At 45.5% G+C, this 144,179-nt stretch overlaps 2 protein-coding genes and 1 long non-coding RNA gene across 7 annotated transcripts; 2 read left to right on the top strand and 1 right to left on the bottom strand.

The window, feature by feature from the left end:
• Positions 1 to 38,148: 38,148 nt before the first annotated feature.
• Positions 38,149 to 53,339, top strand: Gsg1 (germ cell associated 1). Of its 4 annotated transcripts, none has more exons than XM_042274193.2 (7): positions 38,149 to 38,420; positions 39,171 to 39,230; positions 47,300 to 47,618; positions 48,161 to 48,331; positions 49,005 to 49,157; positions 50,204 to 50,315; positions 52,927 to 53,339. In XM_042274193.2, the coding sequence occupies exons 3-7, from the start codon at positions 47,300 to 47,302 to the stop codon at positions 53,264 to 53,266; spliced, it is 1,095 nt and encodes a 364-aa protein (XP_042130127.1). In that variant the 5' UTR covers positions 38,149 to 38,420; positions 39,171 to 39,230; the 3' UTR covers positions 53,267 to 53,339. The 4 variants fall into 4 exon arrangements, with proteins under 4 accessions (XP_042130127.1, XP_006976583.1, XP_076424213.1 ...); XM_076568098.1 differs by having other exon boundaries at positions 38,196 to 38,420; positions 48,161 to 48,208; XM_006976521.3 differs by lacking the exon at positions 39,171 to 39,230 and having other exon boundaries at positions 38,155 to 38,420.
• On the top strand, positions 43,788 to 45,042 carry LOC143272552 (uncharacterized). The gene is made up of 2 exons (XR_013050204.1): positions 43,788 to 43,875; positions 44,839 to 45,042. It is a non-coding gene; the product is annotated as an uncharacterized LOC143272552 (long non-coding RNA).
• A 1,137-nt stretch (positions 53,340 to 54,476) lies between the features above and the next one.
• On the bottom strand, positions 54,477 to 103,605 carry Fam234b (family with sequence similarity 234 member B). Of its 2 annotated transcripts, none has more exons than XM_006976525.3 (13): positions 103,448 to 103,605; positions 85,704 to 86,102; positions 83,432 to 83,530; positions 78,554 to 78,745; positions 77,153 to 77,283; positions 66,349 to 66,496; positions 63,547 to 63,688; positions 62,148 to 62,291; positions 61,900 to 61,981; positions 60,813 to 60,968; positions 59,649 to 59,766; positions 57,367 to 57,587; positions 54,477 to 56,848 (listed from the first exon to the last, which is right to left on the bottom strand). In XM_006976525.3, the coding sequence occupies exons 1-13, from the start codon at positions 103,482 to 103,484 to the stop codon at positions 56,843 to 56,845; spliced, it is 1,875 nt and encodes a 624-aa protein (XP_006976587.1). In that variant the 5' UTR covers positions 103,485 to 103,605; the 3' UTR covers positions 54,477 to 56,842. The 2 variants fall into 2 exon arrangements, with proteins under 2 accessions (XP_006976587.1, XP_015850914.1); XM_015995428.3 differs by having other exon boundaries at positions 56,711 to 56,848; positions 83,432 to 83,560.
• Positions 103,606 to 144,179: the final 40,574 nt, after the last annotated feature.

Genomic DNA, 144,179 nt, shown 5'->3' with positions numbered 1-144,179 from the left:
TCTCTTTTGTTGTTGTTGTTTTTGTTTGGGGGGGTTGTTATTGTTGTGTGTTTTGTTGTTGTTGTTGTTGTTGTTGTTTGTTTGTTTGAGTGGGGGTAGTTCAAGGCAGGGTTTTTTCTGTGTAATCCTGGCTGTCCTGGAATTTCCTCTGTAGACCAGGCTGGCCTCGAACTCAGAGATCTTGTCTCTGCCCCCCAAGAGCTGGGATTAAAGGTGTGTACCACCACCACCTGCTCATTAGCTCTTTTCTTATTGATGTGCTTTAAAAAAGAAAGAAAAAGGCCACTAAAGAAAGAAAATGTGAACCTGGCAAGATGGCTCCTCAGGAACAGGTGCTTGCCAGCTGTCCTGGCAACCTGAGTCCGCCCCCAGGATCCACGTGGCGAAAGGAGAGAGCAAACTCCTGCAAGTGTCCTTTGACCTACACACTCTGTGAGGTACGTCGGAGCGCGTGTGCACACATGCACATGCGCGCGCGCGCACGCACACACACACACACACACACACACACACACAGTGTACTAAAGAAGAAAATGGAGACGGGAGGGGCTTACTCTGGCTCAGTTTGAAGGGACAGACCGTCAGGATGGGGAAGCCATGGCAGCAGGAGGATGAGGCAGCTGACACCCTTTTTTAATTCAGTAAGAGCTCCCGCCCATGGCATGGTGCCAGCTCCATTCTGTGGGGGTCCTCTCTCATCAGTTAAACCTCTCTGGAAACACCTTCAGACACATCCAGAGGTGTGTCTCCAGGCCTTTTTAAATCCAATCAAAGTGATAATAGAGATTAACCATCTGGTGGCAGGCCTGTGTGAGTTGGAGGCCAGCTTGGTCTATAGGGAAATCCTGTCTCAAAACAACAACAACAACAAAAATTATCCATCACATGTGGAATGTTACATTTGCCTAAATCATAGAATATCCAACATGATGAGAGCATCCGATTTCATGTCAACTGTGGGCGCTGGGTACTAATGGTATGTCAGGGTAGGTCCCTCAGATATGACAAAGGAACCACTGTGGTGATGGTGCCCACGAGGGGGGAGGCTGGGTGATATATGAGGACTATGGAGACTCTCCATGCTTTGGGCTCAAATTTGCCACAAACCTACAGCTTTTCTAAAGACAGAAATCTACTTAAGACATTGAGATTCCATCTCATCCATCAGAATGGTTATTATTAAGAAAACTTAGTAAGTCCTGCAAAGATGTGGGATAAAGGGCGCACCTCTACATTGTTGGTGGGAGTGTAAATTGGTCCACCATTATGGAAGTCGGTGTGGGGTTCCTCAAAAAATGAAAACTATCGTATGGATCGGAGGGCAGGAAGAGCGCTCAGCAAGGGAAGCTGCTAGCTAACAAGCCTGAGGACCCAGGTCAGATCTCTACATAGAAAGCCACATAGTGGCACACATGTGCAATCTCAGCACTCTACGCTGATGAGATGGGGGGCATAAACAGAATCACCCAGAAGCTCAAAGACCAGTCATCCTAGAGTGCATGCTGCAGCGGAAACAGGAGAGACCTTGCTTCAAAAAGTGCAACCAGCTCCTGAAAGCTGTTCTCTGGCCCCCACACACATGTCGTGGCACATACGTGCCGAGTGCTCTTGTGCATGAGTGCACATACATACATACACACACAGTAAACAAGTAAAAATATTTAAAATAATTTATTTAATTTTATTTTATGTATGTTAGTGTGAGGGTGTCAAATCCTCTGGAACTGGAGTCACAGACAGCTGTGAGCTGCCATGTGGGTGCTGGGAATTAAACCTGGGTCCCCTGGAAGAACAGCCAGTGCTCTTAACCATCTCTCCAGCACCATAAAAATATTTTTAAATGCTTAGACTTGTTATATGACCCAGCTATACCACTCCTGGTGGTATACACGAAGGACTCTAACACACCACAGAAATGCTGCACACCTTTTTTTTTGAAGCATTATTCACAATAACCAAGAACCAGACTAGGTGTCCATCAAATATGAATGGGTAAAGAGAATGTGATGTATACATACAATGTAGTTTTATTCATCCATAAAGAACAAAATTACGTCGTTTTCAGGAAAAATGAAAACAACTGGAGATCATGACATTAAGCAAAATAACTCGGACTCAGAAATATAAACAGGATATATTTCCTCTCGTTTGTAGACCCTGGGTTTTACATACACAGAATCGCATGTGTATGTAGGACGTGAAAATGGAGGTGGCTGTTTGGAGGAACGCATGGGAATAAGGGGAGAGGAGAGGAGAGCAGAGAGGTGGATGTGCATGATGCGATTATATGCAATGTCTTAGTGAGAACGTCACTAAGTACAACTGCTGTATGCCAAGGAAATAAAATCTACTCAAAAGAGAACGCATAGGGGCTGGAGAGATGGCTCAATGGCTAAGAATGTGCACCACTGGAGCAGAGAACCTGGGCAGGTTCCCAGCATGGCACCCAACCTCCTGTAACTCTTGTAACCCCGGGATTCAATGTGTCTGCCTTCCAAGGACACTTGCACTCGTGTGCACTCGTGCACACAAAACTTAATCTTAAAGAGAAAGAGAGAGGGAGGGAGGGGAAGGGAGGGAGGGAGGGAGGGAGGAAAATGAATAGGTTTTGTGGTAGCATACACCCAAACATGGGCTCCCATAGTGGCTGTGCAGCAAAGTCAGGCCCAGTGAAATCCCAGTGAAACACTAGTGTTAACAAACACACAGATGTTTACTAAAGACTGTCATTATGTATAAGTTCCCCAGAAAGCCAAGGTTGAGCACTGGCAGATTACAAATTTAAAGCACCAACCCCAGAGACTCACTGACCCTTGCCGATGACTTTATGAAATAGATGGCATGGTTGCCATTGTCCTTATTTTAACAGATTAGGAAACTTGGATTTACAAATTCCCCAAAGGCACAGAGGCAGTGGGGGCAGGGACACAAACCTGTGTACTAGCAAAGTCTGTCCCTGAATCAGCACCCTCAGGGGACTCACTCCACCGCCACCCCCAACCTTTCTCCTTTGTCCTAAGTGGAAGTCCGTGGTGGCCCTTGTGTAACAAATTCAGACCCCACCTAGCTTGGGTAGAGTGTATCCACTGCTCAGCTGGGAATCAGCCTCACTCCAGTTCCCTAACACAGCCGTGTGTGTGTGTGTGTGTGTGTGTGTGTGTGTGTGTGTGTGTGTGTGTGTGTGTGTCTGAAGGTGTCATCAGTCTACAAGGGGATTCCAGCCACAGCAGTGAGGCTCATATTCCTCTTTGGTTAAATGACACTCCCCAGAGGAATGATCTTTATCTCTAGGTGTTGACATCTCCCTGTCTTAGACAGTGTGAGCACCACCCTGTCTGCTAAATAAGCCACCACAATGAGGTAGAGCTTTTCAATTAAAAAAAAAAAAAAAAAAAAAAAAGTAGGACTCGGGGTAAAAATTGAGCCAAGAGGCAATAAAATATGGATGCATATTTGGTAAATTTGTCATGGGAACCTTTGGGACTCAGAGATCTGCTTCCCTCAGCATTGTGGAGCAACGGCAATTGCCACACTTAATTAATGGCCGTGACTTTTAGGATAGCAGTTTTGAAATGCCCGTCCTTGGACTAAGTAAGTCCCTGATGAAGTGTTAACAAAAGTGATTCAAAAACTAGAGGAAAGCAACATGCTTTCGCAGTCAGGCGTCTAACACACCTACCACAAACTCGGAAGTAGCAAGATGACTTTTCTAATCCCCTACCTTGGGAAGAACTCTCCTTTATTCTGAGACCATTGTCTTTCGATTCAGTTACTTGTGCGTCACGTTGTGTTTGGTGTATGTGCCTGTTAGTGTGTGCATGTGTGTGTGTGAGGTCAGAGGTTGATGCCGGGTGTCATCAACTGAGCACTCCCCAACTTTATTTCTAGGGGTAGGGTCTCTGTCTGTGTATGAAGCTCATCGATTCAGCGAGGTGGCTGGCCAGAGAGCGTCAGGGACCTGCCTGTCTCAGTCCCCCAGCACTGGAGTTACAGATGCATGCTGCCACACCCCCTGTGAACCTGGTTCTGGAGATCCAGACTCAGGTGTTCCTGCTCACATGGCAGGCACTTTACTGAGCAAGCCCTCTCTCCGGTCCCTGCCTCACCTTTTTTTTTTTTTTTTTCTCACTTTTTTCTTATTTTTACTTTTTCAGGACAGGGTTTTTCTATGTAGCCCTGGCTGTCCTGGAACTCGCTCTGTAAACCAGGCTGGCCTCAAACTCAGAGATCCACCTATCTCTGTCTCCTGAGTGCTGGCACCACCACTACCACCACCACCACCAGGCTGCTATCTTAGCATTTTTAAAAGTTCTTTTTTTAAAGACTTTTTTTTAACTTGTATGAGTGTTTTTCCTGTATGTATGTCTTGCACCACAGGCATGTCTGATGCCCACAGAGGCCAGAGGAGACAGCAGATTCCCTGAACTGGAGGTACAGACAGTTGTGGGCTGCCACATGGGTGCTGAGAGTCAAACCCAGGTCTTCTGGAAGAGCTGTCCATGCTCTTAATCACTGAGATGTCTCTCCAGCACTTCCTCCCCTGCCTTTTTAACATGCTAAGTTGTGGGTCCAAAATTTTGATCCAACTGTCGCAGTTAGCAACCTTATTCGGCGGTTTAACCAGCATTGATGAATATCTATTCTCTACCAGACTCGGAGAAATGTCTCAATGAGTAATATGTACTACCTGCTGCTCAGAGACCACCCAGTGGGAAATGGGTTAAGAAGCCCAAGGAACATGCTGGAGGAGAAGCATCCAGCATTATGGATGCATATGACAAGTCGCCTCGCTGGGCATCTGGGAAGTTTCCTCTGAGCAAATAACAGGAAAGCTGAGACATCACAGGATCATGTCACTAGTCCATGTCTGGGAAGATGGGAAAGTGCCAGCGTGCTGCCCTGTGAGCCAGAATTCCACACATAGTCTGTGTCCCTGAGGATGTCACTGAGTGCTGGCAGCCCTCGCCAACTGCCAACTGACATGTCGGTCCGTGCACTGTCAAGCTCTCTTTGATAAGTGGCAAATGTTCTGTGGGTAAGAGTCTGCCACCTCTGGCAAGACTGGACAAGAGGGTCATTTTGCTGACCACTCCATGCTTCAAGTTTGTTTGTTTGTTTTCTCTCATGTCTAAAATAACAAGGTTTAGGCTGGAATGACCTGAATTCAATCTCTGTAATTGAAGGAGAGAACCACTAACTCACAAATTGTACTTGGATGGACATATACACACATACATACAAACACACACACATGTGCACGCACCTACACACCACGTTAAAGAAATATTTAAAAAACATAAAATAACAAGGTTAGCTGCTGGGGATGTCTTTCTGTATGCTGTGAATGTGTTGCTCTGATTGATTGATAAATAAAATGCTGATTGGCCAATAGCCAGGCAAGAAGTATAGTATAGGCGGGGTGAGCAGAGAAGAGAATTCTGGGAAGTGGAAGGCTGAATCAAGAGATGATGCCAGCTGCCAACACCATGAGAAGCAAGATGTAAAGTACCGGTAAATCACGTGGCAACATATAGATTAATAGAAATGGGTTGATTTAAGATATAAGAACTAGATAGCAAGAAGCCTGCCATGGCCATACAGTTTATAAGTAATATAAGTCTCTGTGTGTTTACTTGGGTCTGAGCAGCTGCGTGCCCCGGTGGGACTGGAGAAAACTCCAGCTACAGTCAGTTTTTAGTGACACTGAGACCAATGAGATCCACCCTGCAGATGACACGTGCTCTTGTTGATCTCTTTAGTTCCTCCCCACCTTCAAGCCTCTGGTGTGATCACAGTTAGCAACAACAACAGTGATAAAACACAGTTCAGTGTTTAAATAGGCTCTCCTCCTCTCCCCTCCCCCCACCTCCCTCCTCCTCCTCCCCTCCTCCTCCTTTCTACGCCTTCTCCACCCACCCCCTTTTCCCTGGCTTTTTCAGACAGGTTCTATAACTTGCTATCTAGACTATGCTTCCCTCAAACTTGCAGCAAGCCCCCTGCTTCTGCCTCCAGAGTGCTGGGATCATACTGATGAGCCTCCACATCCTGGCCTGAGTTTTCTCAGGTTGGTATCCACAGGCTGAGTACCTGACAGTTGTCACATTATGTCACATTACTTTTTGGGATTTGTTTTGTTTTGTTTAAGGAAAGGTTCCACACAGCCCAGGCTTACCTCAAACTCACTATATATATATATATATATATATATATATATATATATATATATATATATATATATATATATATATAGTTGAGACTAGCCTTGATCCTCCTGCCTCTAGATCCCAAGTTCTAGAATTATAGGTGAATGCCACCATACCTGGATGGTGTACCAACAACCCCATACCAGCCTGCCAGGTCGGGATAATTACCACGGTGTTCTGGATGAGCAACCACGAAGTACAGAGCAGAAGTTCCTTGGTCCCATCCCTCCTGAGCTACGGAACCAGCACTCAAACCCGGCCCTCTCTGATTGCCTTCCGGGGCTGTCTCCAGCCATCAACACTCCCATGAAGTCCTTGGGCTAGCCTTGGACTCCTCATTGTGCCATTCAAAGTCTCTCCTTCCTGTTCTTCTCCTTGAATGATGGGCAGGGAGACCCGTTTGTCAGATGTGGACTGCGGAAGCACCCACATCACCCTGTAGTGCTTGCTTTATGTTGCTGCACATGACCTTCCCATCACCACCTCTCTCCCCGACTGGGATGAGCCCAAGTAACCCAAGTGGACAGTGACTGCGACTGACTGAATGTTGGTACTCGGCCCCAAATTTACATATTGAAACCCTCACCTGCAATATGATGGTATTAGAAAGGAGAATGTCCCACAGGTAAATTAGTTCATCAGTGCAACTAATGTCTACATATGAGGACACAAAGGCGTCCCCTCTGCTATTTGAAGACAGAGTAAGAAAACAAGCATCTATGGAAAGAAAACAACCTCTCACCAGGGACCAAATCTACTGGGACCCAGCCCCCAGAGCTATGAGAAAGAAAATTTCTACTCTGTATAATTCACTCTGTGTGGTGATATATTGTGTACCCCAATAAAGCTTGCCTGAGGATCAGAGGACAGAGACAGCCACTAAATTAAACATAGAGGTCAGGCAGTGGTGGCACACACGCCTTTAATCCTATCACTGGGGAGGCAGAGATCCATCTGGATCTCTGTGAGTTCAAGGCCACACTGGGCTACATGAGAAAAACAGAACCAGGCAGTGGTGACACACACCTTTAATCCCAGGAAGTAATATGACAGGACACAGAAAGATATATAAGGCATGAGGAAACAGGAACTCACTCTCTTGAGGCTGAGGATTTCATAGAGGTGAGCCAGTGGCTGGCTGTTCTGCTTCTCTGATCCCCAGGTAAGCTTTATTGGGGTGCACAATATATCACCACAACTCTGTCCATGGCATTCTGTTACAGCTGCCCAAATGGACTCAGACAATGACCCAGCAAGAAAGCATACTGTACGAGGTAACGAGAACGTGTAAGCAGATGTGATAGGAGAGGCCATCTGAAGTTCACCTGAGCCTGAGGGGTGGTCTTAGGACAGTGGAAGGAGGGACAGGATACAGGTCTTGGTGGGCAGGTGATCTCCAAGGGGCTGCTGTATGTGTGACAAGCCGCCGGGTGCAGTGGCACATCTGGAACTGAAGACACAAAAGGCCAGTGACTGCGCTGGTCATGAGGGACATGGGTAATGGCAGCTGGATTCTCGGAACTGTAGGAAGGGCCAAAGACCAAGGCAGGCCCTTCATCCTGAGACAGTGACAATGAATGCTACAAGCATAGAGACCAAGATTAGGGCTTGGCCCCATGGGACGGAGACAGAGCATAGACACCAATATGAGGATGCTGCAGGTGGGCCAGGCCACCAACCAAAAGGAGCCCATATGGTCCCAGAACTGGAACAAACTTGAGTCTGAGAGCCTTGGATAGGTAGCCATGATTAAAGATCACTAACTTGATCAGAGCCAGCTTTGGTTCTAAACCCAATCCAGATGCTTCTGAGCTGGGGGACTTGCAGATGCTCCGGGGAGACGGATCTCTGTAGGTCTCTCATGGTTTTCTGTGTTTTAGGGAATCTTTCCGCAGATGTCTGTCTGATGACTGGCCCTGGTAGACATAGCTAATACCTCCCTCTGGAATGTGAGTCAGACTGGCATTGGGCCCACTGTGGAAGGGTTAGGTGCCCTCAGCCAGGGCCTCCTTTTCTCTAACTCAAATCATTTCCTATGCGGGTGTTACCTGACACACTGTGCAATTCACACAAAAAATTCACTTCTTCCTTCCACCGTCTATCTCAGGGGGGTTATAGTGCTCACTGTAAATGCCAATGCATTTATTCTGTTATAAATTATTGTTGTTGTTGTTGTTGTTGTTATTATTACTAATAAAATTTTCTAATTCCTCAAAGTCAAGCCACCCCAGCTCTGCCTCTGTCTCCCTCTCTCTCTGTGTATACGTGTGTATGCACAATCATTCCTATGCATGTGTGAATGGGGCATGAGTGTGCCACAGTGCACACACAGAGACCAGTGAACCTCAGGTGTCTGTCTCTACCTTCCACCTCATTGGAGAAAAGGCTCTGCTGTTGTTTTTCCATGGTGTACAGCTGGCCTGTCAGTTTCTTAGGGATTCTTCTGTCTCTGTCCCTGGGATTACTCACATGGGCTACCACATCTGGTTTTCTATGAGTTCTGGAGATTCAAACTCGGGCTATTATGCTTGCCCAGCAAGCTCTTTGGATCCATCTCTCCAGCCCCTCATCTTTTTCTTAATCTACAGGATAACTTTTTCAAATATTCTGGGAAGAGACCAGGCACATAACTTATATACACTGACACCATTTTATATCCTTCCTTCTTGGGTGTTATTGTTAGCTCTGTTGTCTGATTGTTCATGTGTGTGAGGAGGGAAGGGTCACCTCCCCTACCTCTTCTGGATCAGTTATCTATACTTAGCTCCTGAGAAGCCCACAAAAGATGCCACAAATACTTATTAGTTGATTGTATCTCACACATCATTATTCTGCATACCTATTACCAGAGGAAGCTTCATGAAAGTCAGCAGGGAAGGACATGGCTGTGTTTTAATCAGTTTTACTGTTGCTGTGAAATGGCCTTCTAGCCTGGAGTGAGGGCAGGTTGGTAAGAGCTGTCTGCAGAAGGGCAGGCCTACTGGATTTATCTAGACTGACTGAGCAGTTGATGTACTCATCCGACATCTGCCTTGAGTGTATTATTAAACACAAACTTAAGAATTAATATATGCAAAGTAAACTGCAATCACTCACATGGCTTCTTCTCTGAGATTCATCATGAGGAACAGGCCATCTGGTCACCCACAGGAACGATTAGGTCAAATCCCAGAAGCCACATCTTCTCCCTCTTCTTGGGATTCTGGAGCCACAAAGCATGTGATCTATTTCAAAAAGATGTTAATGGAGTTATGAGGTCTAAGCTATTATAGCCAACAAGCAATAAATCTAATGAGCAAAAACAAAATAAAACAATAGGAACCAAAATAAGGCTGATAGTACAAATGGTTATTATGCTATTAAAAAAAAGCTATTTGTTTCCTCGAAGATATTTGTCTTGTGGGATGGAGAGCAGTGACCTGGCCCTCGGCTCATAGTCAGACATCTACAGCCCTCAAACTTGGGATGAACTAAGGACTGAAAACTCTCTGTCAAGAGATGGCAAAGGTCAAAGCTGCAGAGTCGTTCATATAGATCCAAGTGATTCAAGTTCTACCATCATTAGAAGTGATCTTTCTCCCACAGAGCAAAAGGAATCCTTTTTTTTTTTTTTCAAAACTGTAAATGAAGATTTCCACCACAGAAGGGGCCCATGTGGAAGTGTGTTAATGTTGGGATCTGATGTGTCAGTGTTCACATCCCCGTGTGTGAGAATAGAGGAGGATCGCAGGAACACCTTGCCCTCTGACCTCCGTGACCATGACTGCCTCTGTTCTTTAACTTGGGTTTGGAAAATCATCGACCCTCTCCGGTCACATCAAAACCAGTGAGACAAAGTGAGATGATTTCATACACCTGTGACATGTAGTCGTACCTTAAGGCATCTGCCAGATGTTACTTCTCTTCCATCTTCCCAAATTAACCAGAAATGGAGGACCAGAGAGGAATGCAGGGAGGTACTGTAGCCAGCTGCACAGAGTGAAGCCATCCATGTGTGAGCCAGAGACAAGAGGAGTGTCTGCCATTGCAGCAGTCGGCACACAGGCTGATCAGGAAACGAAACTCTTCTCTCACTTTCACCAGGAGGGACTCCCAACGCAATTGCATGCTGGAGCATGAGACTTCCACCACTGTTGGCTCTGTGTGTGGCAGTCCCCGAGGACCCACTCTATGGTCACTCCAGTATGGGTGGCCAGACCCACCAGGCTGCCCAGAACTGGAACCAGAGACAATATTTCAAAGTCCTTCATTAATAAACATTGATGACTAATTTTTTCTAATCCAAAACAATAGTGATCTTTTCCCAAGGCAGTAACCTTATTGTGGCTGCTGTTTATGCCTAAGATGTGTGACTCTCAGCTTGGTGACGTCCAAACACCACCTGCACAATCAAGTACAATTATGCTGACAGTGCATATCATGCAGGTTGAGTAAAAATAGCTCTGAGATGCAAAGATGAGAGGTCCCCAGCCCTCTTGTCAGTGATGTCCATTGCAAGAATCCAGGATTACAGCTCCCTCCCTTCCTCTTTGGTCCTGGAGGATTTTTGTTGTAGTGGGGGGTGGAGGACAATGTGTGTTGTGCATGTGTGCATGCCTGTGTATGCATATCCATGTATGGGTGTATGCATGCTTCTGCAGGTGTGTGTGTGTGTGTACACACCTGGAGGCCAGAGGCCAGCCTTCAGTGTTGTTACTCAGGTGCTAGCCACCTTATTTTGAGACAGGATGTGTTCATTGACAGGTAGCTTACCCCTTAGGGTAGGTTAGCTGATTCACCTGCCTGCCTCCCCAGCACACCCCTGTGCCTGGCATTTTATGTGGCTTCTGAGGATCAAATTCAGAAGATCAAACTTGTGCTGCTGTCACTGTACCCCTGAACCATCTTCCCAGTCCCTGATGTTCTGTTTCATTTTCTTTTGATTGATTTTTACCCCACTTCCCCCATTTGAGGAGACAGAGTGGGAGAAAACACTCAGGCCCAGTTTTGGTCTCCAGTTTAGCCAGAAGGAAACAGGCAGAGGGTGACTCGAGTCAGCTCCTCCAGCCACTGACATTTAAAGATGGTTTGGAATAAGCCAACCTCTTAAAAGGACTTGAAAGCTTCCAAGAGGCATACGATGATAGTGGGCCCTATCAGGGACACTTGCTGTACCAACCACACAAATGCCAGTGCTTTGATGATTGTTCTTGCTTCTTTTATTTGAGGGTCTTGGCATGCTCCAGGATGAAAGACCCCAGCAGCCTGAAAGGGACTAATGACAGGCTGTGGGTGTTATTATACTCCCACAGAGAGACCTGCAGCCTGGAGGATAGAGGTGAGTTTTCAGCCTGAAGCATTCATGGGACATGCAGTTTTTGCCACTTCAAAAAATCTTGCCAGGCTTGGGTATGGTGGCCACACCTGTAATCCCAACACTCAGGAAGCTGAGACAGGAGGATTGCAAGTTGGAGACTAGCCTGCCTATATAATGAGATAGTGTCTCAAAAAACCAGCAGCAATTGCTGGGCAGTGGTGGCGCACGCCTTTAATCCCAGCACTAGGGAGGCAGAGGCAGGTGGATCTCTGTGAGTTCGAGGCCAGCCTGGTCTACAGAGTGAGTTCAGGACAGACTCCAAAGCTACACAGAGAAACTGTGTCTCAAAAAAGCAAAAACCAACAGCAAAAGCTGAGCATAGTAGCAAATACCTGTAACTCCAGCTCTGATTTCAGGAAATACCCAGAACTTTCCAGACACCAACGGACTCGGCCAAGTCTGAGTAAAAGAGTTTAAGTGTGAGCTAGCACACCGTAGCCGTCTTCAGCATCCTTTCCCTGTCAAGAGGTCTTGGTTTGGGCCTCAAGGGCTCATCATTAGAAAGAGAACATAGCTCCCCTGGCTCGGGACAGCTTGGGCAGACTTCAGACCATTTCCAATCGTGTAATCTTAACATTTGCATCTACGGGAACTTCACAGTAGTAATCCTTTGAATGATGTAACGACAGGGTTTGGTTCCTTTTATCGCCATCTGCATCATTTCCACTGTGGCTCTTGAACGCATTTCCCACATTGGCTCCGTTTTCCTCTATCTGTTAGCTCCCTGCCTTCCATGGAAACAGCCCAGGAATGTGGGGCTGTGTCAAAAGACAGGAAAGCTCTATTTGACTTGGATGTCCACAGCGGGGCAGGTGGGGTGGGCAGTATTGAGGAATGTCAGGGCCACCTAAACAGGGTGCTCCTTGTCCTGGGGAACTTGAAGGATCAGAGCTGTGATGAAAACAGGGCAGGAAGTGTGGGAAAGGCCCAGGTTGGATGCGGGGGATGGAGCAATAACCGACTATATTTGTCCTTTCCTACTGCAATGCCACTCTGTCGCTTTTTCTGTCCTTCCCTTTCCTCAGCTTAGGAAGCGCATCACATGATTAGGGACTAAAGTAGCGATTTAAAATCCCAGTTTATAAGGAGGGAGGAATAAAGAGGAAAAGATGAGCAAAAGGGAGAAAGGGGGGGTTGCAGATGTAGCTTAATTGGTAGCATGCTTGCTTGGCTTGCAGGAAGCCCTGGATGCAGGAAGCATCTAAGGGACTCAGTGGTTGGCCCCACCTACAATCCCAGCATTCGGGAAGTGGAGGCAGACAGACCAGAAGTTTAAAGACATCTGGGCTGCATAGCAAGTTGGAGGCCAGCCTGGGCTATGAGAAAATGTGTCTCAAAAGACAGAGAGGAAGGAGGGACAGAGATAGAGACAGACAGACAGAGAGCTCAGTGAGAGAACAACATACAAAATGAAGCGAAGAGATTTCTGTGCATTCTGGGTACCAAGTCAATGTTCCCTCAGTTAGAGAAGTGAAGCAAAGTTCTGCCAAGTTTGATTGGTGGTGGTGGTAGTTTTTGTTTTGTTTTGTCGTGTGTGTGTGTGTGTGTGTGTGTGTGTGTGTGTGTGTGAGAGAGAGAGAGAGAGAGAGAGAGAGAGAAAAAGAGAGAGAGAGAGAGGGAGAGAGAGAGAGAGAGAGAGAGAGAGAGAGACTTTGCTCAGGTGCCAGGTGTGGTAGCACCTACCTATAATCCCAGTACTCAGTAGGATGAGTCTCAAACACAGAGAAATTGGGGGGCGGGGAGGATTTCAGCTCAGTGGGACATTAGAGCAACAGCTAGGTGGTCGCTCAGCTGTGGACATTGACCTCTGCTCACACGAAGCCTTCAAGCAGGTATTACCAAGGCCCCTTCTTATATTATACTGAACTTCAGGGATTCCCATTATTTAAGCTTAAAGGCATTTGTGACCACCCCAACGTGTCACACCCTCCTCCAATGATGAGTGGAGCAAGTAGCAGGGGGGTAATTTGTCCATGAGCTTCCTGAAGAGGTTAGGAAACCAACAAAGCCATTGAGGAACATAAAGAGAGAAGACTCAAGCCTTCTCTTGACCTCTGCCCCATTCTGCATCCTGTGATTATTAAACAGCAATCTCAGACACCCTCTCCTCTTGAAATGTCCCCAAATCCGTTGTTGGGTGTGACAGGGATGATGTGTTACTTCCCCAGACCCCAGAAGGGACATCATGGAGACCTGGCTGGCTTTTGTCACTAGCCTGTCACTGTGGCAAAATGTCTGTCAGAAACTGCTTCTGGGAGGAAAGGTTTATCTCAGCTCACGGTTTTGGGAGACGTCAGTTTATCGTGTCAGGAAGGCAGGGAGAAGAGGCCCCTAGGAAGGCGGACCTTCTTGGTCTATGTTGGTGGAAGTGTGAGAAGCAGAGCAGTCAGAGCTGAGGATGCAGCTCAGTTGGTAGGGTGCCTGCCCAGTGTGGGCAAAGTTCTGTGTCTGTCTCCCGAACCACAGAAAACTGTGCATGGTGGTACATGCCGCTAACCGCAGTACTCTGGAGGTAGAGCTCGGTGGATCAGAAGCGCTGGGTCATTCTCAGCTACACGGTGAGTTCAAAACCAGCTTAGTCTTAAACACACAGAGACACGGAAGCAGAAAGCCGGACTAGAACTGGAGGTGGGTAAAACCTCTCACAGCTTGCCCCTGGCCTGGATTCAGCAGCCAGGCCCCGCGTCCCAGAGGTTCCACAACCTTCCAAAACAGTGCCATGCATTAGCTGGGGACCAAAGGTCCAAACACCTAAGTCTCTGGGGGTCATTTTCACATTCAAGCCTTAACACCAGGACAGGCTTAAAGCTCCTAGCACACAAGTGAGTCACCAGTATCACAATGGAGGGGGGGGGGAGGTAGTAAAAGACCTAGACAGCACCTGGAGGCTTGAAGAGCTCAGGGCTGGTTACCTTCCCTCCTGGAAACCGTTCCAGGCTCCACTCACAGACAGTTGCTGCCTAAACACCCAAGCCATTCCAAGGTGTTCTGGAAAAAACCGTGGCTAGGCAGGGGAAATCTATGAGTGTTTGGATGGAGGGTCAAATCTGTGCTCACATACCCCTGAAGGTAACTGTAACTGTACTACCTAAGAGCAATCAAAGCCCACCCTGAGCATGGAGAACTAGGATCAGCAAGGAACTCATTTCCTGATTTTTCTACAGGTGCCCTTCCTGCTAGCCAAAGAGATATGGATACTTTGAAAATAGCTCATGGTCACCTCCGAAGCAAGAAGTCACCAATTTGTAGGCCTTGGATGAGTGACATCATAATAGTACATTACAATGCAGCGTGCTTTACAGTGGACATGGCTCTTACGGATGTTAATCTCACATGCTCCTGGCAACCCAGTGAAGCAAGCACACCTGGCATTAACATCCCTGTATTAAACCCCAGAAACCAGAGGCTCAAAAGTGCCTTCATGACATATTCAAGCTCCCAAGGCTAGGGAGTGTCAGAGCATAGCCTTTGTTGTCTAAATTACGGGCAGAGAACAAAAGGCGACCTAACCAAGCCTCTTTGCTGGCCACAACCTACTTGTCATTCACACCACTGTGCACATAAGCCCTGGGCAGACAACTGTGCCCACATTCCTTCGTAAGAGGCTCCACATCCCTGGCAAAGATTTAGCTGCGTGCTGTGCCCTCCCCGTGTGCACTGCACACAACATCCTGGAATCACGTGGCTGGAAAAGTCAGGAACAACCCCAATTTCCCAGGAGCACTAATTAGTAGTGCATACATCTGAACACCCGCACAGTTCTTAGCAAGCCTGGCAGGGCTTTATGGCCAACGAGGAATGCGGTCTCTGTTCTTGAGGCATTTACAGGCTTCAGAGGAAGGAGAAGGTGGACGTTAAGTCACACAGGGCACAAGAGGTTTTGCAAGAAACCAGAACATAAAATCTAAGTATGGGAGTTGAGGAGAGATGGCAAAACTCTGGCTGCTCTCACACCGGTTCTCAGCAGCCACATGACTGCTAACAATGTCTGTTAACTCCAGTTCCAGAGGATCCAACGCCCTCTTCTGGCTTCTGGGGGTACTGCAAACACAGGTATATATGCAGGCAAAACACCCATACACCTTTTTTAAAAATCTAAATATAGGCAAAGTCTCACTCTGGGAAAGACGGTTAGGACTGGGTACACATCAAACATATTTGCAGTGCTTATTGTCAACAACAAATGAAAACTCACTTGCATACTTAACTGCAGGCTCTGATTCCAGGAGCCTTGTGGATGTCACAACTGATAGATTCCAGGATTCCCTCTCACTTTTAAATTTTCTTTTAGATAAGTTATGGTTATTAATATCAACATATTCCACCAATTCAATGTTTATTCTGTGCCTGGCATTCTAAAATGCTCTGTAATTAAGTCCCTCCAAGACTGTATACGAAAACTGAGGACTGGAGGGGGGGGGTTGGGGGAGGGGGTACACTCTCCCAAAGTCGCATAGCTTATAAGTGTGGAAAGGCAGAGTGTAAACATAGCTGTCCAAATTCCAAGTCCTAAGAGGTTTGTACTTCCTCCTTTTAGCTTTATGGCGTCCTTGTGAAGCCAGCAAGGAAGGTTTTATCACCTCTGTTTGAAAGACGTATGACGGACAGTCTTGATGACTTCCTTCAGGGTGTTGGCAGGAATCCTGCAATCCTCTTCTACTCCAATCCATACTATCGCTCCCTACCAAACCAGCCACTCCCTATAGCAAGTGGGGAAGCCGGGACAGTATGGTCAGGCTTGAGACTGACATGTGAGCAGAATCATTGCCGTTTTTAAAATCTTTGCTAGATGGGCAGGACAGGATCCAAATGGTAAAGTGTCTGCCATTTGCCCTTAAGGAACACAGCCAGAGACTCTTCAAAGACAAGCTGGAGAAGCACACTGCCCTTGACCCTTCTCAGAGGCCTCAGAGCCACAGGGTGACAGGGTGCCTGATCCTAGAGCTCACACCTTTGAGCACCTATCAATTTTATTTTTTTATTTTATTTTTTTTTAGATTTATTTATTTATTATGTATACAGTGTATACTGTATGCCAGAAGAGGGCACTGGATTTCATTATAGATGGTTGTGGGCCACCATGTGGGTGCTGGGACTTGAACTCAGGACCTCTAGAAGAACAGCCAGCGCTCTTAACCTCTGAGCCATCTCTCCAGCTCCCCTATCCATTTTAAAACAGGAATGTGTCTGGATCTGGATGATTCAGAGGATCCAGATGCCATGGAAACTCCTCTCCACACACTCCATCCATCTTCTCAGTTCTCTTTCATTTTGATACTGTCATATTTGTTAAGTACCACAGGGAGCCAGGCAAGGTGTGGGTCCAGGCCAGGAAACTCCTGCTTGCATTGAACATCCAAAAGAACTGCAGTCTTGTCACATCATATCAGAAAATCACATGTCACCATTGATGATGACATCACATTCTCAGGTTCCTCTTCTTTAAAATGATCTCATAGAGCCTACCTTATTGCCTTGTGGACATTATATGAGACAGTGAATGGAGAAGAAGGAGGAGGAGGAGGAAGAGAAGGAGAAGGAGGAAGAAGAGGAGGAGAAGAAATCCAGCAGCTGGAAAGTTGGCTCAGTTGGTAAGAGTAATTGCTGCCCTTGCAGAAGACCCCAGTTCTGTTCCAAGCAACTATTCGGCAGTTCCCAGCTGCCTGTAGCTCCAGCTCCAGTGGTCTAATGCCCTCTTCTGGCCTCTGAGGGCACTGCACTCATATGCATATACACAGAGACACATAATTAAAAATGAAACAAAAACATTAAGACAATGAGGACAATGAGCTGTCTTACAAGACATAAAGGTCCTTAGTGTTCTGAGAGCAAGACAAGGAAAACCTGTGCCATTAGTAGAGTTAGATAAGTGCCTGACAGCTGGGCCATATGTGCCTTGTCCTCCAAGAATTATGTATCCAGATTAAATCTCTGTCAGAGTCTGCCTGCAGCTTTAACAATTTAATCATGTGCCTCATGATAAAAGGCCCTGCTGTTTTTGGAAACAGTCTTAGACCTAACAATCTGTTGCACCCTTTATTGTTCATATGTTCTAATGTCTTCAGTAATAATATCCTCTCTTCCAGATTGATTTCAAATGATGACCCTCTGATCTCCAAGCTATTGCCTGTCATTTCTCTCTTAGACAGATTGGTGTGTGTGTGTGTGTGTGTGTGTGTGTGTGTGTGTGTGTGTGTGTGTGTGTGTGTTCCATCCTCAATCACTCTCCATCATGCCATCATGTTCTTTTGAGGTGTGGACATCAAGAACAGGGACCTTGATCCCTGGACAGGTAAGGTCTGTGTCCCTGTTCAATGTGGAGGAGGTTATGGAAAATAGACTTTGACCTTTGTTGATCCTTAAATTAAGGGATCTCAAGTCTCAGAGAGGAAAGTAAGGAAGGGTAAAGAGAGGAAGTTATGGGGACATAGGAAGGAAAATGAACCCCTAACCCTAGAGTCTGAGAAGCAAGAATTTCTATGCAGTTAACATTTGCTGTGAAAGTTGCCTATGTAGAGATGTTGTCATTTCATATACAGATGTTTTGTGTTAAAGCAGCAATCAGTAGGGCTAAAGCCTGAATGCATATGACCTTAGGTAAAGCCTCATTCCTCTCCCAAGACATTTTTCTGGGAATCTCAATCTGGGAAGTCCCCATTAACTTCGGGACCAGTGGGATGATCAATGGGTAAAGGCTATTACCACCAAGCCTAATAACTGAGTTCGGTCCCCAGAACCACAACTTCTTCAAGTACTCTGCCTCCACATGCCATGGCATATGTGCATGCTGCACACGTGTACACACACACACACGCACACACACACACACGTAATTTTTAACTACTGATTTGTGGGCTAGTGAGTTGGTTCGGTGGATAAAGGCACTTGCCTGCAACCTTGACAACCTGGGTTCAATCTTCAGGACCTTCGTAGAGAATGGACAGAACTGACTCCGTAAGCTGTCCTCTGGCCTCTACATGTGTGCTGTGACACATACACACACAAAATAAAATAAAAGCAAATTTTAAAAATACTGACTTGAAATTAAAGTCATGGGTTGGTTGGACTTTTTTGTTGTTTGTTTGTTTGTTTGTTTTTCTTGAGACAGGTTTTCTCTGTGTGTTTTCCTGGCTGTCCTGGAACTCACTCTGTAGACCAGGCTGGCCTCACACTCAGAGATCCACCTGCCTCTGCCTCCCAGGGGCTGGGATTAAAGGCATGCCCAGCTGCCACCGCCCCGCAGTGTTGTTACCGGTTTTTGCTATCTACGGTGGCTGCCCCTCAAGCACCTGCTCTCCTAGTCAGAGACTGCATCTCTGCTGCTACACGCAGCAGTTCGGCTGCAAGGGCTGCAGCCTGAGGGGTTCCTGTTCCCTCAGGCACTGACAATTTCAAAGCCAGTAATGGGAACTTTATCTAAATCTAGAGAACTCATGATTCAACGGTCTAGGTGGAATTCTGCTGCCCAGAGAGGCTGGATAGCAAGTAGCTCACCTTCTCCCTTTGCTGGCGTCTTCCAGAAAACGCAGCGTCCTTCTCTGAGCTCCCACTTAAAAAACCCTGGCTACACGTGGTTCCTCCCTACCCCTTCCTGTCAGCTACCTGCTCACTCAGCCTCCCGCTCCCAGGTTCATTTTATTTCATTAAACACATCTTTGAATTGGTAACAGAAGCAGTAGGAAAAAATGCAACACACTTTAAGATAATATTCCCTAACACAGCAGTCATGGGTTTTTTGTAAAAAAATAACAACGATAATAATACAAATTAAAAGAAAGAAAGAAAAAGAGAGAGAGAGAGAGAGAGAGAGAGAGAGAGAGAGAGAGAGAGAAAGAAAGAAAGAAAGAAAGAAAGAAAGAAAGAAAGAAAGAAAGAAAGAAAGAAAGAAAGAAAGAAAGTTATTAACTTGGTTACAGTGATGGTAGCTGGCTTCCTGCCTTCCTGTGACTTAGACTTTTATCTTCCTCATTGTAAACCTGGCAAGTGCTCTCAGGAACCACCCTGCGGTCTATTTAGGTCCCTGAGCAACTCTTGGAGGATAATAGTTTCAAACCCACCGAAGTCCTGTATCTATGAGTGTGGGAGAGGCAATGACGAAGAAGTGTTGTCTCCCTTGAGGAGCCCACACCCATGCTCGGGGGCATCTTACTCTCTCTCCACATGCCTCTCTTGTAGCCCTTGTGTGTCAGTCTATAATAAAATTTCTTTTTCACTATTATTTGATTTCATACATGTATATACTGAATTGAGGGCATTTTTACCCCTCTATATTAAAATATCTTTATTAACCTAAAAAAAAACCCATAGTAGCCAGATGTGGTAGTAATCCTAACCTTGGGGTAACTATGAAGCAGGAGGATGTCAAGTTCAAGGCCCGAAATGAGTACATAGTGAGACCCTGAGTCAAAAAACAAACAGGAAAAGGACCATACCACGGTGACTGGCACATTGTAAACAGTCAATAAAGTTCAGCTAGTCAGCACTTTATTATTCCTGACAAGTTCAAATACATTATATTTAAGGACTGTGTGACTAATAAGCACAAGCAATTGGATATTTTGTTTGTTTGTGTTGTTGTTTTGTTGTTTTTGAGACAAGGTTTCATGGAGCTTGCCTTAGATTTGATAAGTAGCTGAGGATGACCTTGAACTTCTCATCCCCAGGCCTCCACCTCCCACACCCTAGGATTATAGGCTCACACCAGAGCACTGGATTATCCGACACTGGAGGGCTTTGTGCACGCTAGACAAGCACTCTACCACCTGAGCTACATCCCAGTGGCCTGTATTAATTTTTTGTTCATTGAAAGCAGTGAGATTCAGAGAGGGCAAGATTTAAAACATCGAGACTCGGAAAAGCCATGCCTCTTTAAGGTGTTATGATGTGTGAGCTGGAGTAAAAGGAACTCATTTCCAGTGTTGTGGCTGTACTAGTTTCCTAAGAATGCTGTGAGGGATTACCACAAACTCTTTGGCTCAAAACAAGAGAAACTTCTCTGAGAGTTCGGGAGGCCCAAAGTCCGGACACTGTTTCATCGGCCCACATCTAAGAGGGTCCATGGTCTCTTCCTGCTCCTGGTCCCTTCCGTGTTCCCTCACCTACGGCTCCACCACTGCGGTCTCTGCCTCTGAGTTCCTCTTCTCCGTGGCTCTCTCCACTTCTGACCCATTAGGGATCAAGGAGAATCTTTTTTTAAGTTTATGGAACTGAATTGTTTTTTTTTTTAATTTTATAATTAATTTAATTTTACATATCAGCCACGGATTCCCCTGTCCTCCCTCCTCCCACCCACCCATCTCACCCCCACCCTCCCCCCAATCCATCCCCCAATTCCCACCTCCTCCAAGGCAAGGACTCCCCTGGGGATTCAACTCAGTCTGGTAGATTCAGTTGAGGCAAGTCCAGTCCCCTCCTCCCTTCACCTAGGCTGAGCAAAGTGTCCCAGCATAGGCCCTAGGTTCCAAAAAGCCGGCTCATGAACCAAGGACAAGTCCCAGCTCCACTGCCTGGGGGCCTCCCAAACAGTTCAAGCTAATTGACTGTCTCACTTATCCAGAGGGCCTGATCTTGTTGGGGGCTCCTCAGCTATTGGTTCATAGTTCATGTGTTTCCATTCTTTTGGCTATTTGTTCCTGTGCTTTTTCCAATCTTGGTCTCAACAATTCTCACTCATATAATCCCACCTCTTTCTCGCCGATTGGACTCCTGGAGCTCCACCTGGGGCCTGGCTGTGGATCTCTGCATCTGCTTCCATCAGACATTGGATGAGAATTCTATCACGACAGTTAGGATGTTCGGTCATCCGATCACCAGAGTAGGTCAGTTTGGGCTTTCTCTCGACCATTTCCAGCAGTCTATTGTGGAGGTATCTTTGTGGATTTCTGGAGACCTCTCTAGCACTTTGCTTCTTCCTATTTCCATGGGGGTCTTCATTTATCATGGTATCTCTTTCCTCGTTCTCCCTCTCTGTTCTGGGATCAAGGAGAATCTTAACGGCCCTTCCCATTGTCTTATAGGTTGGGAGCCTAGCCGCACACTCTCATGCTTTAACACACATCTTTAGACACAGAGGCAACATCCACGAGCTCCAGGAATTAAGATAGGGATTTTCTTTTTTAGGGGACTGTTTTCAGCCTATCACAACTACTACTACTTTTCATTTGGGGAAGTTTTGTTTCTTTGTTTGATTTTTTGAGACAGGGTCTCCCTATATAACCCTAGATGGCCTAGAACTCCCTACATAGCCCTGGCCAGACTCCTTGAACTCAGAGTTCCACCTGCCTCTGCCTGGTCAGTGCCGAGATTACAGGCGTAAGCCCTTATCCTTGGCTCACTACAACTGCTTTCATGTTAAACTCTCTGTCCAGCCTTACCTACTCACCTTTGCCTTTTCCGTAACAGGGGGAACCTAACAAAGCTGGTTAGGAGACAGACCACTCTCCCTGACTTGAACAGATTCGGCCTGCTCCAGATATCAGATAAGCTGGGCTCATTTGACCCATTCCCAGGCAGCAAATGTTAACTGAGTGAGCTCCTATGTTCTGAGCTGTAGAAATCCCAGAGCTGAGTAAAGCAAGTTTTCCACCTTCAGGAATAATCTAGCGGAAGCAGATCTAGAAAAAAAAATCACAGTTCCACTTCCCTTTATGAGAAAAGTGTAAACAAGAAACCAAGGGCATGTAAGAGTCAGAAGCCACATTCCGATGCGAGCTCTGGTCCCAGAAGGCTCTGAAGCCAGAAGTTTTGAAGATGGTCACATCTACTCCTAGAAAGCACTAGAGAATTGTCTAGTAGCCTCTGGGCCTTTTTTCATATCAACTTAATGGTAACATATTTGAAGACTACATTTTTTTTTTTTTAAAGACAGGGTTTCTCTGTGTAGTCTTGGCTGTCCTGGAACTTACTCTGTAGACCAGGCTGGTCTTAAACTCAGAGATCCACCTGACTCTGCCTCCCAAGTGCTGGGTTAAAGGCAAGCCCCACCACTGTCCAGCCACAGATCCAATTTTTAAAGATGGGATTTTACTCACTAAGGATTTGTTGGCTGTTTGCTCATGTGTGGAGTCAGACAACACAGTCACCAGCTGGACACTGCAGAAGTGATGCTGTGGTCCCTCCTGAGAGACCAGCTGGGCACTGCAGAAGTGATGCTGTGGTCCTTCCTGAGACACCAGCTGGACACTGCAGAAGTGATGCTGTGGTCTTTCCTCAGACACCAGCTGGACACTGCAGAAGTGATGCTGTGGTCCTTCCTGAGACACCAGCTGGACACTGCAGAAGTGATGCTGTGGTCTTTCCTCAGACACCAGCTGGACACTGCAGAAGTGATGCTGTGGTCCCTCCTGAAACACCAGCTGGACACTGCAGAAGTGATGCTGTGGTCCCTCCTGAGACACCAGCAAGAAGTAATGCTGTGGTCCTTCCTCAGACACCAGCTGGGCACTGCAGAAGTGATGCTGTGGTCCTTCCTGAGACACCAGCTGGGCACTGCAGAAGTGATGCTGTGGTCCCTCCTGAGACACCAGCTGGACACTGCAGAAGTGATGCTGTGGTCCCTCCTGAGACACCAGCTGGACACTGCAGAAGTGATGCTGTGGTCCTTCCTCAGACACCAGCAAGAAGTGATGCTGTGGTCCTTCCTGAGACACCAGCTGGGCACTGCAGAAGTGATGCTGTGGTCCTTCCTGAGACACCAGCTGGGCACTGCAGAAGTGATGCTGTGGTCCTTCCTCAGACACCAGCTGGACACTGCAGAAGTGATGCTGTGGTCCCTCCTGAGACACCAGCTGGGCACTGCAGAAGTGATGCTGTGGTCCCTCCTGAGAGACCAGCTGGGCACTGCAGAAGTGATGCTGTGGTCCTTCCTCAGACACCAGCTGGGCACTGCAGAAGTGATGCTGTGGTCCTTCCTCAGACACCAGCTGGACACTGCAGAAGTGATGCTGTGGTCCTTCCTCAGACACCAGCTGGACACTGCAGAAGTGATGCTGTGGTCCTTCCTGAGACACCAGCTGGGCACTGCAGAAGTGATGCTGTGGTCCTTCCTCAGACACCAGCTGGGCACTGCAGAAGTGATGCTGTGGTCCCTCCTGAGACACCAGCTGGACACTGCAGAAGTGATGCTGTGGTCCCTCCTGAGACACCAGCTGGACACTGCAGAAGTGATGCTGTGGTCCTTCCTCAGACACCAGCAAGAAGTGATGCTGTGGTCCTTCCTCAGACACCAGCTGGACACTGCAGAAGTGATGCTGTGGTCCTTCCTGAGACACCAGCTGGGCACTGCAGAAGTGATGCTGTGGTCCCTCCTGAGACACCAGCTGGACACTGCAGAAGTGATGCTGTGGTCCCTCCTGAGACACCAGCTGGACACTGCAGAAGTGATGCTGTGGTCCTTCCTCAGACACCAGCAAGAAGTGATGCTGTGGTCCTTCCTCAGACACCAGCTGGACACTGCAGAAGTGATGCTGTGGTCCTTCCTGAGACACCAGCTGGGCACTGCAGAAGTGATGCTGTGGTCCTTCCTCAGACACCAGCTGGGCACTGCAGAAGTGATGCTGTGGTCCTTCCTCAGACATCAGCTGGGCACTGCAGAAGTGATGCTGTGGTCCCTCCTGAGACACCAGCTGGGCACTGCAGAAGTGATGCTGTGGTCCCTCCTGAGAGACCAGCTGGGCACTGCAGAAGTGATGCTGTGGTCCTTCCTCAGACACCAGCTGGGCACTGCAGAAGTGATGCTGTGGTCCTTCCTCAGACACCAGCTGGACACTGCAGAAGTGATGCTGTGGTCCTTCCTCAGACACCAGCTGGACACTGCAGAAGTGATGCTGTGGTCCTTCCTCAGACACCAGCTGGGCACTGCAGAAGTGATGCTGTGGTCCTTCCTCAGACACCAGCTGGGCACTGCAGAAGTGATGCTGTGGTCCTTCCTCAGCTTCATGTCTAGAGACACATCATGTCCACCTGGGCCCAATTGCTGAGGTCAGTTTTCATTTTGTTTTTAATATTTTACTTGATTTTTAATCATGTGTATATTTTCACATCTCTTTGAGAGTATGTGCACATGAGCGCAGTGCCCAAGGAGGCCAGAAGAGGGCGTTGGGTCCCCTAGAGCTAGAGTTACATGTGGTTATGAACCAGTTCCCAAGACATTTTCTTATTTGCCTCATCCCACAGGACATCTAGCATAGTTTCTCAACCATGCCACACACCTCTCACAAAATAAATAAGATGTAATCTAAGCTGGGCTCCCAGCTTGCTTCACCTCAGCCCAACTTTATACTGTTTAAGGCTGTGTTCCCAAATTCTTCACAGGTATCCTTTGTTTTGCCCATGCCTTTTGGTGTGGTCACAATATTCATGTGAGATACACTTGAGTTCATTTGTTTCTGTTTACCTACAGTTCAAGGGTTTCTTCCCTCCTCATTTTGTTTTTATTTTATTCTTCAATATGTAGAACACTGTCATGCTTTTAAAAAATCAAAGCTGTCACACAAAAGGGACCTCAGTGTTACTCCCTCCAGAGTCATTCCATTCTGTCTTTCCAACAAGTCGTCATCAACGTTATTGTTCTCTGGCTCACCTTCCTGTAGATAGCAATAAGTCAAGAGACTCCAACTTTTCCTTTTTTACACGAAAGACAACATGCTCCATATCCCCTTCTGCAATTGGAATGCTTTCATTTAAAATTACCTAGAAACCATTCTGTTCAGTTCACAGAAGTCACCTGCATTTTGAATTGTTTTTCATTTTGTAGCTGCACACTACTCCAAGGGGTCTGTGCCACGCTCTGTGCGACGCTGTCATGAATAATTCCATGCATACATATTTCCTGTTGTGGGAAGTGTGTCTTCAGGGTAAATCTCTAAAAGCTGGGTTTCTGGGTCGAGAGATAATGTACATGCAGCTTTGTTAGAGGCTGTCAAATGCTCTTTCCTGTGGCTGTTCCATTTTGCATTCTCTCCAACAGTGTAGGGACTAACTCCTCCTAGTCCTCACCAAGAGAGCATTGCCAAGCTTTTGAATTTTGCCTCTCTGATAGCAGGGAGATGGCATCTAACTCAGCATGTAGACCTATAGACCAGGCTGGCCTCCAACTCACAGAGATCTGCCTCTGCTTCTGGAGTGCTGGGATTAGGCATGCACTATCATACTGGTATTATTCATTTATCTATTTTTAAATTTATTTTAGTATTGTTGTTCTTTTTTTTTGGTTGGTTGGTTGGTTAGTTTTTTTGTTGATGCTGTTTTATGGACTGGGTTTTACTACGTAATCTTGGCTAGCCTGGAACTTGTCAAGCAGGCTGATCTTGAACATGCCACAATCCTGCTTCTACCTCTTGAGTGTGGGATTAGGGCCATACAATAGTACATCTGGCTTCCTCTTACTTTGTAAAAGTTCTTAAAATCTTAGGAATATTGGCATTTTATCTGTGGTATGTATTATAAAGATTCTCTTCCAATAAGTCTCTTTTGTATCCCAGAATCTAATCAATATTTGTATTTATAATTCAACTATCATTTGGCTTAAAAGGGCTTATTGGGAAATGTTGTCATTTATACTATTTTCTACAGAGAAAATATTTTACTGTTTAAAATAACCCTGGACTTTTAAATTATAACCTGTTTTTATGTTCAGGCTATCTAAGTATTATTTCTCCTGCAGTTGTACATAAAATGTTTTTACATTCAAAAAAAGGACAAATACTATAGAATTGTAGTATATGAAATATATAGAATATACAAATTCATAGAGACAGAAGATTAGATGTTATCTCAAGACAGAGAAGAAAAGAATATAGAGCAATGATTTCCTAAGTACAGAATCTCTGTTTTGTGTGATGAAAAAGTCCCACAAATGGACAGTAGTATCAGGACATAATATCATGAATGTAATAAATCAATACAATTAATGTAATTAATGAATATCATAAATATAATTATTGAATGAATATTGGGAATGTAATCAATGAATACTACAAATATAATTATATCATGAGTGTAATTAATGAATATCATGAATGTAATTAAAAAATAAATAAATAAAAAGATTCTCTTCCAGCTTGTGATTTCTGGTTTTGTTTATGGTAATTTTTGCCACCCAAAAGTTTGGTTTGTTGATGGTGGTAGTTTTTTGTTCATTTGTTTATGATATGGTTACATGAATTGATCAGTCTTTTCAGTATCTGGATGTTAAGTCATGATTTGAAATCTTTTCTCCACATTAAAGTCACAGAGGAATTTATGTATGGCTCTTTCTAGTGCCAGTGTAATCTCACTTGAAATCCAGTTCTCCGCTTCATTTGGAGCTTACTTTCCTATATGCTATGAGTATGAGTTATGTTTGCCACACGCCTATCCAGTGTATTCCAACAGGGTGTGTCAAAAAGAGCGTTGCTGGAGCAGGGCATGGTGTTGCACATCTGTAATCCCAGCATGGAGAGTCTGAGGCAGAACCATCACTGCCAGTTTAAGGACAGCTTTGGCTACATTGTGAGTTCCAGGCTAGCCTGCGCTACATAGTGAGACCCTGTCTCAAAAATAGGAAAGGGAAAAAAAAACCACCTTTGCTCTAAGCAATGCAGGTATCACCTTCAACAGCCACTGGAGGTTCGTTAAGTTCTCTGTTCGCTTCTTGACCAGTTCTACTGGCCTCATTGTCTCGCCGTGTGCAATACGTGTAACCCCAGCTGCTTCAGAACGTATCTATCGATCACGGCTGCCCTGCCTCAGAGCCCTGTCCTGGCTAGTTCTGTCCACTTCCCCATGTGAATTTAAATGCAAGCATGTCTCCTTTTTAAATTTCCTTCCTTCCTTCCTTCCTTCTTTCCTTCTTCCTTTCTTTTTTATTTCTTGTTGTGGCTGCTGCTGCTGCTGCTGCTGCTGCTGCTGCTGTTTTAATTCTTTTCTGCTTGCTGCCTGCTTGTTTACTGTACTGGGAATTAAACCCAGGGCCTTATGCATCCTAGATGCACATGTCCTCTGTGAATGAGCCACATCCCTTCCTCTGTCCTGTCTTTAAAAATGACCATGGGGCCAGCTATGTGGCTCACACTTTTAATCCCAGCACTCAGAAGTTTGAAGTAGACACTTCATTGTGAGTTTGCGGTCACCGGTCTTCACAGTGAATTCCAGGTCAAGCCAGGGCTACAGAGTGAGACGCTGTCTCAACCATTGAGCCACACTAAGAGCAAGGCAGGCCCTTCCTTCTTTCTTATTTGCCTGGATGCTTTAGGTCATTCACTGGAAGAGTATGTGTTGAGCAACTCTTATCCGATTGGCACTACACTAGACATCATAGGAGTGAAACAGGTTTATCCTCAAACAGCTTCGAGTATCGTGGGAGAGACAGAATAAGCCGCCTAAAGCAAACAGTCCAAGATACCGAGAGAAGTCACTGCTGGTGCTGAGCCCGTCTGTAATCCCAGCACTTAGTGGATTGACGCGAGAGGACTGGCTGAGGGCAGCCTCGGCTACATAGGGAGACACTGTTGTGAAAGAAGGAAGAGAGGGAATGGGGGGGGAGTGTGGTGGTAATCTAATTGTATTGAAATATTATTTTGATTTGTACTGAAATATTAATTTGATTGTATATTAATAAATAAAGTTGTCTGGGGGTCAGAGCTATTAGAGCCATAGCAAGAGTGTGGCGGTGGTGGCACACGCCTTTAATCCCATAGATATCTGTGTGCTCAGGGTCAGAGCTATTAGAGCCATAGCAAGAGTGTGGCGGTGGTGGCATACGCCTTTAATCCCATAAGATCTCTGTGTGTTCAGGGATACAGTCAGCATTGGAGACATATGCCTTTAAGACCTAGGGGGCTGTACATTCAGACAGTGACGAGGCAGTCATGTGTTTGGGTTTACAACCAATGAGAAGGCAGAACAACATACTTTAAAAAAACGAACCGACAGGAGGTAGCTCTCTTTTCGCGAAGCTGGGACAGCAGGAGGAAGGGTGAGATTTTAGCTCTGAGCTCTGACTTCTCGGCTTTCTCTTTTACATTGTTTCTGTGTTTCTTATTTAATAAGACGGTTGGTTACATCTACATCTGGCGCCCAACGTGACAAGAATCCATTAAAAACCGCTTGGCTTGACGGCAGGTCCGCTTTCCCGCAAGGGCGGCAGGCGGTGGCAGGCGGCGGAGGAAGCGGCAGGAAGCGGCCGGCGTCTTAGTCCGAGCTGCTGGCATCCTAGTCCGAGCTGCCAGCTTCCTAGTCTGAGCTGCCGGCTTCCTAGTCCGGGTAGCAACTTCTAGCCCGGGCCTAGGTCTGTGAGCAGCTTGCCTAAAGCCGGTGCTACAAACAACTCAGACCTGCCCTGCCGAACAGGGCCCTGCCGGTAAAGCCAACGCACGTGGTCGGAGCTTAAGGAAGCCAGACCCAAGCCTTGACTCGGCACAAGAGGGAACACGTGGCTGCATTTAAGCTTTAGCCGGCTACGCTTTCTTGTGCGTTCTCTCTTTCCTCTCTCTCTCTCTCTCTCTCTCTCTCTCTCTCTCTCTCTCTCTGGATTTACACCTGGGACACTAGGTGGCTGCTTTGAAAATCCCCTCGGATTTCTACTGTTCTACGCAGATTTGGTAAGTCATAATATATCAGATATTTTAAAGGAAACTATCTAAAAGAGAATTTTTTCCACATTAAAAAACAAATGGGTTTTATGTGTACTTTGGAAGAAAATTGGTTTTTGTTCGAAATTTTAGGCAGTCTGGCAATGGAACAACTATATAATATTAGTATTGGTGGAATTATGCACCTTATCACTATAATAATCCACATTTTAATATTTAAAAAGATAGTCAATTTAAGTGCCAGGATAACAGCGTTAGAAGAACTTGTTAAACCTGTAAAAATTCAGACAGAAGAAATTAACAGTGAAGTTGTTTCAAGTCGGGATCATAAGGTTGCAGAAAGAAAGCCTGTTTTCACACAGTCACCCTTAATTTATCCTGTAACAGTACAGCAGATGCCTGATCAAATGGCTACACAAAATACTTGGGCTCCAATTGAAATGTTGGATTTAAAAAGGTTTAAGGAGGCAATAGTATCTTATGGCATGCATTCCCCATATGTAAAGCAAATGTTAAACACTTGGTCAACATATAATAGGATAGTACCACAGGACTGGCGGGACCTCGCACAAGGTGTTCTGGAACCCAGCCAGAGACTTCAATTTCTGACTTGGTTTAAGGAGGAGGCTAAAAACATAGAAAAACAATGGAGGGATAAAGGAGTACAAGTTTGCCAGGATCAGCTTATGGGCGAAGGCCAATATGCTTCAGCACAAGCACAATGTTTATATGATGTCCAAACCCTAATTTTATGTCGAACGGCAGCCTTGAATGCATGGGACAAAGTTGAGGAACCAGGAAAAAAATCTGAGTCATTTACAAAGGTGAAGCAAGGCCCAAAAGAGTCTTTTACAGATTTTTTACAAAGACTGGCTTCAGCAGTAAAGAGAACGGTCTCGGATTCAGAAGCTGGTAAGGCAATAATTGAATCTTTGGCCTTTGAGAATGCGAATGCAGCATGCAAAAGAATAATCAGGCCATTAAGGGCAAGATCTGCACCTATGGAAGATTGGATTAGAGAAACAATTAATGTTGAAGCTGATGAGCATGATGATACATGGGTAGGAGAAGTAATTTCAAAAGGTTTGAGGAGTGTTAGATGTTTTGGATGTGGAAAGCAAGGACATTTGAAAAGGGACTGTAGACAGGTCATTTCCAGAAACAATGTTTCTTCAAGGAACAATGGCAACAGAATGCCCCTTCCTTCTGGAGTATGCAGAAGGTGTGGTAAGGGAAAACACTGGACCAACGAATGTAGATCAACAAAGGACAGACAGGGTAATCCTTTGCCTCAGTCTTCGGGAAACTCCCAGAGGGGCCTCAGGCAGGCCCCCAGTGCAAATCCAGTTCAAACCTTTCCGGCAGCCATAGAGGAAATGCCTGCTCTGGAGAGCGATTAAATAACCAAATGCCTATTGGAATAAATCATGCTGGTCAGAATGATGAAACAGAGAGAATAGAAAATTCAGGAGAAAACATAAAGAAAATTTTTTGGCAAACTTCTATTAATGAACAAAGACCAAAATTAACGATAAAAATAAATGGTGTTTTGTTGTCTGGTCTGGTAGACACAGGTGCGGACGTTACCATAATTGCACCAGAATTTTGGCATCCAACTTGGCCTCTTCAGGAGGTAAACGTTCAACTGTTAGGAATTGGGACATTATCTCAGGTGAAACAGAGTGCAAGATGGCTCGAATGTATAGGTCCAGAAGGACAGAGAGGAAAATTAAAACCATATGTGGCTAACATAACTATGAACCTGTGGGGTCGAGACTTGTTGCAACAATGGAATACTCAGATTAACATCCCTCCAATCTCAGAAACAAATCATAAACTAGCACATGTTACTGAGAGAAATATTAGAAGATATTGTTCTAATGAGTGGTCACCAGCCATCCATATTATACAAGAACAGGGCACAATAACTGATGATCTTCCAAAGACACCAACAGCTCTACCTTTAAAATGGTTAACAGACAAGCCTGTATGGGTCCAGCAATGGCCTTTAACAACAGAGAAACTCCAGGCTTTAGAAGAGCTGGTAGAAGAACAGTTAAATGCTCAGCATATTGAAGAATCAACCAGCCCTTGGAATTCTCCTGTATTTGTTATTAAAAAGAAATCTGGTAAATGGAGAATGGTAACAGACCTTAGAGCAATTAACAAAGTAATTCAGCCAATGGGCTCTCTACAATCTGGGATGCCTTTGCCTACTCTGTTACCAAAAGGATGGCCTCTCATAGTTATTGATTTAAAAGACTGTTTCTTTTCAATACCCTTACAAGAAAAAGACAAAGAAAGATTTGCTTTTACAGTGCCTACTTATAATAATTCTCAACCGGTTAAAAGATTTCAATGGAGGGTCCTCCCACAGGGAATGTTGAATAGCCCAACTCTGTGCCAATATTTTGTACAACAGCCATTGGAAGTGATACGTAAAAAATTTCCTAAATCTATAATTTATCATTATATGGACGATATTTTACTAGCTGACTCAAATGCAGATACTTTAGAAATAATGTTTGAAGAAGTAAAGAAAATTTTGCCTCGCTGGGGATTACAAATTGCTCCTGAAAAGATACAAAGAGGAGATTCTATTAATTATTTAGGATATAAAATAGAGCTACAAAAAATTAGACCCCAAAAGGTGCAAATTCGGAGAGATAGACTACAGACTCTTAATGACTTTCAAAGATTATTTGGAGATATTTCTCATCTACGAACTATTGTTGGGGTAAAAAATGATGAACTGACTAATTTGTTCAAAACCTTAGAAGGTGACAAGGACTTAAATAGTCCAAGAGAATTATCACCTGAAGCTGAGAAAGAATTAGCCTTGGTAGAAAAGAAAGTGCATGAAGGACACGTGAATCGTATTGATCCAAAGCTGGATTGCATTTTGGTTATCTTACCTTCTAGGCGTTCTCCTACTGGAATATTAATGCAGAGGGAAGATATTATATTGGAATGGATATTTTTACCAAATAAACCAAATAAAAAATTAAAAACTTATGTGGAAAAAATCTCTGACTTGATTTACAAAGGAAAAATGAGACTTCGTCAATTAGCAGGCATAGACCCAGCAGAAATTGTCGTACCATTAACTAAGGAGGACATTGAAAAATTATGGACAGAAAGTGAACCTTGGCAAAGAGCTTGCAGTAATTTTTTGGGAGAAATTAACAGCAAATATCCCAAAAGCAATAGAATTGATCTTATAAAGAGAGCTGAATGGATCTTGCCTCGAATTGTACGGCAAAAACCCATATCTGGAGTTCGTACATTTTATACAGATGCCAACAAAGAAGGAAAGGCAGGTTACAAATCAGAAAATTTAAGTAAAGTGGTTCAAAGTCCGTATAATTCAGTACAAAAATCAGAATTGTATGCTATTCTGTTGGTATTAATGGATTTTTCAGAACCTCTCAACATAGTAACTGACTCTCAGTATGCTGAAAGAGTGGTGTTACATATTGAGACTGCAGAATTTATCCCTGATGCTTCAGAATTAACTTCACTATTTATTCAATTACAAGATACAATCAGGAAAAGGAATCATCCTTTATATATAACTCACATTCGATCCCATACTGGTCTGCCAGGCCCTCTAGCACAAGGCAATGATGAGATTGATAAACTATTGATAGGAAATGTGCTGGAGGCCTCAGAATTTCATAAAAAACATCACGTTAATAGTAAAGGTTTAAAAAAGGATTTTTCCATAACCTGGCAACAAGCCAAAGAAATAGTAAAGAAATGTCCTACTTGTTCCTTCTACAATCAAACACCATTACCAGCAGGATGTAACCCAAAGGGTACTCAGAGAAATGAGATCTGGCAGATGGACGTGTTTCACTTTGCAGAATTTGGAAAATTGAAATATGTACACCACACTATCGATACTTATTCAGGATTTCAATGGGCAACTGCTTTGAGTTCTGAAAAAGCTGATTCTGTAATCACTCATTTGCTAGAAGTTATGGCCATCATGGGTATACCTGCACAAATCAAAACTGACAATGCTCCATCATATGTCTCTGTTAAAATGAAACAGTTTTTTGCTTATTACAATATAAAGCATATTACAGGCATACCACATAATCCTACAGGTCAAGCAGTTATAGAAAGATCAAACAGAACTCTAAAGGATATGCTAAATAAACAGAAATGGGTAACAAAAACCCCCAGAAATAGACTGCATAATGCTCTTCTAACTTTGAATTTTCTGAATGCCAATGAGAAAGGAACAACAGCTGCAGAGAGACATTGGATAATAGAAAAAACTACAGAATTAAATCAGCCTATATACTTTAAGGATGTGCTGACCTCAGAATGGAAACCAGGGTATGTATTACATTGGGGACGTGGTTTTGCTTTTGTTTCTACAGGAGAAGATAAGCTGTGGGTACCATCAAAATTGATAAAGGTTCGATTTGAACAAGAGAGACCTCTTAATTAGAGGAGGTGATAGTTCATCAACCAGCATGAACATCCAATTTAAACTAACTTGTATCAATAAAACATGCCTTTTCATTTCATCAGATAATAACTTGCCAAAAAGGAACATCCCCAAAATTAGTCTTGGGGAAAGGTTTTTGTTTTTGTCTTTTAGGAGAATGAAGGTTAAGGAATCTGAAGAACACTGGACAAATGAGACAACTGAAGAAAAGGGACAAATCATCTATCCCAAGAAACAGAGTGAAATGGTGTATGGGTATATATTATCTAAAAAAATTTTATGTCTTCCTAAATGTTTGTTTCTGCTTTTCTCTAAAGATTTAACACTCTTGGTTTTCTAATAGTCCCAGTTCAATTAAAATTTAAAGCTGACTTTGGAGTTGGAGAATGGCTCTCTCCTTCTTTAAAATCAAGCATGTTGTTAAAAGGAAAATGCAAACTCCCTGTATCATGCCAGAATAAGAGCCATCTTCTGCTATGGTACAGGACAAAAGCAAAATTAATTAAGGGACTATTCTATTACTAATCTCAACTCTTTGATTCTATTCTGATTCTTTAAACTTTTCTCAAAGTATAAATTTTATATCAAAATTTATAAGATTAATATATATATATACATTTTAAACTTTGTTAAGATATGAATGGTCACATAGAGTACTAACTAATTCTAGAAAAAAGGCTAGCTGCATATATATGTTTTTGTGTTCGAGTCTCTTATCAGTTTTCTGCAGGAAATCACGGCCAGGCCTAACATCAACTGAAGTCTCCAGAAAGAAGATGGGGCCCCACAACAACAACAATTCCACGTGGACAATAATAATATCATTAAGCTGACAAACATCATCCACAGATCAGCTTTGAACTACAAGGTGCTCAGAGCAAATTTGAGATGACTAGCTGAGATGATCCAGTCTCAAAGACTACTTGAATAAGGACTTGAGATAAACCCTGAACTTTGGCATTATACACAGAGTGGATAATGAAGGATATAGTTACCTCTCCTAGAATTTGACAATTAACCTAAAATTTTTCTTTCAGGATAAAGAAAACTTCGCCCATACCCAGCAGGAAGCAATTTTAAGAATACGACGCCCACATTCCCAAAGAGGTGGTGTGGGGCGGGTGGTTTTTTGGTCTTTTTAATGGGTTTTGGGTCTGGGATAATTTTCAGTATTTAGGGGGGTTGGTTACAAGTTATTGTCAAGGGTTAGGAAAAAGGCTAAGCAAAGGAGATTAGATTTAAGGTTCTTGTTTAAAAAAAAGAAAGAAAGAAAGAAAGAAAGAAAGAAAGAAAGAAAGAAAGAAAGAAAGAAAGAAAGAAAGAAAGAAAGAAAGAAAAAGAAAGACAATTACTAGTTTTAAATACTTTACATTGGATTGAATTGTTTTATATTGTACACAAATTTGAAACTGATATTGTTAGAAAATGCTATATGTATATTTCTAATTGTATTTATTCCATCCATTTAACAATGTAATGCAAATTTCTGATCCTTGAATGTTATTATTATCAACTATTAGGATATAAAGAAATGAAAGCTAGTAGTTAGACATTATCATAGAACTTGTAGTCATATTAGATATGTTTTAAAAATTGAGCAGAGATGTTTTAGACAGGTCATCTTCAAACCCTTCAGAGATCTACAGAATATGGCATTTAAAATGTTTTAATAACTTAGAAAATTTTTCTTTTTTGAGACATGTCGGCTCCTGGCAGTACCAATCTACTTTAGAGAAAATATGGGCATTGAAGAAACTGCATATGGAGTCAACTTTCATTCTGGCAAAAGTTAGCCACTGGACAACAAAGTATCCTCGAATCAACAGGACAAAATGGACAGACAGATCACGAAACAAGGGACTACTGATTCTTGCCAAAACAAGTGTGGTTATGGCTTTATCAAAAGGCATCTTCTGAGGCCAGGACAATATGGCCCCATCCCTGAAGTGGCCTTCGCATCCGGAAAAGGTACGGTGCCCTTTTCTTCGAAGGCAGCTTAACAGGCAGAGGGCCGATGGATTCTGTTGTACAATGGAACAGCAGCTGAAAGCTCATGCCTCTCAAAAGTAGACTGGCATTTAATAGAGGGATGTGGAGAAGAAGGGGATGCTGAGATGAAGCCATATATACACAGCCAAGAAGAATGGACAGCTGAATTAAAAAACTGTCAACAATTTCCAGAATTTAAAATCCTGAATCATGACAGGACACTAGTGGAATTCAGGTGTTTCTGGTACGTGGACTGCTCTCACCCAATGTGAGGTTGAACTGTTGACCTTGTGTACATCCTACTTCACAAATGAGTCTGTCAGATACACTAAGCCTATAGGCTGAAGATGATGCCCCAACACTACGGAGAAACCTCAGGTGACTGCCCAGGCAGCTGGCTGTTTCTGTCAACTCAAAAAATTTTTTGGAAGTTGCTTGCATGCACTTCCTGTTTTTATTTTTGTTAGCTAATATTATTCCCTTCTTGGGTCTCTGAGGGAGTTGAAGATTAGTTAGTTATGGTTGAAGATTAGTTAGTTATATTTGAACATTAATTAGGATAGAAAGTACATTAGATACATCTTGGAATTACCAAAATAGGATAGATAATGGAATTATTTTCTCTGATTCGTCAAATACCTGTTTAGGTATTTATTACTTGTATATATTGTATATAGTTATTGTACTTTTGTATATAGTTTTTCTTTTGTTAGTCATAACCTTTTGCTTTTTTTCTTTTTATTAAAATAGAAAAGGGGAAATGTGGTGGTAATCTAATTGTATTGAAATATTATTTTGATTTGTACTGAAATATTAATTTGATTGTATATTAATAAATAAAGTTGTCTGGGGGTCAGAGCTATTAGAGCCATAGCAAGAGTGTGGCGGTGGTGGCACACGCCTTTAATCCCATAGATATCTGTGTGCTCAGGGTCAGAGCTATTAGAGCCATAGCAAGAGTGTGGCGGTGGTGGCATACGCCTTTAATCCCATAAGATCTCTGTGTGTTCAGGGATACAGTCAGCATTGGAGACATATGCCTTTAAGACCTAGGGGGCTGTACATTCAGACAGTGACGAGGCAGTCATGTGTTTGGGTTTACAACCAATGAGAAGGCAGAACAACATACTTTAAAAAAACGAACCGACAGGAGGTAGCTCTCTTTTCGCGAAGCTGGGACAGCAGGAGGAAGGGTGAGATTTTAGCTCTGAGCTCTGACTTCTCGGCTTTCTCTTTTACATTGTTTCTGTGTTTCTTATAAGACGGTTGGTTACATCTACAGGGGAGAAAGGAGAGAAAGGAAAGGGGAAGGGAGGGGAGGGAAGGGAGGGGTGGTAAAGGGAAAAGGAAGTAGAAAGAAAGGAAGGAAAAGAAAAGCAAGGAATAAGAACATAACTTCTGAGTTTATGGCCAGACCAGTGTACTACGGAAGCTGAGAGAAAATGGAGAGTCAGAGGGGCTGGAAAACAGGGTCCTGAGGCTAGAACCACAGGTCCTGGGAGTCAGGACCTGGAGGCCGTGGGGAGGAGGAGACAGGACCTCGGAGAGGTAGACTGAGGGTGATGTGTACACAGGGCAGGTCCCTGTCCAGACCCTTCCAATTCCGGGATCTCTCACCTGGAGCTGAGTTATGCCCCAGGGTCGATCTGTGCCTATTAAAACTCTAACAGTGGACTTGACATGGTGGCTCACACCTATAAATCTTGGCACTCAGAGACAGAGGCTGGAGGATTGCCATGAGTTGAAGCCCAACCTTGGTTATATAATGAGTTTCAGACCAGCTTTGACTGAGTAAGAGCCTGTTTCAAAGCAAAAACTGAAAATGCAAGGCATGGTGAACTCTCCTGTCATCCTGGCACTTGGGCGGTAGAAGCAGGGGGATCAGGAGTTCAAGGCCAGCCTCAGCTACATAGCAAGTGTGAGGCCCTGTTTCAAACAAAAAATAAAAATAAACCTGATAGTGAATATCTCCTAGCTCTGCAGACACTGGTCCTTTAAAGTGGCAACCTTTGTGCGTCATTACCTTCTCAGGAATGATCTAGAGTTAAAAATGCCAACACAGCGGCAACATGTGAAGATCTCGAACCCTCATGATGCAGGTGGTACAATGGAGTCATTATATTTCATTTTAACGCATTTGTTTTAAGATGGGAGCAGTGTGTTCTTCTTTAGACCCAACTTGTTTGGGGGCGGCGAGGGGAGGGGGGTTCAGTCTGCTTTCACTCATCATGGGGTAAGAGTTCATGTTGTATTGCTGCATGTGTTCATTACACTGTTTTGAATGGGGGTGTGAGAACATTCTAAGACGCGTGTGGCTCGCAACTGTAATTCTCTCGGACAGCAGTGTGGTCTGGTTAGCACCCCATGCCAGCCATGCCTAACCTTCAAGTTGCATTCCGGTGAACTCCCCAGGTCTTTTTGATATACCAAAGCACTGACTGGAAGACCTCAGGAGGCATCTGGGTTTTGAGCGGTACCCAGTGTGCCCCTTCTCCCAACCTGGTCTTTCTGGGGTTGGGAGAGGAGTGGGTGGGGCGTCGAGGGGAGAGACCCCCTGCCTGCCACTGTGACATCACAGAGCAAAGTCATAGTAACCCACCCCCACCCAAGCCAGTGTCCGGCCTGAGGGACATTCATCCTCTCCCAACTCACCACATACCACCTTACCCCTCTGCTGGCAAGAGGGGACCTGGTGAACCCCCTCCCTCAACACCTGAGCCACGCAACGGAATAAGAACCATCAGAGAAGGAACTGAAACACCTCCGTTTCCGTTTCAGAACTACACCGGTGAATGAGCCATCCCTCTCAGCTGACTCAAAATGTTTGCCTCACCCAGGAGGTAGGTACAGCGCTTTTGGAAGTTTCGTGAATACTGATTGATTAATTTCCCTTATTCAGTATTTGAGTCCCACCTTTAGTGGCGTGATGCACACCTGGGGTTGGGGGCGGGGAGCGATGTAGGGTTACTGGGCAGCGGGCAAGTGTGTTCAGAAGGCCAAGGAAACCTAAGAAAGAGGCATCTGTGAGACCGTGGGGCGGAGCAGTAGGGGCAGCTTCCTCAGTTCAGAAGAAGCCGAAGGGGCCACGATCAACTGAAGAGCCCTTACAGACAGATATGAACACGGTAGCCAAAGCCAGCCAGCGCTTGCAGTTTTATTACCTTTTATCGTTGCTTCTCTACAGAGGGGACAGCGAGGTTACTGGGAAGTCTGTTGGTTAACATGGACCTAAGAGGCATAAAGCGCAGCACGTGTTCCTGCGCCTCATTCTAGAGGCGGGTCCCTGATGTGACCTGCAGTCCGTGACTTTTGTTAAAGATATCTGCCTGCCCTTTGCTAGACAGCACTTTAGTTCGAAAGGAGTCAGCCTCCTGGCGTTTGCAGGTTTGAAGGGCGACTCCACCATGTCTGCATTTGTGATCTGGTGCAAGTCAAAGGCTGAATTCCAGCCCTCACTTGACCGGTGGAGATACCGCCTCTGAATCTGGCGGGGTGTGGGTGCCTAGGGAGCAGTTAGTGAAGCGTCTAGCCCCTAGCTTGGTAGTTCGGATGGTTTTTCCTTAGATTCCACTTTCCTCCCACTTCTTTAGATCTTCAGACCACAACTGTAGAGAACTCCCCACCTCTCCCATCATCCCTTGGGGAAGCAGGTAGGTAACCACTACACCTCAGATGTGCTGAGGGGTTCAAGTCCCCAGCCTTACCCCTCGCACCTACAAAACAAGGCAGGCCTACATTGCCCCTCCATCAGAAAGGGTTCAGGGACCTGCATCTTTGGGAAATGCTTGACTTTGGGATTGACAGCAACCGGGTGGGTCCTCACGCCTTGTCAGCGTGTGAGGAATTTATCCCAGGACCCAGTCTCTTCCCTGGGCCGGTCCACGCCGCCATCAAGAGAGGCCAACGGGACTCAGGACCCACCCAAGGAAGAGAAAGAGGAAGAAACCTCGTGGTTCCCCGCCACGCCCGTCCTGGAAGTCCCAAGCGCCCGAGGCGCAAGGGCGGGGCCTCACCAAACAATTCAAAACAGGCTTCTGGTGCGTCGCCGTGGCAACCACCCGCTGCTAGGCAACTGGGGCGCCGTAGTAAACGCTGCCAGGGTTACTCATTGGGGGAAGCATGGTGGAAATCCCATGGGGCTCAGACACCCAGGCAGAGGGTGGAGATGAGGGGAGAGGGGGAAGAAAACGTTGCGGCGCAGGGGAGCGCGCTGAGGCGGAAAGGGGTGACCCTGCACTGTCTATGGACAGCAGTTTCCCGGACACCCCTCTTCTTCATTGGATCCTCAGTCCCCTGGCAGCCCGGGCCAGCCCTGTCTGAGCAGTCACTCACGCGTGAGAGATTGCTCCACAGGAAATGCAGATGTGGCTGCCCCTCTGATTCACGCCAGCGGTTTGGGATTGGACGAAAAGCTGGGGCTTCCTCTCCTGGAACTGACTGCTATAGCAAAAGCCCTCTAACAATTCCATGACAAAGCGGAAAGGGAAAGGCTCGAGGAAGGCCCCAAGTCTTTTCCTTTGGCCCTTCCCACTGAACATAAATGAGAACATTCCCAGCACTCCCGACCCACCTTAGGAGTGCTTGGGGTCATGCGGGCCCTTACAGGCTGGGTACAGCTGAGAATGGGAGGTCCAGAGTTGAACACAACACAGAGAACACAATAAACGTCCTCTGGGAAACCTTGAAGTTCAATGTCCCGTAGTATAGAATTAAAGCTCAGAAGGCTGGAGCCACATCAAAATGACCCTAATCTGTAGGGAATCTGTTTCACTCCTCTTGAAACGGGACAGAACATTTCCGACCTGTCACTGTTTTGAGTGACCTGTCCTCTAGTCAGACTAAAGATAATACTGGTAATGAGATCATTGCTATTTTCTGAGCCTTTGCTCATGGAAAAGCAGGAATGTTCCCACAGGTGTGAGGAAATGTACTGGCCGAAAAATGCATCCGTGTGGAAGGTCCGATACGCCCCTGGCCCTCTGGGGTCTTGATGTGGCTCCCCGTTGCTTTTGTAGGTGAATTGGGAAGAGTGATGTGTATGTGAGGCTATTTGGACATATGTCTGTGTTCATGTCTTTGCCCATCGGTTTCCCAACAGTGTTCATAAGCCCTGTTAACCTTACGAAACTTCTTTGTTCGTTGATGTGAAGACTGTGCTGAAGTCAGCCATGCATAAAACATGGCCGATTATACTACACACATTGCCATAGAACCAAAGGAGCATGCCAGACACAGAAGGCCCGTGATGAGTTACATGGACAGTGTACCCCTCAGGGAAGGCCCGTGATGAGTTACGTGGCAGGTGTACCCGTCAGGGAAGGCCCGTGATGAGTTACATGGACGGGGTACCCATCAGGAAGTGGAGGCACAGAAAGCAGAGCTGTCTGTTCATCAGCCAGTGATGGCCAAAGCGCTTAAATTCCACACCAGCCTTTTGTTTGTTGAGTAACAGAAGGAGTTACTTCATGGGGCCATGGGTCAAGAATTCTGGCCCTGGGGAGCACAGAGAAACTCTCGCCAGGCAGGGCAAGCAAGATGTCTAGGTGGATGGCATGGGGGGGGGGGGGGACGACAAAAATACTGGATCCCTTAGCCCCGGGCTCCGGTGTTAAGGAAGAGGCAAACACACTCTTGCTCAGCATTCTTCATCATCTCTAGTCTGCAGCATACCGGAAACGCAGTCGAGTTTCTGCCTACGAAGCATGTGTCCCCAACCACCATTTCTCTTTATGCAAATCTAGTAAAAAGGGCTTCATCAAGTACAGTGAAGTGTGACTGAGGACATTAGCAAAAGGTCAGTCCCAGGCCTTGGCATTGTGATGTCATAAATGGTGAGGTGCATACATAGCCTCATGGACATCACCCTAGAATCATTAACAGTCCCACATACCAAGTGGAAATACTATACTGAGATGCAGGATATTCATCTCTATACTGAATTGTGAGCTTTTGAGCCAAGTCTAATTTTCTTTGTTACATTGACCAGCAATTACCTTTTCTGTCCTAGAGAGGAAAGGAAAAGGGTGGGCAGGGAAAGAGCCAGGGCAACGTACAATGAGAGGAAGTGAATGGGATGCTGGCTTCTGACTTTTTGTGGCAAGGCAGAGAAACTCGTGTTTTTGTTAAGAAGAGGAAATTGGACACTGGGCCCCAAGGTCCTCGAGGAGAGGGAGCTAAGCCTGGTCACATCCAATAAGCAGCCAGCCAGGCACCCACATAAAAATGCACAGTCTAGGAATGGGCAGATCAGAGCTGCTGTGGAGGCCTACACTAATATTTTGGAAACCTTCTTTAAGGAAAATAATATGAAATTATAAGTTCGGATTGGGCAGCAGGCCCTTGGAAACAGCCCAAATAAGCGAGAGGCCCTGGAAATGGAGTTTCGTTGGCTTTGCTCTAAACCCACCTCTGGGCCTCCTCACCTGCCACTCCCATCCCCTTTTCCCTGAAGAAGGCAAACTTCGGGCTATTAAGGCTTCGGGGGTGCGGTTTATGAGCAGAGCAATAAAAACCGAAGACACAGTGCTGTGCCAAGCGGTGACTCAAGGCGGGATATGAGACGTGTCTCCAAGTATTTGAAGGGTGGAAGTGTGGCGAAGGGAAAAGAATTGGTCACTGTTCTAGGGTGGAGAGAGAATGAGGATACAATTAAGGAGAGAAAAATGTGCACAAAACTCATCAGGAAATGTTGGCTAACTTTATTTTCTGATACTGCGATGCTGTGTTTCCCATGGGAGGCATTAGAGGATCTGTTGAGTCACTGAGAACTGGAACTGGCCACCAAAAAATGTACTATAGGAAATAATCCTCTAAAAGGTCCTCCTGGGAGTGGCTGGACGCCCCAATGTTCATTCTGAGTCCTGAATTCCATAAGGCTGACACACGGCAGTCTGTAGGTTCATGTTTAGGGTGACAGCCGAATGAAGGAAAGAAAGCAGTTTTACAGAGGAAGTAGCCACCTCCACCCACATTTTGCTGACTGGTAGGGAAGGGAAGGGCGGAAAAGAAGAAAGGACGAGGGTGTAGCGCCACCCAGCGGCCAGAGGAAGCCATGCAGTCAGGAAACCAGCTTATTCCACAGCAAAACGGGACCACAAAATTCTTGTTCCCTTCTCCCAAAGAAAGTGAGTTGTGTCACGATAAAGGTTCATAGGATGATACATAAAACATCCAGGGGCCTGAAAGATGCCTCAGCCAGTAGAGAGGCTTGCCTCCAAGCCTGATAACCTGAGTTTGATTCCTGGAACCCACATGAGAGAAAAGAGAACCAACTCCTCCCAAAGTTGTTTTCCATACATGTGCCATGCCCCAGCTACACACACACACACACACACACACACACACACACACACACACACACACACACTCACACCATTGTTAAAAAAAGAAAAAAGGAAAGAAAAAAGTTGCCAGAGAGAGGCATGATGGGACAAAGACAAAAAGGAGAACATTTTCAAGAATGAGTGGCTTTTTACAATCAAATTCAAAGGGGTGGTGGCCCACACCTTCAATCCCAGCACCGGGGAGGCAGAGGCAGGCAGATCTTTGAGTCTGAGGCCAGCCTGGTCTACAAGTTCCAGGGCAGCCAGGGCTACACAGAGAAACCCTGACTTAGGAAAAAAAAAAAAAAAGTCAGAAGAAACTGAGAGCATTCTGGGTAGAAGGAAAAGAACAGCTGCTACGAACTATCAATTTGTACAGTTGTGAGGACAAAAAGAATAACTTGTGCTTCTCAACATCCCACATGGAGAGAAGCAACAGTCTGCCGAGAAGGTGGAAAGAACACACAGAACGAGCCGGACTGTCTGTGGCTCCTGGAGACACCGCAGAGCCTGAAACTGCTTCCCAGGGGAGGCTGTGAAGTAACGACCGTGGATCTATATGTTTTGTGTAGTGCTGTAAACATCAAGCCCCTTCCAGCCACACCACGTACCTAGGGAACAACGAACGGGTAGAGAGGACATAAGTCACCCTTTACTTTGTGCAGACAGCCCCTCGGCAAATGCTGATCCATGCTGCTCTGTGCTGAATCCCGGGCCCCCCACTGGCAGGTTCTCTGGCATAATCTCAAGAACAGCTGGGCTGTGGTTGCACTGTCAATCATTAGATGCCCATGTTCACTGCACAGCAGCGTTTAATCAGGAGGCCCGCCACAAACTACGAGCTGGAAGGGGAGAGGCGAGGGAGGGGGGAGGGAACTCAGCTTTACTCTTGCTGCATCACACCGAAGAGACTTGTACAGATGACATCCTTCCGTCCTTCCAGACAGGCTACAAGACGCTAACCATGGCCAAGGTAACCAGCTCCCCCCTTTTATTTGACAGGAGAAACCTTAGCACCTGGGTCTTTAGACCTTATCGACTGGCTGTCCTTGTTATCATACACTAAGGTTGCGTTTCTCTCTTAATGTGCATGGATGTGAACGTGGCTGCCACAGAGGCACCTGGGGGACGACTCCTCTGTCTCCTGTCTAGAAAGTAGAGAGTCACCTTGGGAAGGAATCTGTGAGCACAGGCCACGGCAGAGCGGCAGAGCGAGCTTGCCTTAGGCTGTGTCACTGGGTCTAGAGTCACTTTAAAGAAACTTGTGAAATGACCTTTGTTCTTCCAATGTGAGTAAGGCGTGTGACAAAGGATGTGCTGTGATGGATGGCAATTCTTGAAAAGGCTCCTGAAGGAGACATCAGTTTAACTACCGGGGGCTGAGGAAGCCCCAGAGTGCTTCCCTAGCATGCAAAGTCCTGGGCATTGGGGCACACACCTATAATTCTAGCACTTGGAGGTGGAGGCAGGAGGATCAGGTCAAGGTCAACCTCTAGGTATATAGCTCTAGTCAGGTTGGGGTCACAAACTACAGGAGGCCCTGTCTCCAGCAAGTGGAGAAGGAAGAGAGTATGAAGGGAGAGACTAGACCCCATTCTGTGGTGGGTGTTCTTTCAGGAAAGAGCCTCTCTGAGTCCATTCAAGTTGATCATCCTTTGTTTCTCAAATCACCTCTTCCATAATGTGCTTGTCTGCTTGGTTGAGGCCATAGGTATGTGTAAGCCTCAATATTCCTTTTTTGTATCTGAATAACCTGGAGGAGCATGGGTAAAATATGTAACTTGAAATGGATTGAAAATAAAGCCAAGATCTGTTCTGGTGTGGTGTGATAGTAGACGATTTTCCAAACCAATTAAGGCTGAATATTGCTATTAAAATTGAACCCTGAGGTGAGAGACTTGGAACTGCCTAGATCCTCAGTTTGGTCTTTTTATAGAATAATTAGTGAAGATGTTTTACCTGCAAGCAATGGATATCATCATTAGAAAGGACACCCACCACAAAGATGTCATCTATTCATCACGCCTAATGCCATAGTTTTCACAGGAGCTAAGATACTGAACCAACCTACATGACTACCAATAGATGGGTAAGAAAAATCTGGTGTACATACATAATGGAATTTCATTGATCTGTAAAATCTGTTGATTTGTAAAGAAAAATCATGAAATTTGCAGGAAAGTAGATAAAGTGGAAAAAATATATTAAATAAAATAAGCCAAACCCAGAAAAAAACCTTGAAAATAGCTTTGAATTTTTATATACGTATATATGCACAGGTGTATCATGGATAAAGGGGATCATGAGGAGAGGGAAAAATCTAAATGGAAGGAGGGGATGGGTAATAGGACGAAAGGGTTGAGCCCCCTTCAAAGGGGCTGGTGGCAGTGAGCAGTGGCCATCCCAAAGAGAGTCCAAGAAGGACAAAGTGAAAAATGTCACCGTGACACCTACTACTTGGATTAATTTTTAAAAACTAATAAAACAATAAGGAAGGGATTGTTTTAACCCACAGTACTGGAAAGACGGTGGAAGCCAACAGTTTTTTAACTAAAAAGAAGAGGACATCTTTGAGCACTGGAACAGCACGAGACAACACACTCTGGCAGACCAAGACCCTCCCTGCTCCTAGATTCTGTGATTGATAACACACATGTCCTCAGTCAAGGCCACCCAGAGTCTTGCAAAGACTGGCATTCCTCGATGGAGTTAATTTGCTGAATGCTTTAAAAAAAAAAAAAATCACAATGGCAGATTAGTTCCCCAAAGCAATGTACTCTTCCGTTTTGTGTTTTGGATGTTTTTATACATGACCACCTTCGTGTTTGTTACTGCCCCAATAGCACATTGTGTGTGGTATGCACTGTGTTCATCCCTGGAGATCCCGAAGAACAGAGGGTCAGGGTGGTAAACTGTTGAATGTAGATTGTGCTAAGACGGGGGAGACAGGGATATTGTTGGATTTGCGTATTTGCCTGTGCCTGTGATGTTATTTACATCTCTTAAGCTAAGCAGATTGTGGCCTGATTAATTCTGATAGGAGAGATCCCATGAAAGCTCAAGATGGTTTACTTTAAGAACCATCTGGAAGCTAAGCCTGAGCCTCCCCAGGTTTTAGCATACCTTAGGATGCTCAAGACTGATCACAATTATTTTCCTAAATCAAATTCAATCCAAATCACATAATGAGGTTGACAAGGTTAATGTTGGTCTTTATTTCTGAGACAGGATTTGATGTAGCCCAGGCTGGCTCCAAAGTCACTAAGTAGCTGGGGACGATCTTCCTGCCTCCACCTCTCAAGTGCTGGGACCACAGGTGTGTACCACCACACTGGGTATGTATTGTGCTGGGGATCAAACCCGGGGCTTCACACATACTAAGCAAACATTCTCAAAATGAGCTACATACCCTCTGCCACCTTTTATCCTGAAGGCATCAAAACTTCATCTGCTTCCCCTGGATTGGTACAACTTGATAATATATGCACACCATGGAGGTATATTCAGCTATAAAGAATAAACTTACTGCATTATTTACAGGAAAGTAAGTGAAACTGGTGAGCAACTTGGTAAGTAAAGTAAGCCAGACTTGGAAAGACAAATAGTGCATGTTTCCTGTCATGTATAGAAATACATATGAGTAGATCTAGGTGTCTAAAGGGTATGAATGTGGAGGGGGAACTATGTGAGGGAAGGAAAGGAGTGAGGAGGGCGTCAGAGGATGAAGGGGGAGGGACATCATGCATGTTTTCTCTTAAACAAGAATCCATATTGAATGATGCATATTACATATGACATGAAAGCAGAACCAAAGGGATTATTTAGGGAAGAGGAAGGGACCAGCAGGAGAAAGAGAGGACAAGGAAGGCTGGAGGGGGCAAATATGAGCAAAATACAGTGACATATATGTATGAAAATATTACCAAAACCCCACTATTTTATACATGAACAAATAATTATAAAAAGTACCCCAAAAGAGGTTAGCCAGCTCAGAGCATCTGCAGGGAGCCACCCTTGGTCCCTTGCTGCCTCTGCCTGAGGACACACGCTGTAAGTGGGGTCCTGAGGAGGCCTTCCAGGTGCACATGCACAAATTCCATGACACAAGATACTACCCTGCTCACATGAGTTCTCTCTGACGTTAGTATCCCTCATGATAATGTCTCCCATCTGGTATCACCTTCATCCTTCTGTAAACCTGTCCAGTGTCCGTCACTCTGCCTATGCAAATCCCTCTGGCTCTGTAAGAGCCACACAGCATTCACACTGAAGCACAGCTTCCCCAGGGGAAAGCGCTCCTGTGGCAGCCTTGGTCATCCGTGTTGAGGAGGAGTGAAGGAGGCCCGAGAGCGCGCTCCCCAGCTGTCTCCTCCTCCTCTCCTGCTTGTGTGTTGCAGATGGAGCTCCAGAAGGGTTCCCCTGTCCAGCGGACCTTCATTTCTGCCATCCTCAGCATGCTATCACTCAGCCTCTCCGCAGCATCCCTGCTCAGCAACGAGTGGTTTGTGGGCACACAGAAGGTGCCCAAGCCCCTGTGCGGGCAAGGTCTGGCAGCCAAGTGCTTTGCCATGCCGGTGTCCTTGGATGGGGGCCTCACCAACACATCAGCCCAGGAGGTGGTACAATACACCTGGGAGACTGGGGATGACCGGTTCTCCTTCCTTATCTTCCGCAGTGGCATGTGGCTATCCTGTGAGGAAATCGTGGAAGAGCCAGGTAATTCCCTCACACCAGCCCACACAACTTGTTCTGCTTTTCCAATTACATTTTCATTTGTATCATGTAGGGGTATGTATAGGGGTATGTACATGCATGTGGAGGTCAGAGGACAATGGGCAAAATCCACTCTCTCCTTCCAGCATGTGGATCCAGGGGATCAACCTGAAGTAGTCAGGCTTGGCAAGCATGCACCCTTACCCACTGAGCCATCTCATCTGCTTTTAAAAAAAAATGCTTATCGAGACATAGAACTCATTATGTAGATCTGGAAATTGGAACTCTGCCCTACAAAGATGCTCTCAGAAAAGCGTTGTTTTCATCATCAGAGATGAAGGCCAGAAAAACGAAGCTTGGATGCCTCATTCATGCATGCCTTTTCTCCTGTTTTCAGAATGGGGCACCAGCTGAATGAGTGGCTGCTTGTATGCTCATCAGGGCCTGTGTCAGAGCAGATGGAGCAGGGTTGGGTGTGGGATGGGACATCTCTATGCCCACAGCCCCAGGGAGCTCCTTATGACATTGCCCCTTGCGTCTTTTAGGGGAGAAATGCCGATCTTTCATTGAACTCACACCACCAGCCCAGAGAGGTGAGAAAGGACTACTGGAATTTGCCACGTTGCAAGGCTCATATCACCCCGCTCTCCGATCTGGAGGGGAGTGGTTGATGGAGAAGGCTCCCCTCCCCCACCTCCCCTTGAGGCCCGTGGCAAGTACGTGTTCAGTGACTGTGGACCCGGGCCTTTCTGCATCTAAACTGCACTGCGACCGCCTTTCTCTACCTCTGAGCCCCACAGGCTGACGGGAATTCCCCCTAAAGTTGACACTCATGCAGATGCAGGAATGCAGCTCACAAACTAAGTCACCAGCACCCAACCCAGGACACAACCTGAAGAGTTTGTGGCCTGGCCTTTTCTTCCCTTTTGTGATGTTGTTGGGGGAGGAGATTGGCTTTTTTGTTGTTGTTGTTGTTGTTTGTTGAGATAGAGTCTCTTTGTAGCCAGGTTAGCCTTGAGAAACCACTCTTCTTCCTGCCTCTACCCACCTACTAGTGGGATTACCAGTAGATAATCCCTTGTCCAAGTTTGTTTTACTGAAAGTAGGAGTGAGAGGTCGAGAGAATGAAAATGTAAGCCCTAATTAAAGAGAAAGTCAAGAATGAGCTTTAGCACAGGGTTTATGAAGATGGGGCCATCTGTTTGACAACTAAGCTCAGCAGTGTTTACAGCCCATCGAGTGTGATACCCGTTCTTCCCAGACACCACAGGTGTTGATTTCACCTTTGTCTTCCTTTCCCCCTGGGCCTCTGACTTCGGGTGGGCACTTCTGTCCACGGTGGTTACTGACTGCTGTCTGGGTGGGGTTCCTTTTCTTGGCTTTTGGCAGAGGTCCTCTGGTTATCGCTGGGTGCCCAAATTGCCTACATCGGACTTCAATTCATCAGCTTCCTCCTGCTACTGACAGATCTGCTGCTCACCAGTAACCCTGGCTGCGGGCTCAAGCTGAGCGCCTTTGCAGCCATCTCCTTGGTCCTGTCTGGTGAGTGACCGCCCGCGGAGTGCCAGAGGGTGCCTCCTCTTGGGGCTCCTTGGGATGTTTCTTTTGTTGTTTTGCTCTGCTCAGTGAGACAGGGCCCAGGGCCTTCCTGTGTAGGCCAGGCTAGCTCACCGCCTCTGAGCTCCCGAACACTGGGGTTAGAGGTGCGCAGGACCCTTGGCTCACAGGTCCCTTTGAAGTTCCACCTTCAAGGCTTGGCACTTCGACCTTAATGAGAGGAGGAAGGGACTGGAAAAGAAGAGGAGGAGTTGGGGGTAGGAACTGGGGAGATGCCTCAGTGGGCAAGAGCTCTTGCTGCTCAAGTTGGGGACCTAAGTCAGAATCTCCAGCACCCATGTAAAAAGCCGAGCATGGCAGCTTTGACCTGGAACCCCAGCTCTGGGCGTGGAAGTATCAGACAGGAGGATTGCTAGGACTTGCCGGCCAGCTAGCTTGGGCAAAAAAGCAGTCAGCTCTAGATTCAGCAAGAAACCCTGCCTCGAGGGAATTAAGACGGAGAGCAACAGAGGGAAACCAGACAACCTGTGCTCACACACAGGCACTTGTGCACACTCATGTACACACATGCACACAACCACACACAGAGGGCAGCAGAAGACACCGGGAAACTGTGTCTCTATACGCTCTTACTTCTAGGTCCCTTTATTTGCAAGCTTTCTCAATGTGTAAAGCCTTTGGCTCAGTCTACTTTTCAACTAGAATATATAGCTTTTCCACAGTGTCATTGTTGGACAGAATTTAAAGTAAGATCACACACACACACACACACACACACACACACACACACACACACACACACACACTGTGCAGGCTAAAGGGTAGGAAGAAGTCAAAATGAGCACCAGCCATGACAGACTGACTCAGATTCTGTCACGGCTCTCAGCCAAAAGTTTGGGGTAATCATTGTAAAGACAGTCATGCAAGGAGACGCCCCTCCCCTAGATGCCCTGACATAGACTGACCCAGATGCTGACAGAAAGATGCCACGAAGCCTTCTCCAAGGCCTCTGTTTCTTGTTCCCTCCATAGGCCTTCTGGGGATGGTGGCCCACATGATGTATTCACAAGTCTTCCAGGCCACGGCCAACCTAGGTCCAGAGGACTGGAGACCACATTCTTGGAATTATGGCTGGGCTTTCTAGTGAGTAATCCTCATCCCCTGAACCTCTACAACCGAACTCCAGCAACCACGCACAGGATTTTCTACCCTCAGCTGGATATACCTTCCCATTCCCCCCTCCTCCTCCTCCATCAGTCAAATCCAGGGCTGGACCAGGGACAGCTATCTGCTCCCTCCCTGCCTTCGGAGGGTGCCTAGAACATTCTTCTCACTTGCTTTGAGGATGAGACCTGGTGCAGTTTTCTACTCAGCAGCTGTAATCAGTTGCTTCAGCAAGGCTGGTTTTATATGGCTTGTGGGAACTATGCTGTATGTTCTATATTTTATAGTTCAGGGTATTAGAGAAATGGACAGTAATTATAATCTTGAAATTATGATTGAATTCTCTCTGATCTATTGATGATCCTAAAATATCTTCCACCCATTATATACTCCCCTATTCCAAGAGTAACTTCTTCCTAACTCCAGATTTCCAGTCTTAATTCTACTGAACTGCTAGAAATAAAACTGCAGCCGGGCGGTGCTGGTGCACTCCTTTAATCTCAGCACTCAGGAGGCAGAGGCAGGTGGATCTCTGTGAGTTCAAGGCCAGCCTGGTCTATAGAGGGAGTTCCAGGACAGCCAGGACTGTTTCACAGAGAAACCTTGTCTCTAAAAACAAAAACACAAAACAAACAGAAGCTGCTTGGCATCGGCTGTCCTCGCCTTCAACGCGTACATGGGGACAGTGCTGGGGTTCAAAGTGTAGACGCAGGAACAGCTTCAGTCAGTGCCAGCCCACTGCCTCACACATCACCACTGTTTGCTTCCCCAGCTTAACCTTCAAAACCAAGGACTTCATAATTTTAAATTTTCCGGGGAGGAGGGGGGGAGGCAGGATTAAAGAAATCACATGTAGCCAAGGCTGGCCCTGAACTCCTGATTCTCCTGCCTTTACTTCTCAAGTGCTGGGATTACAGGAGTGCCACCTTCAACACATTCAAGCAGAGCATTTCCTTTGTTTAAGTCTCAAATACTCTTTCCTTGGAGGCCTCCCGCCTTCAGGAGTCCGTTCTCACTTTTCCTGAATACACACGTACTCTAGCTCTGGGGTTTTGTTTTTGGCATTTTGGGTTTTTTTTTTGTTTGTTTGTTTGTTTTTAATTTTCTTTCTCCCTGGAGGAACATTCTCTACTCACTGCAAAGCTAATGACCCGGATTCACATAAACTGTCTCAGATGAGTGCTGAGGACATTATTAATGGCACAGGAAACACACTATGCTGGGCTCACATTTCCATCCGAATGCAGGTACATAGGAGGCCCTCCCACTTCTGATCCTACCCACTTCCTCACGCTGCAGTACATGCTTTGCATTGAGGACTCTAATCCACCCACCAACCCATGTCAGCTTTGCTGGTTTCCCCGACCAGTCAGGCCTCACCTTTGCCCACTTCTTGGCATTAGAAGGGTAGGTCTGGGTTGGTGAGCTGGCTCAGTTGGTAAAGTAACTGCTGTAGAAGCATAAGGACCCGAGTTCAAATCCCTGGGGCCCGAGCAGAAGCCGCACACAGTAGTGCAGGCGGCAATGATCCCAGCAGTATGGAGAGATGGGAGGCAGAGACCCGGAATTCCTGGAAGCTCATAGGCCAGGTAGCCTACTCAGTGTCAACAACAACAAAAATAACTGCCTCAACCAAGGGGGAAGTTAAGGACTGACTCAAGAGGCTGTATACACACACACACACACACACACACACACACACACACACACACACACACACACACACGCGCGCGCACATGCACATGCACACGCGCACGCACGAAACGGAACTTTGGGGCTCAGGCTGACAGTCTCACTAGAGTGACCACATACGGATCCACCGTAGGGAACAAACAGGAAGCTGCAGGACAGTCCTTGGCCTGGCTCTCGACAACCTTTGACCTCCCAAGCACCCCCTCCTACCTTCACAAAGCCTGTTTCCTGGGCTTCACAGAAGGACAGGGCTATTCAGGGGTTTGACGTCCCAGGTCTTTAGGAATGTGTTCGATGTAGTTCCCGAGGGTGCTTTTTTCCTTCTCAGATCCCCCCAGCTTCTATGCACGTCCAGTTCCCACTGTTCACCCCCCACCCCGTGCCAAGAACCATGGTGTTCGTAATAATCAAATTCCACTGGAGCGAAGTGTGGTGCCTTCAGATCTGTAGTGAAACGTTTTCATGAATGACGATCAAAGGCTCAACTTTGGGGACAATTAAGTTGGAAAGAAGGTTGGGCAGAAGAGGGGTGATGGCTCCAGAGTCAGGGCAAAGTGAATGAAGGGAGGAAAGAAGGGATGAGGGGGCATTAGTTCGTGCTCACCCCGTAGGAGAGAGCTAGAGCTCTGTGGGATCTAGATTTTACAGGGGTAAAGAAACACACCCCACACGAGGCATAGAAGAGCCTGGCGGTGACAGCCGATGGGATCAAAGGCCTTGGCTACAAAACCAGGGCAGATGGAGTCCCCGGTCTGTCCGTCACAGAAGCCCGGTGAAGGCAACACGCTCAGGTTCCTACGTCCCCCAGAAGACAGGGCCTGGTCTGCGGCCGGGCAGACGGCACTTTTCCTTCCATCAAGTCAGACTCTCACTGTCCCTTCTCTGTGCTTGCCCCTAGCACGGCCTGGGTTTCCTTCACCTGCTGCATGGCTTCGGCTGTCACCACCTTCAACACATACACGAGAATGGTGCTGGAGTTCCAGTGTAGGCACAGGAAGAACTTCGACCCCAACCCCAGCTGCCTCGCCCAGCACCACCGCTGTTTCCTCCCCCAGATACCATGCGCAGCCCACTCAGGGGACCCTTTGACCAGCTGCCAACAGTACCCCAGCCATCCCATCCGCTCCGTCTCCGAAGGTATCGACCTCTACTCAGCGCTACAAGACAAGGGATTTCAACAAGGGACCAGCCAGGAGCTGAAAGAAGTGGCTGGGCCATCCATAGAAGAGCAGTGTTAGAAGTTAAGTGGGTTTGGGGAGCAGGCTAAACCCTACCATCTGTGTTTGCTTATTAACATCCGCTTAAGCAAAAGTGTCTCTTGAGCCTTGCGTTTAGAATAAGAGAACCTTAAGTCATCTCCAGGACATTGCTCTGCCCCGTTTCCCTTGACACTGCTTTGCTCTACCCCTGTCCCATCTCATGGATCCAGAATCCCCGTCTCTTCACTGACTGCTCAAGGCTGGTTCTAGACCATACAATGCAGATAAAAAGGCAAGTTAAACACCCTTCTACCTTTAAGGGTCTGATGAAGCTAGTCAGCGTCTGGAAGCTGAAGAAACAGGTGAGCAAATTGATGGTGGCTTACCTATGGTGCACTGGGATTTTTCTGGAAGTCATACACAGGAAGACGGAAACACTGTTGAAGGCACCTTGCACACTTGCATACTAGGGTCTTGAATCCTCGTAATAGCTAGTAAAGTACAATTACATGGGCTGGCTAGGGAGCCGGCTTCTCTTCCAGATTACATGGGCTGGCTAGGGAGCTGGCTTCTCTTCCAGAGGTCCTGCACTTGACTTCCAGTTCCTAACATTCATGGTGGCTAACAACTGTAACTCCAGCTCCAGGGAATCTGCCCTCTCCCAGCCTCCACAGACACTGCACACACATGGGACACACAGACATACAGGCAAGCAAATAACTCGTATGCATAAAATAAGTTTCAAAACAATAAGAATTATCACTAAGAACTGACAAAATACAGGCTGGGATAAACGGCTCAGCAGGTAAGGTACTTACTGCACTAATCCCACAGCCTGGACTTGATGCCTGGGTCCTACGGTGGAAGAAAACCGACTCCAAAAGCTGTCTGCCAACATCCACACACATGCCATGGCACACACAGTAATAATACAATTTTAAAAATAAAAACATTATTAAATATGATCCTAGAAGCCATTGGAAGGCAGTATGATTTTAGGTTTCTATAGCCTATAGGATCAGACTCACTCCTAGAACTGGTCTCCCAAGTCCCCAGAGGAGACTCATACAGGAACTTCTCCCAGGAATGAGACTGAGGCCGACGTTCCTCTCTGGATACCCACTGCTCCTTCATCTCAGAAACTGTCCACACTGTTCCCTCCACAAAGGATGCCATCCATCTACTCACCTTTTTTTTCTATAAGGGAAGGAAACCATTCTGGTTAGCAAGAAAGAGAAGACCACACATGTACAATCCTGTACACAGCATTTATTTGTTCTGTAACAGTTCACATTTTAAACAGTGCTTTCTGGCTACAGACCCACTGGCTCCTTCTCAACACAGGTAATGTGGACAGCAATTCACATTCCTGGGGTTAGCTGGTATCACCACACCGTATCTTTGGGGAGCGGTTAGGATGTTGCGCAGGGCAGAGGAGAGGGCTTATAAAGGAAGGAAAGGACAGGTTGAGCGGAGGGAGACCCTTGCATTGTAAAAGGCATTACTTCTAAGTAGTTAGTGGTCAGGCTGATTTGTGGGCCACCCCATGTGGAGCAATTTCTCCCTTGGATATCTGGATGAGTCCTGAAAGGAGGAGGAAGGGTAGGGAGGCATTTGGCAGGAGGCCAGCACTCACATCGGCCAGCCAGCGGAAGCCACCTCAACCCTTTCTGTACCAGCTGCAACAGGAAGTAAGCCTAGAGTTTCCATTGCATTTAGCAAGGAAGAGATTCGCACTTCTAGTAAGGAGAAGTTATGATGCTATTTACCAAAATACCAAGGAGAATTCAGTGATGCTGTCTTTGTGGCTTCCTCTTATCTGAGACTCAGCCAGCATAAAACAGCCTTCAGCTCCAAAGAGTAAACCCAGACAGGTCTCCATCAAGCATGCATCTCTGTATCATATTCCTTCCTACACAGGCAGGCTTCTTAGAATATCAACACTGCGAGAATACATTGATCTGGGAGCTCCACCAGGCTACCACCCACTACCAGTGACAATTTGGTCCACTATAATCTAGTTCTGAGACGGCTACACACTATATTCAGCCCTTTTACTAGTAAAAATTCAACTTACTAGACATGACCCTAGAGTCACCTCCAGATTCTAGGGGAGCCCTATTCATTGTTCCCTCTTCCCAAAGTCAACCTGGTCCCATACAACTCCCAAATATGCTTCTAGGGTCTTATGGCAGAGGTACCAACAAGTCTGGTGAGGTCAATCTGCAGGATGGACTGAGTACCAACCTCCTGTTATCCATAACACCTACTGTGGGCAATTCATAGATGGCCCCTTAAATCTAGAATCTAGTTTTCTGGGATCCCTTTATTAACACAAGCTAAAATGATACAAACCCAAGTGAGGAGAATATCTGGTTTTCACTCAAAAAGAGAAGTACATTTTCATTGGCCACCATGGGAACACATGGCATATCAGACAGTGATAGAGACATTTGGAAGATCCCAAACTAAAAGAGGTCGGTCACACATTTACATAGAAGGCAGAAGAATGGAGATAATCCGAAAGAACTTGATCATTATAAAAGTTACAGTATTTACATGAGAATGTTCTCAATATAATGCTTCAAAGGCTCTACGAGGAAGGAAGAACACAGGGCAGAGTGGTTGCATACTGGACCCAAGAATCAACAGTCCAGAAACAGATCCCTGAATAGAAGAGGAAGCAAGGGAGGGGGAGATGGAGATGCCCTAGAGAAGTCTCGGAGCAAGCAGAGTGGAGCTGTGGCCAGGACGAGGCCATGGGACTTCCAACCTTCAAACCGAGGACAACACGCATGCAAACCCTTCTCTCGTGACTGGAGAATCAAAGCTCGTAGCTGCAGAGCCATCAAAAGTTCACAGGGCACGATGTAAGGACCTGGTCAGGAGTCACGGAAACTCTCTCCCTCGCTCCCTGTGATAGAAACGTCTTCTCATGACCAACCACTTAACCGAGGTAGAGGGTCTAGGAGATGGAAGGATGAACACACTGGATAACTAACTTCCAGTGTCGCTCACTGCTGTCTAGAGAAGGAACCATAACACCGGCAGAGGGAGAACAGAGTGGTGAGGGACCCTCAGGACCTCGGAGGTAGGCCATCCAGACACACGAAGATGACCAAATCAGATGAGTTTCAAGAGGACAAGAAATGGAATCCCTGAAGCTTGGGGCATATCTCAAAAATGATTTTGTTACAACACTGAACACACACACACACACACACACACACACACACACACACACACACACACACATATACATGGCCTAATGCAAAACAACATATATCCTTGCTTGTAGGCCATTGGATTTCCCAGCAAGGGTTTATAAATTAGAGGTACAAAAAAAAAAAAAAAAAAAAAAAAAAAAAAAAACCTAAGATTCACATTTCCAAACTATCCACACAGAGTTCCCAGGAGGAGGGTTAGTGCAGGGATGGGAGGGTCGTGAGATATCCCAGCTAAGCAGATCATGCTGCATCACACAGCTCCAGCAGGCTGCCAGAGGGCAGTGATCCCCAAGTGCTGCATGACCCTGAAGTCGTCACCTCTCCAGAGAACTGACAGGAGGGACAGGAGCCGCTCTGCATGGTTCTTCTGAATCTGGATTCCACTGCACTAGATCTGTGGGAAAATGACCATTGTTACCCCCTTTACATGGGATTCCCAAAGAAATGGGCAATCCAAACATCAGAATGTTTCACTTCCCGGTCCTCTAGTTTAGCGCCAACAGTCTATGAGCCCCAGGGACCTGTGCCCTTTCAATGATAAACTCTTCAACTTCAAACTTGGCCCAAGCACTTTTCAGGGAAAAGGGCTGGCATTTTTAGCAAGATAACTGCTAGGTTCTGTAGGTTCTGTAAACCATATCTGCACGGATATTAACATCATTGGTTCCTACCCAGAAAATGCCAGAAAGGTCTACCCTCTCCAGTCATTGGGATGTTTTAAAAACCACAATCCCACATTTCCTAATGCCTGACAACCTGGACTCAATCCTCAGGACCCACACAGAAGAAAATTAACTTTGGCCCTTGTCCGCCAATCTCGACACGTGTCAGCATGCGTGTGGGCCCACACACATAAATGTAGTAAAATTCTTTTTAATTAAAAATTAACCAACCATCCCAGAAGCCAGTCACCTGGTAGGGAGAATCAACAAACTTGATCCTGGAGAGGAATCTTCTCAGCTCCCCACGGCCAATTTTAGGGGTGGTCTCCTCCAGCTGGACCATCTGGCCTTCCATGAGTGCCCAGCGCAGACTGAGCTTGCTGATCACCAGAGAGGTGGGGTGTCCATCAGGGCTCATCCCTGTCGTCCTAGTGACATAAAAGGCATCTTTCCAGATGTCGTTGATTCCAACTGAGGAAGGACAATGACAAGAAGCAGTTCACAAGAAAGAAGTCAGCAGCATGCTCATCACCTCTCGGATTCAGATTACAGGCACGAGGTCCTTGTCTTTAAAATAGGAATTAACAGTGGTTGTCTAAAGGGGGCATGAAAATCCTTTTTCTCCCATAGGACTACTCGGCAGGATCACTGGAGCTCCCTTAACATGCTGCACTATGAGCTTCAGCCAGTTTTCCTCCAATACATCGGTTGCAGCTCACCCTGCCTCCTCTTCTCCTCTGTCGCTACCCTCCTCCCTCCTCTGCCCAGGGTTTTAGGTAACTGGGCCGCTTGACTCTCTAGGTCATGTAGATGACCAGAGACAAGTATTGGCGTAGCTTGATAAGCAGCCTTGAACTGGTTCTGTAGCCAAGGATGAGTCTTTGATGGAAGTGCGATCTTAACTAGTCTTAACAATAAAAACCTGGACTCAGATATCGAGGGTGGAAGCTGAAAGATCAGAGAAGCAAAGCAGCAGCCACCAGAGACTTCTTACCTCTACGAAATCCCAGACTGAATGAGGAGTCCTGTTGCTATGAATCCTCGGACTGAATGAGCGGGAGATCCTGTCTCCACCCGCCTTATATTCCTGTCTCCACCTCCCTAGTGCTGGGACTAAAGGCGTGAGCCTCCCAAGTCCTGGGATTAAAGGCATGCACCACCACCACCACCACCACCACCACCACCACCACCACCACCACCACCTCCTCCTCCTCCTGGCTCTGTTTCTCTTTTAGACTGGTTCAATCTCATGTAGCCCAGGGTGGCCTTGAACTCATGATCTTCCTGCTTCCTCCTCCTAAGTGCTGGGATTAAAAGGGTGTGCCACCAATGCCTGGCCTCTATGGTTAACTAGCGGCTAGCTCTACCTTCTGATCTCCAGGCAAGCTTTATTTGTCAGAACACAAACAAAATATATAACATTTGACTCTCCTGCCTCAACCTCCCCAGTGCCTCTTGCATGCTAGGCAGATACTCTGCCAACTAAGCTACATCTCCAGCCCATGAGATTCTTATTTACTATTATTTAATGTTCCCTGAATAATGTTTTATGCAAATGTTGCAAAACAGCTCATTATATCTCTTAAATGTTTGCAAGCAGACACTCCCCACCCCCCCAACCCCCCCAATTCCCCCCACTCCCCAATCAGTTGGCAGCCTGCAAGTTCTAGATCAGCTTTTCTCCCCCATGAAGCCCATGACACAGAGCCACAGCACCGCTTCAACTCAAGGCAAAGAGCTGTAAGGAGCAAGTCCACAAGAGGCGAGAGTGTGGAAAGGCATGAAGGAGCTTGGTGTCAGGGTACACACCTGTAATCAAGCATTTGGGAGGGAAAGGCAGGAGGGTTAGGTGTTCAAGGCCATCCTCAGCTACAGAGCCAGTTTGAGGTCAACCTGGGCTAGATGAGACCTGTCTAATTGCCCCCTCCCTGGCTGAAAAAGAAAACGAGACAAGGGAGACTTGGCTAGCCTAGTCTCCGCCCAGCAAAGACTAGCTGAGACCAACAAACAACAGTGGCTTGGTTTCCAGGGCTCTGGGTTGCTGAATGAGGTTTCTCTAATACACGCTTTCAAGTTTGCTTTAGAGAATCACTTAGACACACAGTGGAGCAGAATATTTCCAAATGGCTATGGGTAATTTTTCTCCTTTGGTCTTTCTGTTGACTCCAATTTGTATGTTTAATATTCACATAAGTAATCACTAAATCAATGCCATGAGAGAAACATTTCCATTACATCCCACACAGTTAACTTACAACCCTAAGCCCCTAAAGGCAGCTGGCACACAGCTGAGGCTCCATCATCACCCCCGGAGCCCTCCTGGAATGGGGGTACATGTTCCCCTCAGCTTTCAGCACATGCAGAGAATATGCACTCTTGCCCTAGAAGCCTGGCACTATAACCCGGATGAAACTCTCCAGCAATGCCCACCAGGGAAAATGACTACTGTCTCTTGAAAAGCCCTTATCCTTCCCTTGGTGGGCAACGTTTTCACACAGTCAAGATACACTCTCTGGTGTCGTGGGGACTCACCCTCCGAAGCTGTCACTATGCCAGTGGTGTTGGTCAGGTCCAGGAGGATAGACGGGAAGGTTGGATGCAGGAGGTAAAGGTGGTAAAGGCCAAGAGGCTGGGCTCCTGGGGCGTCATCCTGGCAAGAGTCACAGAAAAGGAGAGCACGGGTGACTACATTCCACATGACGCCGTGAGGGGACGGGAGCACAGCGGAAGGCTCCAGTCAGCCCACTCCTGATCCCAACTACGGGGACGTGAGTTCAAAACACAGATTCACCCCTAACTCCAAACCACTATCTGTAGTCAAAAATATGAGGGAGAACCATAACCCAGAGCTCAGGGAAATCTAATCATCAAAATGAGGGGCTAGACAGCATCTTTGTGAGTAACAACAGGAGGCTGAACACAAAACAAAGCAAAACCAGAAGGCTCCGAAGAGTAACGTGTTGAGAGGGCATGGTTGACAAACTCAGCACTGTGTGTCCACCGTGCTTCCCCATCCCTGGGTCACTTGCCTTCTCCAGAGGTTCAGAGCTATGTCCTGTTATGTTCAAATCCCCACAGATGGAATTCCATCATCTGGCACACAGCAAGTGAGGCATAATGGACTTCACTGGTCTAAGTCGGCCATGCTTGCCGCTGAGTGCTGGCGCCTACTCTAGGGAGCAACCCTGCCTCACAAGGCGGGGCCTCACCCACCCCACCCAGACACTTCTGAGTGACACAAAGAACCGTACATTCAAGGTGTCAGGACTCCTTTCCCATGACCCCCACTGACCCTTCAGCTTCAGCCTCTTCAGCATCTGGCTCCCAGAGTTCTCTCTCCCCTCTCATGCTCCCTGTTATCTAAGGTTACTTGCGTTAGAGCCTGACCAACCAGGCCAATCATCATGGTCTCTCCTCTTCCACAGCAACATTTTGGCCTGTGGCTCTGAACATGGTGTCTCGAGTGATTTTCTCTTCCGGCCCCCTCACTGTGGGTAGCTCACATTGTTGATGGAAAGGCAAAGGGGTAGCCCAGCTCAGGAGCACAGATGTTTCCACTCAACCCCTTAGAAGGTGACCGATCAGAAAATACCCTGGGAACCACATCAGCTCCGTAGAGCTGCAGCCATGTCTATGTGACAGAGAGGGGGACAGCCCCACCCCCACCCCCACCCCCTCCCTCCTGCTCTCACTCACAGAGTTGAGAGAAGCTACAGTCAGCACTTCTGCCCAGAAGAGGAACACAGACTTCTGGTCTGAAGTAATTGCAGAAGTGGTTGGTGTTTCCTTCATGTGACATGGGATACTGTGACTCCAGACGATGGAGCCAGAGCCACCATCCACCACCATCATCTGCAAATGACAAGGCAAAGAAGAGAGCCAGTCATTAGGAGAGTGGCCGGACAAGAAAACACACAAAAACAAAAAGTAAGAAAAACATCCCAGCTAGCAGATATTCATCCTCCTCTGTGTTTGTGAGGCACTGGGATCCAACACCCGACACTCAGAACCAGCAGATGCCCAGTCCCTCATAGAAAGGGCAAGCATTTGCATGTAGCTACACACGTCCTCATGAACACTTAAATCACTCTCTAGGTTACTTACAATACCTATCACAATACAATAAATATATCAATAGTTGTTGCTGTGCTATTTAAGGAACAGTAAGAAAAACGTCTGTAAGTGTTCAGCATAAACAGTTTTTTAGCCTGTTTTCAGCCTACGGTTGGTTAGCTTTGATGGCCAACAAAAAATCTAGGCCAATTATTTTTTAAAAATTAAAACTCTATAATTCTGCCTTTAAGATTAAATGAATGAAAACTGTCTATTGAAGTATTACATCCTCATAACACACTTACAGGAAAACCAAAATGTGGAGCCAATGGTTTCTTTGCCAGTCACATAAATTCAACCTTGACGGCCCTACCCATATTTCCTTCCTTTATCCAAAGCCCTTCCATAACACCCAGCCACCGCTGAGTGCTGCCTTCTCCGAAACTTTATTTTGCCTGTACTGAAATGTGATGCTCATTTATACCCACCTTTCCCCACCCAGCTTTGTAAGACGGCTCCTCCCACCTAACTTAAGGACAGGCTCCAGAAAGAACATAACATTAGTCTAGGAAAGTGGCAGATTATAGCAATGAGCTGTGAGTTCACACTGTATTCATTCACTAGACTGGCGGTCTCAAGGGAGGCTCTTACTCTCCAGTGTCTCACCCGGGGCTGGACCCAGAGCCCATCCTTTCTATATGTTCTGATTGATTTGAGGCCGATGGTTTACCTTTTTCATCCCAACTCCATCCTGTGTCTGCAGAAGGAAGTCCAGTGTCTGGTCATCAGTGAAATACCCAGGAGTGGGCTGGCTGCAAACAGACACAGAAGCAATAAACAGCAGATACGGAAAAGGAGCAGGAGGCGCCCCGCTCTGTCCCTTGCCCCAGCCTCGGGCGACAAGCCATTGTTCTAGGCACTTTGTCAGATGGGAAAGCTGCTCAGAACAGCAGCCATGCTGAAGGGAACTCTGCAAACCTGCGCAGGCCTTGCAGGCTCAACTTCCAGAGCGGCGTAAGATCTTGTCCCCGAAGCAGGACCAGGCCTTGTCTGGTTGTGATCAAGAGGCTGCTGCAGTTGGCATCCGGGGCCTTCACCAACTGGAGAAGCTCAACCCCATCACTACATTGAACAAAACCCCAAAAGTTAGACTCGGCTGTGGCCGAGAGTCCCACAGTCATTTATTTTGACATTTTATTCCCATTGTGTGCCTGCTTGCATATACAGTCGTCCCTTAGTGTCTGTCTGTGTGGGCACCAGGGCCAGGACCTGCTGCAGATACCAAATTCACACGTTCATCATCCCTACACAGAATGATCCAGTGTCTCCATACAACCTATGTCCTCCTATGCAGTGTAAACCATCCCTAGGTTAGTTATGACTCTGAGGACAATGTAAACAGTCGCAATGTTCCATGCATTAGGGAATAGTGACAAGAAAACCAGTCTGTATGTTGGGTACAGACACAATTTTTTCCAAATATTTTCAGTTAGGAGGGGGGTGAATCCACAAATGTGGACGCCCCAGGATACACTCTGCTCTTGTATCCATTTCCCACCATTGTCTTGTCAAATGGGGCACTTTGTCATTCCTATCAAATCTCATTCTCTTATCTCCAGAAAGTTCCATGCACATTCAAAGAGAGCTCACAAAGCAAAGCTGTGGTGTGATACCTCTCTGCCTGTGCCCTCTGGGGACAGTAACAGAGGCAAGGATAATGGCTCAGAGGACAGAGTTGGGAGCAGGTGGCCCGAAACTGTCACTAAACTTGGACACTAACTCTTGGCCTTTACTTCATCAAATTATTTCTTTTTCTACACTACTGGAATCATTCCATCAAATTCACTGAAACATAATACCTGAGATCCTGACAGAAAAGAATATGACAATTATTACCCAAGCCAAGAGCTATGTAGGTAAAATATGTAGATCACTTCATATGACAACCATGCTTTTAGTTGAGAAGTAAATAAAAGTTAAAAAACAAAACAAGGTTTCATGCCTCCTATTCTTGCTTCTGTCAAAATGATTCTTCAGCTGGGAGAAAAATACAGGAAAGAGTAGGTCAAAGCTTTCACATAGCTTTATAGTCATTTTGTAAATATATCCCCTTAGAAGTTCTAATTTAGACCTGTAAGTTAATATCCATCCTTGTAATCCAGTTATGAAGTACACCCTGGTCATTGATACATAGACCCAGCATTCCACGACCAAGAGAAGAGAATTTCTCACAGTGTTAAACAGATCAGGAAGGAGTTGATATTTCAAGGTTGATATTCCCCAGACTTTAGTCACTGGTCAACCCAAACTCAGAGACTCCATGGTGCATGAGTCTCCAGAAGGCCTCCCTATGGCCAAAGACAGAGCTCAGCCATACCTGTAAACATCGATGAGCTCGGAAAGGTTGACAGATCTGCGCTTCTCCCATTCCGGCTCTTCTATCTGCAGAGAGGGTGGTGAGCTGTCTCGATTTTGGGCCTGAACAAAAATGTCCCGCAGGGCCACAGCTTGTATGTTTCCTAGTGCCACAGGAAGAGTGCACACTGAGAAGCTGGGTTTAAAAGAACTACCCAGCCTATCCCAGGGTGGGGTGGGGTTCTGGGCAGGAGACACAGAGCAGGTCGCATGGGTCCAATAGAGACCACTCCAGCGGGGCCCATTTGGAGTGATGGGGAAGTGACCAAGCCCATGCAGGGCAGTCCCCTCTCCAGAGATGGCATCAAGGGAAAGCAGTTAGTGACCTGCAACAGGCGAGAGGCCCTGTAACAGGAGATGGACAGAGCCAACACCAGCTGTTAATGTTCTGACCGCCCCTTCAAATCCCACCTTGGCGCCGCCCTGCGTCCTGACATAAAAGCCTCACTCTAAGGAAAACCCCTCCCCTTCCTCTCTCTCTCTTCCACTTTTCCTCCCATGAGGTGTGCACCTTGGACCCCCCCCCTCTCTCTTTCTCTCCTTTCTCTTCATCTCTCTATTATAGTAAACTCTCTGAATGGACGCAGCAGCATCTGGTTGTGAATTACTGGCCACCACCGTCACCACGCCCTCATGGCGTGCCTCGGCCCAGCCTGCCACTGCATCTGTCCAGCAGGTCTCCCTGCATGAGAGGGATTACCCTCAGGGTCCCCCCTGCCCTCCACCCCAATAATTCATAACATTGCTGCCCAACATCGCCAGGCAATCCCACTGCTTTCTCCTGCCCCCCCCCCCGACCCCTGCCCCAGCAGTCTGAGGAGCTCTGGGATCCTGTACGACCCCCCATTTTTCAGGCTGGTGCACCACTGGGGGACTCTTCACCCCACCAGATCAGTAAGATTCCTTCCTTCCTTTCTGGCCATTTTCCCGCAATTGAGGATTCCTCTTGTTTTGCTCGCTGGTACCACATGTCTTTTGGGCTCTAAGCCCCTGGGCCCCGTCCCTGAGTGACAGCATATGGAGATGGTTTGTGCCCACTTCTCACTGGCTCTCTGGGATGCTGGAGGTCAGATTTGTCTCATTTTGCTTGCTGGTACCACGTGTCTTTTGGGCTCATAGCCCTTTGGCCCCTGGCCCTATACGATGGTGTGGAACCAAAATAAGACCAAAATGCTCTCACCCCAAAACTAAAGGCCCAAGACTGCTCCTTTTAGCTACAGGCCATAAGTTACTGGAACAGGCCAGAAGTTACTGAGACCAATCAGTTCAGATTCCAGAAACCAGGAAGTGTAAAAAGTACAGAGCCACAAGATAGTCACGAGGTAATGCCTGCCAAACTATGGAATGTCCTCTCCCTGGTTTCCAGGGTAACTGATCACAGAAATGCCTCCACCTGAGGGCAGCCAATGAGAAATGGTGGCGGGCAACCACTCCCTTAGAAGTAATTTCTAGAAGTCCCTAGAAGCGAGCCAATCAGAATTGTACCTGTACTAGCACCCCTAAATGATGTAACCTTGTGACTTTTCCCTTTAAAAACTGAGCTTGCAGACAGGTGGGTGCTTCCTCCAGCCTCCACTGCGTTGGATGTATTGGACGAAGTCCCTGCCTAGGCTTGTATTGCATTTGGATATCCACGATTAAACCTTGCTTTTGCATTCCGGCATGCTCGTCTTTGGTGGTCTCTCTGGGGGTCACGATCTGGGCACAACATTGGCATATGGAAACGGCCTGTACCCCTCAATAGCTGGCCCTTGCTGACCCTCTGGACGCCGGCGGTCAGTCCTCTGGGCCTTATACCTCATTGTGGAAAAATGCACTATGGCACCCCTCCCTGACTCATGGCCTGGGTTCATTCCCCTGCGGCTGCTCTCCTGCCCGGCTGCACTGCTACTTCTCCGTCTTTCTTTCACAAAGTCTATTTCCTATGTGCAAATGGAAATGAATGATTGATATGGCCATCTATATTTCTTTCTGACTGACTTTTACATATTTCAATTTATCTGTTCCTTATCTGCTCAATTTATTAAAAAAAAAAAACACCCACACAAACACGTGGTCAAGCGCCATATTTTATAGGAGCAACACGTGATCAGGCAGCACCATCTTGAATAAGGGCAACCATGTGGTCTAGCTGCCATCTTGACTAAGGTCAAAACAGGAAGGTCATATGACCTGGCCACTATCTTTACTAAAGGCAGCATGGGTAGGGCTCAGGCCATTGGTATGGAGGGAGGTTAGGGAATCACCTCCCGCCATGCATTGGTTCACCATTGTTTTAAGGGCCGAGGAAAGTCCTCCGGCCTTGGCATGGCGTTCCCCAGCTGCCTCTTTCAGGCTCCAGCCGTCTAGGCAAGGCAGAAGTCCAATCAAGGCCTACTGTTCATTCCTCCACAGCCACTCATGTGGGCAGGAAATGAGACATAGACAATCCCCTCTGGGGCATCAGCAGAACCACATGTAGGTTCCTCCCATGCAATAAATCATAACACCAGCAACCCCAGTGTGTGTTCGCCCTATGTCACAGGAAGCCTAGCCACTGACATCAGGGAGCAGAAGCCAAAGTCAGCCTTGATTCTTTTTTTTGTTTGTTTGTTTGGTTTTGTTTTTCGAGACAGGGTTTCTCTGTGTAGCTTTGGAGTCTGTCCTGGAACTCACTCTGTAGCCTAGGCTGGCCTCGAACTCACAGAGATCCGCCTGCCTCTGCCTCCCGAGTCCTGGGATTAAAGGCGTGCGCCACCACTGCCCAGCCAGTTTTGCTTCTTACCAAAGCCAAACAAGATGTAGACAGCCCCACTGGTGGTGATGTAAACCTGCGGACCAATCAGGTTCCCCACTCCCACGATGTTGTACTTCACAGGTCGGCCCACGGGACTCCCTGTCCGGCCAGATACCAGCAGAAAACACAGATCTGGCTGAAGAAATAAAAGAAGGGAACGTATCAATAGAAGCCTTTCATTTCCTAATGCCTCATGAGCTAGGGGCTCAGAAACACTTCCCATGGCTGGAAAGCACAAAGCCAGACTTACTTGCTTAACCCCACCCTGGGAATAAGAAACGGGACAAATGTATACTCTTTAACTAGATATGTGTGAAGAGCATCTTTAGGATTCCTCAGGAGATGGAACACAGTAGTTACTGACTGGATCATCTCCCTAGGCCGAGACTAAATAGAAGAGGCTGATGCAGGGAGGGTGTACAAGAGCCAGATCTACCAGAGACCCTGATGGCCAGTGTGGTAGAGGTTAGAATCACCAGGAAAACACATCTGGGTGTGTCTCTTCTGGGTGTTTCCAGAAAGGTTTAACCAAGTAGGAAGACCAACCCTGGATGTGGGCAGATTCATCCTCTCTGCTTGGGGCATTGACTGAATAAGAATAAGAATAAGAAGTCACAGGCTACAGAAATGTTTCAGCCATTGTAAGTACTTGTGGCTCAATTATGAGAACCAGTGTTTGGATCCCAAGACATACATCCAGCAGCTAACAAATCTCTGCAACTGGCTCCAAGGTATCAGAAATCATCTCCTGCCCCCCAGGGCACCTACATACACACATATGTGCACATACACTCATAGAGACATACATATAAACACACACACACATAAATAAAGTGACAATTTAATAAGGAATAGAGCTGAGCATAAGCCTTCATCTCTTTCTGCTTCCTGACTGTGGATGAAAGGTGACCAGCTGCCTTAAGCCCCTCCCACCATGCCTCTTCATACTGTAAGACACAGTAAAACCTTCCTCCCTTCAGTTGCGTTTGCCAGGTGTTTGACCACAGTAATGGGAAAGTGACGGACACACTGGTGCATCAGTGTATCAACCCACAGAATTCTCCCATCATAGCATCAGGCCTGGCCATGGCCACCACCAACTTCACGCTCAAGATTCACTTTCCTGTGAATGGCCAGCGAGTAAATATTGTAGGCTTTCCCAGTTGCGTGGTCTCCATAGAAACTACTCTCTGTTGTTAGTCTAGCATGAAATCTGTCACAGGCAACACAGGAAATGACTATGCTCCAACAAAAGTTTTTGAGAAAACAAACAGATTAGCTCATGGCCACAGTTTATTAGCCCCAGATCTAGAAGATTTTCTTTTTCTTTTTTCATTTGTTTTTATTTTATTTACATATGTGTATCTGACTGTTGAGTATATGCTATATGTGAGCAGGTGCCCTTGGAGGCCAGAAGAGGGTGTCAGAGCAGAAGTCACAGGCAGCTGTGAGTGACATGTGTGCTAGGAGCCAAACTCCAGTCCTCTGAAAGAGCAGCAAATACTCTTGACTCCTGAGTCACCTCCCCAGCCCCTTCAAGTTTCTGACAAGGTTTATCATTACAAATTCTTACAGAGAAGACAGACGGGTGTGGTTTACAGCACACCCAGAAAAACAAAGTGGAGGTTTTAGAGGAAAGCCATAGCACTCTGCTATTATGTACTCTAAAACATTCTTGTCAAAGGCTAGATGAATAGAATAAATGTACTGCAAAGCTGAGAAGAAGAGCTGACACACTATAAAACAAACCTAATGCTCTAAAAGGCCAGAGTCAAAATTGTAAGAGAAAACTGTTTTACTAATCAATTGATTAATTAAAAGATATGAATGCTTTTACTGATTATAAGCGACAAAGCTTAGAAAGTCTTCAGCTACAAATATAGAAATCAAGTTTGCATTAAAAGAAGTAAGAAGCTGGACATGCAAAACAAAACTAAATATTTGGATGTGGGAAGCAGTGTCAAAGGGATTGCTACAAGTTCCAGGCCAGCCTGGTCTACATAGTGGGCTGTAGGCCAGCCCAAGGACTATAGGGCTTGTCTTTCAAGACAGGGTTTCTCTGTGTAGCCTTGGCTATGCTAGAACTCACTTTGTAGACCACACTAGCCTTTAACTCAGAGATCCACCTGTCTCAGCCTCTGCCTCTGGAGTGCTGGGATTAAAGGCATGCACCACCACTGCCCTGCTGAGACCCTGTCTTAAAAGAAGAAAAGATGTGTGGTGGTATACACCTTTAATCCAGTATTCAGGAGGAAGGAGGGTAGATCTCTCTGAGTCAAAGGCCAGCTTGCTCTACATAGAGAAACTCGGTTTCAAAACAAACAAAACAAAATGCCTAGTGATGATGCAAGCCTTTAATTCCAGAACTCTGGAGATAGAGGCAAGCAGATTTCTGTGAGTGCAGGGCCAGTCAGGTCTACAGAGCAAGTTCCAGGACAGCCAGGGCTACACAGAGAAACCCTGTCTCAAAAAAAAGAAGCAATAGTAATGGTATCTGCTCAGCTGGAACCTCCAGCTGGCCCCTGCATGATCCAGAAAGCCCAATTCCTATCTCTCTCTCCAAACCCTTCCCATTCAGAGAGTCTCCAAATAAAGGAAAAGCACCAAAAAGCCCAGTTCCACATTTTTGGCGGTTACTGCAGCTTCCTCCCCTGAAGTTGCCAGCTGCCCAAGTCCCCACCTAAAGTGGTCAGCTTTTGACCACACTCGGGCACAAACCCAGCTTGAGGCAGACATGTGTTATGGAATAATATTTTTGTACACTATGAAGATGTGTCTTTGCCAAGGCACCTTCTGATTGGTTTAATAAAAGAGCTGACTGGTCAGTAGCTAGACAGGTGGTATAGGTGGGACAGAAAAACACAAGACACTGGGAAGAAGAAGGGCTGAGTCTTGAGAGTCATGCGCACATGCAGAGAGAAGCCAGTTGAACATGCCATGTTAAAAGAAAGCATTGTCATGTGGCAGAGGGTACATAAGAAATACGGGTTAATTTAAAAATGTAAGAGTTAGCTAGTAACAAGCCTAAGCTATCAGCTGAGCATCTGTAATTAATAATAAGACTCAGTCTGGTTATTTGAGAGTGGCTGCTGGGACACAGAGGAACTCTGCCTACTCATGGCATTCCAATGTGGGGCCAGAATTTCCACATAATCCCTAACAAAACTTTAAAAAAGGTTCTAAACACGCAAAAACAGAGCCAAAATGGAGCTTCCTAGTCTGGTGTCTTTCATGCCAGCCACAGGACAAAGATGTGTCTCCCAACAGCTGCCTATAGGAGGAGCCAGCCGCCAGCCTCCATGCACTACCACCATGCACTAAACTAAGCTACATCAGCGGTAGCTGACATAGTAGTTTAAGATTTGCCTCATGTGATCAAAAAACAACACAGATGCTCAGTAAACACAGATCCAGATGGAAAATAACCTCTAAATGGGTTACAGTGTGTTTAAAAATATAAACATTGGAAGGGTAAAGAGAAAGAGTAGAGATAGTCACATTAAAAAATAGTTTAAAAATAATAAAGTCCTTAAAAAAGAAATAGAGTAAAAAAAATATAATAAGCCACATAAAGATGAGAAATAACACAGAGAGTCTGAATTCTGTATGTTATTGTGTTGTCTTTAGATTTTCTGATTACTGAGGAAGGAACAACAGCTGCTAAAATACATTGGATTATAAAAATTGCTGGATCAAATCAACCTATATATTTTTAAAATGTCTTGATTTCAAAATGGAAGTCAAAAGATATGTTACTTTGAGGAAGAGGCTATGCTTTTATTTCCAAAGGGTATGAGAGGCTGTGGATTTGTTCCAGGTTGATATGGAGCAGATTTGATCAGGGAAGAACCCTTGAAAACCCTGACTACAAAATCCTACTACATAAAAAAGTAAACCTAAAAGAACTACAAGACATGGATATATATATTTTACCTGCTCAAACATTAATACAAAAAGTCATCTTTGGCTGACTCATGTACAATGCACAGTCTATACTTGTATTAATGCAGATATGTATGTGACCTTTAAAAGTTTATGTATTTTTGCTGGGTGGTGGTGGCACACACCTTTAATCCTAGCACTTGGGAGGCAGAGCCAGGTGAATCTCTGTGAGTTGGAGGCCAGCCTGGTCTACAAAGTGAGTTCCAGGACAGGCTCCAAAGCTACACAGAGAAACCCTGTCTTGAAAAAAAAAAAAAAAAAGTTTATGTATTTTCAAAGCAAGGGGACCAGACACCAATTAAAACAGATGGCCCAGATGATCCAGCATCCAGAACAGCTTCAAGGCTGCTAACTGAGATGATGCAGCCTCACTGAATACTCCAATCAGGACTTAACAATTATCCTGATTTTTCTCAAGGTTCTCCCCAAAGATTCCAATGCCTCCAGACAAGAGGAAGCAATTTAGAAAAAAACGCCCACATTCCCAAAGCATTAGTAATAGATGTTTGTTATCATTTGGGAAAGGGGGAGTTAGTTACAAGTTATTAGTCATAGTCGGGGGGGGGGGGGGGCCGGGAACTAAACAAAAGAGTTAAATTCAAAAATCTCTAAAGTAAAATAAGGGGATATGATATAGAAATGATGAGATAAAAGGGTAAATTATTGAATCTACTTTAATACAAAAAACCATTAATCTCAAAATATTAAACTCCTTAAAAGAGGAATAGAGTAAAAAAATATAATAAGCCACATAAAGATGGGAAATATACAGAGGATCTGGATCCTGTATGTTATTGTGTTGTCTTTAGATTTTTTTTTCTTAAATTTAAATTTTCTTAAGTTTAATTATTTAGCCTTTAACTCCACCAAAGACCCCAGAAGGGTGAAATATTACCTAATGACAGGGACATCTGGCTCCCTGGACAATCACTGAAAGTTCTTCTATAATGTTGGGGTATCCAACTCTGGCCTACAGGTCTAGGACTTTAATATTTTGAGATTAATAGTTTTTTTGGATTAAAGTAGATTCAATAATCTACCCTTTTATCTCATCATTTCTATATCATATCCCCCTATTTTACTTTGGAAAGAGATCTTTTTTTTTTTTAAGATTTATTTATTATGTGTACTGCACACCAGAAGATGGCATCAGATTTCACTACAGATGGCTGTGGGCCACCATGTGGGTGCTGGGAATTGAACTCAGAACCTCTGGGAGAGCAGCCAGTGCTCTTAACCGCTGAGCCATCTCTCCAGCCCCGAGATCTTTGAATTTAACTCTTTTGTGTAGTTTTTTTTTCTGACTATGACTAATAATTTGTAACCAATCCTCCCCCCAAAAAAGTCCAAATCAAAACTTGGATTTTGGTTTGTTGATACAAATCTAAAGTTAATTTTGTTATACTGTATTATGTTTCTACTACTGTTTAGGATATTATGTTTATGCAGCACATTTAAAAGTGTAATATATAATTAAGAAATATAGATTAATAGTCATCTTTAATAGTCAAACTTAGTCATGTTAGGTATGTTTTCAAGGTCATACACAGATGCATTTAGATAGTTAGATGGCCTTCAAACACTTCAAAGACCTACAGAATATGGCATTTAAGGTGTTTAATAACCTAAGGCTTTTCATGACAGTGAGACATGTCTGCTCCTGACAGCACCGATTTGCTTCAAAAGAGGACGATGAGCATTGAAGAAACTCTGTATGGAGTTTGTTTTCTTTATGGCAAAAGCTAGCCATTTGGACCGAGAATCTGCCCTTGCCTCAACTGCTGACAGTATACTGTCCAAACTGGACCAGCAGGATGCACAAAAAAAGCAACTGCCAAACTTTGCCAAGACAAGGTAGGACAGTCCTTCAAAATCCCCTGCTTCCCAGAAATATCTGTCAGCTATTCTAGGCCTGTAGGCCAGAGTTGGATACCCCAACATTATAGAAGAACTTTCAGTGGTTGTCCTGGAAGCAAAATGTCCCTGTCATTAGGTAATATTTCACCCTTCTGGGGTCTTATGATAGAGTTAAAGACTAAATAATTAAACTTAAGGTTTTCTTTAGTTATGATAAAAAGTAAACTAGGGATAAAACTTTAGATTCACAAAGATAAGATAGATAATAGATTATTTTTTTCTAATTTTGCCAAATACAAGTAGACTGGATATTGTAACTGTAATTTTTACTTGATAATTGTTTTTGTTACAATTTTACTATGTTAAAGTTAAAATATTCCTTTTAAATTAGACAAAAAGGGGGAAATGTTTATAGAATCTAAAAGATTATAGAATGATCTTTCTGTACACTGTGAAGATGTATCTTTGCCAAGGCACCTTCTGATTGGTTTAATAAAAGAGCTGACTGGTCAGTAGCTAGGCAGGAGGTATAGGTGGGACAGAAAGACACAAAGGACACTGGGAAGAAGAAGGGCTGAGTTTTGAGAGTCATGAACAGATGCAGAGAGAAACAAGATGAACATGCCATGTTAAAAGAAAGTAGCAGCCAGGCGGCGGTGGTGCACATCTTTAATCCCAGCACTCGGAAGGCAGAGCCAGGCGGATCTCTGTGAGTTCGAGGCCAGCCTGGTCTACAGAGCAAGATCCAGGACATGCACCAAAACTATACAGAGAAATCCTGTCTTGAATAAAAGTAAAAATAAAAATAAAGTAAATAAAGTACTGCCATGTGGCAGAGGGTAGATAAGAAATATGGGTTAATTTAAAACGTAAGAGTTAGCTAGTAACAAGCCTAAGCTATCAGCCAAGCATTCATAATTAATATTAAGTCTCTGTGTGGATATTTGGTAACTGGCTGGTGGGAAAGTAAAGTCCATCTACAGACACATCATCATGCCTTGCCTACATCCTATAGTCTCCCTGCTTTCATTTGTGGCTGTGGGCTATCTCTGGGATTGGAGAACCTGCCCGAGGGTTGCTTTGCTCAAATAAACCTGTTGCTATATTTTTCAAATCGGTTTGATTGGCTTACTGTGTCAGTGGAGAAACTTATTATGGTGGGGGAAGGCAGAAAACCTATTTGTATCCTTGGGTTGAGATAACCATGAACAGAAAAAACTCTTTGCAGATGTGGATACCATATGTTAAAGGACATATGGACAGACTGGGATCAAGGGAAAAGGGACTCTCTGTCTGAGAGGACTGTATAAAAAACTGGATATTTAGCCTTTGGGGTAACCAGATTAGTGGGACCAGGCTAACAGCCACTGGGTTTCCTAAACCGGGTGAGATCAGATTCATCCAAGATGCCAACCAAATGGCACTGAGGTGGCAACAGTGAATGGAAGCCATTAGGATGAACATCTCCTCCAACAAAACAGCTCAGGGGTTAACAAGTAATGGGGATCCTCACACGGAGGGACATTCACATTAGCCTGGGTGCTTGAGGAGTACGTGTGACCATGGGCCCAGACTCAGACTGACACACAGTGTGAGGACAATAACTACAGGGTTCTCAGGTCCCTTCTCCCGAACATTCCAGACCAGACCAGTCCCCACACCCCAAAGCAGACTCTTCTGCCAAGTTCAGCTCATACTCCACCCAGACCTATGAATTCCACCACTCTAAGTCACAGCCCTAAATATATTCCTTCCCTTGTGTCTGTGGCTCCAATGGCTCCTCACACTGCCTGTAATCAACACAGAGGTCAGAAGGAGCCAGCAGGGGATGCTCAGGGGATGCTCTAAACCCATGGCCTCTCTGGGACTAGCCTGTAACTATCACTTTCAGGCAGAACGGAGACTGTTCTATTATTTATACACTACGGCTCGAATGAGTAAAATTACGTGAGGCCCGCTGAGGAATGGGTGGGATAGAGACACAGAGTTAAGAGCAGGTGAGCTGATTCTCCAACAGGGGCCCCGTAGTGTCGAGGGTCCTGAAAGCCAGGCCCACTACCCCTCAACACCACTGGGCATAAGACACAGACGAGGCATTAAGACTAAGATTTCTGCTAGTCATGGTTTTGGACACCTGAAATCCCAGCACGAGGGAAGCAGAGACAAGAAGCTGGAGACTGGCGGCATTTGAGGCAAGTCTGAGCCACATGGTGATTCTGTCCCTAGAAGTCTCAAACAAAAGAACCAGCTCTCCAAACGTGCTGATGCTGTGCCCATGTGTGGTGACTTGCTGGTCTGTGAGGACTAGGTTCTGTCAAAAGGGGGTTCCCCACGCTTTCTCCAGCTTTCAGGAAATCACTGCCTACTGTGGGAATAATGGATTTCCCCTTCTAGTCATAGTGGCTAGGATAAAAAGTTTAAAAACACCACGTGAACAATTCCTGGATCCTTGGTTTAGGATAATCAAAAGACCAGAGCAGCTAGCTCAAGAAAACTAACAAAAAGTACTCATGGGTCTGTCTCTCTCTCTCTCTCTCTCTCTCTCTCTCTCTCTCTCTCTCTCTCTCTCTCTCTCTCTCTCTCTGTGTGTGTGTGTGTGTGTGTGTGTGTGTGTGTGTGTGTGTGTGTGTGTGTGTTTTATTAACCCACAAGGTCTTTTATTTTAAAATTAAAAGAGGCAGATATGATGGTGCACACTTTTAATCCCAGCAGTCTGGAGGCAGAGGCTGGCAGATCTCTGAGTCTGAGGCTAATTAGTCTATATCATGAGTTCCAGGGCTACATAAGGAGATCCTGTCTCAAAAATAAAAATAAAATAGACTGAGCCAGCAAAACTCACTTTTAAATTAAGATGGGCTGGATCAGCAAGATGGCCCAGAGGTAAGTAAATTAGTAAGTAAAGTAGTAAAGTGAGACAAAATAACCAAAATAACCACACTTACCACAAACTCTTTGCCTCTAAAACATGGCTTACATATAAAATTTTAAATGGATGGGCCGAAGAGATGGCTCAGCAGTGAAGAGCCCTTGCTGCTCTGGCAGAGGACTAGAATTTGGTTCCCAGCACCCATATGGCGGCTCATAACCACCTGTGACTCCAGGCACGGGGGATCTGATGCCTTCTTCTGACTTCTAAGGCATACATATGGCACACAGATGCAGGCCAAACATCCACATATACAGTAAAATAAATATAGCTTTTTAAAAATTTTAAATTGAAGGCCAGGCACGGTGGTCCTCTTTTCTTTAATCTTAGCACTTTGGGAGGCAGAGGCAGGCAAAATCTGTGAGTTTGAGGCCAACCAGTGTTACACAGTGAGATCCTGTCTCAAAAAACAAACAAAAATTTTCATTGAGATAAGCGCTCATTAATCTGGTCTTTCATCTGACTAGGGAAAAGGTCTGTTGTGTGTGTACAGAGTAACTGTTTCACAGTATGCATACACCTGGCTTAGGAGGCCACTGGGCTAGAGTCAAAGCTTATCTTTCTTGAGGGAGGAGAGAGGAATTGAGACATGGCATTACTGTGGAGCACTAGACAGACTAGAACTTACTAAGCAGACCAAGCTGGCCTCACATTTACAGCAATCCTCCTGCCTCAGCTTCCAAATGCTGGGATTATAGGCGTAAACTACCACATCCACACTGAAAGTCTGTCTCGTCCAGCACCTTCCTTTGGTCATTGATGAATCAGAGAGGTTTTTGGTCTGATTTCTTAGACAGGTCTTAATGTGTAGCTCACTGTGACCTGGAACTCTCAATCTCCTTTGTGCTGGGATTACCAAGGTGAATCCCTTGCATATGAGTTTTGTTGTTGTTGTTGAGATGTGGTCTCTTGTGTCCCAGGCTGATCTCAAGCTCACTAGTTAAAGATGACCTTGAACTTCTGATCCTTCTGCTTTTATCTCTAGGTGTAGGTATTACCATCACACCTGATCCATGCAGTACAGGGGGCTGTGGGATGTCTTTCTGTATGCTGTGAATATGTGTAGCTCCCATTGGATAATGAATAAATCTGTTTTGGCCTATGGCAAGAAAGCTTACAGCCAGGTGGGAAATCCAAGAAGAGATACAGAGGGAGGATGGAGTCGGGAGAGATGCCAGCCGCTGCCAAAGGAACGACAAGACGCCAGCAGACTGGCAATGCCACGGCCACGTGGCAACATATAGATTAATAGGAATGGGTTAATTTAAGATGAAAGAGCTAGCTAGCAAGAAGCTGAAGCCGTAGGCCATACAGTTTGTAACTGATATAAGCCTCAGAGTGATTATTTTATAAGCAGCTGTGGAACCTCGGGAGGAAGAGATTTGTCTGGACTGCTGGGCAAGGCAGGACCAGAGAAATCTCCAGCTACAGCAGGGGATCAAACAAGGGCTTCATGCATGCTGCACCAGTTCATGCATGCTGCACTAGTTCATGCATGCTGCACTAGTTCATGCATGCTGCACCAGCATGCTACCAACTGAGCCATAGCCAAAGCCTGCTTCCTATGAGCCTCTGAGCAACCCAACCCACTGTTTTACAGCTGAAGTCAATTTTAAATGCATACAATAGAGTAAAACTAATATTACATTTATAGAGTAAAAAAATAGGCAGTTTTCTACAGACTTAATTTGTTCGCTCTAATTTCCATAAGCCTCCTACAAGGAGATAGAACTTTCTAGTTTGACATGTGAAGGAACTGCAGCATCGTTAGGGTCCAGTTTGCCCAAGGCCACAAAGCTGCAGAGTGGTGCAGAAGGAATTCACATAGGCCATCCGCCTCCAGAGCTCTCCCACACCACAGTCCTTGGAACCACAACGGCATCATGGAAAATGAATCTGGAATGCTCTCGGTTCACTTAACCTCACCAGGAGAATCTATTTCAGCCCAGGCCATTACAAAAACAAGGTCCAAGGCAGGACTCGCAATAACACCACTCGGGCTGAGGTGGAGACGGTTGAGAGCACTCTCCACACGAAATCTAAAGCCTTTGGAAGTAGACCGCATACCTGCAGTTCTCCAATGGCCAGCACCGCCAGGTCTCTGGCACCGTCCCCGTCCAGGTCAGGCAGAACCACAACCGGGGCGGCCAAGGTGCCATTGGACAGGTGGTTCGGGTTCAGGGTCCACATGACTTTCCCTGGGGAAGGAGAAAGAGGCACATCACTTCCGCATTCTGCCCCAGCAAAAGGCAGCCGCAGCGTTCCCCAGCCAGAAGAAGAAAACCCAGAGGGCCGAGCAGGGGACGGCAGCTTCTCCCCACTTTCCCCCTGTGCTGCTAGGACCGGGGTCCTCCACAAGAGCAGCCCGGTGCTCTTAGCCGCTGAGCCATCTCTCCAGTCCCACACATCTGGCTTTTGTATAGCAGATAGAGACATGTACGTCCCCCTGACAAGTAGGAGCTCATCCCACTAGGGCTGAGCAATGTGTCTGCCACAGGGCATTGCAGCCGCTACGGAGCCCATACCAGAGAAATTGCAGAAGGCTTTCAAGGACTTCAGTCCTGAGCTAAGGGAGTATGTGTCTTTTTTTATTTTTTAAATATAGGAGTTCATATAACCCAGGCTAGTCTTGATGTCCTTGACCTTCTGATCCTATTTCTACCTCTTAAATGAGTGCTGAGCTCACAGGCCTACACTACGATGCCCCGTTTATATGGTGCTGGGAATCAAAACAGGGGCTTTGTGCATGCTAAGGAATCACTCTACCGAGAATATATATACAAACTTCCCCCCACTCAGGGGCACCCCACTAGCCAAGCATGTCACACCTGTAATCCCAGCACTTGGGAGGCTGTGGCAGGAGGATCTAATGAATTCAAGGTCTGGGGTACAGTGTAAAACCATGTCTCAAAAAGGAGGGGCAAAAATAAAGCACCCCACTATGGCAATTGATATGGGAAAGATGTCACATTTGTTCAGCTTCTCTTGAGCTTATGGCCCGTGACAAGCATATTGTAAGGAGACATCTTTATCATACTAGACTCATTTCCATCACTTCCGTCCTGTGGACCTAAGAAGGAAAAGAAGCTAAAAGGCCATATCACCAGCCTCCCCAAGCCTAGCTCTTTTCCCTAGCATTCAGTCAGTACGCAGGTTCACACATGGACCCGCAGAATTCAGAGAGGAGGTGACACTTCCCTGCCTGTTGTACAAAGAACAGAGCAGAGAGGCTATTCACAATCCAAGCCTCCCCACGCCCAGGCTCCTCTGTCTGGGGGAGAGCTGATCATCAAACTGGTTGCGACAAGAGTCTACTATCTGCCCAAGCCTCTTATCTCGTTTCCTTAATAATCACCTCTGAACTGGAGCAGCAAAGCAGCTTCCAGCCTGTCCGAGGACAAACCTCCCCTGCAGGCTGTTCAAACACAAACCCGAGGCTCGCAGAAGCAAAGCTCAAGACCACACTACCTGACGTCGCATTGAATGCACTGAGCATCTTGCGTGTCCCTGTCACGAGGCAGATGGTTTTGGCCATGCTTCCCGGCATCAGATCCAAGCAGGTGACATCTTGAGCCTCCTCTGGGAGGGGACTGGACCACAGGGTGCTGCCATTCATCCCCGAGAGGCACACGAGATCTGCAGTCGGTTGTGAGCCACCACCTAGAGGCAGGTAGGAGAGATGAGGAAGGGGCAGGAGAGATGGGAGCAGGCACAGGCAAGACGCCTGAACACCCAGAGCAGACGGCGGTGGGGGGTGGGGGCAGCAGCTCACACCTGTGTGCTTAGCTCCCTCCTGGGCTTCTGACAAGGCGTGAACACGGAACTTGTCATCTCTGCTGCCTCACACCTCGTGTGGGACAAGTGTGAGAGCAGCCGCTGTGGGCTCCTCTGCATGGCCTCACCATATCTCCATCTTGGCACCTTTCCCAACACATCTGTTTACCTGTCAGCCGCCTGAGCCCACGCTAAACAGAGACATCCTTGAAGACAGACACTAATTTCTGATTTCTCAGACCATCACAGGATGCCTGCTACACAAGCTGCCAGTTGTTTGCTGAGCAAAAGACAGAGTAAGGCCAGCAAAAGGGTAGGTAAAGTCATCTCCTGCCGAGCCTGATGGTCCCGGTCCCGAGCACCATTCCAGTATTCCACATGGTACAACTTGTCCTACAGCTTGTCCCCTGGCCTTCACATGTGCGCACGCACACACACACACACACACACACACAGCAAATAAAAGACAGAACACTGAGTAGTACTTGCTGAGGGGAACAACACAGCACTCCGGAGGGAAAGGAATGTTCAGGAACACAGAGGCTGACCTAGATAGAATCCACGCAGAACAGGGAGTAAATCCCAACCCTAGTCACCGGCAGCAAACGCTCCGGGAGCCGAATAGAGTGTTTTCAGAAGTTGCCTGAAGGCTAGAGTGGCAGGCAGAGGAGGCCTGGCTGTCTGCAGCCCTCTGGTTGGCTCCTAGGCAGGAAAAGAACACTTGGGGCGACAAGACCCAGGTCCGAGGAGTCGGAACCAGGTCCGAGGAGTCGGAACCACAGCAGCTAAGGCCAGGACTTGAGAACAGTCCTGCTTCCTGCCTGCTTTGCTTTCTCTCTCAGAACGGACGGACAGCGTGACTCATTTCACACTTTCTCCTTTCAGCCACCATCGGCGGCAAAGCTTCAGTCTTCCTGTTCCTAAGCAGTGCTAACTAAACAATACAGCCTCAAACAGGAAACAGGGTGTGGCTCGCCATGTTCGACCTCCTGCCAGAGGTAGTTATCGTATTACCCTCTAGACTTTACCAGTCTAGTCCTGTGCTCTTCTTCCTGCTTAAGAACCCCACTGATTCATAGTTCATGCTTTTCCACTAGTTTGGCTATTTGTCCCTGTGCTTTTTCCAATCATGGTCTTGATATTTCTTGCTCATATAATCCCTCCTCTCTCTCGCCGACTGGACTCTTGGAGCTTCACCTGGGGCTTGGCCGTGGATCTCTGCATCTGCTTCCACCTATCACTGGATGAGAATTCTACCACGACAGGGTGTTCGGCCATCTGATCACCAGAGTAGGTCAGCTCAGGCTTTCTCTCGACCATTGCCAGTGGTCTATTGTGGAGGTATCTTTGTGGATTTCTGGGGACCTCTCTAGCACTCTGCTTCTTCCTATTCCCATGAGGAGCCCCCATGGAACTGGATCAGGCCCTCTGGATAAGTGAGACAGTTGATTAGCCTGAACTGTTTGGGAGGCCCCCAGGCAGTGGGACCAGGACCTGTCCTTAGTGCGTGAGCTGGCTTCTTGGAACCTAGTGCCTATGGTGAGACATTTCTCTCAGCCTTGGTGAAGGGAGGAGGGAACTGGACCTGCCTCAACTGAATCTACCAGGCTGAGCTGAATCCCCAGGGGAGACCTTGCCTTGGAAGAGGTGGGAATGGGGGGTGGGTTGGGGGGGAAGGCTGGGGGGTGGGAGGAGGGAGGACAGGGGAATCCGTGGCTGATATGTAAAATTAAATTAATTATAAAATAATAATAATAAAGAACCCCACTGAGTCTAGAGTCACTCTCTGACTCATGTTTCTTTCTTGGTAGAGTGAAGGATTACACCTCCCCACGACACTGCAGCTCCTTCAGGGAAGAACCATGGCTCCTAGTGATGAGCTCTCCAATCAGCACAACCCGGGAGAGGGCAAACAGTGCCTGCTGTGGCCAATGCATGCTTGTTGGATCTATCCCTCTCTTCCCAGTGGCACAAGGCATTGTGGGTTATAGGTACATCCATAAGGTGTGAGGGTTGAGGATATGAACTACAGAACCTGATTCTTGGAGCTAAACTTCAAGTCTACCTTTTACCAGATGTGGGACTCTAAAATGTTTCCTTAGCCTCAGTGTATCTCAGTTTCCTCATCTGGAAAAGGGGACAATAATATTAAGCTTACTTGGTAGGGTTGTATTGAGGAGCAAGTTCATTCAATGTGCTGTGTCCACAGCAGGGCTCAGCACACAGGAAGTAGCTAGTGATGGTTACTGTAGTGTTTGAATGAGAAATGTCCCCAACAGGTTCAGGTGTTTGAACAGTTGGTCCCTAGTTGATGGCACCATTTGAGGACATTATGGAACCTTTAAAAAGTGAAGCCACTTGCTGGAGGAAGTATGTCACCAGGGGAGGGAGGGCTCTGAGAGCTCATTGCCAAAATAAACTCTTTTGTACATTGCTTTTGGGCATGCTGTGTTTGTCACAGGAAAAAAAAGTAACAAAAACAATTACATTCTTACTTTTACAATCTGTGGGCAAACCATGTTTGTCTACATAGTGTCCAAACTCTAGTCTTGTCTCGGCATCTTGACAGAAAGCAAAGTAGGCAAAATACCAAATAAATCAGCATCCTTAACCTTACTTCAAAGGTAAATGAATCACAGAGCAGGAAAATGAAATCAAGCTAAGAGCATATGAAAGTCAGCTCTAAACCCGGAAGCTTTCTCTGTCACAGACACATCTACATATCAAACATGCTCCCGAAAGGCAGTCTTAGTAATATCAGGTAAATTTACAGTACAGAAATCCTTAAAGTACCCCCAGCCTTCACTCTGGGCCTAAATGATTAAGAAGCACTTCCCAGGATTTCTTCACCCTCTGGGTAGGGTTCTTGTATCAGCTGGTATGCTAAAGCCATTGCCAATTTAGTAGATATTGCAGGTAAATTAGGACCCTGTGGAACCATCATGGAAATGAGGCATTTTTGCTTGTTTTTTGGTTGTCCTGTGTAACAGAGTCCCAGAAACAGCACGCTCAGCTAGTGGAAGCTATGGAGGCTTTAATAAGGAGACTATTGACAAAGATGTGTCATGGTGGAGGACCCCACTAGTGGCAGGATAGCCCCTCAGAGCTGTTAATGCCCCCAGGGACAAAGGAGGAAGAAAGTCCTCTAAGAGGGACAGCTCGCCACCAGCTATGTATGACAGTGTCCAGTTTGTTGCCATGCTGCTCTAACCCAGCTGTGAGGAAGCCAGGGCAGGAAGTCCCTCCTCACTCTCACTCCCAGCCAGCCAGGGAGCCTATAAATATCCTCCAATTGTCTAGCCTTCCCGGGGAGGGCAAACCTGGAGAATTAAACTGAGAGGGGAAAGGAAAGCCACCAGCCCAAACATCTGTGTGCAGAGGTGTATAAGCCATGACCAACCCTGGCAGGATTGTGAGGGCAGGTTAGACTCAGCGTTCACTGTAATCTAGTGGGCGGTGGGAAACTGGCTGGGGAGGTGGCTCAGTTGGCAAAGTGCTTTCTACACAAGCAAGAAAGCCTGAGTTCAGTCCCAGAACCCACACAAAAAGCCTGGAGAGGTGGCACACTTTTGGAATCACAGTGCCAGGTAGCTTCTGAGGATTGCCAGCCAGCTCCAGTGAGAGACACTGTCTCAAAACATAATGTGGATGGTTCCTGAGGAATGACACCTGGCGTGGCTCTGCCTCTCCCCCCAACACACACACACACACACACACACACACACACACACACACACACACACACACAGGGATGTGAAACCTGAGACTGTGTTAATAAAATCAACCTTGGGTCGGGGGCAGAGCCAGCAACTAGTTGGCAAGAATTAGCCATAGAGAGTAGGGAGGAGCCAGGAAGTTGGATAGAGATGCACAAGAATGAGTAGAGAGGGAGGGACTTGGATTTTCTTGGTCTTTTTGGTTTGGGATGACTGGAGATGCTCTCTTGCTGGATCTCTGGCCAAACAGGAAGGTCAGCTGGTTGCTTCTCAGTCTCTCTGAGCTAGCAGGTTTTCACCCCAACATCTGACTCCTGAGTCTTTGTTGGTAAATAGAATGATAGAGATTTAGTTAGAAACGACACTTGGCAGAAGCTGTAGAGCCAGTGCTGGTGGGACTAGAAATCCCACCAGGCCCTGGCCTGAGATGCAGCCACTAAGCCAAAGGAAAAACCACACACACTCACACCTAATTACTAAGGCTGTCATCCCAAGGTATGGGCAAGTCACTTCTCTGAACCAGTGTCTTCACTTGCCTGGGTGACCACTCAAAGTCCCCCCAGCTTCCATTCCTCATAGCTGTCCTAGAATTCAATATGTAGACCAGGCTGGTCTTGAATTCACTGGCCTGCATTCCCCTTCTGAGGGCTGGGATAAAAGGGGTGCACGTGCACCACCATTCTGGGCCCTGGTTTCTTGAAATGATCTTTATTGACATCAGGAACTTTCTGGTCAGGCACACCATGCATGGCAGTGACCGGGAGACCCTCCAGTGCACTGTCCCTGGGAAGCTGACGGTCGCTTTCTCTCAGCTGACACCTCCCCCTCAGCAGCCTCCAGAAGATGTGTCTCTTACCTCCTTCAGTCCCATTCCTGGTTGTCACAAAGGACAGAAGCACGTCCCGAAGGCCATCTCTATTCACGTCAGCCAACTCCAGGGGAGACAGGTCCCCGCCTGGCGTACACATAATGAAACAAAAAGGGCCTGAGCCAGTTACCACAGACTAGTTCTCTTCTGCCAGGTTAGAAAGAAGACAGATGCCGATGCTGCCCGCACCCCCTCCCGGCCCAAGTGGACTGTCTGTTCCCAAACAAGACAGCAGAGATATGCATCTCCCCTGGCCTTCCCAGAACCTGGGTATCCTACATAAAGCAAATGGTCAGGCTCTGAAAGGAGGGGACGTTAAGGAAGACTGACTGGAGACTACAAGACCTAAGGAATGGTAATGTACGGAATCCCCTGGGGTTCCTGCCCACACTAGACAAAGTGTAGTGAAGTACTTGGCAACTCAGAAATGCCACAGGCAAGAGAAGCCCTAAGAAACCTGGTTCCCCTGGCCAGAGGCCCAGGGAGGGTGCAGCCCAGCAAGGAAATTGATTATAGATAATAACGGCCCCACCCCCACCCACAGCAACCTGACTTCTGGAACCTTGCTCTGGCACCATCATGTCACACTCCCTCTCTGCAGAGCCAAGGCCAAAATGGCCATGGGGAGCCAGGACCATCCCACCTGTGGTGGGGAGGCAGGTCTGGAGCTCCGCCCAGCCCTGTGTGGGGAGCAGAGACAGGGAGGATCCCCTCCATGTGTCTGAGGAGTGGGAGGATGCCTGCCAGATCTGTAGGGAATTCAGACGAGAGTGGAAACACAAGCTGGTACAACCACTTCGGCAAATAATGTAAAGAACTGTTCAGAAAGAACACACCCATCCTCTTTACTAGGGGCAACTTTACTAGGCTTCGGCCTTGGAGAAATTTGTATATAAATAACCCTTTGGAAATGTATAAAAATGTTCTTAGAATCACTTATTTTTTTTTAAAAAAAAGATTAGAAATTATTTAACTGTTTATCAACAGTAGAATAGATAAATAAGCAGCAGGGTATTCATAACATGGGAAAATTAGACATTGGTTAAAATTAATAGATTCTAGCTACAGTGCATCAGGACAGATTAGCCTCAGAAATGTCTCTTTAAAAATGATGTGAAGTGGTAGAGTGTTTATCTTGTATGCACAAGGCCCTGGCTTGGCCTCCAACACTGAAAAAAATTTTTTTTCCCAAAAAGGTAAAGTCAGTGGCACCGAGTGTTGTAACCCCAAGAACCCCGGGTGGGAGCAAGAAGATCTAGGATTCCACGTCATCTTCAGCTACGCACTGAGTTCAAGACTAGCCTACATCTCAGGGGGGCATCTCAGAAACAAAAAACATAAACAAAACTTATACTGACAACCCAGGTGTGGTGGCACCCAGGTGTGGTGTCACATGGCTATAATCCCAGCACTCAGAAGGCTGAGGCGGGAAGGTGGAAGGCCAAGGCCAGCCTGGACTTCACAGTAAGATCCTGTCTCCACAAAACAAAAATGATATTGAACAAAAGTCACAGGGGATTATGATTACATTTATATAAAATTCAAAGAAACAAAAATTAATGAACATATCAATGTGGCAAAACATTGAAGTAAATTAATAATCAGCACAGATTCAGAGGCAGAATTTGGGGGGGGCAGAGGGGATATATTTGGGAGACTTGGAGGCCTCTGCCATGTCCCATCCCCTCAGCTGGGTGCTGGACCCACACACAGCACCACTGTAACCTGGAGCTGCCTCCAGAGAACTCTGGTGAGAGCAGCGCTCAGAGGCCCAGCAACCCAGCCTTTAGTTTAATCTCAAACCTTCACCTCCTGAGCAACCCCACGCACAGCGGGGAAAACCGCACAACACACGTTAATTTTTAAGATTTGGAGGGAAAGCCAGGCATAGTGGTGGGGTACACAGCCGTGAAACCAGCACTCAGGAGGCTGAGGCAGGAGACTGACACACGTTCAGGAACAATCTGCTTTGTATAGTGAATTCTAAGCCAGTCAGGGTGACAGTGATGAGACACTGTCTCCAAAAAGAAATTAGGCCGGGCATAGTGGTACATGTCCTTAGTCCCAGCACTTGGGAAGCAGAGACAGGCAGATAGATCTCTGTGAGTTCAAGACCAGCTTGATCTACATAGTGAGTTCCAGGTCAGCCAAGGCTACAGTGAAACTCTGTCTCAAAAACCAAAAAACGATTTGGAGGAAAACTTGAATGTACTAACATATGAAAGTTTACAGGTTTATGTCTTAAAATCCCGCAACTCACCTCCTTGGGAGCCCAGGCGCCGGCTCCAAGTGCTATGCAGGTCTCTGGGAGGACAGGGGATGAGGAAGGCGCAGAGGAGTACCAGGACCATGGAGATGACCAGCGTCAGCAGGAAGACAGACGTGCGCACGTAGGACACCAGGGAAGAGGTGGCCTTCTGCTCCAGACCCCCAAGGGGTTCCGAGGGGAAACCCTCTGGGACGACCTCTGAAAGGTGTGGCTTCGCAGCCCCGGCCACGTCTGCATCTGAGTCGGGCTCCGGCGGGTCCCCCAGGGTGCTCTTCCCATTCTTGACCCCTCCGTTCTTCTGCTGCAAGTTAAGCACGAGGTCATCTTCGCTCTCATCGCTGTCAGCCTGGGTGAGGGGGTCGTACTCCCCGAGGTCTGGGCTCTTCTTCCCTGGAAAGACAGAAGGACAGAGTCAGGGAGGGCACGGAAGGAAAGAGCCTCACCAGACCGTGGTGACACGAAAGCAAAATCACAACTAAAAAACCCCTAGCTTTACATCGTTTACACTTTAGCGGCTTTCTGTACAATTAATTAGCTGTCGGCACAGGAGCCCCCAAGGGAGTCAACTGTCCTAGAATTGTTCTCTTTTGGGGTTAAGAAAATTGAAAAAGCTAGGGTAGAAGTAAAATACACCATGTTAACTAAAATAACCCAGGCCTGGTAGGTTCATGCTGCATGTTTACCCATGTGAAAGCTAAGACAATAACCTTGAGCGCAGAGGGCCAGGAATAATGGCTCACACCTTTAATCTCAGTGCTCATTTTAACAGGAGGGCTGCCATGAGTGTGAGGCCAGCCTGGGCTACCAAGCAAGATCCTGCCTCATGGGCTAAAGACATGGCCCCATGGGTAAAGGCGTTTCCCGCGAAACCTGATGACCTGAGTTCAATCCCGAGGGCCCACACAACAGAAGAGATTCACTTCCACAAGCTGTCATCTAACAGCAGACATATAATTTTTAATGTAATAATAATAATAAAAAAAACCCTGTCTCCAAAAAACATAAAAAGAAGCTGGGGTGTACTTAGTTTCAGGTAAAATGCTTGCTTAGCATGCACAAAGGCCTGGGATTGATCCCTAGGGTAAACCAGGCATGGTGGTACATGCCTGCTCTCCTAACACTTGGGAAACAGTGCCAGAATCTGAAATTCAAGGTCATCCTTATTGTTGGAGGCTTTTTGCTCTTTTGGGGGGCCGCCACCCAGCTCCCAAATAATCACACACAGAGGCTTATTCTTACTTACAAATGTCCAGCCTCTGGGCTTTTCCCATTCTCTTATTTCTGTAAGTCTTACTCTTACTCTGTGGCTTACTGGGTGGCTGTCCCTTGGAGTCCTCCTCCTTCTCTGGCTCCTAGATCTTAGATCTCTCCTCCCAGTTTTCTCCTTCTATATATCCTCTATGCCGCTAGCCCCGCCTGTCCTTTCTCCTGCCTTGCTATTGGCCAGTTCTTTATTAGACCATCAAGAGTTTTAGACATCCACAGTAACACAGCTTCACAGAGTTAAACAAATGCAACACAAACAAAAGTAACACCCCTTAAAATAGCATTCTACTACACATCCTCAGCTTAGTTTAAGGCTAGTTTGTTACAAATGAGACTCTGAGTCATTAAAAGGGTATGTTAAGAGCACTGGCTGCTCTTCAGAAGACCAGGGTTTGATTCCCAGCATCCACAAGGGACTCACAATTGGCTGCAACTCCAGTTTTAGGGGATCCCAGCCCTCTTCTGGCCTCCTGGGGCACTAGGCATGCATTTGGCAAACAGACATACAAATATGCAAAATACCCATACACATAAAATAAATACCTTTTTTTTTAAGAGAAGCAAAGAACAGACCGTGGTTACCAGGTTCAGCTAGACAGGAAAATAACTTCCAGAGTTCTGTAGCACAATCGATAACTATGGTTGTTCCTGTGAGGCCCAGGGATCAAACTCAGGCCATCAGTCTTGCTGGCAAGTGCTTTTACTGGCGGGGGCATCTTGCCAGTCCAAACATCTGTTCCTCTTATAAGCTTCGAAATTGACTGAATATCACTAGTGAAGGTGGCCATGGCTCTTTTGATTTTTAAATTTTTTTATTCATTCATGCATTTGAGGCAGGGACTCACTATGTAACCCAGGCTGTCCTTGAACCTGTGGCGACCCTCCTACCTCAGCAGCCTTCCGTGCTGGTGCTGGGATTGGAAGTGTGTCCCACCACTGCCAGCTTGAGGCTGTGGCTCTTGAGGAAACTCGCCTTACACCTAAGGTCTGTTCCTGCTTTAGATTTTCTCAGAGCCATGATGCATGATTGTTCCTGGTAAACTTCTAGAACAATTCTCCTCTGTATGCTATCTCTCACTGGGTGACTATGGTTTCCCGGTTGTTTCTATGGAAACAAGTGAGCAAGTTGAATACTACATGTCAGCTGAAGGTGTTTGAGGAAACCTCACTTCTCAGAATTGTCCTGTAATTTGAATATCCTTTAAGAATACCTTTCAGTAAAGGTGTAAAAAACTGCTATTCTGAGCATGCGTCCTGGGAGAAGTGGCAGACTGATGCAAAGCTCGTTCGCACAGTCTGCATCCTGCTTCTACTCAGATTCTGCGTTGACTCTGAGGGATAAATTATAGGGAGGCTTGGGTGCATCCCCACACGACTCCCGGCTCTCGGTGCAGTGACCTGTGCCTTCGAGGCAGGCTATGGCTGACAAAAGCTCCCCTCTTGGGAAACCGTCTGGCACGCTGTGACTAATGAGAACGAATGTGAAACCTTGAATTCTGGAGAATTAAAAAGGGAAGCACAGTGCTGCTGTGGCTAGGGCTGAGGAAGCATCCCTGGCACAGGTCTCTGCCTTGCTGACGTCCTTCTGGAAATTACATCTGTGTCCTAACACACAGAAGGAAGCAGTAACACAGACAGGGAGGCCAGATGTAGAGGGGAAACCTGGAGGATGAAGTTTAGCATTTGTTTAATAAATGGTTGATTAAACAATATTCCACAGGATCACTCTGCAACGTTCAGCACCTTCCAAAAACTCAGACTACACTAGGTAATGTGTAATCGGTTAACTTGAGGTGTCTCTTTGTTTTCATTTACAAAGTTACTCATTTTGAATGGTGAAGACTGGATTTGGTCTTTTGTTTGTTTTCAAGTTGGGTCTATCTTAAACTGTGCCCTGATTTCCTAAATGCTGAGGTTACAGCTGTGTGCCACCATGCTTGGCTTGGAGTTGGCTCTCATCCTCTACCCCACTCCTCTCTCTCACACACACCTGCCTCTGTTCTCAGTGTGTGCACACATGTGTATCTGGATGCATTTGTCTATATGTGCCCATGTGGAGGCCAGAGGTCATGTCTTCCTCCATCACTCCTCATGTTAGTTTTTGAGTCACTAAAACTGAGCTGGCCATTTTGGGCCTCAGCTTAGTTTAAGGCCACACTTGGGAAACAGTGCCAGCAAGTCCCCAGGATCCACCAGTCTCTGACTCTTAGAACACTGGAGGCGGAGGCAAGAGGATTGAGGATCAACCCCAAACCGTGGTCAGCCTGATTTACATATCGAGTTAACAGATTGCATGGTAAGCCTGTGTCTTAAAAGGCAAATAAACAAACATGTTAGGAATACTCCTGACAGGAGCCGTTAAGATGGCTCAGCAGGTAAGAGCACTGGCTGCTCTTCCAGAGGACCCGAGTTCTAATCCCAGCAACCACATAGTGAATCACAACTGTTTGTAACTCCAGTCCCTGCAGGTCCAATATCCTCTCCTGACTGACCTCCATGAGCACTGCATGCATGTGCTGAACATACGTTCATACAGGCAAACCACCCATGCACATAAAAGAAAAAATTTAAAAACAAAAAAGGGGCTGGAGAGATAGATCATCAGTTAAGAGTACTGGCTGCTCTTCCAGAGGACCTAGGTTCGACTCCCAGCAACCATATTGTGAATCACAACTGTCTGTAATTCCAGTTCTAGAGGATCCAATACCATCTTCTGGCTTCCGAGGGAACCAGGCACACATGTGGTTCACAGACATACATGCAGACAAAACACCCATACATATAAGATAAACACATAATTGGTGGGGGGTGTCTTTTTTATTGTTGTTGGTTTGGTTTGGTTTTCTTGTTTTGTTTTGGTTTTTGAGACAGGGTTTCCCTGTGTAGTCTGGTTATCCCTGGAACTCAATTTGTAGACCAGGCTAGCCTTGAACTCACAGAGACTCACCTGCTTCTGCCTCCTGAGCACTAGGATTAAAGGTGTCCACCACCACCACCACCACCACCACCACCACCACCACCACCACCCAGCCTGATAACTAAACAAATTTTAAAAATCCCTCTGACAACCAAGAAAACATACTAGATCTGAAATCTCAGGGCTGGGTGAATTTTAAAGTTCATATAATCTCTGTTCCCTTTCACACCCAGCAAGCAGTCACTAAGCACACAGCTGAGTGTGGCCAGTGTCAGGAGCCCACTGGTCTCCATCTACCACTTGGAAGGCCAAGGCAGGAGGATCAGGAGCTCAAGGCCAGCCTCAGCTACATAGTGAGTTTACACTAGCCTGGGCTACATGAGGTATTGTCTTATGAAAAAGAAAAGAGTCCAGGTCTTCATGACATAAAGACAAGTTTGGCTCTCTTATCTTCTATTATTATTGTCTAAATCTGTTGACAGCCTTTGCCCAGCCTTCTCATCTCCAGGTTAAACTCTTTCATGTCCTTCAACCCATGATCTGAAGGAACAGTTTCAGGTGACCCTTCTCTGGATACAATGTGACATGCCCACAGTTTTTAAAGCAGGGTTTCTGGAACTGAACACTATGAAAGGGTGTGATCTGACCACAGACAGGACAACCACGCCATCATGTTCCACATGGTTTATTGACTCAGTTAATACTGGTAGCTCTTGGTAGCCTCACCACACACCTCTTAAAACTTCCTAGGATTCTGAACTGCGCTCAGGCCACCCTATGGCCTTACCACTGGATCTTAAGAACCAAGTGAAAAATTTAGAAGCAGCATCTACCTCAATCAATCAATCTTGTCAATCTTTGCCTCACAAAAATTCCCAAAGAAGTGAAACTGTCAAACTAATAAAATACCAGCTAACAGAACAACTGAAGGCAATTCACTTCTACCATGATTACGCTGCGACAGACGGGAAGGGGCCTGGCGAGATACGCTACAGAAATGCAGACAATTTTAGTGACTCTATGAAGAATAATTAATGGATGTTCTTGTATAGGAATACACACTTCTAATAGTCACAGGAGGTATTTCTACCATAATTCCCTTCCTTAAAACCAGGAGAGGAGGGAGGAGAAGAAGAAGAGGAGAAAGAGAGGGAGGGGAGGGGAGAAGGAGAAAACAGCACATTCCCAATAGGAACAATCACTGCAAATTCATGAAACTCTTATCTCCTTGAGGGAACACAACAGAAGTAGATATATGTCTCAGTACTTGAACAAGGAACAGAGTGCACAGAATTGATGGTGATGATGATACTGTGATAACTGAAAATGTTGTCAGGTGGTGGTGCACATCTTTAACCTCAACATTTGGGAGACAGAGACAGGCAGATCTCTGTGGGTTCAAAGGCAGCCTGGTCTACACAGCCAGTTCTAGGATAGCCAGAGCTACAAATAGAAACCTTGTCTCAGAAAAAAAAAGAACTAAAAATGTCTTGACTGACTACCATCCAAACTGATCCAAAAGTGTCTTAATTCATCAAATCCTCATGATGACCCTATGAGAGGTCTAATCCCTATTTTATCAACAAAATAATTAAAAAACAGGTCATTTCCCTATGACCAAGAACCTGAGAAGCAAAACCCAGATTCAAACCCGGGCATCTAAGCATAAAACACACTTGTTGGCCTGGTAAGGCACTTCTTCCTTATCTCAGGAATATGTAACCCAACTAATAATTTCACGCTTGAAAAAATAAAGTCTAGGGTCACAGGAACAGCCAGGAACAGAAAGCAATATGAAAACAATCTGTACAGAAGCAAGCTTTCCAGTGGCTAGAAACTAACTACAGGCACCATCAAGTCCCAAAGAGGCTGATGGCTTTGACAGACAGAAGAGGCCAGTTGTGTTGCAGAATAAACTTTTTGTACACTGTGAAGATGTGTATCTGCCAAGGCATCTTCTGATTGGTTTAATAAAGACCTGAACAGCCAATAGCTAAGCAGGAGAGGATAGACAGAACTTCCGGGCACAGATAGGAACTCTGGGAAGAAGAGAGGTGGAGTTCACCAGTGAGACATGGAGAAATCAGATGTAGAGTATGGAGAGGTAATGAGCCACAAGGCAGAATGTAGATTAATATAAACAGGTTAATTTAAGTTATAAGATCTAGGTGGGGACAAGCCTAAGCTAAGGCCAAGCTTTTGTACCTAATAAGAAGTCTCTGTGTCATTATTTGGGAGCTGGCTGTCCAAAGGAAGTTCCACTACACTTGGTACCCAATGTAGCAGCTGTGGAGCGACTCACAACAAGACTAGGTATAAATGCCTGCTGCAGTGTGAGCCCAACAACTTCCCAGAGCTGGGGCAAGTAAATGTGGCTCCTGGCTCTGGGAACCCACAAAGATTCCAACTTGTAGTTTTACTCAAGGTCAGGGAGTCAGGCTTTATGCTGCTCTCCAAGGCTGCATAATAGAGTGCAAAGGCATGGTTACCAAGTGTCTTATTCTTCAAGGCCTAATCACAAGATGCTTTGCCATGGGTCGTGGTTACTAGGTGGATTGAAGGATCTACACTTGGTTGTATGTTTGTGCTTTGATCTTGAAAGGGAGAAGCCCTTTGCCTCTCCCCTTGCTAGGGTATAAAAAGCCCATCAAAAATAAACTCAAAACTGCTGATTATTGACCCAGGGCCCTCCCAAAGCTATCCTGTGATTCTGTCTTTTTCTTCATCTATATTTTCTATTTTGCATTTCTCAATTCCTCGCTCCCCTCTTCAAGAAACCCTTCGATAGGTCGGGTCTGAGCCCCAACACTGGGCCCTGACACCTAGCCTGTGCCTGCGGGTGTGAAGCTAGGCTCTCACAGAAAGGTAAGCAGCTGCAGCTGCTGCAGCCCAGAACCAGTTGGATGGCCTGCTGAACCAACCTGAGGGGGGCAGAGCCAGGTGTCAGTGCCATGTGCTAAGCATAGCCACAAGGCAGATAACCTAGCCCTTTAAGGCTTCACTCACAAAGTCAGGAAGCTGCCTGCAAAAAGCCAAGCCAGGGGACAGTGGCGCACGCCTTTAATCCCAGCACTTGGAAGGCAGAGCCAGGGGGATCTCTGTGAGTTCGAGGCCAGCCTGGTCTACAGAGCGAGATCCAGGACAGGTACCAAAACTACACAGAGAAACCCTGTCTCGAAAAACCAAAAAAGAAAAAAGAAAAAGAAAGCCACGTGCAGACCAAAAAAAAAAAAAAAAAAACTCTGAACAGGGAACAGGTATAGTATGCTTGGAAATGTGTTTAGTTGCTGAAAAAAGAAAAAGAAAAAAAAATGGATAAAGACCATCATAGAAAAAAAATAGTTTAATATAAAAAGAATAAGCCACATAAGGATGGGAATATTATAACACAGGGCATCTAGATCCTATATAGAGCTTTATTAACTTTGAATTTTTAAATGCTAGTAAGTAAAGAACAACTGCTGAGGCTGGAGAGATGGCTCAGAGGTTAAGAGCACTGACTGCTCTTCCAGAGGTCCTGAGTTCAATTCCCAGCAACCACATGGTGGCTCACAACCATCTGTAAAGAGATCTGGCACCCTCTCCTGTATACATAATAAATAAATAAATTTTTTAAAAAAAAACAACTGCTGAGAAATAGTAGATTATAGAAAAAATTGCTAAATTAAACCAGCTTATATATTTTAAGGCTGTCTTAACTTCAGATTGGAAGTTAGGAAACGTGTTGCGTTTGGGGAGAGGTTATGCCTTTGTTTCCACAGAAAACAAAAAGTTATGAATTCCTTCAAAATTAATAAAGATGAGATTTGACCGAGGGAGACATCCTGAAAATCCTGGCTGCAGACATGAGGGAAGAAACCAAGAAAAACTAAAAGACAGGTGATGCTGATCTCTTAACATGGGAACAGCTCTGAGACTGGATGAGAATGATAAATCTTGTCAGCTACAGAGTCCCCATGACTTATTACATGCCATCCTTTCATAAGGCATGGATGGAGATTTATATTACAGTTTGGTTATACTTTCCAACAGACTTATAAAGTTGACAGATGCCTTTTACCTGCTCAGACATGGAGCAAAAGATCATTTTTAGTTGATTTGTGCACAGTGTACATTCCATACTTGTGTTAATGCTACCTTTAAAAGTGTGCATGTGTTTTCAGAAAAAAAAAGAAAGAAAGAAAAAAAGAAAGGACCAGACACCAATGAAGACAAGTAGTCCAGGTGGTGATCCAGCCTCTCAGGATGCCTCTGTTGCAGTTTCCTCAAAATTTGCATCCAGAACAACTTCAAAGTGGTTAGCTAAGATGGTGCTGGTCCTGCACCAGCCAGGACTTCAGATAAGCCCTGCACTTTCCCATCACACAGAGACTGGACAACAACTGATACAGCTAGCTCTCCCAGGACTTAACCATTATCCCAACTTTCTCAGGGTTCTCTAAAGATGCCGTCACCCCCAGACAACAGGAGGTAATTTTAAGAACACAACCCCACATTCCCAAGAGGTGGAGTGAGTGGTTTTTGGTTGTTCGGTCGGTTATGGATGTTTGCCATTTTTTAGGGGGGTTAGTTGCAAGTTGTTATTGGTCATAGTCAGGGAGGAAATTAAGCAAAGGAAGTTAGATTCAGGGATCTCTTTCTAAAAAGAAAAAAAGAGGGTATATAGGAATGATAGAATAAAAGGGTAGATTATTGAATCTACTTTTAGACTAAAACGCAACTACTAGTCTCAAATACTTTGCATTGGTATGGATTTTTGTATATTAATACAAATTTAAGGTTATTTTTGTTATAACAAACTGTAAGGTATTGTACCTATGCAACTCATTTAAAATTATAAAGATCTAGTCCTTGAAAGCTATTATTAAATTATTTAGGATAATTAAAATAACAATCAAACTTGTAGCAAGAGTTTAGATACAGACAGAAAAAAGCTTTATTTAGCCTCATGTATCTTAGATAGGTGGTCTTCAAACACTTCAGAGATCTACAGAATATAACATTTAAGATGTTTTATTAACATAAGGCTTTTCATGACAGCGAGACATGTCTACTCCTAGCAGCACCAAACTACTTCACAGAGTATGATGGGTACTGACAAACTCCATGTTTGCTTTCATTGTGGGAAAATTAGCCACTGGGCAAGAAACTTCCCTTGCCTCAACTGCTGACAGAATGCTGTCCAAATTGGACAAGCAGGACACAAAGAAAGCTCACTGCCGAACTTTGCAAAGACAAAGTAGGCCAATACTTTAAAATTCCTGCTTCACAGAAAAGTCTGTCAGATATTCTAGGCCCGTAGGCTGAAGGTGAATGTCCCAGCATTGCAGAGGAACCTTGGGTGACTGTCCAGGCAGCTGTCTCTGTCATTTCTATAGTTTTGAAAGGTGCTTGCCCTGCACTTCTGTTTACTCAGGTAATATTTTCTCTTTCTCGGGTCTCTGATGGGGTTGAAGACTAGATAGTTATAGTTTTCTTTGTTACCAAATTTAGAAAAAAAAATTACACAAGAGATGTAAAATTTATAAAATCTTAAGTTGCTTATTTAAGAAAATGTTTTAAGGTCTAAAAGAATACTTTAGGCTGGTAATACAAGAAATCCATGAAGTCTGTTTAAAGGGCAAAGGATTTATTATGGGGAAAAACTCACTGTGCAGAACAGAATTGATACAGGTTCTGGAATGCTGTTCCAGCTGCCTGGATCAGTCTCACATCCAAGTCTTACCATGGAGTGAAGAGAGGCAAGACGCCTATGTGTCTCAGGTCTTAAAGGTCCCCGAGGGGCCACGCCCCAGGGGCATGTACTTCAAGGTCATAGGCAGGTGGAGCAGTTACCTGTTGCATCTCTAGGGATGGTGCTTCAAGGTCATAGCCAGAACAGCTACCCACTACAACAGTTTAGGTATAAAACTTTAGATTCATCAAGATAGGATAGATAATAGAGTATTTTCTTCAAATACAAATGAACTGCACGTTGTGAATGTAATTCTTACTTGATAATTGTTCTTATTGTACATAGTTTTACTGTGTTAGAGTTAAAACCTTTCCTTTTTATTTAGACAAAAAAGGGGGAAATACTGCAGGATATTGGATTGCACCGTGGCACTGTGAGACTGTGTTAATAAAGTTAACCCTGAGTCAGGGCGCAGGGCCAGCAACTAGCTGACTAGACTAGGTGACAAGAATTAGCCATAGAGAACGTGGAGGATCTGGGATAGAGAGGCACAGGAAGGCGTGGGGAGGCACTTGGAGGTTCTCGGACTTTTCTTCACCCCTTTTGGTCTAGGAAGTCTAGAGAGGTCAGCTGGTCGCTCCGCCACTGCTTCTTTGATCTATAAGGTTTTCACCCCAATATCTGACTCCCCAGTCTTTATTGGTAAGAGAACAACTTAGATAAACACAACACAGTTGGGAGACAGAAACCAGACAATAACTCAGAGAAATCAATACAAAATATCACTGAACTGTGACGAGATCACAATAATCGTGGTTGGAGGACTTCAGGCTGCCCTGGGACTGAACTGGTGGCGACCAAGGCATAAACTGGGAGCCTAGGAGAGTGCCTGCCCGGATTTGAGTCCAGCACCACATAAAGCCGGGCACATGCACTTGGGGCAAGTGGAAGCAGGAAGATTAGAAGCCTTCTCTGTAAAGTGAGTTCTAGGCCAGCCTGGGCTACATAAGATCCTCTCTCAAAAACAAAACAAAACAAAATATCTGGATGTGGAACGCAGGGTCAAGGGATTGCCTCAAGTTCCAGGCCAGCCTGGTCTACATAGCGAGCTGCAGGCCAGCCCAAGCTCTAAGATGCCAGGTGTGGTGGTGCACAGTTTTAATCCCAGTATTCAAGAGGAAGAGCATGGATCTCTCTGAGTTTCAGGCCAGTCAGGTCTCCATAGTAAGACAGTCTCAAAACAAACAGAAACAAAACAAAAACAGAGTAAACAAAACCAAAAAGAGCCCAGATCCACTTCCACAACTCAAGCAGCAAAGGTAAGAGATTAAAAGACGGCACGGAAGAAGCAGAGCTGGGTCAGCACTCCGAGCCCCACGCATTCCGCGCGCCTAGACAGAGGCAGCCAGAAGTGAACTGCTGGGAAAGGAATCGGCTGCAGTCTGGATTTTTATTGCTGTGAAGAGACACCATGACCACAACCACTCTTATAAATGAAAACATTTAACTGGGGTGGCTCGATTACAGTTTCAGAGGTTCAGTCTATTATCATGGTGGGGAGCATGGGGGCGTGCAGGGAGACACGGTGCTGGAGGAACAGCCGAGAGTCCTACATCTCACAGGCAACAGGAAGTTGACTGACAGTCACACTGAGGGAAGCTTGAGAAAAAGGGACCTCAAAGCCTGCCCCTACAGTGGCACACTTCTTCCAACAAGGCCACACCTCCTAATAGCGCCACTCCCTTTGGGGACCATTTTCTTTCAAACCATCACAGGATCTGAGCTCCAAGCCCTCATTAAATTCTAGCTTCCAACTGCCGCAGCTCCCTCCGTGTCTTGGCCAGCTCTGCCACCTGCTCAGCCACTAACCCAAAGGAAAATAGCTACCCAATCAAAACAGGAATAGTCTTGAGAAAGAAACCAACATTAGCATTCACTCCCTAAGACACTACAGAGTTCTACAAATACCCAAGGAAAGCTACAACAAAACACAGCAAATAAAATCAGGAAAAGAACATTTGGGAGGGTGGGCAACTAGGAATATAGATTAGAGTTAAGCATTTGCCCAGTACAGATAAGGTCCTGGGTTTTATCTTCAGCACTGCTTCAGGGAAGAAGATAGACCAGTCCTACCATAAGATGAAAGAAATATTAAACAGGTTATTTCCCAGTGGATTCCAAAAAAATTAATATCATCTTTTTTGAAATAAGGATTCATAAAAAGATGTAATACTTCTAAGAAGCAACTACAATTCAATAGAAAAGGTGAAATATCAACAGTCAGGGATCAGAACAATGAAGAAAATAACAGAGTATATATGGAAAAAAACATTCTTACTTGTCTGGCACCCTCAGTCTCCCCTCTCAGGAAGCTGAGACAGGGGATTCATGAGTTTAAAGGCTGTGTGGTGGGACCCTGTCTCAAAAAAAGTCAACAACAGAAAAATTATAGAATCATCAAAAAGAATAGATATTTCTGAAATCAGACACAGATGATGACTCCTGAGAGCCTAGCTAAATTAAAAGGATAACATGGCTGGTGTTCCTTCCCTCAGTAAACCTGTGTAATAGCTTTAAGACAGAAATGCCTCCCATTTTCTGGAGGAGGAAACTGAGGTTTAAGCATTTAGGAAACTGGCCCACAGCTAAAGAGCAAGTAAGTTCTTCAAAGCCTGCACTGGCTACTCCTACCTCCCAAGGCCAAAGCTTTCAAAACAGACTGACTGTGGTGCCCATGCCTGTAATCCCAGTACGTAGCAGGCTCAGGCAGGAGGGCCACCTCGAGTGCCAAGCTAGCTTGGGCTGTTTAGTAAGTTTCCGACCAACCCTGTCTTCAAAAAGAGACCCCAACTCAAAACACTCAAACCAGGGCTGGAAAAATGGCTCAATGGTTATGGTTAAGCACACACACTGCTCTTTCAGGTGACCCAAGGACAGTTGCCAGGATCCATTTCAGGCAGCTCGCAGCTCACAGCTGCCTGTAACTCCAGCTTCAGGGGATCTGACGCCCTCTTCTGGCCTCCATAGGCACAGCACTCACATGCACAAACCCACACAGGTACACATAAAACTCAAACCAAATAAAAAACACTAAGAACCCTAAGAAACTGACTGATACAGGATATGTATAACTAGAGGGAAAAAAATTGGACCATCATGCAGTACTTAAAGGAGATGCAAAAGAAAGATAGAGACCGCAATAAAGCCAAACCTAACTTCAGAATAAAGGGTACACAGAGAATAATCATCACTGAACATTCTAGTAAAAGTACAGGACCTCAAGGATGGCAAAGGAATGGCATTGCATCCAGGCTTAGGGTGAAGGATCATGTCTAACGACGATACACAAAAGTCAAACTGGCAGCTGGTGTGGCAGAACATGTAATTCAGGAGGGTCAAGAGTTTGAGGACAGTCTGAGAAATGGCCAGAGAGATGGCTCAGTGGGTCCCAACGTGACAGCCTGAGTTCAGTCCCCAGGACCACATGACATAAACTCCCTTCCTGAAAGTTATCCTCTGACTTCCACATGTGTGCCAAGTGTGCATGCCCCTTGTCTCCCCACACCAACACACACACACACACACACACACACACACACACACATACACACACATACACACACACACACACACACACTAAATGTATTTTTTAAAAAATTGTAATAGGCTAACTTCACCTAGGTGTAGTAGCATATGCCTGTAATCACATCGTGTAGGAGGTGGAGGCAAGAGAATCAGGCATTTAAGGTCCTTCTGTGCTGTGCAGTGAGTTCCAGGCCAGCCTAGGCTACATGGGCAGTGGGGAGGGAGTAGCAGGACCATGTCTCCAAAGTCGTCATAGGAAAAACTTATGGTATAAAGTCCAGGGCCTCTGAAGTATGAAGACAAGCACACCAGAGCACAGAGCTATCATTAGCTGGTGCCTTTAAAGACCTCAGGAGATTAGGGCCAATTCTAGACCAACCTTTGGAGCATAATAACTATTCGAACTTACATTAACACAGATAGTGTGAAAACAAACTTTGGTTTAGTTATTACAGACTGAAAGTTCTGACTATGCAAGGTTTTTTTGTTTTGTTTTGTTTTCCTGACTATTCACTAAAACAACAGCAATGGGCAGAACAAGAAGCCCCTGACTAGCCTTAGGCCACACTCAGATCAGACATGAGTCTGTACTTCACAGTCCAGTGTCCAAGCACTCACTCTTTCTGAATCTGTTGCTTTTGGTGAGCACCCAGGTGTGTGTGTGTGTGTGTGTGTGTGTGTGTGTGTGTGTGTGTGTGTACAAGCACCTGTGCATGGGTGTGTTTGTGGTGTGCCTGTATGTGATGTATATGTATGTGTGATGTATGTTACACATGTGTAAGGTATGTGTGTATATGTATATATGTATGTATGTATTGTAGTGTGTGCATACATGGTGTATAGGTATGTGTAGTGGGTATGGGTGTGTGTGTGTGTGTGTGTGTGTGTGTGTGTGTGGTATATGTACAATGTGTATGCAGATGTATGTGCCCATGCACATGCCAGGAGGATGGTGGGTGTCCTATTACATTGCTCTCTGATTTATTTTCTTGGAAAAAGATCTCACACTGAACCTGGAGCTAGGTTAGTGGCCAACGATTCCTAGGAATCCTCCTGCCTCTACCCCCTACAGCATTGGGGTTATGGGTACATGTGTAGCCATGCCCAGCTTTTTATGTGGGTACTAGGAATTCAAACTCAGGGCCTCAGGTTTGTGTAGCAAGTACTCTTACCTGCTGAGCCATCTTCCCAACCCAGGTTTCCAGTCAGTGAAATGTCTGCAGAGGGGCTGGGAAACCACTCAGTAGTCAGGAGTATGCACTGCTCTTGCAGAGGACCCACATTTAATTCCTGGCGCACACATGAGGCAGCTCACAACCTCCTGTTCCTCTAGCTCCAGGGAGATCCTATGCCTCTAGCCACCATGGGCTCCTTCATACACATGCACATACCCCCACACATACCCACATATAGACAGACAGACAGACAGACAGACAGACAGACAGACACACACACACACACACACACACACACACACACACACACACGCTCACACACACTTATATAACTTTACTTTTATGTCTGCAAAGAATGCAAGAGAAGACACTGGTTTCATAACACAGTGATAGAACAGCTCTTCACAGTCACTGCTTTCCTCCTAGGAGACTGAGACAGTGACTCAACTGTGTTCCCAAATGTGCAGAGGAAGCGTTCCTATGAAGGGATGCGACTGCGTTATGCCCGGGTGTGCTTAGGGAAATACACTGAGACACATGCTACCCTGTGACACCCTGTACCTCAGCTTACACTGCAACCCACCCATGTGATGGGACATGTGCCTGTACCAATGTACATAATTCCCAATATGGCTTAGTTTATCTAGAGGCACAGTCCTCGAAGTCACGTATCATAAAACAAACCACAGCAATAACACCGTACTCTAACAGTCCCTTCAGTGTTTGAGCTTCTAACTTTAAAACTAAAAAAACATATACCTAAGAGATAAGCCGTCCTACAGGCTTTATGAATGTCACATTGTCCCTCTGTTACTTATTAACCTCAAGCCAGGCACGAGAGCCAAATGCCTTTCCATTGTGAGCTCAGTGAAAGGCTTTTAGATGATGAAATGCATCCCCAGCAGAGCTCGGTCCTGTGTCACTCACTGCTGGATCAGGCCTTCAGAGTGTACCACCCCCAGAAGCTACTAATGACCAAAACAATAGCTAATGTGTGAGAAGGTAATTAAATTCCTAAGTACAACTATCTCTTTTACCATTCCAAATAACCCTGTGAGATAAACATGCAATGCAGTGTGTGGGGCATGTAGAGAATGTTCTAGAACAACACTATTTATTACAGATGAGGAAACTGAAGCTTGAAGGGGTAAAACAGCTAGCCAAGTGAGTCTGGAGCCTGGCGTGGATGAGGCTCAGGGGGAAGCTTGCATGCCTAGCATGTATTTACCGAACGCCCTGGATCAGATCCTCAACACAGAGGTCAAATCAAAACAGATCCAGTCAAATCCAGAGCCCGTCTCCTGCTCTTAGCCACTGTTCCATTCACTTCCCCCACACAGAAAAGTTCTAAGAGGGTTACCTAAGGAAACACAGCACAGTAACAACCAGGACCGCAGCCTCGAAGCCCCAATTACAAGGTATCCCAAAAACAGCTTTGAGAAAGCAACTTCTATCTAATATAAAAACCACAAACTATATTTTGGGTAGTGAAGAAAAAGGGCAAGGGAAAGACCAGGAGAAAAACAAGCAAAAAAAAAAAAAAAGAGAAAAAAATCCACATCACATACAGGGCAGGGCATATAGATCTGTATGCAGGCCTTAGTATTGATCACAGCTCAGCCCTCAGGGCCAAATTGCCTTCCAAACACTGTATACTGTCGGCTGATCAAATAACTACAACCCAATACACCGAGGAGCGCCACATTCTCAGAATGAAGACACAGAAGTGATCAGGCAAGATAGTCTCCAATTATTCTTTTTAAATATTAGTTTGAATAGTATACAAAATGCCGGTTTCATTACATGTTTACACATGTATAGTATTGTGTTTTGCTCATATCCATCTCATTATTCTCTTGTTCCCCCTCCATTTGAATATTAATACATTTTTTTCCACTGATGGGGATTGAACTTGGTTGGCTCCGTGTGTGCTAGGCAAGCACTCTCCCCATGAGGTACACCCCTTTTCTGCAGCTTTATTCTCAGAGAATAACAATCATCTCTGCTGAAATAAAACAAGGACTCCAAAACAAATAAAAAAGCTAAAAGTGCCTGTCATTTAATTATGCCTTTGAGAAGACAGCATTCAAACGGGGGGAGGCGGGGGGGGGGGGGGGGTAGTACTTTCTTCAGAGTAAATGAATCCTGCAGGGAAAACATGTCTCTTTTAATTTCAGTATTATGTACACATTCCAAGATAGATCTTATCGATGTTCTTCCCAGTGTTCCAAGCCGCCCGTGAAAGGGGAAAAGATCTAAAGACACGAAGTCTCGGGTCAGCTAAGACACCAGGCTGGTTTCAAGGTAGCAGACTAGAAACTCTTTGAGAACAAGGGCCCTGAGCCCCACCGATAGCCTCAAGCTGGGCATTGGAGATACCCTTTTCAACATGCCAGGGAAAGCAACTGCTTCCGCTCTTAAGCGATCAGCGGATAAATGCTTACAACTTGGTGTTTAAACGTTTAAGTAGAGCAAGCAATTTTTCGAACGCTCTGAATGTTCAAATTTTGCTAACGGCAGAATAAATGCGCCTTGGTTAAAACAGCGCGTTTCAAACAGCACAGCCCCCTGCCGTGTGACCCGGTGCGATTCAATTAGCCATTTTCCTAATCTTTTCGCTCTCCTCCTCCACCCTGGAGGAAGGGGAACACCTGCCTGGGCTAGCTCTCTGCTGCCAGGCGGCTGTCAGCGAGTGGAGATGCTGTTCCGCCCAGGCCACTCACTCACAGTCCTGCAGCCCCCGGCTTCCCCTCTGGTCCAACCCCAGAGAGCAGCAGCGAGTCCCGGTGCTCAGGGAAGGATGCTCCGGTGGCCGGCCCTCCCCGGGAGACGGCGGCGACACGCGCTGGGACCTGACAGTCACCGTCGCGCCCCTCCGCCTCCGACCCGGCCCCGCGCGCCTCCAGCAGTCTCTGCCCCGGGAGTCCCCGAGAGTCCCCAAGTGTCCCCGAGCGTCCCCGGTCCCCGACCCACACCCGGGCGCCCCTTCCCGTCCCCCGGGCGCCGCAGCCCTCCCTGCTAACAGCCAGGTCCCCGCCGCGCCGGCCTCGCCTCGCCGGCCCCTCTCCCCAGGCCAGGCCTTCACGGCGGCGTGGTCGCCCGGCTGCAGACTCCTTACCCGGGAGCTTGAGCGCCCTGGACAGCACTGTCGCCATGGCGGAGGCCCCCCGTGCGCGTGCGCGCGCCGCGTCCTGCCGGGAAGTGTAGTTCGCTGCGGGCCGCGCGTGGGGCTGCGGGCGGGAAAGGTGTGACCTGCCGGGAGCACGGCTGGGAGGAGGCGCCCGCTACCGCAGGTCACCCGTGCCCGGCCAGGCTGAGTGGCTCGTGCTGAGCTCAGCAGGCGGTCCGACCGGTGTGCCGAGAGCCTGGGAGGAGAGAGCCGGGGTAGTTAGGGGAGGCGCGGGCTGTGAAGTTCAGTCCGCGTGGGTTTGGAATGGACAGACTGGATTGGAAGCCTACCTGCGCTATTTACTGCCAGGGCCATCTTGGCAAGTCACTGGGCTCTGGCTTTGTTTGTCCGTCCATCTGTTTTTGAGACAAGGGTCTTAATGGAAACTGTCTTTGTAGGTGAGGATGACCTTGAACTCCTGATCCTCCTGCCTCCATCTCCAAGCCTCGGTATTACAGGCACGTGATACCACACCAGGTTTTCTTTATTTATCTATCTATTTATTTAACTTATTTATCTACGGCCAGGTGTGGTTGCGCATGCCTTTCCTAGGCAAACAGATATGCCAAGCAGTGGTGGTACGTGCCTTTAAAAATCCCAGCACTTGGGAGGCAGAGGCAGGTGGGTCTCTGAGTTCATGACCAGCCTGATCTACAGAGTGATTTCTGGGACAGCCAGGGCTACACTGAGAAACTCTGTCTCGAAAAAAAAAAAAAAAAAGTATTTATTCATTCTTTAAATTTTTATTTATTTATTTATTTATTTATTTATTTATTTATTTATTTATTTATTTATTTATTTTTGAGATCATGTAGCGCAGACTGGCATCCACTTGGCTATGTGTTTGAAACTGGCCTGGAACTCCTAATCCTCCGGGCTTTACTTCGTAAGCGCTGGAATTACAGACATGAGACACCACACCTGGCTGGCTCTCTTGAAATGAAAACGCTATCTCCTTCTTACTAAGAGAATTAAATGATACCATCCTCTTAAAGCACACAGCTCCTGTGGCTCTTTTCCCATCTTAAGTGTGGACTGAAGTGTGCTAAGGGCTCTGACATGGGTTTCTTGGTGTGAGTTCTTTCCAGGAGCCGACTGGTTTCTCACCCATGGGCACAGAAAAGATCAGCATTTAAGGGAAGGAATATTGAAAACATTACATCAGCTTGAAACTGAAGCTTCTTACTTATCTAGTGAGGTCTCCCCACTTCTGCTGAATGCTGATAAACAAAGTAAACATGCGAAGCACCGAGCACCCCCAACTAGTGTTTCATGAGTGTCTGATGTCCTTTTGGTTGATGTCTTACTGTTTTGTTGTTGTTTGAGACAGGGCCACACTATGTAGACCAGGCTGGCTGGAATTCAGAAGTCTGCCTGCCTCTGCCTCCCAAGTTCTGGGATTACAGACATGTTCCTCAGCATCGGCTTGTTATTTATGTTTTACTCTAGCCTCCTTGAGTGAGCATCAAGCACATATGTGGTACACAGATGTACATGCAGGTAAAACACCCATACATATAAAAATAAATAAAAATGTATATCAATAAATAAAAATGTTTAATAAAAGGAATGAGCCACCACACCTCACAATTATTAATAATAATTTTAATGGCTTACATTTTATGTGTTAATTCTTTAACTTTCATTTATTTTGTGTATGTATGCATGTAAGCACGTGCATACTTTTGAGGACCAGTTCTCTCCTTCCACTGTGTGGATGTCAATGTCAGGAAGTGAACTCAGGCCATCAGGCCTGACTCCAAGACTTTTACCCACTCAGCCATCTCACCGGCCCCTTATGTGTTAATTCTTTCAGTGTTCTGTAATAATTGAAATGTTTACTGTTTGCCAGCTTCTCTGGATATGATTAAAGACCATATTTTATATCAATGTAGGTCATCCAAGAAAAGAAACACTACAATTCACAACAAACCGTAACTGCTTGCCTGGTATCAGATCAGCTCATTAGAACACATTCAGAGAAGTGAAGACTGATGTCAGTGACCCTGGAATGTGAGGACAGGAACTGGCACCTGGGACAGGCTGAGGTGGCCCAGAACAGCCAGGTTACACATGGTAGAGAATGGAGAAAAGTCCATGCACTTTCCATAGTGAAAAGATAAACTCCAGGAATGACCCTGCTTATGTAATTGAAATGAAATGAAATTGTGTATGTTACACTTTGGAAATTTTGCAACCAGGCATGGTGACACACACCTGTAAAGGCAGCACTCAGGAGGCTGAGGGAGCTTGGAGATCCAGTTCAGTGCCAGCCTGGGTTATGTGAAGAGACGCTATCTCAGCAGGCGATGGTGGGTCCTGTCTTCAATCTCGGCACTCCGGAGGCAGAGGCAGGCATATCAATGAGTTAGAGGCCAGCCTGGTCTACAGAGTGAGTTCCAGGACAGGACAGTCAGGGCTACACAGAGAGAAACCTTGTCTTAAAAATTGAGAGAGAGAGAGAGAGAGAGAGAGAGAGAGAGAGAGAGAGAGAGAGAGAGAGAGAGAGAGAGAGAGAGAGGCTATCTCAGTTTAAAAAAAAAAAAAAAAAAAAAAAAAGGACCTAGAAGTGATTCTCAACCTGTGGGTCAAAACCCCTTTGGGGTGGCATATTAGATATCCTATATATTAAGTGTTTACGTTACAATTCATAACAGTAGCAAAATTACAGTCATGAAGTAGCAATGAAATAGCTTTATGGTTGGGGGAAACTGTATCAAAGGGTCACAGCTTCAGGAAGGTTAAGAACCACCAATCTAGGAGATGATGGCGCAGTGGTGAAGTGCTTGTTGGGCAAGCGTGACAACCTGCGTTCAGACCGCCAGCACCCCGTGAAAGCCAGGCGAGACTGCACGGTCCTCTACCTGCTGCGTTCAGACCGCCAGCACCCTGTGAAAGCCGGGCGGGACTGCACGTTCCTCTAGCCCCAGCTCTTGGGCGAGGGACAGGAGGGTCCTGGTGTTCTCTGGCCAGCCAGACCAGCAGAAACAGTGAGTTCTAGATTCAGTGAGTGTGCTGGTTAGATTTTGTTGTTGTTGTTTGGCAACTTGACAAAAGTGTGAGTCATCTGGGAAGGGAAAACCTCAACTGAGAAAATGTCTCCATCAGACTGGCCTATTGGCAAGCCTGTGGGGCAGTTTCTTCATCTGTGATTGATGTGCGAGGGCCTGACCCACTGTGGACAGTGCCACCCTGGACAGGTGGTCCTAAGCTGTACAAGACAGCAGGCTGAGCAAGCCAGTAAGCAACACTCCTCCCTGGCTCTACTGCAGTTTCTGCCTCCAGGTTCCTGCCCTGCTTGAGTTCCTGCCCTGATTCCCCCCAGTGACTGACTGTAACCTGCGGGTTGTAAGATAAAATAAACACTTTCTTCCACAAATTGGTTTATTCATAACATTTTATTATGATGTAACACGAAATGCTTATTAATATCATTAATAAAAATCGTCTTATTAATAAAAAAAAAAAAAAGAGGAGTCAGATATTTGGGTAAAAGCTGAAAGACCAGAGAAGCAGAATAGCCAGCCACTAGTTTATCCCTATGAAATCCTCAGCCTCAAAAGAGCGAGTTCCTGTTTCCTCACGCCTTATATACCTTTCTGTGTCCTGCCATATTACTTCCTGGGATTAAAGGTGTGTGTTACCACTGCCTGGTTCTGTTTCTCTCATGTAGCCCAGTGTGGCCTTGAACTCACAGAGATCCAGATGGATCTCTACCTCCCGCCGAGTGATAGGATTAAAGGTGTTTGCCACCACTGCCTGACCTCTATGTCTAATTTAGTGGCTGGCTCTGTCCTCTGATCCCCAGGTAAGCTTTACTGGGGTACACAATATATCACCATAGTACACCAATAAGAAGCAAACTAAGACTATATCTAAAAAAAAAAAAAAAGTGGAGCGTGAGATGAATGAAGATACCCCAAAACAACCTCTGGACTCATTCCACATGCATAGTCACACACATGCATGGATATAGCACACACACAAAGGAAAATGTAAAGCTTTGCTTTAAGCTGTGTGGTTACTCCAAGTGTCCCAGGCACACGCACACGCACACGCACACGCACGCACGCACCCAACAGATTCACCTGAATCGGTATAGCATTTCTACTGTCAGCATCCCAGCCATGGCCGAGAGCTTTGGAGGGAAGCAGATGCTGAGAGCTCACGACCTCCCTGGCCCCCGCAGCTTTTATCCATTTTATTTGCCTTGTTCCCTCCAGGTTCCTCCTTCTTGTCACAGTTTTTCCCCATTTGAATATAACTACAGCTCAGACTCAGGTTTCTCAAACTTAGCCTGCCTTTCTTTCTTTTTTTTTTTTTTCAATTTATTTCATTATTTGTTTTTTGGGGGGAGGTCTTTGGGGGACAGAGTCTCACTCTAATCCAGGCTGGCCTGGAATTCACTGAGTTTGAGGGACGTGGGCCAACCCTCCTGCCTCTGCCTACTGATTTTCTCTCAATTTAAAGAAAAAACACAAAGTGGTCACCAGAGGTGTCAGGATTTGTGCCTCTGCCATAGAGAAGACCTGAGAGATTCTCCCGAGTTAGCAGGGAGACTGAATATCTTGGATGCCAAAACACCCACTCAGGTCACCGTAGAAAGAAGATTCCTCGGGACTTGCCAAACTTGGCTTGCCTCCAAGGACAGTCAAAGAGAGGTGACTGGAGAGGGGTGACCTGGAACAGCCTGTCACGCCTGAAACCGTGCCTGCTCTCAATAGAAACGTTGTTCTAGACATCACAACAGAAGCCACATTGATCCCAGGTGGGAGTCCCGATCATTTACAGACGGAACCCACAGTGCCATCTCTTGTTGTCTAGAGTGTGCTGTATTTAGTCAAAGGCAGGTCAAATCGTGTTCTCTAATACTCCTTCTTCTGCGGCCACCATAGACATTCTGTAGGTCCTGACCCTCCTAGTGGTTTTCCTGACTTCCTTAGATCCAGGACAACTGAGTCCACCAGCAGCTGCTACCCATCGCTCTTGGTACGGCACCAGGACTGCCAAGTTCTCTGGCGCCCCTCACAAGGCTTCCGGTGTCTCTCACAGATCAATACCACACCAGCGTCTAGTGCTGTGAAAATGTGGAGGCCCAGTGGCGAAGTGGAAACTGGAGAAGCCTGGCTTCTCCTCTGAGGTTAGGCACAGTTTGTTAAGAAATGGCATGCACTATCCTGCCTATTCTTCAAGGTTAAATGGAGTCTTTTCATTGGCACTTTCCAATTTTAGTGGGTGAGTCAACCAGGTGAAAGTGATCGCCATAATAAGCAACCTCAATCTTTCAGTGATTTTAGAGAATACAAGTTCATTGCTGGTTAAGTCACAGAGTAGGGGGCAGGGCAGGCAACACTGGGGCTCTATTCTCCCCTGTCATTCAGGGGCCTGGACTCCTTCTGTCTAGTGTTCCTACATCTTAGGGCCTTGGAGCCCTCCTCTGGGTCATTGCATCCTAGCTCCTGCTGTCCTGGAAGAAAAGAAAATGTGTTTAGGAAACATGCACTCGGTTTCTGTTATGCTAAGAACTTCTCTTATTTACAGAACACAGGCTCTAGAGATTGTGGCAGCGCACGCACGTGTTCCGAGGGTGGGAGAGATTGTCAGGACGGCTGAACAAGGCAGAACCGGAGAACTTTCTGTCTACATTTTTATAATCCCAGCTCCTGAGAAGCTGAATCAAGAGCATTGTGAGTGTGAGGCCAGCCTGGGCTACATAATGAGTTCCTGGCCTTGGGAGGGCAGCAGAGTGAGACTTGTTTCAAACAAACAAACCAATAAAAAGAAGCTGAGCCCTTGGGGACAGGGAAAAAGTTCAGGCTTTGTTCTGCTAGAGCCTAAAGCTTTGTCCCTGAGCTGAGCTTGTCCTCCTCCTGGCTTAGGAGCTTGCCACTGTGTGTAAGATAAAGCTATCCCCAGAGGACTGGAGAGGTGGCTCAGCGGTTAAGAGCACTGGCTGCTCTTCCAGACAGACCCAAGTTCCTCTGCAACTCCAGTTCCAGGGGATCCGACACCCTCACACAGACAGACATGTAGACAAAACACCAATGCACGTAAAATAAAAATAAATAAATCATTGTTAAAAATTTACTCCTTTAAAAATTTTAAATAAACCTGTTCCTAGAAGCAACTCCTTCCTCCAGAGACAGCTTTCTGGAGACCAAGTACCATCTGCTCTACTGGGGCTAAAGAGACAGAAGTGGGAATTGGTAACAGGGAGAGACCTGAAAAACAGAAAGAACAGCGCAGCGAAGAGCGTGTTGGCGTTAAATGCAGTGTCACGGAACCGGAGAAATCAGTCTTGCATCAGGAACTTGGAAGAAGGTGTTGGCCTGTGGCTTATTCACTTCTTACAGGGAACTTGAGTCTGACCAGGAGGGGTAGCACAGCTGTAGAAGACAAACAGGTTCCTCTTCTCAGACTGTCCCTTAATAACATTCAAGGCTCCTCGGCTCAGATTTGTACACGCCTAGGTTTATCCAGCCTGAAGGACTTTCTGTAACCCAGACTATTAAATGCTTTCTAGGCCCTGAGGTTTAAACAGAGGCTTCTTATCAAGTCCCTAGCTAGGGACATATGTACAAGAATAACAATACAATTAAGCCCAGGTCGACCCAAAGCCACTGAGATCCACCCCCACAGGCACATACCACAGCATTCACTGTGGCTTGCTCATCCATCTGTGACATACTTGAAGTCATACCGTGGGTGGCGATAGCTACTGAAAAGTTTCTGCACCCCATAAGCCTCTCCACTGATGCAGCAATCCAAATCAGACCAAATCAACCCAAATTAAGAAAAAGCCCAGGTTTAATGGGTAAAAATGCTCCTGGATGATTTCCCATTCGCCCTGTTTCCCTCCTAGGGGGAGTTTAGAAGAGAGACCTAAAAACCGTGTGTTTGTTATCTGGGGGAGACAATTTAAATACCCTGTGGGAGTGGTCCTGAGTATCTCCGGGGGAGGAGCAGTGTATGGTGGGCTTTCTGAGGGGGCAGGGTCTGGGGGAGAGAGAGGTGGGGCTTCCATCCAATCATCCCAGACTCTTTGGGTATTATGGATGCCAGGGTGCCAGGGGCTGAGGTGGAACTTCCACCAGAACAGCTACCACTGAGGAACCTTTATCACCCATGAGAGCACACTATTCAGGACACTTGTCAGTCAATTCTTCCATCAGACCTCAGCCACTTTATCAGCTTCAAAACATAATGAACTAGTTAGTTAAATCAATGATCAAGCAAATTAGGACTTGTATAGTTGTTTTCTAATGATTTAAGAGCTGGGAGATAAAGGTCAAGACACTCAATACTCAATATTTCTCCAAAAACGACAAAACATCAGACACATCTGTTCTCCCCTCCGTTCTGAGCCTCTGACCCTTACCATTGACTCTTCTCCAGTAGGATGCACTTGGCTCCATTCTGCTCTTGCGGTTTCTCTTCCTGCCATCTTTCCTGCTCCCAGTTGCCACAGATGAACTCACCTCCATACTCCTCGGCAACTCCTTATCATGGAGGCAGTCACTGCTGTAGAATTCCCACACAAAGTTCTTTACATTGTTCTTCCAGTATTAACCCATTTCACAGCCGTAACAGTCCTGTGGTGTAGGCACCCGACCCCGACCTTTCAATGAGGAACTAAAGGCTGATATTGTGGTAGATGAAGCTGCTCACCTGATTCCATGAAAGAGGAATTTAATGGCGATTAGTCTTTTTCCTTTTCCTTTTTTTTTTTTTTTTTTTAAGAAATCATCTCAGCCGGGCGTTGGTGGCGCACGCCTTTAATCCCAGCACTCGGGAGGCAGAGGCAGGCGGATCTCTGTGAGTTCGAGGCCAGCCTGGGCTACCAAGTGAGCTCCAGGAAAGGCGCAAAGCTACACAGAGAAACCCTGTCTCGAAAAAACCAAAAAAAAAAAAAAAAGAAATCATCTCACTGGAACTTGCTCTTTTGACCAGGCTGAACTTGAAGTCACAGAGATCCACCTGCCTCTGCCTCCTGAGTGCTGGGATTAAAAGTGTGCACCACTACACCCAGCTATCCTTTCTGTCTTCAATTACCAGGAAAGACATCATATAGCACACGTGCTAAAATCTGTCCTCTGTCCTCCACAGCTTAGAACTAGCTTCGGAATCTGTAGCTCAGCTGTCCAGGGAAGCACTATTTGTTCAGTTCGAAGTTATTGGTGGGGCTGGAGAGGTGGCTCGATGGTTTAGAGCACTTGCTGCTTTTCCAAAAGACCTGAGTTCAGTTCACAGCACCTACATCAGGCGACTCACAAACATCTGTAACTCTAGCTCCAGCAAATCCAGAGCCTTCTTCTGGCCTCCCTGGACACACACATAGCATACACATAGACACTGACACACTCATAAATAAATAAAAAATATATAAATATAATACTGGGCGGAGTGATGCACTCCATTTATCTCAGCACTGAGATAAAAGCAGAGACAGGCAGACCTCCATGAGTTCAAGGACAACCTGCTCTATGTAGTGACTTTCAGGACAGCCAGGACTACATAGAGAGATCTAAAAAACTAACTAAATAAATAATTAGTTAAGTGGCTGGGGGTGATGCATGCCCTTAATCCCAGCACTTAGGAGGCAGAGAAATACAGAAATCTGTGAGTTCAAGGACAGCTCATAATGTATTTTAAAAATAGCGGGAAGGAGTCATACCATACAACAGGGCCCACATAGGAGGTCTATTGAGGGGAGGGAAGAGAGAAGGGCAGAGAAGGGGGCAGGGACCGGTCCCTGGGGACAAGGAAGGAAAAGAGAAAGGAGAGAGGCGGGAGGTGTACAAGGCCCGCATTTTATAAGGAAACGTAGTGAATGCACACAGAGGGTGCTCTTAGTGGCTGCAGCTGAGGGACATCCTGTCAGGACCCTAAGGGCAGGCCAGTACAGATGCCTAAATGCAAACAGCTTAGTCTACACAGTGAGCTGAAGGACATCCAGGGCTACATAGTAAGACCCTATCTCAATTTTTTTTTTTTTTTCGAGATAGGGTTTCTCTGTGTAGCTTTGCGCCTTTCCTGGATCTCGCTCTGTAGACCAGGCTGGCCTTCAACTCACAAAGATCTGCCTGCCTCTGCCTCCCAAGTGCTGGGATTAAAGGCGTGCACCACCACTGCCCCGGCAAATTTTTTAAATTATATATGTATATATGAATAATACTACAAAGTCAAGTAAATAAACAAATACCCAAGGTCTTCAGTGCCAGCAAAAATCAAAAATAAGTATGTTTCATGGGAAAGTGGCCCACTGGAATATCGTCTCAGTAAATTATATATAAACTACTCTCACTGGGCATAGTGGTGCACACCTTTAATTTCCAGCACATGGGAGACAAAGGCAGGTGGATCTCTGTAAGTTCGAGACCAACCTGGTCCCCATAGCTAGTTCTAGGACAGCCAGGAGACTAAGAGAGACCCTGTTTCAAACAATAACAACAGCAAAAATCTTCTTCCTCTGAAAAATATGTACTTATTGATCTATTTTTAGGACTTGGCTTTGAAATCTCTTGCTCCAGAGTCTTTCTTTCTTGGCTAGAGGTATAGGAATGCAATTGCACAGATGAACCCAGGAAGCCCTGTCTATTCAGATCCTCTCGGCCTCTGACTCACAGCCTTCCTCTTCCTCCTTCTGTATGGAGCAGGATCAAGCTGGAAAGAGCTGCCTATTGCACAGCGCTACACAGAGAAGTTATTGATCTCCAGCCCCTAGACAGGAAGGCCAGGGAAGGTTAAAGGAATAGTTTTCTGTCACCTGCCTTGGGCAAGAAGAATTTTGGCCTCTCAGATTCACACTGGGAAAGAACAAGGCAGGAGGCAGGTGGTAGGGAGATCAGAGACACCTTGGTTCTGAGACTGCTTCTGAAGACCTCCGACAGCTGCTGATTCAAAGTTCTCAGCATGTCACAGCACCCCAGTTTGGAGACTCATTTTCTGACCTCCAACAGCATCAAAGCAGAGTAAGAACCTGATCTCTTGCTTGATTTTTGTCTTGTTTTGTTTTCACAGGGTCCCACTACGGTAGCCCTGGCCGGCCTCTGCCTCCACTCCCACCTCCCCAGTGCTGGGCTTAAAGGCATGACCCACCACACCAGGGGACTTAACCCAGGGTTTTGTGCATGCTAGACCAACTCTCTACCAACTGAGCTACATCCCAGCCCCAACGCTACCTATTCTTAAGTTACAATTTAAATAAAGCTATGAAGGAAGAAATGGGCAAGTAATTAGTTAAATGACATTTAAAAAAAAAAAAAACCTTCTGTAATTCTTTTTTGTGTTTTGTGTATGTGTGTTTGTGTGTGTGTGTTTGTGTGTGTGTGTGTGTGTGTGGTGTGTGTGTGTGTGTGTGTGTGTGTGTGTGTGTGTGTGTGTGTTACTGGGATTTAAACCTAGGGTGTTAGGCATGCTAGGCTACTGCTTTACCACTGAGTTATATCCCCAACGGTCTTCCTTTATCTTAAACAATGTAGTACTCGAGATGTCTGCCTATGGAGTGAACCCCACCCAGGCCTTCTCAATGAATCCGGGCTGGCAATCTCAGACTGAAGCCTTCGCACTGGAACAGAACAGACTCATATTCTGGGCATCATACTTCAGGGTGTGCTATTCTTTGGGGTGTCCTACTTGAGAATTTTATGGGCCCCCTCTAGTGCCTGAGACCATCTGGATGTGATGGTACTGTAGCAAAATGTAATGAAACGTCCCTTCTCAGGGTGTCTCAGAGGGGCTCTTCTACCCTGTCACCACCCATGGTCCATGCACTTAGTGTTTCACTTAAAATCAAACTGTTTGTATGGGGGAAGTCTAACTTGTAGCAGGAATCTTAAAGGTTCTTATTAATAAAATCAAACCCGAGGCGAGTTATTGGGGTCCATGCTGGTAGATCAGAGAGACAGAACAAGCCACAGCTATCTCACCTCGCCGGATCCTCAGCTCGTCTTGTCTCCACAGACTGGAGGCCTCTGAGTCCTCATCCGGAATGGGTCTCAGCTGAATTGTGTTGCTCCAAAGCCTGAATGCTTAACCAGGCCAAAATGCCTAACCAGCCAAATGCCTAACCAGCCAAATGCCTCTAGTTTCTGGTCCTCATGCCTTATATACATTTATGCTTTCTACCATCACTCCCTAGGATTAAAGCCTTGCTTCCTGGGATTAAAGGCGTGAGTCACCATGCCTGGCTGTTTCCAATGTGGCCTTGAACTCACAGAGATCCAGAGGGATTTCTATCTCTGGAATGCTAGGATTAAAGGTGTGAGTGCCACCATTTTCTAGCCTTTGTATCTAGTGGCTGTCTGTTCTCTGACCCCAGATAAATTTATTAGAGTACACAATATTTTGGGGAACACAATACCACCACACTAACTGAAAGGAATTCCCAGGTCTTTCACCTGCACGTCCACCCCACCTCATTTTCACACAGGTCCAGGTCAGCCCCTGTGAAGGGAATTTGCATACAGGTGTGGTTCTAATAATACTGGATCTTAGAGTTGGACGGGAGCTCAGGAGTCTGCGGATCTAACCCGTAGCAAGTAGCAATTGCTTCTGCAGTCTGGCATCCCATCTCTTCGGACACCGATAGATCCTGAGAGCTCATGCCATGTGTGGTCACTGTCCAATGTAGTAGTTACCTTTCGCCTCGCTGTGACAAAATAGCCCACAGAAGCAACTTAACGAAAGAAGGCTTTATTTCTGCCCACAATTTTAAAGGGATATTAACCCACCACGGCCAAGAGGCACGGAGCAGGAGCAGGAGGCGCCATTGTATCCACAGTCGGAAAGCAGAGAGAGGTGGATGATGGTGCCAACTCACTTTCTCCTGTTCACCTGTGTGCTCAGCCTGGGACTCCAGCCCTGTGGTGACATCACCACAGTTAGTGCGGGTCTTTCTGCCAAAACTAAACCTCTCTGGAAATGCCCTCATAGATTCGCTCAGAGGTACGTCTCTCAGGAAACTCTAAACCCAGTCACCTTGACCATCAAGGCCACCACTACGCCCACTGTCGTGCAACAGTGTCCCTAGATACCCAACAGCACTGCACGTTTGTGAAGGTTCGAGAAACAAGCTCTACACTCTAGTTCCCATTCCATTTAAGCCTGAAATTCTGACTCAAGAGTCTTAATAAATTTTGCTTAAAGCTGTTTTCACACACACACACACACACACACACACACACACACACACACACGCTCTCACCCTTCCCTTCACCTCAAGTACATTCAACCTGGTCTTGTAGAAAAGATTCTCCTTGGAGGCTAAGTTTCAGCAATCAAGTTTCACATCCCTGGAGATGTGGCTAGTGATGTAATGAATGCGGAAGGCTTTCCTCTCCCTGCTGGGCTGTAAATAATTGAAGATCTTAGATATGTACTCTAAAAGCTGGGCTGGGGAGGTGGTTCAGGAAACACCGGCGTACGATGCACAAGCCTGATGACCTGAGTTGACCCCACGTGTTGGAAGGAGAGAACTACTTCAAAGGGTTACCTTCCAGCCTCCACATGCACACCAGGGGCACAAAACAACACTTGCTTCTGTGCACACACAGACAGACAGACAGACATATATACATATACATACATATATACGTGTGTATGTGTGTTTGTGTGTATATATATATATGTGTGTGTGTGTTTGTGTATATATATATATACACAAACACACACACACACATGTACATATACACTCTGTGTAGCCCTGGCTGCCTTGGAACTCCCTCTATAGACCAGGCTAGCTCAACCTCAGAGTGTTAATCCCAATGGTGAGAATAAGACCACTAAAACAATTTGAGCCAAATTTGAAGCAAGCTTGATTTTTATTGGGGTGCACCCAAGAGCTGGCCAGAGACTGCCTTCTAAGACATGTTAAAGAGAGCAGCCCTGAATCCATTTCTTGCCCCTCCCCCCCCCCTTTTTTTTACAGAAGGGAGATAATGGGTTAGTAAGGAAATATAAAAATCTCAAAAAAATAAAATAAAATAAAAAACCCTCATGTGGTCACCCACCATGTGATTAGGGAGGGATCAAGGAAGGTCAGGGTATTCTCAAAATGAAATCAAGGTCATGGGTTGGGGAAGGTCAGGTTCCAGGAAACAGAGAGCAACTCAACTCTCACAGTAAATAGAAACTTATTTTTAAAAACATGGTATAATGGCCCCTGCCTTCAAAATGGACTCAAGCAGGTTCCTCAAGAGATCCGCCTGCCTCTGCTTCCCGAGTGCTGGGATTAAAGGCGTGCGCCACCACTGCCCAGCAATAAACATATTTTAAAAACTAATAGTATGAGAAAATTTCTGTTTCTATAGTAAGGGCTTAAAGACCACAAACCACACCCCCACACATCTCTCTTCTTTCTTTGCTTGGGAATGGGTAACATGTAGCTTAGGCTGGCCTCAAACTCGCTATATAGCCCAGGATGACCTCCCAATATACCAATCTCTCCCTGGCTGGGATGATAGGGCTTTTTAAAGAGAGGATGTACCTGGGGCCACTGGGACTCCTCCCAGCATAGACACATCCTGTGGCTCTTCCTGGGCCGCCCTCTAAGACTTGAGTTTTTGTTCTCATTTGGGAGAACCAAGTCTCTTTCTGCTCTCCTGGGCCAGCCCCAAAGAGGAAGCGCCATAGAGAGAGAGAGGGCTAGTTCGTGAGAGTTCTGCATCCATTTTATATAATCCCCGTCTAGTCGTTGTTTTTCCCAAGATTGATTGATTTTTATTTTGTGTGTAGGAGTGTCTGCCGGCATGCATGTCTATGTATCACGTGTGTGCCAGGTGCCAGTAGAAGACTCCCGACTCCCTGGAACCAGAAACAGAGGTTGTGAGCAGCTGTGTGGATGCTGGGATCCAAACCATCTCTCCAGCCACCAATTTCTTTTTCTTTTTCTTTTTTAATTTAACAATTTAACTTTGACTCAGTCTACTTTTATTTTGGGTGTTTTGTTTTGCTTGTTTGTTTTTGAGACAAAGGTTCATCCTGTAGTCCAGGCTGGTACAGAATTCACCATGAAGCCTAGGCTGGACCTCAAGCTCACAGGCCGGTCCTGGAATTCCTGGCGCCAGCCACCACTCTTGGCTTCCATGTCAGTCATCTTAACTGAGAAATGATTGTCTGTGCTTTTCTCTGTTCCTCATTTTAAGGAGTGGGCACGGGAGTGTCTCTGCCTCTGTAACACCTCTGTTATATGGAGCTGTGGATTGTTCCCTTAGTGAACAGGTCAAAAATGCAAACTGGAGAGAGAGACAGACAGAGACAGAGACAGAGAGAGAGCCTGATACCACTTACTTAGATTATTTATTTTTTGAGACATGGTCTCATCTCTATGTAGCTCTGGCTGGCCCGGAACTCATTGTGGAGACCAGGCTGGCCTTCGAAGTACCCGGATTAAAAGCATGTATTACCATGTCCAGGTATTCAGATTATTATGTTATAAGGAATAAAGATGTGACTCATTTCAATCTTGTGAGCATACACTTCTCAGGGAAATAAAAAACTAAGTAATTAACATATGTACAAATTAGCTTCACTTATTTAAAATAATGATAGAAATCTAAACATGCTTATAGAGACATACATATGTAAACTCAGAAAAAGCCTAGCAGTGCTGGTGCACACCTTTAGTCCCAGCACTTAGGAGACAGAGAAGGATGGATCTCTGTTGTTATTTGTTTTTGCTCTTTTGGGGAGCCCGCCACCCAGCTCCCAAATAAATCACACACAGAGACTTAGTCATAAACACCCTGCCTTAGCTTGGCTTAGTTTCTAACCAGCTTTCTCTAACTTTAAATTACCCCATCTGGTGCCTGGAATGGTCTACTCAGGTGACCGGTCTAGTGAATACCCTAACCACCTCCTTAGAGCCTTTATTCAGTGACTGATGGAGGCAGATGCAGAGATCCACAGCCAGGCGCCAGGCTGAGCTCCAGGAATCCAATCAATGAGAGAGAGAGGAGATATTCTGCAGGCTGGGGACGTCAAGATCATGATGGGAAGCCGTGCAGAGATGACCAGCCACACTAGTGGAAGCCCATGAACTGTGGACTGGTAGCTGTGGAGCCCCCATGGGACTGTACTAGGCTCTTTGAATATGGAAGACGGTTGTTTGGCTTGAACTGTTTGGGGAGCACCCAGATAGGGGGATCTGGATCCATCCCTGGTGCATGGGCAGGCTTTTAGGTGGTGTGACGCCTTGTGCAGCCTTGGTGCAGCAGGGAGGGGCTTGGACCTGCCTAGGCTCAGTGTGTTGGGCTCTGCTGACTCCCCATGGGAGACCTTGATTTGAGGGGTTGTGGGGATGTGGGGTGGCTTCAGAGGGAGGGCTGGGGGGTGGGAGGAGGGAGGAGATATGATCTGTGGGTAGTATGTAGAGTGAGTAGAAAATTTCTTAATAAAGAAAAATGAAAAAAATAAATAATAAATAATAAATTACCCCATCTGTCTTTTGGCCTCTGGGCTTTTCCCACTCTCTTACTTCTGTAAATCTTACTCTTACTCCATGGCTTGCAGTGTAGCTGGGTGGTTGGTCCCTGACATGCTTTCTCTTCTTTCTCTGGCTACTTCTCCCTTTTTTCCAGATTTCTCCTTCTATATATCCTCTCTGCCTGCCAGCCCTGCCTATCCTTTCTCCTGCCTTGCTATTGGCCGTTCAGTTCTTTATTAGACCATCATGTGTTTTAGACAGGCACAGTAACACAGTTTCACAGAGTTAAACAAATGCAACATAAACAAAAGTAACACACCTTAAAATAATATTCCCCAACCGATCTCTGTGAGTTCAATGCCAGCCTGGTCTACAGAGAGAGAGAGTTCCAAGACAGCCAGAGCTACACAGAGAAACCCTGTCTCAAAAAAAAAAAAAAAAAAAAAAAAAAACATTAACAACAACAACCAAAACAAAAACCAAAAACAAGAAAAAAAGTGTGTGTGTGTGTGTGTGTGTGTACTGAAGTGTGGCATGTGGAAGCATCAATACCAAACCGTCAGTAGTGACTACTCTGGAAGCATGCTGCCGTGAATATTCATTTATTTTGATGAATGATTAAAACCAAAAGCTTTTAAAAATGAAATCTCATTATGTAGCCCTGACTGGCCTAGAATTCACAAAGATCTACCTGCCTCTGCCTCTTGACTGCTGAGATTAAAGATATGCTTGACTATGTCCAGTTAAAAAGTATGAAAAAAAATTAAAGACTCACACACTGTTTAAAGTGCAAAAATAGAAAGTAGCTGAGTTTGGTGGCTCTCATTTACAAACCCAGCATTGGGAGATATAGAACTCACGGCCAAGCTGGGCTACCAGAGGAGAGTCTTTCTAAACAAACAAAAGAAACCGTGTTAAAGACAGAGTTATCGGAAAGAAAGTGAAAAAAATGTCTATTTTGATCCATAAAGTAATGGCTGCACAAACATGAGAACCTGAGTTTGGGTCCCTAGCACCCACATGAAAGTCAGGCACAGTAGTATGCACTTATACTCTCACCCAGGGCTAAGTTCAGCTACCCAAATTCTACTGGATTTAGAAGTTAATGAGAGAGGCTAGCTAGTCTCAAGGACTGACGCCTCCTGTCTATCAAATTCCCTGCCTATTAACTTCCCAATTGTGTCTCTGGCCTGGGCTTCCCCGTTGAGTCCCAGCTGATGTATTCTAGACTATGTCCTCAGAATCCCCCCAGAACATTTATAGTCATCTGAAAACAAAATATGTCCACAGCTGAACTCCTAAAACTGACTCCAAAATGTGTTATATGAGGACAGGATCTCACACAGTAGTCAGACTAGTCTGGAACTCACTATGCAGCCAGGCTACTCTCAAACTCAATGCAATCTTCTTGACTCAGCCTCCCAAGCACTGGAATTACCTGCAGCATCCACCACACCTGCTCCAAAGCATGTTCTATTTATTTTTGCTTTTTGGTCTCTGGTTTCTTTCTTTCTTTGTTTCTTTCTTTGTTTCTTTCTTTCTTTCTTTCTTCTTCTTCTTCTTTTTTGTTTTTAGATAGAGTTTTGCTACATAGCATTGGCTGGCCTACAACTTCCTGTAACAGGGCTCCAGACCTCAGTAGGCCCCTAGACCTTAGCACAACTGACTCCATGATAGAAGTGCTATTCAGACTCTAAAACCTCACACCGTAGATAGTATTACCTGCCAAAAAAATGAAAACAAAGATCTCAGCAAAGTCCATAGTTATAGGAAGGTCTCTAAATGTACTAACCTTGCTTTTTGACTTCTGTAGTTCTGCTTCTGGCTAACTGTTCTTCTTGACTGAAGGACATGGTTTTTGTGCTTAAAAGCTCACCCTGAGAAAGGCTTGGGGCTACAGTGGGATCCCAAATATCTAGTGCAGTTACTGGCCAGCTAATAAAGACTTTCTATGGCTTAAGCCCATGTCCGAGCAGTTTTCTCTGGCGCATACCCACAACACTAACTGTGTAGAACAGGCTGGCCTCAAACTCACAGCTATTAGCCAGCCTCTGCTCCCAAGTGTTAGAACCAAAGGTGTATGTCACCACACTCAGCAAAACATGTTCTTTTTGCAGCCTTCTCAAATGCAATGTGCTCGATCATTCCAGTCCCCTAGTTACTGCTTCTGAGTTACTTTCCAAATCTGCCAGGACACTCTGGATACTCAGATAAATTCAGACAGTGGTAGATTAAGAATGTTTAGAAGGATGATTTACATGTTCCACTATAGAGGTGAGTGAAAAAAAATGCAAATTAGAATGCATAGTCATCTACCTTTTAATAAGAAAGGCTAGGGATATGAAAAAGTGCCCATACAGTTTCAAAAAGTTGATGAATGAATTTAAATGTAATGAAAGATTGCCCAACACCTTTGTTAAATTGCACACCAAGATGTGATGGTTGATCTTGATTGTCAATTTGACTGGATTTGGAATCACCTGGGAGACACGCTGGGTGTGTCTGTGAGAATTTCCAGAGAATTTAAAGTGAGATGAGAAGACCTGCATAGAATGTGGGTGACAGCATCCCCAGGTTGGTGTCACGGGCCAGGTTCCCAAGAACCCAATAAAAGGGAGAGAAAGAGGTGAGCAGAGCAGAGGGCCGACTCTCTGCTTCCTGGAGTGTGGAGAGTCCCAGTCACAAGCGCCTGTCACAGGAGTGCTGCCCTGCCAATCCTCTTATGACATGCACCAAAAGAAATCCGTCCTTTAAGTTGCTTCTGAAGGGCCTTTTGTCACAGCGATTAGAAACACAGCTGATACAGAAGCATCCTCGGAAGCTGTTGCCTTTGGCCCGTTTCTGCCCCCTTGTCTTTTTCTTACCCATCATTCTCTGCTGGGACAGCCCCGAGAAGTTCAGATTTCTCTTCCCCAAAGCAAGTCACAGAAACCAGACTTCCCCCTGAAGCCAAGCAACCCAAAAATAGTATGTTCCCCCGTCTTCCTGAATAAAAACCGACTATAAATCAACTCCCCGATCAACAGCCATCAGGACTCTGCTGTAGATTCCCTTTGGCTTCCTGAGCTTTGTGATAGCCATCAAAGGAATTCGGACAGGACGTACACAGTATGGTTAGCAGTGTGCTGAAGAGGGCCCGGGGCCACTCTAGGGACAAGAGTGGTGATGGCTTTATGGTATTCCTCAAGTCTTGAGAACAGACAGCTTTTCCTGGGTGGAGGGAGGGGCGGGGTTTCCTGTCCAGATGATTGATGGGCTCATTCAGGCTGATCTTTATGGAAGGAAGCAATAATGTGGCATTGCTCTCTATCAGAAGCCTGTGGCTAGTTAACAATCTTGTAAGATTTAGATAATGCTGTATTAGTGACCTAGACAGTTCAACATGCCGTTGAACTGTCTCCACCCAGGGACAGAGGGGTGACTCAGGTCCCACTCTTTCCACCAGCAGCCTTATAGCGTCTCTTCAAGGTTTTACAAGCTGCCAATTATGAATGAGGAATCCCCAGTGACCTCCAACCAGGCTAGTATCTCTAACTAGGGGTCAGTGAAATGGTTCAGTGGGTAAAGGTGCTTGCTGCTAAGCCTGAAGACCTTAGTTCAATCCCCAGGTCCCAAAAGAAAGAACTGACTCCCAAAAGTTATCTAACATCTACAAACATACCAGGGTATAGTCTATATTCATGCCAGTGTGAACAGAGAGAGAGAGAGAGAGAGAGAGAGAGAGAGAGAGAAATGGTTTTTCTTTTTTCATTTTAAATAAATTAGTTACCTAACACGACTTGTTTGATTTTAAGTTGTAAGACCCCCATTCCAGAAGGGATCCTGTCTCCCACAACCAGGAAGAAGAAATGCCGTGACTGAAGAGCCAGAAAGAATGTGAACAGTCAGGCCTTGCTGGGTTCCTGCCCTCCACCCACTGCATCATCTCCTAATTTATCTGTCCAATCCCTGATCTACACATCTGTCTAAGCACCACCCAACCTAAGATGAAAAATGGATAATTTACCTGGGTCTTTGGGTTTTCGACCTAAAGGCTCCATGTCAAATAAAGTTACAGTTAAATAACTGTTATAGCTTTTCTCAGGTTAGTCTGCTGCCAGTTTATTCCAACCACTTCAAATTTGAGCACTCAGAGGGGAAGCTGAAGTTCCATGCAGGAGGGAGGGATAAGCTCATGAAAGAACGGGGTCAGCAGTCAAATAGCGTTGAGTAGGCTTTGTTTACATCATTTGACTTGTGGATACGTAAAAGGCTTTTATAATTATAAGGCAAAGTGAAGCCGAGATGGGAAACAGCGGCGCCTCAAAGTTAAAAACAAGTATCGAGCAGATCAGGTTGAGAGCTTGACCATAGAAAGGAAATTAATCTGGGGACTTAAAAACACAGTAAGTGCTAGAGAGAGCATCTGTGCTCCGGCAGATGATCCGAGCTCAGTTCTCAGCACCCCGACCTGGGAGGCTTACAACCCTAGCTCAGGAGCGTCTGAAGCCCTGTTCACAGGCACCTGCACACACACACACACACACACACACACACACACACACACACACACACACACACACACACAACACACACAGTTAAAAATAGAAACATGGGCCAGAGAAACAGCTCAGAGGTTAAGAGCAAGTATTGTTTTTTCAGGGAACCTGAGTCTGGTTTCTATCACACATGTCAATAGTTCACAACCTCCTTTAACTCTAGCTCCAGAAGATCCAATTCCTCTTTTGTTTTCCTCAAGCATGTGCCCACATATGCACACATACACACAGACACACATGGACACGGACACAAATAAAAACATGGTATTGTCTAAAATATAATAAATTATATCTTTAAAAAAACTCAGTAATTGTCCCTCCTAGTAAGATATATTACCAGATGAGATCTCATTACAAAAATATCTTAGCCCACTGTGATGGTTCAGGCCTGCCTGTAAACCTAGCTCTTCAGGCTGAAATGGGAGGATTGCCACGAGTTCTAGGCCAGGCTGGGTTACAGAGAAGAGATACCATGACCACATTGTATCTATGGGTTGAATTGGTAACAATTGTTAACAACTGACATTGTTAGCATGAAGCCTGTAGGTGTGTATAACGATAGGACACAGCAAATAAGTTCCTGCATAATGATATTATAAACTATTAAATATGTACATATACATAGACTTGAACGATAAGTAAGTTAATCAGTAAAGAAACACATATTTAAGAAGTTAGGTGAAAGAAAACGTTCTGTCTGGTTTAGAAATGTGAGTCCCAGGGAAGTGTAGTGGTACACACCCATAATTGCCATACCTGGGAGACAGAGGCAGGAAGATCAGCAGTTCAAGGTTAGCCTTGCCTGTGCAAAACTCGGTCTCAAAAAGAAACCAAGAAAGAAATATGAGCTGTGGACTCAGGATGTGTTTCTTGTTTTCATAAACCTAGTACTAGCTCTCTGCACGAAGAAGCCCAACAGGATTCCAAACAAGGAGCGACGAGGACCTCTGGGGACGATTGTGATCTCTAATTACATTTGCCTCTGGTGCCTGGGTGACTGCAGTAGCTTCCTGGTGGCGCACGAAGTCTACATTGCCTAGTGGGAGTGGAAAACAAGGAAGGCCCTAGAGCCCGGGATCATGTGAGAAAGACCTAGGAAACGGTTTGAGGAGGGTCTGGGGAGCCAAAGATGGGGCATTATCCACGGGAATGAGCACAGTGGACAGAGTCCCTGCCACACAATATGCTGGTATTTTAACATTTGTAATTATAGTTTTTAAAAAGCTCTCATTGACCATCTTGGAAGCTCTTATAAAACAACCAAGTCAGCCAGGCTGATGGCACAGGCATATAATCCTAGAACTCCTAATACAGAGTCAGGGAGTGCATGAGTTTCAAGCTGGATTGGTCTACACAGCAAATACTGTCAGAGTGAGGGAAATGGAGCGAGGGGAAGGACAGAGAGACAGAGATAGAGAGGGATGGGGAAGGAAATCCTTCTTCTAAAAGAAGGAAATGTGAGAGTTGACATCCCTTGGGGGCAGTCCCTGACGAGGACTGTACAGGGCTATATTTAAGATAACCAACCATAAACATTTCTTCCCTTTGTAGGAGATAGTTCCTACAGGTGTCCCACAGGACTTCCTAGGGTCCCCTACCAGCTACCAGAGGCTTCCATGGTGGTGGTGAGGTAAGCTGGTAAGGTATTTTTTGATGATCTTTTTGTCCCCACATCACTGGTTCATTTTGAGAAGAGTCTTTTCTCAGATAACCCTGGGCACGGTGGCCCATGCTCACTATCTCATCATTTGGGAGGCTTTTCTGCTTCCTGCCTGGTCTCCCAGCTGCTTATAAATAATCACTCAGAGGCTTAATATTAATTACAAACTGTATTGCCTATTGGTCAGGCTTATTACTAACCAGCTTTTTCAATTTAAATCAACTCATTTCTATTCATGTGTCTTGTAGCCGGAAGTTTCTCCTGTTCCGCCCGGCCCCAAGTTCAGACGAATCTCTCCCACCCTCATCCCACAGCCGTTTGGTCCCAAGTAAACACACAGAGGCTTATATGACTTACAAACTGTATGGCCTATGGGTCAGCCTTCTGCTAGCTAATCCTTATAACTTAACTTAACCTATTCCTATTAATCTGCATGTTGCCATGTGGCTGTGGTGTTACTGGTCTGCTGGCATCTTGTTGCTCCTTGGGCAGCAGGCTGATGTCTCCTCAACTCCACCCTTCTTCCTCTTGTCTTCTGTTTGAATGTACCGCTTAACCTTATCCTGCCCTGCCATAGGCCAATGCAGCTCTATTTATCAACCAATCAGAGCAACACATATTCACAACATGCAGAAAGACATCTCACAGCAACTTCCCTTTTCCATCTAATCAAAAAGGAAGATTTTAACTTTAACATAGTAAAATTATATATGCTAGAACAGTTATTAAGCAAGAGTTACAGTTACAATCTTCTCACATCTTAGCTAGATAGAACATAGTAAGTACTAGAGTTAGAATCTTCAGGATAGGACAGCTATTGGAGTAATCTTGGTAATTTGCCATCTACCTATGATCTGGATATTTCTGGACATTAACATGTCTTTCTTGTCTGATATTGTTCTTGTATGTTGTAGTTCTATTTTTGTTTATGTTATTACCCTTTGTTTTTCCTGGACAATACTTGATAATCGTTCTTATTGTATATAGTTTGCATTAAGTTTAGAACCTTCTCATTTAGACAAAAAGGGGAAATGCCGTGGTGTTTGCTCTGCCCATGACCTTGGGCTATAGGGCCGGAAGGAGACGGTGCTTCTTGCACTTGTACGTGACCTCTGAAAAAGGAAGGGAGAAGGGTCATGAGTCCCTTCTCCCCGCTGCCTGCTTCCTGGTCTGATTGAACTGCCAGGTGGGTTTGCTCCTGGTCAGATCAGAGGACTTCAGCTGTCTGCTCCGTTCTGTATGCATGAGTGTGTTTCCTCAGTTTACCCTAATAAATTTCCCTAATACTCCTTAAGCAAACTGTCATGGATTTATTACATTAGTGTCTCATGGCTTTATCTGCATTCTAATATATCTCGCTCCTCTGGCAGCTGGCTGGCATCTCCCCAGCTCCATCCTTCTATCCCTCTGTATTCAGTTTGGCTTTCCTGCCTAGCTATATTCTGTCTTGCCATAAGCCAAAGCAGCTTTATTCATCAACCAATAAAAGAAAACATAATCACAGTGTACAGAAGGACATCCCATATCATTTCCCCCTTTTCTGTCTAATCAACAAGGAAGGTTTTAACTTCAACATGTCAAAATTACATATAACAAAACAGTTATCAAGCAAGAATTATAGTTACAATATTTAGTCTATTTGTATTTGGCAAAACTAAAGAAAATACTCTAAAATCCATCCTATCTTTGTGAGTTTGAGATAGGTTTCATATCTAATTTATCTTTTATCATAACTAAGGAAAACTAAAGTGTGGTAGTATTGTGTTCCCCCAAAATATTGTGCACCCTAATAATCTTATCTGGGGTCAGAGACAGAACAGCCACTAGATACAAAGGCTAGAAAATGGTGGCACTCACACCTTTAATCCTAGCACTCCAGAGGTAGAAATCCCTCTGGATCTCTGTGAGTTCAAGGCCATATTGGAAACAGCCAGGCATGGTGACACACGCCTTTAATCCCAGAAAGTGAGCCTTTAATCCCAGGGAGTGATGGTAGAAAGGAAAGATATATAAGACGTGAAGACCAGAAACAAGAAGCATTTGGCCTGGTTAAGCATTTGGCCTGGTTAAGCATTCAGGCTTTTGAGCAGCAGTTCAGCTGAGATCCATTCTGCATGAGGACTCAGAGGCTTCCAGTCTGAGGAAACAAGATCAGCTAAGGATCCAGCAAGGTGAGGTAGCTGTGGCTTGTTCTCGTTCTCTGATCTTCCAGTTCACCCCAATACCTGGCTCAAGTTTGATTTTATTTTATTTTATTTTATTTATTTATTTTTTTTGGTTTTTCGAGACAGGGTTTCTCTGTGTAGCTTTGCGCCTTTCCTGGAGCTCACTTGGTAGCCCAGGCTGGCCTCGAACTCACAGAGATCCGACTGCCTCTGCCTCCCGAGTGCTGGGATTAAAGGCGTGCGCCACCACCGCCCGAAGTTTGATTTTATTAATAAGAACTTTTAAGATTCCTGTTATACTAAAGGACTTTCTACCCCAGAGCCATTGGGTAGAATGAATTCCCACAACAGCTGAAGCTGGAGCATTGACGTGAGTTCCAGGGCAGCCTGGGTGACAGTGAGACTCAAGAACGAACAAAAAGGACCCCATTAGTGGTGACAAGAAGGAACGTGGCAAGTGTGAGGACTGCGGCATGGGTGGGTTTTCTTCCGAGATCTTGAGGTGTTGCAGAAAAGTGGATGATAAAGCAGGGCTGTGGAGACGGCTCAGGGAGAGAGTGCTCACGCCTGCTTCTTCCCAGACCTGGTGCCCTCTTCTGGCCTCCGTGGGCATTTGCGCAGGTGGCACACATACATGCTTTAATCATAACAGCAACAACAATAATAATTCTTTACAAATAAATAGGTATGCTTAGATAAGCAGGCAGCCCAGGCACACTGTGGGAGGGATACTATTCTCTACAGTTTCAGGGCAGAATCTGCTGAAAAGCAGCCCTGGGGTTTAATTGCCAGCCAGCCTAGCAGAGTTTAGGGAGCACTGAGTGACAGCCCTACTGGTAGGTGTTGTCAGGCCTTGCAAAAGGAGAATCACTTCCGGTCAATGGGAGAAATCAGAGTAGACAGCACCTGGAGCAGAGCTTCACAAAAGGTGTTAGTCCCTTCCAGGCCGAGCCTGATCTTCCTAACTGCCTCAAACTGTGGTGGATTAGTCACCAAAGAACTCAAGTACCTGGTGCACACATCTAACTAATTTCAAGACCTAATCAACCTAATTGCCAATAGGTACAGATAGGTAAACTTATCTGTCTCTGACCCCAGATAAGTTTACTAGGGTGCACAATAAACTTTGTATCCAGACATAAAATGGATACAACCTTATCATTTTTGACAGCACAAATGATTCTGGAAGACATTATGTTGTGTGAAATAAACCAGACATGGAAACGCAAAATGTGCATTATCTGGCCCTATGTGGAATCTAAACCAGTTGTCATGGAAGCAGAGACTGGAAGAGGGGTTACCAGACACAGTGACTGAGAGGCGGCACGAGGTTGGTCAGTGGGTACAGTCAGGTGGGAAGGGAAGCTCTGGTCCACAGGAGCACGCCATAGTTAGCAAGGGAGAAACGGGTTTTGGGTTTTGGAGACAGGGTCTTGAGATAAATCTCAATCCTAGTTGGACCTAGGACTCACTATCCAGGCTACCAGCTACTTCATGGCAATCCTCCTGCCTCAGCCTGCAGAGTGCTAAGATCATAGGTATTCGGCACCACATCAGGCTCATTATACATTTCAAACTAATTAGGAGAAAGGATGGGCAATGTCCTCACAACAAATGAACGGAAAACAGCTGGGCATAGTGGCATACACCATAGGTGTATCTCTGTGAGTTCGAGGCTAGGGCAGCCAAGGCTGCACAAAGAAACGATGCTTAAGAAAACAACAACAACAAAGATAAACATCTGAGTAAATGGATATGCTAACTACCCTCATGTGATCATTACAAGATGAATTTATTTATAAGAAGAGTACACTGTAGGGCTGGAGAGCTGGCTCAGTGGCCAAGAGCACTTGCTACTCTCCCAGAGGACTCAGCGCCCCTGTCAGGAGATTCACAACTGCTGTAACTCCAGTTCCAGGGGATCCAACACTCTGTTCTGGCTTCTCTGGACATCCACACATTCATAGTACATAAATAAAACTAAAATTTAACACACAGGATAAAACATTATGTCCCCCAAATACGTGTGTTCATTACGCTTCTTGCTGCTGTGACAACATATACGGAAAGGCAAGGTGAGGAAAGACCATGTTGTCGTTTGTTTGTTTGTGGTGAATCAGCACGGCAGCGGGAGCTCCAGGGGCTGGCCATACCACATCACATCATTTGAGGGAGACTGATGCTCAGCGGACTTCCTCCTCCTTCCCTCTTCATTCAGTCTAGGTCTCGGTCCATGAGATGATGCTGGCCACATTTAGAGTGGGTCTTATCTCCTCAGGGAAACCTCTCTGGAAACTGCCCAGATGTGACTTGGGGTGTGTCTCCTGAGTGATTCTAAAACCCATCAACTGACAATGAAAATTAACTGTCACAATATGCAGCATTATTACATCAATTAAAAAGGCTTAGGGCTAGCAATTAAAATCAACTGTTGCTCTTGTGGAGGACCTGGGTTTAATTCCCAGCACCCACATGGTGGTTCACCGCTATCCGTAATCCCAGTTTCAAGGGATCCAACACCCTCTTTTGACCTCCAAGGACACCATGCATGCATGTGATTGGAATGAATGCAGGCAGGCAAACACTCAAACATATACAATAAATAAACCTGAAAATATTTTAAGTATTAAAAAACAGACTTGGTTAACATGACTCAGAAGAAATAAATACATGTGGGGAGCTCAAGGATGACATTAGACTAAAGAGAATAAGGAGGATGAGCAGTGACTAGCCTTTCTTGACGTTGTGCTAGGACTGGTCACGAAGAAGCCTTTAAAGCCTGCCCCTCTTCAAGCCATGCCTGTTTACCAGAGGGAGCTGGGACTCTATCCCAGCCTTCCCTCTCCACTGTGTGCAGTCTCCTGTGGTCAATCACTGCCCTCAAATGTTAAATGGAAAATTCAAGAAATGAACAATTCATAAATTTCAAATTATTCAGCCTTTGAGGCAGCTTGATGGAATCTCATTCTATATTGCTCTGCCCTGCCTCAGATACAAACGACCCCTGTGCCCGTGTGCCCATGTGTCTGTGCTGTATGTGCTACCCACCCAGTAGACCCACAGTGACTGTCTCATTATCAAAGCAACTGTTGCGAAATTGGGATGCACGTGTTCAAATACCCTTTATTCTACTTAGTAACAGCCTCAGAGCATAAGACAGTGGCAGTTCAGGCCAGCCAACAAGAAGCTGTATGCTGTACAGTGACTCCCTAAATGAAAAAAATAAATTCTCGACTTCAGAAAAACAAAAACAAAAGCCACATTTGCTGAAATTGCTCAAGCCTACATTTGTATTGTTAATCTCATTTTGTTTGTTTGATGTGGGGGGGTGACATGGGAGTGTCATGACACAACAATGTACTCGTGGAGGTCAGAGGTTAGTTTTGTGGAGTTGGTCCTCCCCTTTCACCTTTATGTGGGTTCCAGGGACCAAACCCAGGTCACCAGGATTTCATGGCAAGGAGCCATCTGGAGGGCTTCTTTATTTTTTGCAAATTCCTTGTTGTGCCTTGTCCATAAATTAAACTTCATCGTAGTTGTACATGTGCCTAAAGACAGAGGTTATATAAGATTTGATGCTCTCTAGGATTTCAGGTGCTCATTGGGAGTCTTCTCCATGTTCTCTGTGGATATTGGGGGTGGGGGTGGGGGCTACCAGACCTGGAAAGAACTAAAATCATCTTCAAAGAAGGAAAATAGGCAGTGACCATGGTCTTTATCATGTCCTTGTAACATGAATTGCTAAATGGTCTAATTAATAATAAAAAAAAACCCAGAGCCAGATATTGGGGTGAATGCTGAAAGATCAGAGAAACAGAACAAGCCAGTCACATTCTTACCTCTATGAAATCCTCAGCCTCCAGAGCATGAGTTCCTGTTTCCTCACGCCTTATATACCTTTCTGTGTCCCGCCATATCACTTCCTGGGATGAAAGGCGTGTGTCCTTCCAAGCAAAGACACGAGATCTCAAGTGCTGGGATTAAAAGTGTGTGCCACCACTGCCTGGCTCTGTTCCCAGTGTGACTTTGAATTCACAGAGATCCATACAGACCTCTGCCTCCCAAGTGATAAGATTAAAGGTGTGTGCCACCACTGCCTGACCTCTATGTCTAATTTGGTGGCTGGCTCTGTTCTCTGATCCCCAGATAAGTTTTATTTGTTAAAACACAAATAAAATATCACCACATATCCTTGTTTCATTTGCCTGTTTACCTTTGAAAAGAGAAGGGGGGTGGGGAAGCCTGTCTCACTGGGCAGTGGTGGCACACGCCTTTAATCCCAGCACTTGGGAGGCAGAGGACACAGATCTCTGGAATTTGAGACCAGCCTAGTCTACAGAGTAAGTTCCAGGACAGCCAGGGCTACACAGAGAAACCCTTTCTCAAAACACCAAAAGCAAACCAAACCAAAACAAGGCCCTCTCTGGCTTTTGCGATACCACTGTGAACATGAAGATGGAACCTAGCAGCGGTGCCCTCGGCCACTCCTCCAGAAGTGGCTCCTGTCTGAACGTCAGAGTTAGTCTGGCCCATGAATCCTTTGCTCCCAGAAATAAAGTGGACCAAAGTTTAGATCTGTGCATGTGTGTGCACATGTGAGTCTGTGTATACCTGCATGTGTGTGTTCTTCCACATAGCTGTGTGTGTTAGTGTAGATGAATGTAGATGCAGCACTTGTTCAGGGTCTCACCCAGGGCTGCTGTGCTACCCAGCAGGACACCAGGAATGCTGCCTTGAGGAGCGACTCTGTCACCCATCCAAGACTCAAGCCAGATGAGGTGTCTGTACTGATGGAGGACTGCAAGCTTCCTTCATGACCACAAGGCAGTCAGGGGAGCATCCCTGAGTCACAGTTACAGCTGGTGCCCCACACTGAGCTTGAGAGAATTGATAGTCTGCTTAACTTGCTTCCAATCTTACACAAATTTCTTTCTTTCTTTCTTTCTTTCTTTCTTTCTTTCTTTCTTTCTTTCTTTCTTTCTTTCTTTCTTTCTTTCTTTCTTTCTTTCTTTCTTTTTTCCTAGCCCAGATTTGGATCCACACATGGAAGAGAATCAGCTAGCCTGTTAACTTTCTTGAGTACAGCAGAAGTTATCTGAGAAGTATAGCTTTCGAACTCTATTGTGCAAAAGATTTATCAAACGTTCTGATTGTCATCGCTATGTGATGAATCTTCCTCAAATGAGTCTTATAAAACAGCAGTCTTTTTCTTATTCTCAGGGATCCTATGAATCAAGAATTCAGTCTAAACACAGTGAGGATACCATTTCTTTCTATAGTTTTAATTTTTACTATTTATTCCTTCATTCATTCACAGAAGCATATTTCACTGTGCAGCCATGGCTGGTCTGGAGCTCATTTTGTAGATCAGGCTAGCCTCAAACTCACAGAGATTATCCTGCCTCTGTCTCCCTAGTGCTGGAATTAAAGGTGTGCACCACCTGACTACCACACCTGACTGAGGATGAAGTTTCTCTGCTTCCCAGTGTCATTGAAAAGATTAAAATGGTTGAGCTTTTTCAATATTTGAGAGACAGAGTCTTCTCTTTGTCTTGTTTTAAAATTCTGAGTCATAAGGGTCTCATGTTTGCAGAATGGCCTTGAAGCTACTAGGCAGCTAAGCAGGACCTTGAACTCCTGATCCTCATGCCTCCCATTCCTAAAAACTGGGATTGTAGGTTTGTGCCACTAGTTCTGTATAAATAAGAAAGTCTGGGATTTTGTTTTTGTTACTATTTGTCTTCCTTTTCTTTCTCTCTTTCTTTTCTTTCTTTCTTTCTTTCTTTCTTTCTTTCTTTCTTTCTTCCTTCCTTCCTTCCTTCCTTCCTTCCTTCCTTCCTTCCTTCCTTCCTTTCTTTCTTTCTTTCTTTCTTTCTTTCTTTCTTTCTTTCTTTCTTTCTTTCTTTCTTTCTTTCAGACAGGGTTTTGTGTATTCCAGGCTGGTCTTGAACTTGACATGTAGCTAAGGCCTGCCTTGAACTCCTGTCATCCTGCCTCAACCTCTCAAGTGCTAGGATTACAAACATGAGCCACCATGCCAGGTAATTCTGTTTTTCTTTAAATTTTTTTTTTAAATAAAAACTTTATTTTATCTTATTATTCAAGTACCTTTGAAAAGGTAAGTGAAATATGGGCTTTGGAGCATCCCTGCTGGCCTGGGCAATTCTTTAGCTGCTTATCTCAAAGTCTGGACTTCATTGGATTACCTTTTCCCAGGGAAGGGGGTCTTGGGGATTTGATCCACCATCTTGAACTGCTAGGCAAATGCTTTATTGCTGAGCTATGTCCCCAACCTCACCTGAGATTATCAACAATGCTTTTCCATGTAGTGTTCCATGGTGGCCTTAAACAACCAGCCTTTTTCATGAAGTGTGATGTGTCTGTTCACTCCAGATAGGGCACTGGTGACAAACCAGAGAAACGATTCTACCTCAGTCCATCTTGGTGAAACAATGAGTTTATTGTGGTTACTTATAAGAACATAGGTAAGGAGTCACTGTTCTAGTTTTCAATTGTTGCTATTATTAAACACTCTGGCCAAAAGCACCTTATGGGAGGAAAGGGTATATTTGACTTACTCATCCAGGTCACAATCCATCCAGGGAAGTCAGGTCAGGAAATCAAGCAAATTGGAGCAGAAATCATAGAGGAATGCAGCTTGCTTGCTTTCATCTGGGCTCAAGCTTGGTTAATTTTCTTATAGAGCTGATTGTGTGGGTATATAAACTTCAGAGACTGGGGGGACAAAGATGGGAAGAACTAAGATAGAAAAATAAGAGAACAGTAGAAGAAGGGACAGAGAGGAGCTAAGTATGAGAACAGAAATGAGGCTGTGTAGATAGGATTTTGGACCTAGAAGAATAAAGTGAATGGACTAAAGAGCTCAGTGTGCTTAGATTCATTTGATATAGCTAAGATTAGATCCTCAGCTGGTTGTTAGATTCTTCCACTGACCCTGGGAAATGGCTACTTAGGGGCTAGACCACAATAGCCTTTGTTAGGTTGGTCGCCCCACCCATACTTCCTGCCTGGCTACTGACCAGTCAGCATTTTATTAAACCAATTGGAATGACAAATCTTTACAATGCACAAGAGGATTACTCCATGGCATTTTCCCCCTTTTGTCTAATTAAAAAATGTTTTAACTTTAATATAGAAAAACTATATATAACAAAAACAGTTATTAAGCAAGAATCACAGTAACAATTTGCATTTGGCAAAATTTAAAAAATAATTATCTATCTTATCTTGGTGAATCTAAAGTTTTGTATCCAATTTACTTTCTATTATAACTAAGTAAAACTATAATTATAACTATTTAGTCTTCAACTTTATCAAAGACCCCAGGAGGGTGAAATGTTACCTAATGACAGGGACATCTCGCTGCCTGGGCAATCACTCAAAGTTCCTCTGTAACATTGGGGCATCCAACTCTGGCCTACAGACCTAACATATCTGACAGACTTTCCTGTGAAGCAGGGAATTTTGACAGACTGTCCTACCTTGTCTTGGCAAAATTTGACAGCCACCTTTCTTGCATCTTGATGGTCCAGCTTGGACAGTAACTGTCAGCAATGGAGGTAAGGGTACTTTCTTTGCCCATATGACTAGGTCTTGACATAAAGAAAACAAACTTCATATGGGGTTTCTTCAATGCCCATCATCCTTGTTGAAGTAATTGGTGCTGGCAGGAGCAGACATGTCTCACTGTTGAGAAAAATCTAAGTTCTTAAAACATTTTAAATGCCATATTCTGTAGATATTTGAAGTATTTGAACATTGCCTATATATCTGAAATATATCTCTGTATGACCTTGAAAACCTAACTAATGACTATAAGTTTTCTATTATAAATGGCTATTAATCTGTATTTCTTAATTATATGTTACATTTTTAAATGAGTTGCATAAGCATATACCCTAAACAAAAGTAAAAATATACATACAGTATAACAAAATTAACTTTAAATTTGTATCAATAAACCAAAATCCATACTAATATAAAATATATAAGATAAGTAGTTGTTTTTTGATTAAAGTAGATTCAATAATTTACCCTTTTATACTATCATTTCTATATCTCTCCTTTTCTTTTGACAATGAGATCCCTGAATCTAATCTCCTTTGTTCAGCTTTTTTTTCTGACCATTACCAATAACAACTTGTAACCAACCCCCTAAACAATGACAAATATCCATAATTTATTTTTGGGAATGTGGACATAGTTCTCTAGATTACTTCCTGCTGATTGGGATCACTGATAATCTTATGGGAATCCTGAGAAAATTTAGGATTATGGTCAAGTTATGACTGGAGTATTCTGTGGAGCTGGATCATCTCAGCCAGCAGCCTTGAAGCTGTTATGGATGCAGAACTCAGAGGAAACTGCAACAGAGGCACTCTGAAATGTTGGATCATCTGGGCCATTCATTCCTATCAGAGATTTTTCAGGGAGTCTTCCTCGATCAACCCTGATTTTTCTGAACCCAGAATGAATTCACAGCCTCTCACTTCCTGTAGAAATAAAACCTCTTTCCCAAAGTAACATATCTTCTGACTTAAATTTTGAAGTCAAGATAGATAGAAGATAGATAGATAGATAGATAGATAGATAGATAGATAGATAGATAGATAGATAGAAAGAAAGAAAGAAAGATAGATAGATAGATAGATAGATAGATAGATAGATAGATAGATAGATAGATAGATAGATAGATAGATACATAGATACATAGATACATAGATACATAGATACATAGATAGATACATAGATACATAGATACATAGATACATAGATACATAGATGAACTGGCTCAGTGGTCAGGAGCATCAGTGGTTGGGAGCACTTGCTGTTCTTGCAGAGAGCTGGGGTTTGATTCCCAGGACCCACATGGGAAATCACACTCATTCATACCTCCAGTCTCAGGAGATCCAGGGCCTTTTTCTCTGTCAGAGGTACCAGGCCCTTCCTTCCTTTCCTTCCTTCCTTTTCTTTTTGACAGGGTTCCACCATGCATCCATGTCATCACTGTGTAGATCAGGCTGACCCAAATTCACAGAGATCCACCTGCTTTTGCCTCTTCAGTGCTGTGGTTGAAGCTGTGCACCACCAAATCGAGCTTATTTTCAAATGTGTATTTTCATCCAGAAAAAAAAAAATGAAAAAAATTTGGGTCAAGGCCAGTCTCGACTACACAAGACCCTGTCTCAAAAAGCATTTAGTTGGTTAATTAAAACAAAGCTTCAATTTCCCTGTGGCCTCTTCCCAGAGATTCTGATTTGTAGCCAAGGAGTCTGCATTAAATCCTCCCAAATGATGCTGACGTCAGGGAATAGCTGTGTTCCCTCTGTGGGACTCCAGAGTCCCCAGTTCTTGTTTCTCGGAACAAAGAATTGGACACACAAATAGCAGCAAGCCCCAAGAGAAACTTCATTAAGAAAGGAAAAAGAAAACTTGTTCTAGATCCCCATAGTGGCGGGATTCAAATCATTGTTTCATTGTTTTCTTTGGGGAGAGAGAGACAGAGACAGAGACAGAGACTCCTGAAGGAAACAGACTAGAGCAAAAAAAAATTATCATCTCAATGGTGCTAGCACGCTGAGCTTGAGGCTTTTCTGTCAGGTAGAGTGAAGGTGTTTGGTCATTGGCACAGCACCGGCCTTAAATTTTTTAAATTACACGTTATTTAGTGCGTGTATAATGGAGAGGGCAGTGTAGGAGCCACAGTGTCTGTCCCCTCCCCCCATTTTTGTCAGAATGAAAACGGATCAATTTTTTCTTTATCAATTCCTGCTTCCAGATTCTTTGAAATTCAGGGAAACTGAAGGTGGGCTTAGGGATCTACGTATCCAGGAACTGCACACCTACACTGATCATATCAGCTTTCCTGGGACAGGAGAAGGGCAGAGGTTGGGCAGGGCTTGTACAAAGGCTGCAAAATCACCATACAAGAAAAGCCTGTTGGTAAAGAGGAAGGCTGCAAGCCCCGAGGTGGTGGTGCACGCCTTTAAACCCAGCACTCAGGAGGCAGAGGCGGGTGGATCTCTGTGAGTTTGAAGCTGTCTGATTTACAGAGTGAGTTCCAGGACAACCAGGGCTACACAAAGAAACTGGTCTCGAGCCCTGCCTCCCCAGAGGGGAAGGCTGGAATACACACACACACACACACACACACACACACACACACACACACACACACACACACAGCCCTTGACCAAGGCCAGCTAGAACAGACCGGAGCCACCCATTCAGGAACATACACCCCACAGTGTCTGAAGGTGAGCTGTGCTCAGTACACTGCTAACACACCCCTGGGAAGATTTAAGGCAATGAGATACGCAATAAATGAAGTAATATGTAGAATAACATGTAGCAGAGTGTGCACAAGAAAGCCCACAGGATACAGATAACCTCAAAAGCTCATGTAATAAATATAAAAGTCAAAACTGAAAGGAGAGTCTGCCCCAACCTGCTTTCTCCTCCTCCGAAGCATACCTATGTGTAATAAACCACCCCTGCTTCTGCTATTATTATCCATGTGGCTTTGTCCAGTTCCCTGTTCCAGGACACAAGAACCAGGAAGTCCCCTGGAGATGCCTATTGAATCCTAATATTTGCTTATATTGTCCCCTTACTTCCTCATTTGGGTGAATGGGTTTTTTCTTTATAGCCAAATGTAAGAGACTACAATAATAGGACAGGGTTCCCTAACTCAGTCCTATGTAGGGAAAAGGCCATATAAAATGGCACACCCTCAAAGGAAAGTGTGATTCTGAACTTCAACTCAATTGAAGAATAAAGGCTTAAAAAAGAAAAAAATCACATAGGACTGGCAAGAAGGCTCGTCAGTAAAGGCGCCTGTGGCTCGAGCCCGGCAACCTGAATTCCATCCCTGGTGCCCACATAAAAGTGGAAGGAGAGAAGTGACTCCACGAAGTTATCCTCTGGCCTCCACACATGCCCTGTGACATACATTTACACTACCACCACACACACACACACAATAATAAATAAACAGTTGCTTGTTAAAAATCAAGATCAACAACATAACCCTGTAACAGCTTTCTTCGATCATCTTATCTCACATAAGGCCAAGTTCAACTCTGCTGTCCTATAAAACCTTCTGACTACAGAACACAGGTTGGTTTACCTAACCTTTTCTGAAAGGAGAATTTTCTTATATACAAGAAAGGGAAATTTCCTTTTACAATGTTTCTGGGGCTGGTAAGATGGCTGAGCGAGTAAGGTTTGATCTGTCTGACTCTCAGGACTTACATGGTGGAAGGAGAGAACCCACTCCGAGTTCTTCTGAGATGGCCAAGCGTGAGCCCCAGGACTCGCTGTACACGCGAGCCCAGGTACCAGCTGTACACGCGAGCTCCAGCACCTACCTGCTGTATACACGAGCTGGGGCACCAACTGAACTCACAAGCCCAGGCACCAGCTGAACTCATAAGCCCAGGCATCCGTTGTTCTTCTTTCTTCCCCTGGGACAATTTATTTTGGTTTTATTTGATTTGGGGCAAAGTTTTGTTTTGTTTTGTTTTGTTTTTGAGACAGAATCTCACTAGGTAACTCTGACTGGCTCAGAACTCATAATGTAGACCAGGCTAGCCTCACACTCACAGAGATCTGCTTGCCCCTGCTTCCTGATGTGACACCATTCTTAGGTTGATTTGAGGTCTCAATATGTAGCGTTGGCTGGCCTAAAACTTAGAACAATCCTCCTGTCTCTGGCTCTGAGTGCTGGAATTACAGGTGTACACTAGCAAGCCCAGTCTCCCCATGTGATTTTTTAGTAGGACCTGAACACGAAGGGACAACTTTATTGGCAGAATTCCAATTGTCCTGCTTTACACATAAATGCTAATCCAGCCCTTACTTCAGTGCCTCTCCAGATGTTCCTCCCATGAAGTTTCCTATTCGGAGCTGGCTCCTCTGCTCCAGATGCTCCAGGTGGCCCGTCGTAGGGGTCATGGCTGACATCCTCATAGCGTAGGGCAGATTTACAAGAGAAAAAGCATCATGAAATCACTTTGTGATGGTGTCACGTGACACTGGAGCTTCCAGGTGGAGGACCCAAGGAACCAAGGGACACTCTCCAACGTTATGTTTGAATTACCCGAAGTAGGAACAGCTGTGTAGAAGTATAACTGGACCAAAGATCCGAAGCTGATGGAACAGAATGAACTGGAGGAAAGCCAGCAGGCTGTCTGTTCAGATACTTCTTGGCCCCTGGTTGTAACAATTCTTCATCTTCGGTATGGAGTGAGATCTTCCTGGGACAAAGGCCTTCGTTTCTTTAAGATAAACTTTCTAAAAAATTGTCTGATGGTTTCACACATTTATATAATGAATTTCAGTCATTTTCAGTCTTCATCGCCATCTCTCTCCCACTGGACCCCTCTCTGTGAGCCCCCTCCTATTTCCATCTTCTTTTTGTGTGTCACCCACTGAGTCTAACAAGAGTTTCTTGGTCGAGCATGCTTGGTGGGCTATTTATTGAATCAAAGGCAAATTTATCATCAGCTACAACACTGAAGAAAAATGACACCCTGGAACTGGAGAGGTAGTCCAGCAGTTAAGAGCATATACTGTTCTTCCGGATGACCTGAGTTCATATCTCAACACCCATATCAGACAACTTCACAACCATCTGTAACTCTAGCTCCAGACAATCTAACGCCCTCTTCTGGCCTCCACAGGTACCTGCACTCATGTACAAAAGCACACACAAGCACATTACATATACATAATTAAAAATAAAATAAATGTGGGGGTTTTTTATTTTTAAATTTCATGTGTGAGTGTTTTGGCTGCATATATATATATTCTGTAAACCACAGTTCCTGTGGAGGCCAGATGAAGTGTCAGATCCCCATGGAGTTACAGACAGTTGTGAATCATCATGTGGGTGCTGGAGATCAAACCTGGGTCCTCTGGAAAAGCTACCAGTTTTCTTAACCCATGAGCCATCTCTCCAGCTTCTTGATCTTTTTTAAAAAGAAAAGGATACCAACAATCAATAGTTGCTGCCAATAGTTGCTCAAGTTCCTCAAGGACCAGTAAAGCTCTATAGACCCGTCCCCCATCCAAGATGAAATGTTGAGGGACCTAATCTTTTCTTCCTTCCTTCCTTTCTTTCTTCCTTTTTTTTTTTTTTTTTTTTTTTTTTTTTTTTTTTTTTTTGACAGAGTTTCTCTGTGTAGCCCTGGCTGTCCTAGAACTTGTAGACCAGAATTCATAGCAAGGTGCAGCTGAATATTAAGGCTGTATAACACCAAGTATTCAATGATAAATGGCTTCCCATTTGAATGACCCTTGGTCGGTCAAAGTATAGCTTTAATACACAGCTGAATCTCTATAATATATTCTTGTGGCCGCCTGAAGTCCTGTGGCCCCCTTACAAAATAATCACTCGGAAGCTTATATTAATTATAACTGCTTGGCCATCAGCTCAGGCTTAATACTGACTAGCTCTTACACTTAAATTAACCCATAATTCTTATCTATGTTTAGCCACGTGGCTTGGTACCTTTTCTCAGTTCTGCCTTAACATCTTGCTTCCTCTGTATCTGGCTGGTGACTCCTGACTCAGCCTTCCTCTTCCCAGAATTCTCCTTGTCTGCTTCTCCCACTTATACTTCCTGCCTGGCTACTGGCCAATCAGTGTTTTATTTATCAACCAATCAGAGCAACACATATTCACAGCATACAGAACAACATCCCACAGCAGTACAGTTCATTCCTGAGTGCAACAGCCTTGTCATAGTCAGAGGACATCTTACTGCTTCACATTTTTCCCATCCTCGGGCTCTTGGGAGGGATGTAGCTGTCTCTACAGGGCTGAGCCCTCCAACATCACCTCTTCGTAGCACATTGATCAGTTACAGTTTCTGCATTAATCAACACCTGCTGCAGTAAAAAGCTTCTCCTATGAAGGCTGGGCAGGGCACTAATCTAGGGATATAAACATGAGTATTAGAAAGCAGAAGGATAAACTCTTACAGAATACCTAACATTTTCAGGCTTTGTGGCTGGCTTTGGAGAGACCAAGTTCCGGTTTCTACCATGCAAGTAGGGAAAGGCTTTCTGGTTTCTAAGGTCGGCATCAGAGAAGGAAGTGTGAGAACCGAGAGGACAGGAAAAGGTCAGAGAGAAACACGTCTGCAGAAGCCTTCATTTGGGACTACCGTTTTCTAAACTCTCGCCATGTTAGACTCTCTCCCACACATCCAGTCCCTGGTTTCCTGAATTCTTCTCTCTCCCTGGGTCTCATTTCCAAGGACACAACCAGGATCTGTTGTAGCAATGACTCTGATTAACTGCAGCCTTCCCTTTGTCATCCTTTGCACCCTAAGTGCTTATGTGGGTTTCAAGGGCAGCCAGGCTATGGCCCTATAGCACCTTCATTTGAATCCTATCGTACTATTGACTTTTCTGGATATTGAGATAAAATACCTAACAAAAACAAATTAAAGAAGGAAGAAGTCGGAAGCACGGGGCAGTTGGTCATTTTGTGTCCAGTCAGCAAGCACAGGGAGATAAATGCTTTGGCTCAGTGCAAGTTCTCTTAACCCGTGAGCCAATGGAATAGTACGATCACTTATAGAGTAGTTCTTCCTGATTCGGGTAATCTAATGTATAAACACTCTTGCAGATCCAAGCAGAGGTTTATTTCCATGCTTATTCTTAAACCCATGAAACTGTCAATCAAGGTTAGCTCTTAACCACTTAACATCTATCTTTTCAGCTCCCAAAAGTCCCATAATTCCTAACAAATTAAGCTGTAAGAAAGGAAACATAACTGGGAGCAGGGACAAAATATTTTTAGTTTTATTTATTTGTTTATCTTTTGGACTTATTTTATTTTATGTGCATGAATGTTTGGCCTTCGTGTATATCTGTGCACCACATGTGTGCCTGATGCCCCTGACAGAGAAAAAGGCCCTGGATCTCCTGGGACTGGAGTTATGAATGAGTGTGATTTCCCATGTGGGTCCTGGGAATCAAACCCCAGCTCTCTGCAAAAAACAAGTGCTCCCAACTGCTGGTATTCCCGACCACTGGGCCAGCTCACCTATTATTTATTTTTTATTTATTTGTTTGTTTGTTTATCTTATAGTTTTAGCTGATCTGAAACTCACTATATGCCCTAAAATGGCTTGAATATTCAGCGAACTTACTGTTTCCATCTTCAGACTGCTAGAATCTCAGGCATGAACTACCACCCTGGGCTTGAAAAAATATTATTATTATTATTATTATTGATTTTGGTTTTTCATGACACAGTTTCTCTGTGTAGCCCTGGAGGTCCTGGGGCTCTCTCTGTAGACCAGGCTGGCCTTGAACTCAGAGATCCACCTGCCTCTGTCTTCGGAGTGCTGGGGTTAAAGGCATGCACCACCACTGCCAGGCCTAAATAAATAAATCTTAAAAGCAACTTGACAAGCTGGTCATGGTGGTCCCCCCCTGTAATCCCAACACTCAGAAGGCTAAGCAGGAAGATGATACGTTTGAGGCCAGCCTGGGCCACACAGTGAGATTGTATTGAACAAATGTCATATGGGCAGGACATTAGAACAAAGGCACCTGTTCCAGTGTTCATAGAGACACAGGGTTCGAAGGGTCCTCAGAGAAACCAGACACCAAGGGGTGGAAGGGCATGGTTCTGAAGAGTCAGTGTGATGTTATAAACTGCAAGCTTTCTTTGGTTGGGAAAGCTGTTTATTTTGACCCAGGTTTTCTCTTTTTCTCCCTCTGCTTTGCTATATTATTGTTATTATATTGTTGCTATATCATTATTATTATTATTACTATTGTTGTCTTAGTTAGGGTTCCCTTTACTGTGATAAAACACCATGACCAAAAACAACTAGAGGAGGAAAGGGTTTATTTCTTCTTACAGCCCTCAGTTCACATTCCAACACCTAAGGCAGGAACCCGGACGTGGGAGCTGATGCAGATCCCATGGAGGAGGGCTGCTTACTGGCTCGCTCCTCATCTCTTGCTCAACCTACCTTCTTGAACAGCTCAGGACCACTTGCCCAGGGGTGACCCTGCCCACTGTGGGTGTGCCCCCAACATCAGTCATTCATCAAGAAGGCACTTCACAGGCTTGCTGACAGGCACACTCTGATGCATGCATGTTCTCAGCTGAGGTTCCTCTTCCCAGACGACTCCAGCTTCTGTCACTTTGACAGGAATTAACCACGACAGATAGCACATAAAACAGTGGGTTTCGTTGTGCATTTTTACATATATCATTGTACTTTGATAATATTCACTGCCTTCCTCCCTTCCCCTTCTGTAAGATGGGTGTGTGTGTGTGTGTGTGTGTGTGTGTGTGTGTGTGTGTGTGTGTGTGTCTGTTAGTGATACCAGTAGAGATAATATCTGTAAAGTACTTGGCAAGAAACAGGGACTCACGAAATTGTAATAAAACCACCTAGGTTATGAGGGGACTGAATGAGCTGTTGTTTGGACAAGGAATGTGGAACTTGTGATTCGAACACAAGGTCAGGGCTGGAGGGAGAGATGGCTCAGTGGTTACAAGCCACACTGCTCTTCTTACAGAGGATCTGAGTTCGGTTCCCAGCATCCACCTTTGGGACTTCCGGGGATGCCTCCTGTGACACTAGCTCCGGGGAGGGAGGGGGTACAGTGCACTCTTAGAGATGGTTATGGTGCCTCTCACCTATAAGCCTCAGCTTTGGGGAGGCCGAGGCAGGAAGACAGCATGAGTTCTTCACATCCACCCCATTTACAGGGTGAGTTCCAGGCTAGCCTGGACTGCACTGAGACCCTGCCCTCCAAACCAAAGAAACACAGTAAGGAACTGGTTAAGAGCGGGTTTTCCATCCCATAGACGATGAAGTCAGAGTGGCAGAGATCA

The sequence above is a fragment of the Peromyscus maniculatus genome, chromosome 3 (genome assembly GCF_049852395.1).
Source record: "Peromyscus maniculatus bairdii isolate BWxNUB_F1_BW_parent chromosome 3, HU_Pman_BW_mat_3.1, whole genome shotgun sequence".
Taxonomy (NCBI): Eukaryota; Metazoa; Chordata; class Mammalia; order Rodentia; family Cricetidae; genus Peromyscus; species Peromyscus maniculatus.
This window is presented reverse-complemented; position numbering and strand designations above follow the sequence as displayed.

Coding starts and splice junctions, on each gene's coding strand:
- Gsg1 (XM_006976521.3), top strand. CDS start 38,373: ATGAGCCATCCCTCTCAGCTGACTCAAAATGTTTGCCTCACCCAGGAG. Junction 47,619..48,160: donor GGAAATCGTGGAAGAGCCAG/GTAATTCCCTCA, acceptor TGCGTCTTTTAG/GGGAGAAATGCCGATCTTTC. Junction 49,158..50,203: donor CATCTCCTTGGTCCTGTCTG/GTGAGTGACCGC, acceptor TTCCCTCCATAG/GCCTTCTGGGGATGGTGGCC.
- Fam234b (XM_015995428.3), bottom strand. CDS start 103,484: ATGGCGACAGTGCTGTCCAGGGCGCTCAAGCTCCCGG. Junction 86,103..103,447: donor CAGGGCGCTCAAGCTCCCGG/GTAAGGAGTCTG, acceptor CTGTCTTTCCAG/GGAAGAAGAGCCCAGACCTC. Junction 61,982..62,147: donor AGCCTGCAAGGCCTGCGCAG/GTTTGCAGAGTT, acceptor GTCTGTTTGCAG/CCAGCCCACTCCTGGGTATT.